The 144179-nt window shown below is 39.2% G+C and overlaps 2 protein-coding genes across 5 annotated transcripts; both read left to right on the forward strand.

The window, feature by feature from the left end:
* Positions 1-17696: 17696 nt before the first annotated feature.
* TEKT3 (tektin 3) lies at positions 17697-38178 on the forward strand. The gene is made up of 8 exons (XM_058168136.1): positions 17697-17774; positions 20535-21142; positions 23101-23184; positions 30154-30224; positions 32046-32189; positions 33976-34198; positions 35657-35811; positions 37814-38178. Exons 2-8 carry the CDS (start codon positions 20564-20566, stop codon positions 38028-38030), a joined length of 1473 nt encoding a protein of 490 aa, XP_058024119.1. The 5' UTR covers positions 17697-17774; positions 20535-20563; the 3' UTR covers positions 38031-38178.
* Positions 38179-58125: 19947 nt separating this feature from the next.
* On the forward strand, positions 58126-90333 carry PMP22 (peripheral myelin protein 22). Of its 4 annotated transcripts, none has more exons than XM_058168137.1 (5): positions 58126-58376; positions 62279-62379; positions 63353-63446; positions 83838-83978; positions 88848-90333. In XM_058168137.1, exons 2-5 carry the CDS (start codon positions 62302-62304, stop codon positions 89012-89014), a joined length of 480 nt encoding a protein of 159 aa, XP_058024120.1. In that variant the 5' UTR covers positions 58126-58376; positions 62279-62301; the 3' UTR covers positions 89015-90333. The 4 variants fall into 4 exon arrangements, with proteins under 4 accessions (XP_058024120.1, XP_058024122.1, XP_058024123.1 ...); XM_058168139.1 differs by lacking the exon at positions 58126-58376 and adding an exon at positions 59051-59279; XM_058168140.1 differs by lacking the exon at positions 58126-58376 and adding an exon at positions 60592-60729.
* The last annotated feature ends 53846 nt before the right edge of the window (positions 90334-144179 follow it).

The following is a 144179-nucleotide window of genomic DNA, read 5'->3' on the forward strand; positions in this document are numbered from 1 at the left end:
TGTGTGTATGGGGGCATGGGGGGGTGGAAAGGTGGAAGGGTAATCATACCTATAAAAAGATATACAGTGTTTGTAATGATTTTCTGGAATAGAAACACTTCAGGATAAAAGACCACTCAAAGCAGGAATGAAATCCAGCAGGTTCTGACAGGTTCTGTAGAACCAGTAACATAAATTTTGAGTAGTTCGGAGAACCAGTAGTGAAAATTTTGATTAGTTTGGAAAACTGGCAAATACCACCTGTGGCTGGTCCCAGAGTGGAGTGGAAATACAGATTTTGCAGTATCCTTCCCCTGCCACGCCCACCAAGCCACACCCGTCACACCACATCAACCAAGCCATGCTCACAGAACCGGTAATTTAAAAAAATTGAATTTCACCACTGATTCAAAACCATGGAGGTTGAGGTGAAATGAAAGAATGCCTCTGCTTCTGGTTTTTGGAAACAGTCTATGAAAAAGACCAAATGCTGTTTATGTCTTCTGTCAGTTTCTCTTTTCCAAGCAGTGGAGAAGGAACTACTTTCCAGGTCCATAGTCAACTGAACTTAGATGGTGGTAATTCCCGAACTAAGATGCTACCACATAGTGGTATACTAAACATGAGGTTTCAAGAAAAAGAAAAAGAAAATTGTCTTCTCCATTGCATTGTAAACTTTCAGCAGACTGCTGTTTTCCCACTAAATAGCTATTTGTAGCTCAGGTATGGCTATTTACAGTGTTATTTTCAGCCGGGGTAGGGGCTGGAGAGAATGGTGATATTATAAAGAGAGATAAAAAAATCTGAGGCCAGTGCTGGAGGAGTAGGAGTTGCTTGTCTTTGGAAATTTACATGACTCTCTGAAAATATCCCTTTTGTATTGGGTGCAGTGGGCAGGCATCAGATCTGAATTTTTCTTCATTAGAATCAGGCAGAAGCTGAAGAAGGCAGGATGAATAATATATAAAAAAAAACCTCACAAAAATGCAGAAGAGTTTCATCAATTATTGCTGTTACTTATGGTTTCAGACTGAAGTACAGAACTTGGAATTCGCTGCTATTTTCTGATGTTAGAATGTTAGAACACATTAACCAGGACAAGAGAGGCCTAAAGATTCCTGGAAGTTGATTGGCCTTCTTTTGGACTTGCTGGATGATTTTATGGTTGTGCTGTGGGGAGTGATTTTGAAAAAATGGCCACTCTTGGGAAGATAAACAGTCATTCCAGATTCTCCCTGTTTCCAGAAGACAATATCTTTGATTGTAGAGCAGAGGGTCCTAGAGGGTTTTTTTTCTAAACCATTTTTCCAGGGTTCTTCAGAAATTTACTTTCTGTAAAATCATGGCGTATGTGTAGAATCCATCTGTTGTAATGAGGTAATCCAAAGTTTGTGAGATATTCATGCAAGTCAGGGTTACCTCAAACCAGTTCTGGGTAAATCCTTTGAGGTAGGCAGGATCAAGAAACAAGCACAGCAGGGATTCCCAAATGTAATTTATTAATGTAGGAAGAGCAAACATAGAAGAATCTTGAAAACTGGTCAGAATTTTCCTCTATTCCATCTTATATCAAAGTTGAACCAACATTGTTATTGAATGCTCTATATTATATATTCTCTTTAACTGGTATTGGGAGAGTAGTTGCTGGTGCCTAGCTACCTTGTTCTTTATCAGTAGAGTAGAACATATTCTATAGTTACGCTTCTTAGTCCCGAAGCCACTAGACCTAAAGTATGCTGCTAATGATTCTTCTTTTCTTTCTAGTGGTCTTCCCACAGGTGCAAGGTCTATTTTTTTGGACCAACCGAATGTTGATCTTTGGTTGCAGCAAGAATTGACTGACTGTCTTGGTGCCCGAGCCTAACATCATGGGCTGAGAAAGAGTGACTGGCCCAAAGTCACCCAGCCAGTTTTCATGGCTAGGGCGGGACTAAAACTCACAGTCTCCTGGTTTCTAACTTGCAGCTTTAAACTGCTAGACTAAACTGGCTCTCATCTTGATGATGACTTTCTTTTGGTATATGGACTAATTAATAATTCCTCACATGTTGAACTTCCCATGACTCAAGTTGAGAGTGATTTAGCAGTTTTATAAGTAAATCTTCCAAACTCAGAAATGCTGATCTGGACTTGAAACTGGGGTATGTCTTCTGGAATTCCATGCCTGAAACACCATAAATCAGGGATCCCCAACCCCTGGGTCACGACCCATTATTGGGCCTTAAGCCATTTTGAAACAGGCCATGGAAGTCGTGGGCAAGTGCACGTGTATCCCTATTTGCATGAGCAGTTGGCAAGCGTGTGCATGTGCGTGTGCCCGCCGTTCACACAAATGGAGCTACATGCGTGCTTGCCCACCGCTCGCGCAGAACCACCCTCTCTTCCCCCCACCAGCTTGTCTGTAAAGCCGGAAAGGTTGGGAAACTCTGCCATAAACTACCAAACTTTGATGCTATTTGTTAGGCATATGTCTGTATTTAAAATTTCAGCCGCTCCTATTCTGCCAGCTAGAATATAAAATGCTATAGGGCAAATTGTCCACACTGAGACACTTTGGCAACAGTTTGCAAGGTATTTAATCTGGACTGCAGGTTACCACATGCCCCCATTGGACAAATTCTCCTGTTGCTATGGCATTCCATACTCCCCCCCCAGAACAGAGATTGCCATCCCACCCCCCCAACATATAGGCCCATACATTTGTTTGGGATATCTGGGAAAGGGGGTGAAACTCCTTTATCTTAGGTAAGAAAGGAGGAGGGGGAGGGGGAGGAGGTGGTGGTGGTGGTCACACAGTCAGCCAGATGTTTAGACTGGATTTGGGGTTTTTATCCACCTATATCCTCCTATGGAGTCCTTCCCCAGGACTTGGGAGAGGTAAATATGGAAGTTTGATGGTGTTAAATGTATCGTCACAGAATGTAAGCTGTTCTGAATAAAGCTGCCTTTTGCAATTGACTGATGATGATTTTGTCAATGCTGATGGTGTTCAAGTGGTGTTCCAGTTGTTTTGGTGTTGCATCCTAGCTATCTATTAATATAGAAATTCTATTCTCTTTATATTTTTTTAATGTTCTGCAGTTCTTTCTCTAGTTCTCCACTTCTTTCTCAGACAGGAGCACTAGAAACATCATAATAAGGAAAAGTGTACTTCAGAAGTGGAACAGCAAAAGACACCCTGAAGTCACTTTGAAGGGGAATAGGGGATTAATAGCAGGCAATTTAATCAATCTCTGCCTTCCAGAAACAGTTGACTGCCCCTCCTGGCAAGGGGGCATCTGGGTGAATAAACCATTTTTATCCCATTCTATACCAGTAGTACCAGTGGTGGGATTCAAGTAATTTAACAACCGGTTCTCTGCCCTAATGATTTCTTCCAACAACCAGTTTGCCAAACTGCTCAGAAAGTTAACAACCGGTTCTCCCGAAGTGGTGCGAACTGGCTGAATCCCACCACTGAGTATTACTAACATTCAGTAGCAGAACATATGCAAAAATTAAGAAAATTTGAAGGATGAAGATACTTTTTTTTTTACAGAACTGCATTTCAGAAATTGCATGGTACTTTTACATGAAAACTATGTTTAAAGTGAGAGTTGGAGAAAGAACAGGAAAAAAAGCAGTGAAGGATAAGAATGGAAAGTTATAACTGATAATAGTTTAAAATCGACCACCATCAACCAACATATTTTGTTTTTGAAAGTGAAAGATAGTCTCTCCCCCTATTCAGAGTAGAAGAGTTAATTAGGCTGACAATGGGAACTGTTCACCCTTTATTTCTCTAGGCTGGAAAGTGAGGAATTAGATTACACAGTAGATCCCATGGCATGTGTAGCTATGGTTGAATAAGCATCTAATACTAACACCATTGCCTCAGTCTTCCTCACTCTAAAGAGTTTAAAGTTATTAATTACAAACACTAAAGCCTACTTTAGCCAAAAGACGATGCATTGAGGTAACTTCCCGATGTGTAAAGGTGAAATGTTACTACTTATTTTCTCAGGCATGTGGTACTATAATAGGATTCCTATTACTGGTTATTGGTATCAAAATCAGGGCCCCCACCAGGGCCTCTGGTGGCTCAGCAGACTAAAGCAGTCTGTTATTAACACAGCTGCTTGCAATTACTGCAAGTTCAAGTCCCACCAGGCCCAAGGTTGACTCAGCCTTCCATCCTTTATAAGGTAGGTAAAATGAGGACCCAGACTGTTGGGGGCAATAAAAGTTGACTTTGTATATAATATACAAATAGATGAAGACTATTGCTTAACACAGTGTAAGCCGCCCTGAGTCTTCGGAGAAGGGCGGGATATAAATTCAAATAAAAAATTTTTTTGTAGTATCTGATAGTTCAATTTTGTCCTTTGTTGTACATAGGTTCTATACTTCTGTATTTGTATATATCAAATTATGTATATGGATGTGGGTATCTACAATTTCTTCTTTTTCTCCCCTCTAATTTCCAGTGCCACTGGAAATTGTCGAATATTAAGTTAGGAGGATTTTATGTTGAAAGAGAGGAGAAAAGTGTAAAAAGTGAGCTGCGAGGAAAACTGTCATTCCTGTTACACAGGAGTACTGAGGTAAATAATACTTTTTGAAGCAAGTTATTGCCTGAGGTCTGGTTAGCACAAAACTGATCAATTTTACATTTGATCAGTATATTACTGATCTTATTTTACATTTGATCAGTATATTACTGATCTTATTTTACATTTATGTTTCCTTATAAAAGTGGTTGAGTGGAACATGTATTTTTAAAAAAGGCATGATTAATTTAGAACATTGTTTGGACAAATACAAAGAATATTTACAAAACTATTGAAGCAAAGATCTTTGGGGAAAACACTATAGAATAGAATAGAATAGAATAGAATAGAATAGAATAGAATAGAATAGAATAGAATAGAATTTATTGGCCAAGTGTGATTGGACACACAAGGAATTTGTCTTGGTGCATATGCTCTCAGTGTACATAAAAGAAAAGATACATTCATCAAGGTACAACATTTACAACACAATTGATGGTCAATATATCAATATAAATCATAGGGATTGCCAGCAACAAAGTTACAGTCATACAGTCATAAGTGGAAAGAGATTGGTGATGGGAACTATGAGAAGATTAATAGTAGTGCAGATTTAGTAAATAGTTTGACAGGGTTGAGGGAATTATTTCTTTAGCAGAGTGATGGCCTTCGGGAAAAAACTGTTCTTGTGTCTAGTTGTTCTGGTGTGCAGTGCTCTATAGCATCGTTTTGAGGGTAGGAGTTGAAACAGTTTATGTCCATCATGTGAGGGATCTGTAAATATTTTCACGGCCCTCTTCTTGATTCGTGCAGTATACAGGTCCTCAATGGAAGGCAGGTTGGTAGCAATTATTTTTTCTGCAGTTCTAATTATCCTCTGAAGTCTGTGTCTTTCTTGTTGGGTTGCAGAACCGAACCAGACAGTTATAGAGGTGCAAATGACAGACTCAATAATTCCTCTGTAGAACTGAATCAGCAGCTCCTTGGGCAGTTTGAGCTTACTGAGTAATAAGTAATAAGTAATAAAGAGGCATAACATGAAAGCAAGGGGGCAGAAAATTAGCTTTTATTTTGGTCTAAAGGGCAAAAAGACAGCTCTAGTCTCCCAGAATGTTCAACCAGCACAGCCTTTCCTTTCCCTAGAGTCAATGTAGTTACTTCGAATCCGCAAACTTTGATGGCAGAAAAAAAGATTGCTGTTAGGAGCTAAAACAGTTTGGAAGAACTGAATGTTAATATTGCTTTAACTTCACACATCTTTGGTCAGAAATACTTATTCGGTTAGATCATCAGTAATTAATATCCTGAAAATAAGAGTTGATTCACACAACATCACACACAATGGCTTCTTCACTTATGGAAAGTCTTTATCTCTAGTGAACAGGCTCACTTACTGACCTGCTAAAAGACACATACCTATATTTACTTTGCCATCTCAAACTGTATGGAGTGTACGTGTTCTTCATTATGCATCTGTATCAGTAGTGATTTTCATTTACCTTCGCTACCAGTTCGGAACTGTGAGCGCATGCGCAGAGCCTCCTGCCACCGCCACTACCGGCCTGCCTGAACCGGGGTAAACTGATGGAAACCTACCACTGATCTGTATATCCTGAGGATCAAACTGAACATAATTAGAGATATTCACAATCGTATTGCTTTACTTGACTTACATTTCACTTCAAAACATGTATGGCAATAGGAAGTTATATTAGGACAGAAGTATTTAATTCTTCATCTTATGCTGTTTCCCTTTTGCTAATAAAAGGCTGAGATTATTATTTTTTTACAAAATCCAAATACCTAGATACTTTAGGAGCTGATTGTAATTATAAAGCAGAAATCACCAATCTTTCTGGCTCTGGGGATCAGCAGCAACAGTGGCAGAGGCAGGGAGAAGGGGATGTTTTTGCGTGTACACATGCTGCTTGCACAAATGGAGCTCTCCATGCTTGCCCACCACTTGAGCACGCACAGCCTGGTTGCCAACAGGCCATGGACCAATAGCGGCCTGTGGACTGGGGGTTGGGGACCCCTGATATAAATGGTTATTTTGTGTCCACCTGCAATGAGGACAATTTATCTGTACCTCAGCCTTCAATCTTCCATTCCTGAATTCATGTGTTGGATTTGCATTCCCAAAGAGAGATTTATTGCCATGCCCTAGATGAATGCAGACTGCAGACTGCAGCAACCTGGCCATATTAACATACCAGCACCAGGGTTTAAATTCTGCATTTCTTTCCTCTGCCCTTATACTGAAACATCTGTTTCTTAGCCTTGGCTATTACAGAAACAGGACAGATTTGGATAACAGCTTTGTCTGTTAGCTATATAATTGAGTGGGAGTTTTATTCCAAGTCTTTCCAGATCAGTATGTTTTTTCTTATACATGCTTACAACAGGAGTAAGCAATTTACTCCAAATGTTTTCATTTACAACTTCTGTAATTTCTGCCATTAATTGTGCTATTGAGGTTGATAGAAGAGCTGAAATCTAAAGCTTTCTAGGTCTGCCATATCTGAGCTGCAAAAATCCATGCAACCACTAAATGGAGACAACATATTTGATTTTTTTTAATTTCTTTGTTACCATCTAGTGATCATCTGAATTATGCAGCCCAATATGCGTGCCCTAAATTCTTTGGTGACCATCAGGTTAGTTACTATTGGAACCATGTAGAATCTCAATCTACATCAGCATTTTTAAAATAATTTTCTTTCCCACTTTTAAAAATTACTGGGTTGATTGTATGCCATCAAGTAATTTTGTACTTCTAGTAACCACGTACAGGTAGTCCTCAATTTATAACTGTTCATTTAACAATGGTTTGAAATTAATGAAAACTGACTTACAGTTGGTCTTGAAAGTTACAACTATCACACCATCCTTGCAGTCACGTGATCACAATTCGAGTAGTTGGCAACCAGGTCGCACTTATGATGTTGCATCTTGTAGTCATATGATCATAATTTGTTATCTCACCAACTGGTTTCTGACAAGCAAGGGGAAGTTTAACGATTGTGTGATTCACTTAATAACCATGGATTCACTTAACAATGTGGTAAAAACAGTTGTGAAATTAGATTCAGTCTTGTGATGACTTAATGACCAATTGCTTAGTAACCAAAAATTCAATCCCAACTGTAGTTGTAAGTCAAGGACTACTTGTAAGATACATTTTGATCATGACTTAAGCATTTTAGAGGATTCCAAAAAAAGGCTTTATTTTGTATGGGTTATGTTGAGAGCTAGTTACTGCATTAATCATTAAAACAGATGCCTTCGCTACTACTCTGCTAACAAATAATTCCCTCAACACTGTCAAACTATTTACTAAATCTGCACTACTATTAATCTTATCATCGTTCCCATCACCCATCTCCTTCCACTTATGACTGTAACTTTGTTGCTTGTATTCTTACGATTTATACTGATATTGTTTCCTGATTACTTATTTGTAGCCTATGACTATCATTAAGGATTGCATCATTAAGTGTTAAATTTGTACCCTATGACTATTATTAAGTGTTATTAAATATTATTAAGGGCCTCTGGTGGCTCAGACTGGTAAGACAGTCTGTTATTAACAGCAGCTGCTTGCAATTACTGCAGGTTCAAGTCCCACCAGGCTCAAGGTTGACTCAGCCTTCCATCCTTTATAAGGTAGGTAAAATGAGGACCCAGATTGTTGGGGGCAATAAGTTGACTTTGTATATAAATATACAAATAGGATGAAGACTATTGCTAACATAGTGTAAGCCGCCCTGAGTCTTCGGAGAAGGGCGGGATATAAATGCAAATTAAAAAAAAAGTGTTGTACCTTGATGAAGGTATCTTTTCTTTTATGTACACTGAGAGCATATGCACCAAGACAAATTCCTTGTGTGTCCAATCACACTTGGCCAATAAAATTCAATTCAATTCTACTCTATTCTATTCTATTCTATTCTATTCTATTCTATTCTATTCTATTCTATTCTATTCTATTCTACTAATACTTCTCACGATTGTTTAATGCAATATTAAAATCCCATCAAACAATGAAGAGAAGCGGTAGTGGCAGCAGATGCATCCATTTTAATGTTTAATATGATAAACAGCAAGCTAGATGTTTATCAATATAAGCTAACAAATAATTTTGACTTTGCAGACCCTGGAGAGGATCTTTGGATTCTGGGAACATGCTTTAAGAAAAGCTGGTCTAAATGAACCAAAATATTTTCAAGAGACATAGGAAGGATAGATACAAGAGCAGTTGTAAATCGGCCCACGACGCTTTTAGACATACACTTATCTGGCCAGTATTCCTATTGGCTGCATCCCTAGGCTACAGGTCAAAGTAGAGGCTTCATTTGTACAGCGGTATGAATGATGAAGTAAGCTTGTGTGAGATGGCTTGGATTCTCCTCGGTGAGGTGCTTTATACCAGAAGTTTGATGAGGTACACTTTGCCAAAACAAACAGCCAATCTGCTTCCCTTCAATAGGGTGTTCTGTGTCTCTTTACACAGCCTCCTTCACACAATCCTCTTTGCAGGCTGCCTGGAAGCTTCTGGCATTTGTAACATGCAGCTGTGGCAATGTGAAATGTGTGGTCCTTTTGCTTTGCTGTCAGAAGGGAGGAGCAGCATTGCATTGTGAAGCAATGTGATTGCCTTCATTGCAATAAAGCACCCCTCAAAGAGCATAGTCCTCTTATAGAAGGGGTTCTACCTTCTAGCTGTCCTGAGGCATGGGAAGGCCTTACTTAATTCCGTTTTTTTCAACAAGAGCATCTTTTCCCCAAATGCTGCATGAGTAAATGAAATATACTGTGTGTGTTTTTTGAATTGGCATCCAAGGGTGAATAGGGTTACGTGCACAACTCTGCCCTCACTCTTTGGTACATTGGGGATTGGATTTATTAAGATTTAAATAAAATGCAAATCTGTAGCATCCAACCCTATGGAAACCAGAGCTCCGAAGAATGTTGTTGGCTGCAGTGTGTGCTATTACTGTACATGTTTGGAAATGCAGTACAGCTGTATTTTCTAATGAGGGGCCCAGGTCTGCTGACTGTTATTCAAAGTAGCAGGAAACAGAATGGGAATTATTGATCTTACACTTTCAGGAAAGCTAGTCTGGCTTGCTCCACATGTCACTATTTCAGGGAGCAATTGGGAGCAAGTCAGCAAATACTGTAACCTCTGAATCCACTCATTATCCCACAAAAGGGCTGGTTGTGGTATGCAGATGTTCTATTGGAGGTCTCGACCACAAGATTTGAACTGAAGTGTGTTTAGTGGAAACATCTGCAGGAACTAAAAGGCATTGATACTGAAAGGCAGAAATGTTTACGCAAAGTGAAGTGAGCAGTTTTTTAAAATAAAATCTACAGTAAAATTCTGCGTTGCTGGGACAATTTTGTGGCTACAGCATTGGCTGCCTAACGTACTGAATTCTGCTGCCAAATGCAGCAACAGAGGGAAAATTAGTTTGTTCTGAATCCAGGAATTACTGTTTAACTTTTTAATTACAAAATTACATCCTTAATTTTATGTTTCTTTTGAGATATTTTTAGAGAATCTGCATGCCACACACAAATCTAGCCTTGGGAATAGGCAGTTCTCAATATAAAAATGTTTTTTATATATATGAAAAGCTGCATGAATATGCATGCAAGTGTATGTGTACAAACATATACATGCACGCATGTACATTTGGAGGAATATACATAAATTACTTAATTTTCCTTTTATGAATATAGAAGTTAATCAGGTCTTTATTTCCCATTGTGACATATTGGGAGATATACAGAATTGAAAAATACCATGCTAATTATTCAGAGGGCTGCTTTGAATAATTCATTGTTCCCTCTTTTCTGTCTCTTTGCTGAAAGAAAACAAGTTTAAATATTGGCAAGCAATATATATGTATATCAACAAGTGTAGATTCATGTTTCCAATGTTTCATAATAACTCTTTTTGATACTTCCAACTAATTCTTATTTTAAAGCATCCATGCCTACTATTAAATCACAACTTATAATAACTCTCCCCAACCAGGTAACTTCCAGGTAAATTAAAACTATAAGTATTCCCAGCCAGTATAACCAAAACCTAGGATGACTGGGACATTTTGGAGCTACAAGGCGCCAGGTTAGGGAAAGCCGATCTGCAATATTTTCATTAGATTTTTTTTTAAGACCAGAAACTAAAAATAACACTGCTAGAGTTGGCATGATTTTAGCATTTTTCTTGTAAGTTTACAGAGGTATGGTTTATTGGTAGACACTGAATACTGAACATCAATAGGAGTTTCAGCTGTGACAGTAAAATGTTTCCTGGACAGTTATCTTCATATGCATTTCTGTTAAAAATAAACCAAACACCTTCCAACATACTTTTTTTTCCCCGAAGATGTGCACTTCTTGGTTCCAATATTCTGCTCTACTTAAGCCCAAGGGGAGCACTACTAAAACATTTTATTTCTGTATGAAATCATAGGAATTTGAAACCACATGTTAGAAACAGGCCACTATCTTCAGATGTTCCTCAGGTATGTGAACAATAGGAAAGAAACAACAAGCAGCATGATTATAGGGGAAGAAACAGAAGGTATTGGACCTTCCATTCCATATAAAACCAATCATAACAGATAAAGTAAAGGTAAAGGTTCCCCTCGCACATACGTGCTAGTCATTGCCGACTCTAGGGGGCGGTGCTCATCTCCGTTTCAAAGCCGAAGAGCCAGCGCTGTCCGAAGACGTCTCCGTGGTCATGTGGCCAGCATGACTCAATGCCAAAGGCTCACAGAACACTGTTACCTTCCCACCAAAGTGGTCTCTATTTTTTCTACCTGCATTTTTATGTGCTTTCGAAACTGCTAGGTTGGCAGAAGCTGGGACAAGTAACGGGAGCTCACCCCGTTACACGGCAGCACTAGGGATTCGAACAGAACAGGGCACCAAATGGAATTTAAAGGAAAATCAATGTGTCATTTCCTCTCTGTTTATGCTACCACCCTTGCTTTGTAGTTCCCCAGAGGACATTTGTAACAGGACATTTGTAACAGGAATTTTTCAAAGCCTTCTTTGTAAAACTTGCTTGTGCACTACTTGCCAGGAAAGCGTTCTAAACTTATTTCACCCAATCTAGACCAAGGGTGTCAAACTCAATTTCATTGAGGGCCGCATCAAGGTTGTGTTTGACCTCAGGGGGCTGGGGGGAGGGTGTAGCCAGGGTGGGCATGGCCAGCTCAATGTCACTTGTGTCGGTGGCACCTGTGGTGGCCCAAGCACTCTTCCAGCAAAAACGAGCTCCTGAGCTCCATTTTCAGCTGCAACGACCTCCTGCAACCCTCTGCCAGCAAAAACAGAGCTCGCCAGTGCTGCTTGTCACCCTCCCAAGCTCTGTATTCACTGGCAGAGGCACCATGGGCTGGTCCTTTGCTGTTTCCAGGACAGCTCCATGAGCCAGATCTAAGTACCCCGCAGGCCGGATCTGGGCCCCAGGCCTTATGTTTGACACCCCTGATCTAGACTTACAGCTCAGTATAAACCTTGCTGAATCACTGGGCTTTGGTAATGAAGAACAAGATGAACATGAAAAGAGATAGCTGTTCTCTACTGTAATTAGAATTGAGAATTTGCTTTGAGTTTCATAATGTGACAAAATTTGTATGGTCCTATGGTCCTTAGTCCTATATCGCAGTAATAAAAATGTTTTCCTTGTTCTCTTTGTGCTACCTGGGAGGTTTCTGCACTTCAGATGAATCTGAGCACTCTGCTGATCATAGTCCAGCTACATACTAATGTTTTGGAAGTACCAGTAATGGTTTTATAATGCTGCAAGAGATGTTAGCCTCTGCTATAACAGAAGCCCAGAGCTCCATAGGGCATTGTGGAAAAGGAAAAGCTTTTTTAACTTGATGATCTTAATCTGTACCATATCTGTACAAAAGAAGAGCTCAGAATAAGGATTGAAGAGAAACACTTGGGGAGATCAGCAGGTTGGGGAGAGCTGCTCTACAATTAATTCGTTTTCCAGGAAATAAAATGTAACAGGAAAGTTTAATAAATCCCTATATGGATTACAGATGAGAATTTAAAGGGATAATTTTACTATAATCTAATCTGCTTATATATACATACATATACATACATACATAAATACATACATATATGCAAATATAAATATCTACACACACACAAATAGAGGTATCTGTGACAGAGCTGTCTTAACTCATCGGCCTGATGGGCACTTGCTCATGTGCCCCACAAGCATAGGGGCCCCATACTAATCTGTGTATGTTAACCCTTCAATGCGCCTTGTATCATATAAATACAGCAATGTATTTATTACATTTTACTGCATTTTTATTAATACTAACATGCAAATATATGTTTAATTTTATCAACCATTTACATTTTTATTCCTGTGAGGAGTAGTTGTAGGGGCCTCAGTACACTGCTTTGCCTAGGGCCTAAAATGCTGTTAAGACGGCCCTGTGTCTGTCTCCTCTGGCTCCAGGATCAAGAAAAGAGAAAGATATCAGTCACTAAGAGATTGAATTATACCAAAAAACAAATAGGATGAAGCATCTTTGACACAATCAACCAGTTCAGTACCAGAGAAACAAGGGAGGGTGATTAAGAACTCTAATTTGAGAATTGAATAGCATTCTTCCTGGAGCAAAGTAAGACCTATTAATGAAATTAAATATGTTCAGGTTAATTGAATGGGCTGTTAGAATGGGAAATTTATCATTCTGACAGATCATCGCAAAGGTGCTTTTTCAAGAGGCAACTGGACTTTCTTGTTTGTTTTTTGTTTGTTTGTTTTTTGTTTTGAAGACGTTCCCTTCTCATCCAAGAAGCTTCTTCAGCTCTGACTGGATGGTGGGAAATGGAAGGATTTATATTCCTTGCAGACAGCTGGTCATTTGCATCCTTTTAGATAGTTGTTGGGGCCACTTGGAGGTTTATCTGTGTCCTCAAGGTCACCTGAGTAGTGCAAATAGGTGTGGAGCCTTCTTGGAACTGCTAAAAGGACTGTGTTTTAGAGTGAAAATAAATAATGTCATATCCCTCTCCCCTCTGTTGAGAGAAGGCTGTTCAATTTTGACATAGATGGACCCTTTGACCCCCCCTTTTTTATTTATTTATTTATTTTTGTCACAACAGTATACACAAACAAATGTCATAGATAAAACAGCATATCTTGAAGAAAATATATATATATATATATATATAATTAAAATTATGCATCAACTATATTAATTGGATATAATGAAGGGAACAATAGGACAGGAACGGTAGGCACATTTGTGCTCTTATGCACGCCCCTTATAGTCCTCTCAGGAATGGGGTGAGGTCAATAGTAGATAGTTTTTGGTTGAAGATTTTGGGATTTTGAGTAGAGACTATGGAGTCAGGTAATGAGTTCCAAGCATTAACAACTCTGTTACAGAAGTCATATTTTCTGCAATCAAACCAGCATTCTTCTCTGTCCAAAATGAGGACTTTGCTGTCTTCAAAAGAGTAGCCATTGTCTTTTAGATGCAGATAGACTGCTGAATCTTGTCCCAATAGGTTTATTCTCCTATGTTGTGCCATGCATTTATGAAGTGGTTTTGTTTCCCCAATGTACAGATCTGCACATGTCTCACTGCATTGTGCTACATACACCACATTGCTCAGTTTGTGTCAAAATTGAACAGCCCTCTCTCAAACTGAAGAAGCTTCTTGGATGAGAAGCAAAACATCTACAAAGAAAAACAAGAAAGTCCAGTTGCCTCTTGAAAAAGCACCTTTGGGACAACCATGATTTGGATGACTGAGAACCCCAGGAGCCACAAAACCCTTCCCGTGCCTGACTATTACCTGAGCAGCCACAAAGCTAGCAGATGTAGTTGAATTAAACATTCTGTTTTCTTCTGAAACTTTTCTTTTCTTGGATTTATCCATGGTTGGCCTACTGGGAGTCAAAAAGCTCAATAAATCGTGTGCTGGTGGGTGTCGCACATTGGTGGTTGTGACTCGTATTTTGAGTGACAGGGAGCTGCAGCAGAGGGATGAAAGAGCCACATGCGGCTCCAGAGCCATGGGTTGCTGACCCTTGTTCTAAGGCATATACTATGAATTACAAGCTACCGTCATTGTGTCCATACAATACATTAAGCCAGACACAAGCAAGTCACATATGGTTTAGGTTTTTACTTCAAACCTTGGCAGTTGAGAATATCATCCCACCTCTAACAGCATTTTTCTATAATTCTTTGAATTTTGATGGGAGAATACTACCTCAAGGAGGCAAAGTATCATGTCTCTTACTACTTCATTTATTTATATTTTTTGTAACCTGGTCAATTCTAGGTAGCAAGAAGTAATAATAATGCATACATCAAAAAAGAAAAGGAGGAGGAGGAGAAGGAGAAGCCAGAAGATACATCATCATCAAATAATCAGCTTAGATAGAAAGCAGAGCAGAATATTTTTAATGCCTATACATACATACATATATATATGTGTGTGTGTGTGTGTATGTGTGTGTGTGTGTGTGTATGTGTATAAAACTTGCATACTGGAAAAGAGTAATGAGGTGGGGAGGATCTTGTCCTCATGTTCTGCTTTTATGTTTTCAAAGGCATCTATAAAGCAAGAATGCTGGACTAGCCATTAAGCTTAGATGATCTGATTCAGCAACTTCTTCTTATGCGCGGATGTGCTATTATCATCTACATAAGCCTAATGGGTCAAAAGACAACGTTCAGGTTAGCTTTTTATTTGGAAAGCCATGTTGATAACTTTTTCGTTTCCCAGCACTTTATTTATAAAACGAGTTGGGTATCTCTGCATCTGTTTTTGCTGAAAAAAGTATTGAGATAGTATATTATAAATCCTCAACCTCTTTGCTGAACTTTTAATTTTGAAATATACAAATTTCCAACCAGGAAGAGAAAAAGACGTGAAGCACATTTATTGGCCTATTCCGTGACCTAGATATGGGATGAAATGTTTCATGGGAAAAAATATTTATCCAGCAAGAGTACGTATGTTCAAAATTGCACCCAGGATATATTTTCCGTGAGGTGTAGGTATAAGAAGGAGAAGCAGGAAACATTCTCACCAGTCCACTTCCTGGTATTTTATGAATACCTACCTTCATTGGGATGGTCATGTTAGGAATATGCATGTCCCCCTCCATGGTAGCCATTTTTTGACAGTGACAACACTTTAAAGAAGCCCACCTATACCAAAAGGTCTGTAGATTTAAAAGCTCCAAATGCCAGCAATCAAGGAATGTTACCACAGAGATGATGGAGGTGTTAGTAATATAGAGCAGGGGTCTCCAACCTTGTCACTTTAAGACTTGTGGACTTCAGGAATTCTGGGAGTTGAAGTCCACAAGTCTTAAAGTGGCCAAGGTTGGAGATGCTGGATATTATAGAGGATACCAAATGTTTATAGGGGTTCACAAAAAATAATTGGAAGGCAACTCATGAGGTCCAACACGAGTCCAAAAGCTTGGAAGACTAAACCTCAGGTCTCTGTGACTGACCCAGGCTGGATCCTGCAACATTATCCTAAGACAGATATATTCACCTTCATTCAGCAACAGTTTAGGCTAGGCAAATGAATAACCTCTGTTTCTGCCACTTCTGATGACAATAACTGTGCTCCAACCAACTACCCATCTTTAAGGGACCGAATCTGGCCATCCCAGTTTATAATCTCTCACTTAATATCAGTCAAGTGAAATAAACCCACTGAATTCTTGGAGTATTCCTCATATTTGCTAATCAATTTTTTTTTCTCGAGGACATTCTCTCTGTGCATGGGCAGCACGTCCAGCTCATCCCTTGAACGTTGACTTTGATTTCCTCCCTGACTCACATAAATAAATAAAAACCCTGTAACTCATGATTAATAATAGAGCATGGTTGAAAAGGAAAGCTGAACAGACTCTTCCTACAAATTCTTGCACAGCAGCAGCAATAGGAGACCAGGTTCCTTCTTCAGCCAGGTGCAAGTAAGCAACAAAGATTGTTTTGGATTTTGCGGTGTCAAGAGAATCTCAATAGGTTTAAAATGTACTTCACTGCATTTAGATTTTAAGAACACGGCTCTCTAATCTATATAATGTGTTTTTTAAATTGGGATGCCATGTATTGCATACATTAGGCTGGGTTCCAAAAACACCATTTAGGTGCAAAAGTTTAGACAGTAAGTAAACTTCAGTGATCAAAATGGGATTTATTTATAAGTAAGTGTGAACAGAACAGCAATGTTAAAAGGTGCTGTATGAGTGTGGTGTCAGTCACTGAGGTTTGGTTTTATTCTCAGGGTGGGCTCAGCTTACTTGCTACAGCAACACATTTCACATATCTCTCCCCCCAAATTTTATATATGATAAAAAAAATGAATCATTAGTTCTATGGAAGAATTTTATTTTCAAATGATGCTTCAACTCAAGTTATCCATGGCAATCATGATGACTGTGGTGTTCAAATAAGGATATTTTATATTTTATATAAAATATGCTTATTTGTTCCCTATGACTGTCATTAAGTGTTGTATGTTATGATTCTTGACGAATGCATCTTTTCTTTTATGTACACCGAGAGCATATGCACCAAGACAAATTCCTTATGTGTCCAATCACACTTGGCCAATAAAAAATTCTATTCTATTCTATTCTATTCTATTCTATTCTATTCTATTCTATTCTATTCTATTCTATTCTATTCTATATATTTTTATGCCTTTTCCCACTAAGTTTCATCTACTTGCTCAGTTATCCTGCAAAGATTTTTTTTTACCTGCAGCACCACTTTCCTGTTATGGTTCTATGCAGCTAGAGATTCACTGGCATTTTTACTCGATTAGCTTTGCAATTTTACATCCCATGGAAGGATGGGTACCGCTGCACACTTACTGCCCCCACATGTGTGCAGTTAATAGCTCATGCTGAGTAATGAACTTTTCAGAACTTTTTTTTCCCCTCCCTTGCCAGTTTTTCTTCCTCCTTTACAGGACAGGGAATAGAGTTACTAAGCAGCAAGTGAGTCCTTAACAACCTCGCTCCTCCCCACCCCTTTCCTTCCACTCTCCTTTTAACCAATGGCACGGACCTGGAAGGATGTATGTCACAATGTGAGAGGGCGGGATAGAAGCCTTGTGTGGGAGGGAAGAACAGTAGAGGCACTGGCCACTGTATGAGCAGCAACCTGTGGATCCAGGAGGTTTTTTTCCCATCCCTTCCTTAGCACCATATGCAGATAGGTGAGTAGCAGCCACTCTGGCTTCTCTGAAGGCCTCTCTTGGCACCAGGGAGGCAGCATCTCTCAAGGAAGACCCAGAAATCATAGTACATACTAATCTTTTAGGCAGTGTGTCTTACTTGTCTGTCCTTCAAGAGTGAATAAGCAGATAGAAAAGACAGGCACAGGACAAGTCGCCCTCTTCCCACTCATGGCTTCATTGGAAATGAGTCTTTGGATTGGCCCATGGAAAGTGAAACCACAGGGGCAAGTTAAGAAAAAGAGAATATCCTTCTGCTCCTCTCCTTGCCTACCTCCTGAAATTAATCCACTGCACAAAGCCAAAAGAAAGTATATAATAAAGATATATAAAAAAAAAGTACTGTAAGATCCCCTGGGATGCGAAAGAGGAAGAGGAGAAAGCAGAAAGGTGGAGTATGGAAAAAAGGTTATAGGGAAAACAGAATTCAAATAATAGTAATATATTAATAATATCCTAAAATGTTACGTAAATTTTACTCAAAATTTATTCACAATGATCTGAAAGTTAATGCAGAAATGTGGGATTGAAAGATCAAGGATATCATTTGTGGGTGGAAAGCGATGCCATAAGATGGATAACATTTTGCTCTCTACAATATTCTGCTCCCAAATCCTTTCTTTAAACTTCATTTTATGAAATGGGGTATGATAATTTATTCATAATAGCAATGGGGGAAGAAAAGCAGACTTCTAAATATCACACCTCAACAGAAGTACAGTATAAACCTGCTAATTATCTTGTCTTAATTTGTAATTATGGGACCCAAATGCCCCAGGTTTCAGTTCCAGCAACTGTTCTGGAATGTTTATTTAACAGACCTTTTGTCATCTGACCAAGTGGGAATAAATCAATGCCTCTGATTTTAAAAGGCACTTAGATTTACCAAGCTAAAAGAAGATAATTGAATCCCTTATTATAGAGGCTTTTTTTTTCTCAGTCATTTGCTGTAGTTTGTAATAAAAAACTATTGGACATTTTGGTGCATAAGATAACCCAAGTCTGATTGCTGTATAAAATTATGCATTATTTAAACATTACTTGTTCATGGATGTTGAAGATAAGAAAGGATACTATGGTAGTAGTAATAGTAGTAATACCGGTAGTAGTAGTTATAGTAATAGCAATAGGGCTATCATTGTTTAGATTTTCTAAACTTATTCCATTTCCTGAAATAAATAATTATAAGCACAGTGTGAGAAACAGTATGAGATAACACACAATATTGGTCTGAATGAAAACAATATCTGCTGTGAACTCCGCATGGCATCAGGAAGGGCATCCAGCCGGTAAACGCTCAGCTCCATCCAGCTGACTCTATCCTGAATTGAGGGATTACAGATTTATAAAAATGTCTGAGTGAACATTTCTGCAGATGAGCGCAGGTTAGAGTTTGTTGCAGCCGCAGTAAAGTTCTTGCAGCCGCAGTAAAGTTTCCTCAACTCAGGAGAATCTTCTGTATTTGTTACCGAACTGTGTATTATGTACCAGCTAGGTGTTTATATTAGATGGCCAGGAATATTAGGTTTCCAGCAGACAATAAGCCTAACTGAAAGGGACAATGGACTGACTTAGCTTGTGGTTATTTGAACCAACAATCTTCCTTATGATTGTTGTCTCCAAGATAAGCTTTCAATACTATTTCAAATGTGTTATTGCTCTGAGTCTAAAAAGACACTGTCAAATAACTGACCTTGGGTGATCTTTTTTCTTAAGGTTACTGGCTACATGCCACTGACATTCACATATTCAATCGCAGAATGAAACAAAATATTTGCTTTACCTACCTTAGTCAATGACGTGATTGAACATATTATGCTGTCTTTAATTTTTTTATTGAGTAATTCTTTATTTATTTGTCTGACAGTGCTTTAGGTGTGGGGTCAACTTATAAAAGAGTTAGATCAGGATTATGGTTCCCAAGGCTACTTAGTAAATTTCACAGTTAAACCCTGGATTTGAACTTGAATTTCTCACATTTAAATCTAATAGTCAACTCATTTCTTCTCAGATATGCTAAAATAGTAAACATAAAACTGGCAATGAGTCGGGAACAATGGCTTATTTCTTCCTATCCCATAATCAGTAAAGTCACACATCCATTAAAACATTTTTGCCCCCTACAAATTCTGAATTTGTCTAAAAATGAAGGTTCAGTATGAAATTGGCACGTATGGTTATGCAGACATCAGGATTTATATGGAGTTGGCCTTTTCAATGACTCATCTGAAAGAACAGCAAATGAGTTGAGACATTAATTAAGAGAATCATAATGAATTACTTATGATGGGATATTCCTAAAGGGAAAGTTAGTTTGGGGTGTTTTTTTTTGTTATTGTTGTTACAGCAGTCTACTACTATTGTATCTGCTACTTATTAGCAGGCCAATATTATAAGAACATGAGAGACTGAAGTGCAGCATTTCCTATTTATGATATAAAAGGATATATATATATATATATATATATATATATATATATATATATATATATATATATATATATATATATATATATATATATATATATATTCATGATCGATTTTTAGGTTTGTCTGCAATAGAAATCTAAGCTTAACAATAATACCTTTCTAGAACAAATCATTGCTTAACCTTTTCATGATATTCAGGGATTAATTGCATGTTGTGAGTGGCCTTTGCCAACTAGGTTTTGAGTTTATTGTGTTTGTTATTTAAGTGGGACTTTCTTCCATGCATTTCTATGCTTTCTTTTGTTGGTGCAGGACACGTGACTGGATAGATTGTTGTCAAAATGGAGCTCGTAGGCTCTACCTTGACGGCCACATATGCCCATCCAAGACCAACACCGTCAAATTTTCTGCCAGCTATCAGCACCATGGCATCAAGTTATAAGAATCGATTCCCTCATTATTCTTTAACCCACAGCCTGAGCCTTCCTTGGAGACCTAGCACCTACTATAAAGTTGCTGCAATCACTCCGACTTTAGCACCATTTTCCAAGAGTTCTCAGGGGGTCACCCCAAGCAGCATGCTCCCCTTTGTGTCCAACAGAACAGCACTCTTTAATAGGTACTCTCCTGATGACTGGTACAGATCAAATCTGACCAACTACAAGGAGTCTGAAGCATCACGGCATAACGCTGAGAACATGAGAGTGGATACTTCCCGGATGATACAGGATAAAGAGCAACAGACAAGGAAAACCCAAACAGAAACAACCAAAAATATAGGAGAGCGAGTCAATGATATTGTATTTTGGAAAACAGAGCTCAACCATGAAATAGATGGAATGATTGGAGAGACAAATGCTCTTACAGAGATGAAGAAGCGTCTGGAAAGAGGATTGGCAGAAACTGAAGGGCCCCTTCAGGTAAACCAATCAATTCCATCGATAACACATTTGGTATTTAAGTAACATTACCTGCTGTGGTTCCGTTGTTTAAATGCCCTCTTAGGTTCCAGTAAAATTATTTTAGATTACTTGGCAACAGTCCAGATATTTTATGTATCTCTCCTAATAATTTCCTCTTAGTTTTGTTGAAATAACAGTCCAATCAAATCAATGGTGTTCTTACTCATTTTTTTATTTCAGTTTGAGGAAAACAATCAATATTGGTGAATTTATTTTTTTTTCTTTTGGCAGATCAATAAACTGTTGAATTCAGATAAAACTTCATGCATTTTGCCATGTAGAAAATTTAGCCAGCAATAATGTTATACTACTCCATAAAAAGCATCTAGAGTTAGTAGGTTACGCAAATAGTAGGTTAAGCTATTTCTAATTTTAAAACAACTATTTTTTCCTCTGTATTTGATAAGCAGGTGAATACAAACTGAAACCTGCAATGCAGAAATAATTATCTCCACACCATTATTCCTCCCTTCTCTATTTTATTTTTATCCCTTTTATTTTCCCCCTACATCATACAGTCCATGATTACTAAATTGTTCAATCATCAGCCTTGTATGGAGTGACCCTTCCTTCCTTCCTCTGTCCCTCCCTCCATCTTTTCTGTATTATGTTTTGTTCAGTCCTCTCCCAGCCTCAGCCATGCGAGCTGGCTAAACGAGCCAGTAATTGAGTTCACGGCTGCTATCAGTCCTGACAGGGAATCTGCAGCTGCCTGCCAAAGTCTCCCTCTTATCTTGGGGTTGCTAGGCAACCAGGAAGCTAGCAGTCCAGGCCGAATGTTCAGCTCACTTCTCCAAATCAAAGAGTTCAGCTCAGTTTTTGCTCGTCACGGAGCAGCAGAGCAGCCAGGACTGCTTTTATACTCTCTGAGCTATGGCTCCATGACTCAGCACTTCCTAGGCCTGCCCCACCCCTGCTTCTGTTGTTCCCGCTCTCCTGCCTACGAAACCTAGGGTCCAGCCAGGCCTGATTGCCATCAGCCGGGTTTGGAGGCATGGCCTGGGGGGGGAAGAGTCAGGGGACAGAGCCTCATTATCTCCTCCACCTGGCCTGTCTCTGGCTCCTGGAGCTGAGCCAGGGAAGCCGGTGCTCCAGAGGTAAATGATGGCCCTTCCCCCTCACTTTCCAAGTCACTTTCTGGCAGGGGGCCTGGCTCGGGGGGCATAGAAACAACATGTTTATATATATGCATAAAATATTGAATATTTAAATAAGTGAATAAATTAAAATATATTTCAAATTTTTATCTCACTCCTGTTGTTCATTTGAACAACCCTAAGTCAATCTTTGCTATTAGTTTGAGTGATTTTGTGTGAAATGGTCAAATAAAAATTTTAAGTTCTAAAGGAAAGAACTTGGAAAAAACACATTAGATCAGGGGGTGTCAAACTCAAGGCCTGCGGGCCGGATCTGGCCTGTGGGATGCTTAGATCTGTCCCGCAGGGCCAACCTGGAAACAGCAAAGGACAGGCCTGCTGTGTCTCTGCCAATGAAAATGGAGCTCAGGAGGGCTGTGTGTGGCCCGCCCGAGCTCCATTTTCACTGGCAGAGAGTTGCAGGAGGCCGTTGCAGCCAAAAATGGAGCTCAGGAGCCTGTTTTCGCTGGCAAGTGCTCGGGCCACCACAGACACTCCTGACATCACACTGGCCATGCCCAATCCTGGCCACATCCGCCCCAGCTCCTCCCCCCAAAGGTCAAACACAACCTTGCTGCAGCCCTCCATGAAATCGAGTTTGACACCCCTGCATTAGACAGTTAGGAAGGTCCTACTTGTCATTGAAAGGACATATAGGTGTCACAGAACAATACCTTTTTCAATATGCAACATACTTGACAATCGTGGAACAGATTTAGCAGGCTTTTTAAAAAATATTTCAACACGGAGATACACGATAACTTTTTTTCCCCTTGTTAGGTAGCCCAGGAATGCCTCCTTCACCGAGAGAAGAGAATGGGCATTGATCTTGTTCATGATGATGTGGAGAAACAATTGCTGACGGTAAGCTCATTTAACTCCTGAAAAAGGAAAATTTATTTGCTTGTATCCTGCCTTATTATTTTTTAAAATAATTAAAGATAATGAATATATCCAATATATCTTCCACCTTGCATCTTCCCCATAACAACAACCCTGTGAGGTAGATAGAGTGGAGAGAGAGTGAATGGCCCAAATGCATCCATCATGTACTTGTCTTTGTTAAGCCTGAATGGTGTTTTTTTAATACATTTGGAGTGTAACTTTGCCCAAATTGCTTATCTACAGATATTTTAGGCTACAAATCTCACCTCTCCTGTACCGTCTGGCAGTTGTTCAAACTGTCTTGCAGCACATGAGATTACTCACATCATTCCTTTCTTAGCTACTCGGAGTTATCTTCAGATCAGTTCACAATTAGGGTTGGCTCAAATATGGTGTGTGGGCTTGTGCAATTATAAAAGAAAGTCAGTAAGTAAATATAGATGTAAATAATGACAGCTTATTAAAGGAAAACAATGCAAGAGATCCTTTGTGATACCACATATTCCTGTTTTAAGTATACAATTAGTAGAGGAAAGCAATTGGTTTAAGAGTCATTCCTTGATAAAAAAAATTCATAGAAATACTGTGCTTGGAATAGTTATTATTCTTTACACTTTTTAATAAGTTCTTTCTTCTGGTCTTTCTGTAGTTTCTGGATATTATAGAAGTCAGGAAATGTCCCAGCAAACATTTCACTTGTCTCATCGCTATCTTGGATTTGCTTCTTGGCTCAGTCTTCCTTTGTACATCCTGCCTCTTGGCCTTTCCTTATTTGTGCTTCCCCCTCTCAAGTGTTTACTTCTTCAGCAGCTTCATTCTCCCACTACCAAGGTTCCTTATTATGTGAACTGTCAGCTAATGGCTATAAATCTTGATGCTCCTCTCCCTCTTGACCTTTCCATTTTTGAAAATTATTAAAATTGGACTGATAGAATTTGAACTTTCATTTATAAGTTTCCATTGGTTCTGGTCTTGTTAGATAATACTGAGCTCAGAACCTAGGTCGCAAATTTCTCCATGAATTGCTGACCCCTTGTCACTCATTAAGAGCAGTAATCTGTGTAGAATTTTTCCAGTGTTCTCTTTCAAAGATCATTCATGAAAAAAAAATTCTCATGAGAGTCAGAAACAACTGGATCAGCCCATTATATTATCCATTATATATATATATATATATATATATATGTTTTCTGAGGTTTTCGTGGGTGTTTGTATGTAGGTCTTTGGCTATTCGGGTTTTCTCCCGCGTAAAATTGGAAGTGTCTTGGCGACGTTTCGACGAAGTCTCATTCGTCATCTTCAGGCTAGGTGTTTACAGCTTCGTGCTTCTGGGAGCAATGTGTGATTGCAGCTGTTTCTTCCTTTTTAACTGCTAGTGGGGGTTTGAACTGATTGGGTGGGAGCTTGCCTGTGCTCTGATTGGATGGGGGTGTGTCCTGTTTGGGTGGGGGCTTGGTTGTGCTCTGTTTAGTCTGAGTTGCAGGGGGATTTGAGCTGGTGAGCTGCACTGCTGCTGTTTGGCTTCGTGTTCGTGGTCGTGCTACATCTTCATAGTGGGTGTCAGTCTGCTGCATGTATGGATTAGAGGGGTTTGAAATGGCTAATGTTGCAGCTGCGGTCTGGCTTCTGGTCCTTGGTCGTGCTTCCTGATCAGTGTGGGTTTGGGTCTGCTTTCTGGGTGGATGTGTGGTGGTGACATCCTGTGTGGGCCTCGTGAGTGTGGGTCTAGTGTCATTCCTCATGTTAAGGACTCGTTTGTCAATAAGGGCGGGTTTCCAAATGGCTGGTAGGCGGGAGGTATCATCTCGTTTGTTCATGCTGTGTGGGCGTTTTTCTATCTCGATGGCTTCTCTGATTATTCTGTTGTTAAAGTGTTCAGTTTTGGCGATAGTTCTGGTCTTTTTAAAGTCAATATCGTGTCCTGTGGCTTTAAGGTGTTGGACCAGGGAAGAAGTTGGTTCCTCTTTTTTGACTGAGTTCTTGTGTTCTTCAATGCGTGCACTTATTCTTCTGTTGGTTTGTCCGATGTATGTGGTGGGGCAGGCGGTGCATGGGATTTCATTTACTCCTTGATTTTCTAACTCAATTTTGTCTTTGGGGTTTCTTAGGATGGTGGATATTTTTTGGTTTGTGCAGAATGCTGTCTTGATGTTATATTTGTGGACTAAATCCCTCAAGTCCAGATCCTTCAACCACTGTCCAGAGATAAAAATCAGGTCCAACGTGCCTCCCCCAATGTGAGTAGGGCCATCAACTACTTGAGTCAGGTCCAAGGCCGTCATGGAAGCCATGAACTCCCGAGCTGCTGTCGATGACATGCCGGTCGATGGCAAGTTAAAGTCCCCCATGACCATAAGTCTGGGGGTCTCAACTGCCACTCCAGCAAGCGACAAACAAGCCCATCTGACACCTATGACCCCACCTCACAAAGAGGGATTCACAGCCGGCAATCTGAGGTACAGTGGTCTCCCTCGGCTTTAGACTCTCCTTAATAACAACCGCCACCCCCCCATCCCTACCTTGGGCTCTCGGCTGATGGAATGCTCGGAAATCCGGTGGGCACATTTCAACAAGGGGCACGCCCCCTTCTGTGCCCAACCAGGTTTCCGTAACGCCCATAAGGTCCGCAGAACCCCCCTGGATAAGATCATAAATTAGGGGGGCCTTGTTAACCACGGACCGTGTGTTGCACAACATCAGCTGGAGGCCTAGGCTCTGAGGGTCTTGACCATCTGGGGAACGGGAGAAGTCTGAGGGGTCGGGGTGCGCGATCGCCTTCAAACATCGAGCGCACGCCTCCAATCTTCTAGCGAGCCGCCATCTTACGCATGCGCAGAGCTTCAAGTTGCCAAGTTTTTGACCATTCCGACACAAAGTCAAGGTCTTTTTGAAGGGTAGCTGTATTGTTGGTAGTGTTAGATAGTTTAACATCATCAGTGAAGAGAACACAATTACTTATAATATGGTCACAGAGATCATTAATGTATAATATGATGAGTGTTGGTCCAAGAACACTCTTGGGGAACGCCGCTATTGGGCATATAATAAACCCTTCCTTCCCAGAGGAGCTGGCTTGTGTCTTGTCATTTCTACAACAACAGGAACAGGATTTGATAGGGCACTGCCTATTTTGACCACTTGTTGTCTGTTTGACAGGAATGCTGTTATCTAATTGTGGAGGGGTCCGGAGATGCCGTAGGATTTTAGTTTTAGGAGAAGTTTGTCATATACCACAGAGTCAAAAGCTTTACAGAAGTCTATGTAAATTGCATCTATTGCTTTGCCCTAATCAAGATTTGTAGTCCATATGTTTTTGCAGTGCAGAAGTTGTAAATTACAGGATAATTTTTTTCTGAAACCAAATTGTTTATTAGAGAGTAGGTTGTTTGTTTCTAGGTGGAGGGTAATGGATTGGTTGATGATTGATTCCATTACTTTGCGGGTGACGCAGCATAAAGAGATTGGTCCAGTGGTGGGATTCAAGTGATTTAACAACCGGTTCTCTGCCCTAATGATTTCTTCCAACAACCAGTTTGCCAAACTGCTCAGAAAGTTAACAACCGGTTTTCCCGAAGTGGTGCGAACTGGCTGAATCCCACCACTGGATTAGTCTGTAATTTTCAACTAGGCTGGGGTCTCCTTTTTTGAAGACAGGGATGACTGTGGCCAGTGACCAAAGTTTGGGAAGGGTCATGAAAGCTTTTTCACAGATTATGCTTAGGGGTTCTGCTATATTAGTGGAAAGTTTTTTTAAGAAGTATGCACATAGGCCATCAGGTCCAATAGATAGAGATGGTTTCAGTTTGCGAAGAGCCTTTTCAACATTATTTTCTGTGAAATCTATTTGTGTTAGGTCATTGTACTAATTGCTGGTATGACTGGGGAATGTTGGGTGTGAGCCATTACTGTTAACAAAGACTGAGCCGAAGAATGTGTTAAAGAGGTTTGGTTTAACTGTTTCATCATTATATCTTTGCTGTTAGAACCTTTTAGTGGTGGGATGGATCTCGAGTCTTTAAGTTTGTTGTTCACAAAATTATAAAAAGCACGATTGGATTTTGTGCGCAGAAGGTTTTCTTCTTGTTTAGTGTGGTAATCGGTGCATTCAATTTTTATTTGGTTGCATATATTTTTGTAGCGGTTTCTGAACTTGGCTACATAGCCAGTTTTGTTTCTTCGCCAGAGGGAATTTTTTTTTGGATTGGAGCTTTTTTATTGATATGGGTAATTTGTTTTTTCTGATTTTGGTGGTGGTTTGTGGTATGTATAGTTTAATGACTCTATTGACTTCAAGTAGGAAAACTCTATAGTGGTCTTCAGCAGTGATACAGATTGAGAATATATTTTGCCAATCAAGAGATGAGAGGTAGGTGTTTATAAGGTCATAGTTGGCTTTTTTGAAATTGTAGTTTGGAATACCATTATTATGAAGATTTTTGTAAGGGCGTATATTGAGACAAAAGTCTATCATGCTGTGGTCACTATTGGAAAAGGGTTCTTTTATTTGTAGTCCATAAATTGAGTTTGCGTTGTTGCAGAAGATGAGGTCAAGGCAGTTGTTGAGTCTTGTATTGTTAGTTACTAGTTGATCAAGACCTAGATTTGTAACAGCATTGTACAGGGTAGTATGGATGGGTTCAGTTGTACATTCGTTTGTTATCCAGTTAATAGGTTGATTGAGGTCACCCAGGAAGATGAGAGGATATGGGCAAGAGGTAGCCCATATTAGTAGTGTGGTTAACATGTTCGCATGTGCGATGTCGTAGTTGGGTCAGTTGGGGTATGTGAGTGACAAGTGGATGTAAGAAAGAAGAGTTTGTGGGGCCAGAGTCTACCTTATAGTGTATGGGTCAAAAATTCCACAGACTACTTTACATGATTTTTTTTTTGATTTTTTTTTTGATTTTTTTTTTGTTTACATTTATATCCCGCCCTTCTCCGAAGACTCAGGGCGGCTTACAGTGTATAAGGCAATAGTCTCATTCTATTTGTATATTTTTTACAAAGTCAACTTATTGCCCCCCCAACAATCTGGGTCCTCATTTTACCTACCTTATAAAGGATGGAAGGCTGAGTCAACCTTGGGCCGGGCTTGAACCTGCAGTAATTGCAGGCTCTGTGTTCTAATAACAGGCTTCTTTACCAGCCTGAGCTATCCCGGCCCCACATGATCATTTTGTTTAAGAACCACTGGCTTATTTAAATTTCGAAACATTTTCGCTTAAATAAAATCAGTTGCAGGAACACCTTTAAAGAGAAAAACAGAGCCATATTTCTGTCTACAATGCTTGAAATTCCTTTTCTTTCTTCAAATATGCTCAAAGGATGTGCATTCTTTGTTCAGTCTTTTGTCTTTTCACCTAAATCATTAAAAACCAAGAAGGTTTGCCATTTATATTTGGATTCTCTGGTTAGTTATTCCAGGCAAATGAAAACAATATTCATAACTGACCATTTTTGCAAAGTGTAAGCAAGAAAAGAATTGAAACAGGACAAATTTCAAAGTGCAACGTAGACTTTTAGGTGGAAGATTCCTAATACTACACATCAGAAGAAACTGTCCAGTTATTTTATTTTTGTTATTTTTCCTTCCTATCAATTTTCTATGCTAAGCAAAAATAATGGAAGTGGTGGGAAAATGTGGGAAGGCTACAAAGAAGGCCGGTCGCATTTGATCTTGCTATAAGTGTGATAAGAAGGATACACAATAAAATCCTCACCTCTTTCTTTTCCTAAGGGGGGAAAAACAAGGAGAAATTGAATTTCAGTTTCCTAAATAAGCATTACATTCAGCTGGCTTTTAGATATTCAATATTGATTTTTTTTCTTTTGCACAAACAATAGAAAGCCTGATGTTATCTGCATGAGGAACTAGTTGTGCCCCTTGAAAAGAATTCCAAAATATGGCCCTTAGTTATAGGTACACACACGCACACATATATAATATATACAGGGGTGGGTTCTACTTACCTTTACTACCGGTTCGCAATGGGAGCGCACACGTGTATATGTATGCATGTATATATGTGTATATGTATGTATGCATGTATATGTATGTGTGCATGCTTATGCACGTAAGTGTGTATGTGTACACATATACATACATACATATACATGCATACCCCCCCCCCAACCAAATAGAACTTCGAAACAGATCTTTTGAGAGTTTTAACAAAAAAGAAAAAGAAATGATACTAATGGAGAAGTCAGTACCATTCAGGCTCTCAAATGCCTCCAGAATAAATGGGGCTGAAATATTCAAATCTTTATACGATGGGAGAAGATTTAGGACCAAAATGGATGTCTTAAATGTGTTAGAATATGCTTCTAAAAGCATATATTTCCCCCAAATTGCTGTCTTAAGTCTTACGGTGAGAAAACATATCTACTTGGCATCTTATAGAAACCAAATCAGCTCTCATTTCTTCAAAGTAGTGCAGACAGGACACCAAAACCATGAGAATACTACCTTTACAGTAAATGAGAATACTACCTTTAGCAGTAAAGCTACAGAAAGAGAATCTTGCAAATCTGGAACTATTTCCCCTCTCCCCTGCCTTTCCTTTCCAGAGAAGAAGGAAGGATCTCTTTTGAGATGCTTTCTCCACCTCTATCCCTCTGTTGGACTCAGATTTCCTTTATCCAGCCATTGTCTAGGCTGAAGCTCTTCCTCCTTTCTCTTAAGATTCTCACAATGCTTTATAGAAGCTCTCGAAACAAGGTTAAAATCTCAATCCCACCCACTCCAGTAACATCCAAGTCATGTCCCTAGGAATGGTTATCCCAAGTTTGAAAGAAAAAGTCTATCCTGGACTAGAGATATATCTTCCACTTTGAACAAATGGCAAAGAGGACAAATAGGTGTGTTTTTCAAAATTTATAATTCTGAATATTTTTACTAATCCCTGGAAATATATGACAGGGTTTTTGTTTTTCTAACTTGACCAGGAGGTCGATGTAATCCATTCATGCCAAGAGAGAATGAGAAGACACTTGGATAAGGCAATGGCCCAGCTTGCGTAAGAAAACATTTAATCTCAACTTTCTTTAAAGGGCCTTAGAAATAAATTCTGATGTGACCACCTGATCAATTTTCTCCATAGCACAGCTTGAGGGTGAGAATCATTTCCTATATACTGATGGCCTTCTTCTCTAACAAGATCAGAAATGTTCAGGAGTCATGAAACTGGATTCTAAACATATAGTATTGGTAAAAGACACAGAGGTAAATGTTGGAGGTCTTTGAAAGGCAGTTTAGATCTCAAGGACTGATAGCAATGCCTAACAGATTAGCAAGTGCCAATCTGTTTTCAGTCCTTGTTGATGTCATAAAGTCAAGATAAAAGAAAGGCAGTCCCTTTTGAACTTTATTCAGACTGACGGCTCATAGCTATTTATAACTCTTCTTCCTCTTCTCCATGGAAATGATTTTCACCATTTGGAAAAATCTGAATAAAATTCCCTTTTTCAATTTTGAATCAGCATTGAGAGCCTCATGTGGATTCAGTCTAAGCCTTTTGTCTGGATAGTCAGTGTCTCAGAGAGTCATTTTTAGTTGTCTTCAGTGAAGCGATATCCAGACAATCAACTTGCTCCCTGAAAACTGAGAAGACAATGTGAACAAGGCTCACCTTCGACTTTCCCATCTTCTCATTCACACCTATCTTAGCAATGAACAGAGAAAGATGAAGAAGAGGGCTTGATTTACTTTTATATGAATAATAAGCAAAAGCCTCTGAATGTTATGAATCTGTGATAAAATTGGGTTCCTGACTGCCCAGAAATTTCTGCTAAAGTTCACTTAGATGTGAGTAGAATGCACTGAGATCTTCCCCAAAATGGGAAAGTTCAGAAATGTGATGAGGATGGGAATTGAGAGTGGATCCTAGTAAAGCACTCAACCAACCACCACACTTGCTTCTAAATAACAATGCATGGCTCATAGAGTAAAGATGAAATTTGTGCAAGAGAAATCCAGCATGATAAAAACACTAGCTCTTAGAGTAGAATATATGTGTATCATGTATCCAACGAAAAGGGCCAGGGAGCCTGGGCAAAAATTGTCCAGTTCTGTTGAGTCCACTGATTGTCCTGGAGGAGAGGGGAAAACAACTGCCTCTTTTAAAACAGGCAGCACTATCCCCTACTCACAGTGATTCATACCTTAGCTAGCTCTGAGTTGGATTATTGTAATGTCCTATATGTGGAATTGTCCTTGACGAACATTCAGGCATCGCAACTGATCCAGAATGTAGCAACATGGGTAGTTTTGAACATTTCACATTATACTCCTGTGAGCTGCACTGGATTTCAGCTTTCCAGTGAAATTCAAGGTCCTCATTGTCACCTATGAAAATCTACATGGAGGCCTAGACTTTTTGTAGGACCACCTATCTCCATTTGTCTCTGCATGCCCTAGCAAAATTCACAGGATGGGCCTGCTCCTTTGTATTAGGATTCCTAGGTAGTGCCATCTCCTGGGATCCAGGAGTCATGCCTTCTCTGTCACAGTGTCTGCCCTATGGAACATCCCCCTGGCGATCCAGATAGCTCTGACCCTGTTGATCTTTCCATTAAGTGCTCAGTTGTTCTCCCACGTTTTTGGATGAGCACTGTTGGTTGGTTTTGTTTACGTCTAGCTTTTGGAATATAATGGTTTTTAGACTATGCACATGTGTGGATATGCACGGGTGTGTGTGTGCATGTGCATGCGTATGTTCTGGTTTTGTTTTAATTCTCAGTTTACCACTGTTATGAGAGTAAGGAGTTTAAGGAGGCTAATGATTTTCTTTGCAAAAGTTATAATCCTACTTTACCCTCTGACCTTCATATCACCACAGAGCTGATAGGTCAGCCCAGCATGAGCTGGAGAAGGATTTGAGTGACAAGCAATCAGCTCACCGAATTGATGACAAATGTCACCATCTCAGGAACACATCTGATGGCATTGGCTATTTTCGAGGTGTAGAGCGGTTTGATGCTACGTAAGTATTGAATGGAGACTACAACTTTCATTTTTAAGGGAACCAGTGACAGTGGTTAAATGTTGCACATGAACTACAGAAATTCAGACTTGCCATTCAATGGATGACTCTGAGTTATTCAGTCTCTTTTAGTTATTTCACAGGGTTGTTGTCAAAATAAAATGAGGGTAGACTCCTTTGAACGCCACCTTCAGTGGCATGCATACATTTTTGTTTATTATTACAGAAACCTGAGGGCTATTTCCTTGAAAAGGTGTACAGAATTCAGTTCTGTTTTAGCTGATGATACAGCTGATGTGAAGTTGAAATGTCTGTGATTTTATAGATGAGTCTCTTGTCTATATAAGTCTACAATACAAAGCTCCCTTTATACAAACCCCAGGGATATAAAGGAGCATAAACATCATTTATTCAGAAATGTAGAACTCATTTGCATGTGATTACAAATGACTTTGATGACTTCATAGTTAATGCCTCTTATCTGATGGTATTACTTTTTCTCTCCAGAGCCAAATAGTGTGTCTGAGATGACATTAGTTCCTCACCTGATGCTTTATTCAGTAGAAGTGCATTAGGAGCACAATGTGGCTGGGGAACTCTAACTTTGCAGCTTGATCTCATCTGGCAGGCCTGCTCATTTGGTCCACTGGATCATCCCACTCCTCCAAGATTTCCACCTCTTCTTGAGCACTTCCAATTGCCCTGCCCTTTACCCATTTGACTAATGTGTGCCTGCTCCAATTGGAAAAGCTAAAGAGATTCTAGGGCCTCATGCTTTCTTTGCTCAGTAAAAGCACAAAACAACTCTTCCCATACCCTTCATCATGCCTTTTTCTCCATCAGGAAAAACACCAGCTAATCAATCCAAGACAACACGGGGATAATGGCTTCCTGATTTATTCTGTATTGAGTAGCTCTTCTCTGTGCATAAGAAAAAATATGGATCTTCAACTTCTCTTTCTTAAAAAGTGGATTTCTCTGAAACGTATCAATTCAACCTAGCTTGCCTAGGTTGAACAAAGACTAACTTCAGCCTCTATAACAAAGGCTATTGCTTTCCTTTGCTCTAATTGTTGCAAAGGCTTTTTACAAGCTATAATGATAGACAAGCTGGTGCCTTTCTTATGATTTCTACTAAAAAGGTCCGTGAAAATACTGGCTGAATTAGTGGGAGCTAAATTACAAAATACTGAAAATACAAAAACAAACAAACCGAACAACATTGGCACCAGAACCAGAAGCACCCTCCACCTCTTCCATTTGTAATATCAGATTGTACTCACAAAATGGACCAGAAAAATTCCTCTCCAGTCAGAAAGTTGGAACAATAAAATGGAGCAATCCACTATAAAATGCATCTTTATGCTCATTTAAGAATATCCAGAATACTAATAAGATTATTATTACTGAATTATACCTCCCCTTTCATTTTTAAAAAAGCAATACATGTGGTGAACAAATTAATGTCTGTGGAGGAGGCTAGATTTTGGCAGGCTTGAGTACAACACCAGCATTTCTGACTGCAGTTACACTTAAATTTCTTGCATTCACATCTCTCCTCCTCCTCCTCCTCTCCTTCCTTCCCCTCCTGCTTCCTCTTTCTCACTTAGGAGAAAAATAGTTACGACATGCTTAAAAATGGGATGTCCAAACACCACAGATGGAATTGTTAAACAGCTCAAATGTCGCAAACATAACTGGTACACCTTTGTATCCAGAATTAGTGTCAAGGAAGAGCCACATATACTATTTACAACTCGCTTGTTTGTCTCTTCTACTTTCCCAGGATCTCAGTGCCAGAATCCTGGGCCAAATTTACTGATGATAATATTCTGCGCTCCCAGAGTGAGCGGGCTGCTTCTTCCAAGCTCAGGGATGATATTGAAACTTTGCTTGTGGTGACTGCCAATGAGATGTGGAACCAATTTAACCGAGCAAATGTTGCCTTTACCAACCGCATCTCTGAAACTGCTGATGCCAAAAATAAGATTCAGACCCATCTGGCTAAGGTGAGATCTGCAATAGTGGCGAGTATCTGTAGTTCAGGTGTCGGATGAGGATGAAGGTTCGTTCTCCAAGCTTGTGGATTGGTTTCCAAACGTTAGATGTTTGGAAGATATTACCAAGCCTGGTAATTACCAAGATGTTACGAAGATGTTACCAAGCCTGGTAACAAAACATTCAGAAACCAATCCACAAGCTTGGAGAATGAACTTCACTCTCATAAGGTGAAATCAATTTCCCAAAATCAATTGGGAGGGAGCCAAATTCATTTAATGACCATATGATTCACTTGACAAATGCAATGATTTGCTTAACAACTGTGGCAAAAAGGTGGTAAAATGAGACAAGTCACTTAACATCTGCCTTGCTCAGCAATAGAAATTTTCAGTTGCGGTCATACATCAAGGACTACCTCTACATTAGTAACCACATTCTCAGTAATTTTCACATTTCAGAATTTCAGAGGTGCACCATGGCTTTCCTAAACAGCCTTCTCTTTTTTAATATATATTTTTTATTAAACTTTAAAATGACAAGTTAGCACTTTACTCACCATTGGCAGCTCCCTGCAGAGAAGGTTTGCAAAGTGCTGCAGCTGATAGAGCTGATTGTCGTTTTCATATATTTTTTTCCTGAACAATTTGGAATGGCATTCTTTTTCCCCACATTTATTAGGGCATAGAGAGAGAGGAAAAATTCACTAGAGATTTGAGTTAGCCTATGCCCTAAAGAAAGATTCCCTCTTTCTCACAAGATGATAGAGGAGAGTAAACTAGAATCTCTCTGGAGACTTTACTGGATTGTCAACAATTTCCACAGGCCACATGTTTCCCTAGTACAACTATTCTTTGCAATTGTGAGGGCATTCTTGCATGTTTAACACGCTGTTAATTCTCTCTCTTTTGTGATTTCTAAGAGGCAAAGGACAAGGGTTCTTTTTTTTCCTCCCTGCTTCTCCAGGCCCCTTTCATAAATACAAAATCTCTCATTGAAATTATGGTTGTTCAAGCTTGGATCTAGACTAACTTCTAGTAACTTCAGAGAGCAACATAAGGGGATGTAACTTTCCCCTACTTGTAATGGCTACCCTCTCCCCATTCACTGTAGAAGAGCCACTTGATGAAAGCTTTTTGTTGGGGTAGCCTCCATGAAATATTAGATTCTCCTTGAAATTAGACTTGGACCCACAGATGTATAGCCAAAAGCATGACCACCCAGTTTTTCCAGAAAGGATAGGGATTCTATGTATACAATAATTTCTTTCAAGTTTTTTTTTCTTGGTTTAAAAAATTAACAATCTAGTGGCAAAAAACTGTGAGAACTGATTTAATGCAGCAGTCGCTAGCTGGATTCATGTTGTCTTACAGAACTAGGTGGAGTTGGGGCTGGAAAACTAATAGAGTCCTTATTTATCAATATCATATTGATTTTCTAACCCTTCCCCTTATTTTCCCAAATTGTAGACTCTTCAAGAAATCTTTGATACAGAGATGACCATAGAAGCAATTCGGAAGGCTATTCGGGAAAAAGGACCTTCTTTGAAAGTTGCCCAGACTCGCCTGGATGAGCGCACACGGCGACCTAATGTAGAACTTTGCCGAGACTATGCCCAGTTACGGTAAGGGATATCAAGCTCCACTACCCTTGTTGTCTTATAGGAAGGAAAGTTGGGAGGAAGTATGTATGTAGAATAGAATAGAATAGAATAGAATAGAATAGAATAGAATAGAATAGAATAGAATAGAATAGAATAGAATAGAATAGAATTTTTTATTGGCCAAGTGTGATTGGACACACAAGGAATTTGTCGTGGTGCATATGCTCTCAGTGTACATAAAAGAAAAGATACGTTCATCAAGAATTCTAAAGTACAACACTAAATGATAGTCATAGGGTACAAATAAGCAATCAGGAAATAATCAATATCAATATAAATCGTAAGGATACGAGCAACCAAGTTACAGTCATACAGTCATAAGTGGAAGGAGATGGGTGGTGGGAATGATGAGAAGATTAATAGTAGTATGTAAGTATGTATGCTGTCTGCATCACGTGAATGGGGCTTCGCTTGTTTGTGTGGCCCAGATGCTGGCATGCCGCAGACCAGTGCTGGTCCACAGGCTGGGGGTTGCGGACCCCTGACCTAGAAAAATGAACAAAGAGGAGCTGGGACAGTATTGCTTAGCCCTTTCAATGTCTGTTTTTAATAACTTATTCTAATTTGCACATATAGTTAGCCTTTTAAATTCATGTAAAACACTAGTTCAGTTCATTCAATTAATAATCAGTAATAGTTTGATTTTCTATTTAAGAGCTAATTTTATTATTCTAATTTCACAATTAAACTTTGCACAATATGAACCAGATGCAAACTCTGAACCAAAATAGAGATATACCTAGAGTTTGATCTTGGGCACAATTAATGAGCTACTAGCATCCATAATATCTAAGTATAATTGACTTAGTCTGACTCTTGTTTTTCAAAGGCCAAAACCTAACAGCTTACTCTGCATTTCTGACTGAATAGAATTTGTGAATGAACTATCAATCAGTTATAGACCAGTTGGCTCTCTTTAGGAGTGATGGTAAAGAAAGTCCTTCCTCATGCACATTTCCTCTGAACTCCTGGTATCAGCTACAATGGGAAACAGGAAACAGGACTAAGCACACCGCTTGTTTAACATTTCATAGAGATTCTAGTTTCCTTTTTCAGTTTGGTTCACTAGCTAAAAATCTAGTTTCACCTTAGAGTGCCTTTTGAGAGCATCTGTTCTGCTTTTTCTTCATCCTTAAGATATTCAGAGTGAAGAGTTCGTTTTGCCTAGTCACTTGAATTGACATGAAAGAGAAAAAAAATGACATGTGAGAACACTAGTATGCAAACAGGAAACCACAATTTTCCACTCTTTTTTCATTTTCCCCCTAAGTTGTGCTGCTTTGTCACACTGACGCTTTCTCAGACAATTTTGTTTCATTGGTTTCATGGGGCAAAAAAAGAATAACTCTTATGCAATTGAGTGCAATAAATGGTCAATTTATTGGGGAAGCTTCCTTGTGAAAAGCTAGCCTGCTGAGCAAAAACATTATTGGGTTTTGTAGAATTTATTGCATCGCTGTTTACACAATAAATAACATTATAGAAATACAAATATTTTGTATTTAATAATGACAATGATAAAGGCTTTTCAAAGCATTTTTGAAGCATTTTTTGTAAAAGTTTGCAGCTTTCCCTAACATGCAGATGTCTGTTTGCAGCTTTTTTTAACTTACACCATAGAGAAAGTGAACTCCTTGAGAAAATGTCACCTATTGGAATTTTTGAAATTTTTTGAAACATTTTGAAATTAATACATGTACCCCAATTCAGTATTTTTGAAATATAACTTCCATTATTTTTTTTTAACAGAATGCATCATTTGGTATGTGACTTTCAAAAGCATGCTTCTATTTCCAATGCACCTCATTTTATCTATTTATTTATTTCTCATATTTCTACACCACCTCTGTCCCTCAGCAAATATACTAGTCTTTTGTGTACATTTTTGACATGAAAAGCAGGTGAAAAGCCTAAAGCATGAAAATAATGTATTAACACCCTTCCCTGCTTTCTTCCCACTTAGCCTTGTGAATGAAGTATATGAAATTGATGATACAATCCAGGGACTGCAACAGAGGCTGAGAGATGCTGAAGATATTCTCCAGACACTGCTTCACACCAAAGCCAATCTGGAACATGATCTTGCTGTCAAAGCCAATTCACTTTTCATTGACCAGGAGAAATGCATGGGGATGAGGAAGACTTTTCCTAACACACTGAGGCTGGTGGGGTACACATAAGTGGGTGCTGATTTCAAAGAAATTTGGGAACTATGGACTTGACTTAGTAATAAAGTGTGTCTAGGGGAGGTTTGCTTTGTTGCACTTTTATGAAGTTTTTATTTCTGAAGACATTATTATATTTTCATATATTAAAAGTTTCTCTGCATAGGAATACAGCTATTTCGTACGTGGTGTGTGTAGTGTATTTTCTTCTCTTCTAGGTGGATATTCTCTTTTAGTACACAACATTTGCTGTATACAACTAAGTGGCACACAGTCCAATTTTAATGATATTGACCATCATTCAGCAGCTCAGATGAACTTAACACTTTTAATTGAATATGGAATGATGTCATATGTTCTGGCTGAATAGGAGGAACTGTATGGAAACAAAAGGGGAAAGACAGCATACTGTGTTTCTTTCTGGTAAAAGTGGAATTAATTGTTTTAAATCCCCTATCCATCAGTTTAAGGGATAGATTGCCTGAAGAAGGCAGACTAAAATGAGTTCTCTATTTTTCCTACTCAAGCAAATGACTTCTTCTGATCCTGGTTATTCATCTTCAATCCTGACTTAGCTTTTAGAGCAATAATTTATTCTTACTAGCTCAGCATATAGTTGTAAACATTTCAAAATGGGAATTCTTTCATTCCACTGTTATAACTCAGTGGAAAATGGAATAATCCAGAAGAAACCCAAGTAACTAATAGTCAGTGTGTGCCTTTCTTTCTTTTTGGAATGTGGGAGCTTCAATATGGATTATTGAATATTCTTTAAAAAGAAACTTCTCAAATTTTCCTTTTCAAAGTTATTAAGACTTTTCCATGTACCAATTATTATTCGTCTTTCCTTTGAAACAGAGGTTTGGCTCTAAGTTAATTTAATAAAGTATCAATTGGATTCCTCACAGGAACATCTTTATACTGGATACAATATGTTGATATAATCAAGAGGGTATCTTGGAAGGGAACTGAAGATAAAGCAAATCCTTCAGTCCTATATATAGAAGAAACATTTTCTATAAAAGCTTGCAAACACAGTTTTTGGAGAAGTGGGCTGCAGTTACTGTGGTAGATTTAGAGAGATAAATTGGAAATTCAGAGGCATCCACTTATAAAACATTTCTCTGTAATTAAAAATCTGTATAATCATTACCCACAAATCTCCATGATCCCAAAGTGGTGTATAATAACCATATCATTCTACATTACATATCTGAATCATGGTGTCATGAGCACAGATAATGAACAATGGGATATTTCTTTGCCACCCCACCTCCCAGTTCCATGAAAAGTCTTTCTGTTTTCTTGATTTTTAAATGGATTTTAAGATGCACATCTCATGTTATTTCTGTACATCAAAGACAGTTCTCCTTTTAATGATACCACAAAGCTTTAAAAAAGAAAAAGTCTACCGACAGAAAGTGACAGATCAAGGTTCCATGGATAAATTCTGGATGCAGTAGACAACAGGACCTTTCCCCAGCTTCTGATTATCTTTAACTTAAATGTAATTTAATCAACATTCAGGAAGAGTTGGTAGAAAGAACTTCATCTGAAATTTCCATGTCATGGAAGTCTTGCTCTGCAATAAACAGTAGCAAGTAAACATGCAAAATAAAATTTAAAAATCATCTAAAGCTGAGTTCCCTGACTTTTCCACCTTTGTGGACCAGTGCAGGGAGGGGGAGTGGATGGTGCCCTTCTTGCCTGACACTTCTATGGCCCGGTTGCAAAAGGCTCAAGGTCCAGTAGTGGGCCCCAAACCGGGTGTTGAGGGCCCCTGATCTAAACCATCTTTGTTTGGAAAATAAATTTCAGCTGTCTTACATAACTGAAATACAGAAGAAGGGAAATTGCACAAACTTTTTTGGGGAGATAAAAAAATCCAAAGCATTGGGCCCCCACTGAGAAAAGCCCTGCTTCTTAGAGGCATGAATCCATTAACACACTGAACTCATTTTCCATCCTTACAGCCATGATTTTAAAAAGGCAATGGGTCTAACAAGTTTGAGAAAAGGATCCTAGGTTGGTTACCCAGAACATCTCCCTGGCTCTCCCCACCCATATTCTCCCAATAATAGACAGACATGATCCATGTCCATCACTTCAGGTTCCTCAAATGATTTTGTACCATAAATCAAGCCTAAAATACAGGTGAAATAATTGATGGTTGAGTATCATGGGAATAAGCACTTCAGGGCACACAGCATGCCTATCTGGTAAAAGCTCTGTCCCCTAAAATTGATGTTCTACAATATACAGAGGATGCCAGACTGGGAAGAGATGGGCGATGATATATCTCAGGTCTAGTGAGATCTTAGATATATCTCTTGTGTGATGATATATCTCAGATCCAATATGTAGTTTCCATGCCAGGTGGTATACTGTGTACTTCCTGCTATGACTGTCTCCTTTAATGCAAGAAGCTTAATACTGCCTTGCTGCAGAGCCCTGGATATGTATCCACATTCTAGATCTTGTGCAACAATCTATCAGAACAAAGAAGATTTCTATTTTTTTCCTCAAAATGGGAATATTCTCTTTGATATGAAGGTGGTTCTTCACAGAAAAAGTTAGGCGTGAATAACCAGATCCACAAATGAAGAGTTCAATTAGCTACTTTATTGCTCATGCCTATTTCACAGCAATCTCCCTAGACTGGTAGTCTGCAACTGAGCCAGACTACCTAAGCTTCAACAGCACTCGAAGAGTCGGGGAAGTCAAACCTTGCCCTCTTGTGCCTACATAAGAACTTCAGACTAATTCCCCACTTGCCTGCCTTGGCCTGTCTCTCTTCCACTGAGAATTACAAATTTACCATGTTGTCACTCTTTCCATCTCTCTTTAAAGATGAGAAGCATCTACCGAAAAGAAGAGGGAAATATTAATGCTAAAGGGTACATTTCCAAAGAATACAACAAAAGGGGGGAGGGATAAAGGAAATGTTTAGCAATGAGAAAAAGCAGCTATAGTGAAGGAATTTTAAGACTGCAGAATTGGTACCTGGAAACTGGGTCTGTATATGGGACAGATAATTTTCTTCTTAAGGAGACTAGCATGTTTAAACTCCATACCAACAGCCAACGACTACGTAATTGTCTATGTTTGGAGGACATCTATGTTCCTCTTGTTTCTCTGGCAATATGCCTTAAAATCGTCTTGGCAAGATCCTGACTGCATCCTGGCAGAATGTTCTGTCAAGACAGCAGGTCCAAACAGGAAGTAATTATTCTTAGCAACTCTTTGAACCAGAAGTATACCTCCTGTAATTTTAAAATAGTCTGTCTCTATTTTATATACAACCATAGGGGTTAGGTTTATTATCTCGGTCTTTCTCTCTAGCTATCAGAAGGTATGCAACTTCCAAAATACCTGTCCTTGTATGAATTAAATTCCTCTCACTATTACTCTCTTCGTATCCTCATATGTTTTAAAATATCTTCATTAAATACTGTATAAATGAGTATACAGAATTAAAATTGACCTTTAGCTTCACTAGTGGTTGACATCACTAACTCTATGATCCACTGTTGATTTTGTCCATTTGTTTTGGTCAAGGGTTATTTTTGACTAAAGTGTTCTTTCCTGAGGAATTCTAGTAATTATTATTGCTTTGACTTCAGCCTCTCAGAAATAATAAAAAAAACCCAAAGTTTCCCAGCATAGTTTAATTACCTTAATTTTCTGTTCCTGCGCAATCAGGAGGCATTTCTAATTGAGAGGCACAACCATTATCAAGAGAGTGATTATGGAATGCTTCCAGTGAGAGGTTCATCAAGAGATATTGCATAGTTATTTCACCTTTTCCTCTGAAACAGATGTTCTTTAGAAATTCACATGATGCAAGAAGACATGGAGAAGCACAGAATGATTAGCAATAGAGGTGTGACAGATCAGGAGTCCCCCTACCATTTTATGTAGTAGAGCCTTATCTGGATGCCCAATTTATTGCTATGTGGCTTGAAAAAGATAGAAGGTCTCTGCATTCAACAGTCCCTTGAAAGTTGGTGAAAGGGGGCAGGGCTGATAAAGAGAGCCTGGTCTGACTAAGCAGCTGAAAAGAACAGATGGTGAAAGCCGCTGGTTTTACTCTAAAGCCTTTTCACTGGGTTCATCTGGGGATAAGTTCTGAACTAGAGCTCAGTGGGTTTTTTTAAAAAAATCATGCAATCAAGAGTTCAGGATTTGTGGGAAGAGAAGGACAAAGGAGAGGAGCAAGCCTGATTCTGAAGAATTGGATGACTCATTGTTCCCGACTTGCTGCTGAGCTGGGATTGGCTGCACTAGCTTTACTTTCTTACATTTCATTAACCAGCACAAGTCACTCCCAATAGCCTCTCTAGGGACCCTGGAAGCAAGCCTTCTCTGTGGCCGCAGCACCTGCCTTCTGAACAAGGTTCCCAACTCTCCTTGTTGGAGAAGAGCCATGGAGACCAGGATATTCACCCAGGCCTTCAACAAGGAGCCTCACTTCATCACACTTTTCATCTTTTATTATGTTTTATTGATTTTATTGTATTTTTATTATTATGAACTGCCCAAAAGTAGTTAGAAGACAGGTAGCATTTAATAATAAACAATAATCTTGGACTATAACTCCACAGTCACTCTTTCCCTTTTTTAAAATAGATTGCTCTACTAATCAAGTGTTCAATTCACAGAATACAAAGTCCTGAAACTAACTAGTTTGTCCCCAGCTTAATACATGTAATTGAAAAGTTTCATCTCTACAGTAGCCTATTTAGCACGGAATTCTTTTTCCGATGGCTACTGCTCCCAGGAACCCAGCTCCTTGATTTTTTTTTACCTCATGAAATGTTCACAGGGAAGTTTACAACTCATACATATAATCCTACAGCTAAATCCCCTCCTCAAATTATGAGTAGTCCTCCCTTAAGGACCATTTGTTCAGTGAGGGTTCAAAGTTATGTGGTGCCGAATGAAGGGACTTTCCACTGGTGCCCAGACTTACAGCTGTTTCAGGATGCCTGCAGTCACAGGATTGTGATCTGGGTGCTTGGCAACCCATTCGCACTTATGGCAGATTGCCAAGGGCACTGCAATCATGATTACTAGAATTTAAAATTTTGCAAACGTTGCCATGTTTTTCTCCCCTAATCTTCAAGTCTTAGATTTTTAACTCTTGCCCAAAAGATTAGTTTTATAGATTTTTTTTTGCTTTAAATTTAGCTTTAAATTTATTTCTGAGGGAAAATAAAAGAGACATATGTGATGATGTGACAGTTTTTGGGGTTTCTGTTATGCCCATCAAGTATAATACCATTGTAAGTTTCTGGGTACAATTCAAGGTGCTGCTTATCATCTAGAAAGCGCTACCTGGCACAGGGCCAGACTATTTGTGGGATCGCCTCTCTCTCCCATTGTTTCTACTCACCTCACCAGATCTAAGAGGGAGGGCATGCTCCAAGTTTCTTCCATTAAACAATGTCATCTTTTGGACCCATGAGCCATAACAGCAGTTCCTGCCCTTGCAACAGCATCCCTCCAGAGAGCAAGATAACCCTGACCTTGCTAGATTTTCTAAAGGCAGCTAATTCCTGTTGCCAATGCATTTAGGCCAGTTAATCTATTATAAATTGTTCATAACATTTCATAATCATAAAAATTCAGTGTCATATTTTTGATTGCCATATGTGTGTGTTTGTGTTTGTGTATGTGTACATGTGGTATTTGTAGATTTTTTAAAATTCCTGACTGTTCTAAAAACTGTTAGGAGACATGCCATTTATCAGTAGCTAGGAGGATAGATATTATTAGTTTGTGGAAAATCCCTTTTATCTGAAAAACATATCCCCACCCTTCCTGCTAGATCATTTTGCCTGTCACTCTGGCATGTTATTCTAGAATTATTCATAATGACCCAACAGACCAATAGAGTCATTCTAACCATTAAAACTGGAGTGGGACCAAAGTGATCTTCAGTTTCTGTCCTTTTGCAAAAAAAAAAAAAAAAGTACATTTTAGAGCTCTGGCCAAAGAAGGATTGGAAAAAATATGGAGGGAGGAAGGGACATAATCACAGAATAACAGAGAGGAAAGGAAGGGGAAGGGTCTCAACTCCTTTTGGATTTGACTTTGCCCACTGTTGGCATACAATACATCCCAACACAGTACAATACAGGCATCAATGAATATTGCCCAATTATGGATTACAGTCTTTGTTGATTAAAAGTATGTTTGGATTTTTGCATAACACATTTGGAGGAAGATCCATGGCTTTTGGTGAACTTCACAGAAATTCTATCCTTGTCAAGTTGTCAAAATAAAATTCACAGCTAATGTTCTAATTTTAACAAGAATTATTTGGCAGAGGTTTGGTTTGGAGAGATCAATTGATGACATGCAGGTTACTCAAGCTGCTACACATTTCTTGATCATCGCTCTCACATGTATTGATTTCCCTATTTCTTATTTCATATGCTTTCTCCCTTACTGTCTTTTGAATTCATTGTCTACCAAAGGCTCTTTCTTACTTCCTTGCCTAATTCATTTATTTTAAGAAAAAAAACATTTTTATGGCATCCATGTGTCAATCTACAGCAGCACACAACCAATTATACCATGCCTGTTGCCTGGCTAATTCCTTCTTCTTATTGTTTCCAAATGAATTTGATTACTCATTCACAGCTTTCATTTGTACGGATAGCTGTCCCTTTCAAAATAACCAGTGATTCTCTCCAATCTAACAGCAATTTGTGTGCAATATTTCTTAATGCATGATGACTCAAAATGACAATTGCAACTGTAAGCAAGGAACAGGAGGTAAGTACCCCATAAAAACTTTCGATCCTTCTAGTGACAGCATCAGTTACATTTAGCCAAATGCTTTCCTTGGAAACAATCATTCTCAGATATGCCTGTCACTGCCAATTGTTACAATATGTAGAAAAAAAGGAAAGAATGTAAGGCTATTGCATCTTGGATAAAATTTCAGCTATGCCACTCATAGTACTCACGCTTTAGAAGATCTATAATCTACTTATATTATTTCTTATCAAGATCTAATTATTATTTTGCTGAAATTATGGTTGGAGGTAATTGAAGGCTTCTAATCAACCTGCATATACAGTACATGACATGCATCAGTGCAGTAGGTTGATATCCCTTTGGTTGCAGTCAATGTTGTGTTTTGACTTGGAGCGAAGACATACAGACTTTCAGGGCTCTAAATCATGAATAAATACAATGACTGAAAAATGTATTTATTCTCTAGCAGATAATTGGCCAATTTTTAATTGATTCAGCAAGATAGAATGCATGCAGTATGTATGTTTTACCTGCATGCAGTATGTAAAGGAATTTCATTGTACAGAGTTATCCCAGAGTTGCTTGGAGAGGCCATTTAAATGAAAGTCATTAATTACTATGCCTTATTTTTCAAGAGATGCTTTATTAAACACACTGGGTTTATATATTTAAAGCATTTCCTTAGATTAATATCAAAAATCACACAAAACTGAAGTCAAACCATTCTTGCAGTTCAATCACATTGTATAATCCAGCTACCATATTTCAAAATATAGCAAGGTTGCCCACATCAGAAATTATTCTGACTCATGATTCCCCATCATAAAACCCAACCCATGTTTATGTCAACAGGTAGCCTTCCCTCAGTAACCTTGCACTTGGACAGAATTTCCTGTTTCATGAGAACTCATTCAAGAATTTGTAGAAATCACATGGTTTATATAACATACTGATAAAAAAGATATGAGCTAAAAATCACCTAGAATTTACGATTTTCAGATATGCCAACCGAATAGGAATAGATTATCATTGCTTTTGTGTTGGCCTAACATGAGATAAAAGCAAGTCAATTTTTTCATCCTGAATAATAATCCAGGATCTGACTCTGAAATAAGTGATGAGGAGCAGCTACTTCTCTCAGGCTACTAATACCAAAACAAAGAAACAAATAAAAATGTTCAGGAAATTGCCATGGTATGCAGAGCAGTTTTATTATTTATTTATTTTACTTTTATCCTTCATTACTTTATGAGTAACCCAAGGTGGTAAAAATACATAATATTCATTCTTATTCCCATTTCCCCACAACAACAATCTTGTGTGGTGGGTGGTAATGAGAGACAATGCTTGGTCCAAAGTTACCCAATTGGTATCCATGCCATAGTCTCCTGGTTTCTAAGCCAGCACTTTAACCACTGCACCAAACCAGCCCTTACAAATTGTACCAAAATCTAAACCAGTTAAGTCCAGGATACTAGAACTGTGATTTGTTCAATGCTCACCCTGCCACTACTCAGATAATGGGCTTGGAGGGACTTCAGAGAGAAGAATGGATGTTGGAGTCAGAACTTGTTTTATTTTTATTTTTTAGGTATTGCTGGGTACTGTTTCCCTCCATTTGCAGTTGGACTCAGTTTCCACCAGCCAATGTGAAGAAGCCAGCAATACCTGCAAAATTCATAGTTATTTTATCCCTATTTCCATTACTTAAAGAAGGAGCAACATGTGGGTACAGATGATTTAGAAGGTGAGTCACCAATTAAATGCTGGACAATATCAGAACAAATTATTTTTTGAAGCTTGCTTTGTGGACTTTTGATAAATTAAGAAATAATGTGATCCAGTGGCTACAAAGCATGACTCTTGGGGCATTCAAACAGCTTAGTAATTATAGGAAAAATGCAGAAATAATGGAGGATCAACTGGAATCATGTCCAATATGAAACAAGCCTGATTTACTTCTCGAAGGTGCTCCAGGGTTTAACCCAGGGGTGAAATGCTATCAGTTCAGACTGGTTCTGCTGTCCAGGTAGGGAAAATTTTGACTGGTTTGGAGAACCAGTAAGGAAAATTTTTATTGGCCCCACCCACCTGCCCTTCCCCTCCTCTCACCTCTCCTATAATCTGTTGTTTATTAACTCAGCTGATTCACAGGGCAGAAGGATTGTTGCCTCAGCTGAGTTAAGAAACAGCAAATGAGTCTTAGTCTCATTTGCCCTCAGCTACAATAATAAAGGGTAACTTTCTGCTGCTTTTTTCCTCTCCCCTTCCCCCCACCAAGCAGGGAAAGGAATACTAGCTTCAATGGGATGTCTGGGCATTCAGCCAAGAGCATCAGCCAACACCTCATTACAATGTTGCGAAGCTGAAAACCTCCTTGCCTGAATTGAGATACTGCCTCAAAAGAAACTGCCTTTCTCTTCCTCTGGAGCAAAAGCAGAGAGCCTCTTCCAGAAAAGATTTCTCTGTCTTCTATTTTTCTTCCACAGCAGAATAAAAAAGCCTCTTCCTATGAAGGCTTTTCCAGTTCTTTATTCTAATTTTGTTCTGGAGCAAAAGAAAGCTTATATATATTGTGTGACAAAATAAATAAATAAATAAATAAAGCTCTTTCTCGTGAAGCAGTTCCACTGGTTAATTGTTCTCACTGTCAGGCAGTTTCTTCTTAGTTTTAGGTTCTTCTCTGTTTCTTCAGTTTCCATCCATTGCTTCTTGTTTTGCTTTCTGGTGCTTTTGAAAATACATTGCCCCCCCTTCTTTCTGGCAGCCCCTTAAAAGCCTGTTACCTATCACACTCTTGGACAAAGCACGTGATCCATTTCCTCCTTTCAGTGATCCTTGAAAGTGCATCTATCGTATGTAGATAATAAAGTTGAAAAAAGATGAACAACATTTTTGCAGAACTATAGATATGTTGATGCTGGGTGTGACAAGGAATGGCTGGGAGGAGAGGGCAGGTGAGGCACCCCTTGACATGACATTGAGTTGGTTGCACCCACCCGGTCACATGACCACCAAGCCACGGCCACAAAGCCACACCCACAGAACCGGTAGGGAATTTTTTTAGATTTCACGCAACAAAGTCAAATGGAAGAAAATTGGTTGAGCAGCCATCGGAATCGATGGGATAGGATCAGAGATGTGCTGATGGGATAGGATCAGACATTGAACTTGGATTGTTTATTTTGGTTGTTATTTTTCTTTAGGTAGGCCAATTATTCTGAAACTGTAGTCTGTATTATATTTTAAAAATGTGGATCGGGCCTTACAGGTCAAGTGAGGAGTGAAGTCTTTAGCGAGTTTTGAGATTGTCCAAGCTCTGCCAAGCAAATTATCAAAACTCACTCCTGTTTTGCCTAGACAAGTGATTGTGATACTGCAAAGTTTGAGTTACCTGTGATATCTACATTACAAACATATTACTGAATACATTTCTGTACTGAAAAGTGTTATATTTATTTCTTGCCCATCCTAACCCTTATGAAAACCTTTATTTTACTTGGGTTGGACTGCACAAATAATGTATCATTTTAGTGGCTTGTGGTATCGCAGAATGTGAGAGGCTCTGGCTGAATGCATTGTGTAAACCCATCATTATGGTTCTGATATATGACTTATGCTTCAAAATATACAGATATATTCAATATATCATAGTTAGTGCATATTTTAAATGAACTCATTCCTGAAACCTCTCAATTCATCTAGTTAAGTACCATATTTCAGCCTTCCTGGTCTTGATGCTGTTGAGACATGCTGTAACTACACACTGTTTGTGACTTGGTTGGGGGCATATTGAGTATTAGTCCAGAATAGTGCTTCAAACACCACAAACATCTGCTTCTGTTTTTTCCATTAGTTCCAGACCCATTCATAGGAGCACTGGAAAATGTCTGCAGAAATCCTATGCAAGTTTATACTGTTACATGGGATCCTAAAGTAAATCCTGTGCTATACCAAAAGAAAAGTCTGTAAGATTAATTTAGGAATCTGGTTCTTTTTATGTCTCTAAATTAAATCTACCATCTGAATAGCTCAGGTCTCCTCATCCCTTCTCTTTGCAGAAGGCAGGCAAAGTAACTTTCCATGTGGCTTGTTCACGTGATTAAAAATATTTGGAAGCAGCATAGTTTTAAAATCCCTGGAGCTATAATGGAAACCACATGCTCAATAAATAAGTCCAGAGGCCCCATGTCTGCTTGGACTAGTTTTCCTTCCAAAAAGAGACTTTCTGAGACAGGATACTGGCAGGATGCGAGAGCTCATGTATGTGCTTCCTCCTCGTTTTCCAATCTAGGAGATTGTGCCAGATGAGTCTTCCTTAGCTCGAGCCTTTTCCTAACTGAGTTTGGCATATTTCTCACTTTAAAATGTTTCTGGCTTGAGTGGAAAAGAGGGTCTCTCTCTAGCCAGCTTCTGCTGTACAAAGTATAAGGTGAAAGGGTTTTTTTTTTTCTGTTTAAGAACTGCAAGTTGTGATTTCTCATATCAAACTGTTTCACAAACTGGAACATTTTTTGTATTTTAATTTATCAGAGATTCAAATACTTGTCTGAAATGCAGATTTTCACTGCAAAACATAGACTGTACTCTTAAGCCCATTTTCCCCAGGAAGAAGTCAGCTCCTCTGACTGTCTTACTTCTCTGAGAAACACATCTGTGATTATACTGCTGTGTGAACTAGGGGTGTGAAAAGCTTACATGCTACACTAAACCATACATAATGTACTTTGATTGGCTTTGAATTAGTGAGCACACATGCAGTTAATAAGCCATGGTTTAGATATTTGAGTAGGTTGCCCAACCTGAGGTGATTTATGGCCTCTCAAAATCTTGGTTTAGCTTCCTAAGTTCTCTAAAAGTTGCTGCCAAATGATAATTGTTAAAGTGACAGAAGGGGGAAAATCATGATTAAATGCATGGAAAAACCATTAAATACCTGGAAAATGGGCATATTAAGTGTATTAAGTAACATTTAATTTTATTACAAAATTAAATTATATCAACTTTAGTTTTTCTCCTGAGTCATATACTTCTTTCTGGAGTGCAAACCCCAGCCTGCCAGTCAAAGGACAAGAGTAGCTTTCAGTCTTACAGAAAATACCCCTGGTTTAATATTCTCCTGGTTTCGTATGTAGCAAAAGATCCATTTAATCATGGTTAAACAAGCCATGCCATATATGAACTAGATGACCGAATTAAAATATTTATGTTTTTAAAATATTTGGGTGGACATTTTAGAATTTACTTAACCCAGAGCTAACCAAGCAGGATCCAGATTAATGCCAGACTTTTATGCCCAGAATGGTACATCTGAATCTCCCCAATTAGCCCTCCAAAGATAGATTTTTACTTTGCCTCATGAGAAGGCTGGCTTTCTTTTGGCTAAAGGTTTTTGCTCCAGCTGTAAGTTGCTAGCTAGCAGCTTAGACTGTACATATAAGTAGTCAACTTGGGCGAGCATACAAAGGAGAAAAAGAGAAATACAGCCAAGTTTAAAATTATAGTAAAAAGGTGGGATGGGAATTTAAATGTATTATATTTTTCCCCTCTGCTTTATCAGATTAGCTCCCCTTGGTTTATGGAGGGCCTGAAGTGGATGATGTGAGAGATGAAGAAATACAAATGTTGATAATGCTTCATGTGATTCTAAAGATATTTTTTTGCAGCAAAGATCATTTTAAAGTTGGAAATTTTACATAAACACAAACTTACTCTTATGGTAGAGAGCCAGTTGGGTCTGAGTAGTTAAGGCATCAGGCTAGAAATCAACAGATTGTGAGTTATAGTTCTGCTTTAGACGCAAGCCAGCTGGGTGATCTTGAGGCAGTCATTCTTTCTCAGCCCTAGGGAGGAGGCAATGGCAAACCATTTCTGAAAGACTTTGCCAAGAAAAGTGCAGGAATGTGTCAAGACAGTTTCTGAAAATTGAACACTGTTGACCATTTAAAAAAAACACAACCTTGACTTCCGGGTGGCGCCACCTTTCTCGCTGGGTGCTAATTTATGGCACTCCGCACTGGATATGGTAAAAGACGGTAAAAACAGCAATGAACAGCTGTTCCCAGCTTCAATTTCCCCCTCTGGTTGAAAGAGAGAGAAAGAGCAGGGGGGGGGAGAGTGGTAGATTCCCCTAGGGGCTTTGTTTTTGTTATGCAAAGTCCCGAAAGGTGGAATCCCATTGAATCCTCCCTTAATCTCCAGTATTCACTGCGCTCCTGCAAAAGCAGGAAAAGAGGAAGGTGTCCACTTCTGCTAACAATTGATTTCTTTTTGTGGATTTCTATAAGCAGACGGAAGAAGCATGAATGAACAATTATTGGTTTGCAAGTATTTTTGATTTCCTGACTTCCACCTTTTTTAAAAAGAGAAATTTTTTTCCTTCTTTTAATTGTTTAAAATGGCGTTTGAGAGCAACTGAAAGCAGAGCGATAAATGAAAGGGAGCCTTACTGCGGAATCGAAACTGAATGGAGATTTTACCTTATGGTGTTGGACTGTGGATTGTTGGATTATATTACATTGTTTAAGTATTTCATGAGGGGATTCTCAGCAGGAACTTTGTCATGAAGGTTCTTTCAGAAGAATGGATTCGTGACTTTATACAGGATTACACAGAAAGAATGTATTTAATTATTCAAAAATACGAATTGATAAAAAATGGGGACGTTTTGGATGAGAGCTTGGAGGAAATTAACCAGTGCAATCAGGACTTGGAAAATGGAATGGAGGAGATACAAACAAAAGTGGATAAATATGAAGATATGATCGTGAATAAACAAGTTGATGTAAAGAAGTTTTCTTTAAATAGTTTGGATGAAATGCCTGAATTTGTGCTACAGGAGGCTGTCTCCCGAACCGAAAAAACTCACAGGGTTAATGCTTTCCAAGAGTTCTCTTTTTGGACTGATGGAATATATGGCAGTAATTTGTGGATTCTTGGACATAAGGAACTACTAGGAAATATTGTGACTGACTTTTCAAAAGGAGTAATGAAGGAAAGACAGAGATTAATGCATCAAAAAAAATGGCAAGAGACAAAAGTATTATCCTTGAAACAAGGTTTTTTTGAAATATTAACAGACAAAAATATTAGTATCCCGGAAAGACAATATGTGAGGAAGATCTGGAAGAAATGGGTTGATTATATGTTTTATATCTATCATAAAAGACTAGACATTTGGATCTATACTGGATTTTGACGAGGAAGGACTAAAGTTGAATAGATATTGTAATTTTCTGTATTGAAATTTTATAATGTGTTGCACTGAATTTTAAATAGAATATTCTCAAAAGATCTTATGTAAGAAAGACCTGGGGGGAAAATTATATGGTTATAGAAGCTATAAGGGAGATATTCTCTGAATTGGATTGGATTTTTATGCTTTAGCTGGTTTTAAATACTTTAGGATTAATTTGTTCTATTGATTTATATATTTTATTACTGTTAATTGTTAATATTTTTTTTTTTGAAGGATTTCGGTTATGTTAGGAGGAAGTCAGAGCTAGAGAGGGAAAATTGGTATAATAGTTTTGGGGAAAAATTTTCTTAGCATATGTTTGTTTTATTTATAACTATACCTTGTGCTTCTTCCGGGAAGTCAGGGGGGAGGGGGGAGGGTATTAGTGAAGGGAGGGGGTTGGGGGGAAAGGGGGGGAATTTTTTTTTTTGTAAAACTTTTTGGAAAAAAAAACAACACAACTTTTTTTTAAAATTTACATTTATATCCCGCCCTTCTCCGAAGACTCAGGGCAGCTTACAGTGTGTAAGGCAATAGTCTCATTCTATTTGTATATTTACAAAGTCAACGTATTGCCCCCCCCAACAATCTGGGTCCTCATTTTACCTACCTTATAAAGGATGGAAGGCTGAGTCAACCTTGGACCTGGTTGGACTCGAGCCTGCAGTAATTGCAGGCTGCTGTGTTTTAATAACAGGCTATCTTACAGCCTGAGCCACCACGGCCCTTTTGCTACCATGTCCACCAATGACTCTAGGAAATGAGTGATTCTAGATTTTTCTCTGCTTTTAAAATGGAGATAAATCAAGACCTCTTGTAACTTCATTTCAAGAACCACTCCCATAGCTTTTTACTAAATTGCAATGCTACTTTAAATATCAACACAGATATAGGAGAGATTCAAATATTAATGTTGCACTAATCCAAAGGCTATATTTGAAAAGGACCAAATCGGTTCAAATCTACAGTTCTTTCGCTTCCTTATTCAAGCAGAACTAGACACAAATCCCCCATGTTTCTGGCTTTTTCCTGAAGACATGATTATTTTGGAACAAGCTGTTGTTGCATTCTGTATATTTTGGAATATTTATTATACTTCTTCACCTTGTAATCTTGGTTTTGGTCATTTGGCCCATGCTAGCTGGGAATGCTAGTTTGGCTTATAGTATGATACAATACTACAAGTCATTTGGAAAACACCTTTTTTTCCTATGCCAGAGGAGAAGCCATATTTAGCAAAATCATGCTGTACAGGGAAAATCAACTCCTTCTCTGTTTGGAGAACAATGTATATTATCATTCCCTGTGTCCTTTTCCCTATATACACTGGGGCCTCTAGGAGGGATAGGATTTCAAGATAAATTGCTTTGGAGTGGGAGTGTGGCCTCAGCCCACTTTATAGCATCAGCTGGAGGTATTTTGAAACTTCTTGTGCTGGCCAATAAGAACAGCTCTGGGTTTATTTGTTGAGACTGAATTGCAATAAGATTAAGGAAAACCATCAGAGAATGAGCTTGGATATATCGATAGTCACTGGACATTAAGGAACTGTACTCCTTCCTAGTCATTCCATTTAACAAAATTCAACTTTAGACAGCAAGATCAACAGATTTGGTCTTCATCAAACTGGCAGTTGAACTGAAATATACAAGATACAAAATTCTAGAGAAAAACATTTTTTATTTTATTTTACAAGCATGGAGAGTTTGTTGGATAACTCTCTCTCTTTCCATGAACAGAAAGCAGCTGGGACTTCCAAATGCCTGAGGAAGAGGACTTATCACAATTGCAACTTCTCAGCATTTCCTCCTGCTTCTGCCAGCCTCTGTTAGCAGACAACCGTATTTTGGAGAAGACATAGCTGGCTGAGAACCATTTAACTTATTAAGACCCTCCCTGTTCTGAACTATACTTAAGTCAGATCGCTTTGCACATCCTTTCTAACCACACTCGGAGACTAGAGTTTGTAGAAAGTTGGGTTGACTCTTTAATTTTATTCTCTTAAGTTTTATTTGATATATATTATGTCTAGGTTAGTTTTATTAGGTATTAAATTATTGCTAATTTAGTTGTCATAAAATATTAAGGGATTTGATTTGGATATGCAACCCACTGTTGAAAAATTACCATATTATGAGCCTTGGTGGCACAGTGGTTAGAGTGCAGTACTGCAGGCTACTTCTGCTGACTGCCAGCTGCCTGCAATTTGGCAGTTCAAATCTCACCAGGCTCAAGGTTGACTCAGCCTTCCATCCTTCTGAGGTCAGTAAAATGAGGACCCAGATTGTTGGGGGCAATATGCTGACTCAATAAACTGCTTAAAGCTGTAAAGCACTGTGAAGCTGTATATAAATCTAAGTCCTATTGCTATTGCTATGTTATTTGAACATATTATTTTTCTTCCCATATGGCCAATTCCTGAAAACCACTCAAAATAAAAAAAAATCTAGTATTTGTATGTGTATCCATATATGTCTATCTGTCTCTTTCTCTGTCTGGTGTAGCAGTTAGAAACCAGAAGACTGTGAGTTCTAGTCCCACCTTAGGCATGAAAACTGGCTAGGTGATTTTGGATCACTCTTTCTCAGCCCAATGCACTTCACAGGGTTGCTGTTGTGGGGAAAACAGGAGGAAGAAGGAATATTCAATATGTCTTGAGTTACTTATTAAGTAATAAAAGTTGTTAAAAAATCTAATAAATCAATATGGCTATAGAGTTTTGACACTTTCATTTTGAACTTATGGGCAGAAGTCCAAATGACTGTTACAGTGTAGCCATGCGACATCCATATTTTTACATCTTGATATTTAGCCCTCTGTTTCAATCAGCTAAATCATAGCAAAGTTTAAATACAATAATTCCATCAAAGGCAATGGGGTAAAATACTGCCTTTGATACCCATATCGGAAGTTAATTTTAGTGAGGCTGCCAATTATCAGCCAGTCACATGCTTCGTGATCATGAGAATTTGCTGCATGTCTCCCAGAAAAACATACAGAAGTATCTCCTGCTCATTTCCCTACATTGATGCCTCCCTTGGCTTCTTGCTATCAACTCTGAACTCTTAAAAGGCAAGGACTCTATAAAACACCAGCTAAAATAAAGTGGGCATTGTGAGCTTAGAACAAAGTGCCTCCTCAGATCTTTGAAACAAACTGCATTTATCTGCATGCCATTAAAGGCCCAGATTTTTTCCCCCTTTAGAATGCCAATTATAAGAATATTTCAAGGCAAAATATGAGTGCTAGTTTTGTGCAGATCGGCAAAAGGAGGAAATAAGAATCAGCTTCTCAGGTACACAGTAAAAAAAAATCAGCACAAATTCATTATTTAGACATGATTCAATTAATCAAACCTCATTTTTTTCTCTCCTTTGAATAACTTATGCCTTAGGGAAATTCTGATTAATTATTTGCTTAAGTAACAATGAGATGGCTTAATTTGTCTTGGCACATGCATTACTTTTCATTTCTCTCTCATAAGTTAAACTAAAGAAGTTTGGAAACTCTCTGCTCTCCAGTCTAATGAATGAAATACATAATTAGAAAGGGCATGGGAGGGCTTCACAAATAAATAAAAATAGAATTCCCATGAAGTATCTAAAGAAAGCCCAATTTGTTTTCAAATGAAATTAATTGCATTGGTGATACCTTGATCAGATGACACCCAATCTGGTTCTCAAAGTAGTTATTAAGAATTGTCAGTGGATTCAAGAGGAGTTCCTTAGGCAGTCCACATGGCACTGTGTGTGGGCTAGCTGGGGTGTGGTAGTGATTTGGTGACATTAATGGAGGCGAAGAAGCAATCTTTGCATTTCTAGTTTGGAGGAAATGAGTTTAAAAAAAAATGGAGCTGGGGATGCGCAGCGGCGGGGGGGGCATGCTCCCCCCCATGGCCCGTTTTTGGTCCCAGGTCCCAAAATGGGGCGCAGGGGTGTCGCATGTACATGCGCGGGGGGGAGTGTGAGGGTTGTGCATGCATGTGTAGGGGGCGGGGGGAGTGCAAGGAGAGGTCACGTGTACAGGGGGTGGGGCACATTGCATTATGGGTGTGGGCACACACACACACACTGTCCTGCGTGCATGTGCGCTGTTGGCACCCAAGGAAAAAAAGGTTAGCCATCAATGGACTATGCCATCTCAGAAACACTCATGCCCTGGTCACCACTTAGAATAGATGGACTGTTGCAATGCCCTCTGCATGGGGCTGCACTTCAAGGGTATCCAGAAGCTTTAGCTGGTGCAAAATACAGCAACACAAGTTATGTGTGCCCCTAGAATGGCACATATCATACCTTTGCTCTGTGAGCTGCACTGGTTGCTAGTTAGCTTCTGAGTCCAATTCCAGGTGCTAGTTTTGATCTTCAAAACTCTTCATGGCATGTAGTGGATTATTTGATGGACCACCTTCGCCTGATTATATCTTCCCCTCCCATCATTTCCGGCAACGGAGGTATGCTGTGGGTGCTGTCTACAAAACAGTTTCATCTAAAGGGACCCAGAAGATCGATCTTTTCTGCATTGGCACCTGCCTTGTGGGGCATCATCCCCTCCAAGGCGCAATTGTCCATCTTTGTTATCCTTCCATAAGGCCTTCAAAACATGCTGTATCAGCAGGCTTGGGGATCTCACAGTGGTCTAATAAGATGGCTGCACTGTTTTTAACATCTATTTTTCTCTACTGCCTTGCTTTTAATATGTATAGGGATTTTTAACTAAACTTGTGTTGGAAGAAATGTCCACCTGGGTTCAGTTCCAAGTGGGGCAAAGGACACTGGAAGTATGAAGACTGCTTGGAAAGAAGGTTTAATGGTGGACAGGATCACATGGTTTGAGTTCCTGAACAGAAAAGGGGTGAGATGCTGAGCACGCCCTGGCTTTATGCCCTCTCTGAACTTTGAACTTCCTGGTGCAAAGGAAGAGTACCCTGATTGGTTGTCAGACTCCCAGGGGGTGGGGGTTTTAACTAGCCTTGCTGGCTGATGTAATCTTCCCAGGTGCCATGTGGTGAGTTTCTGTTGCTAGATGGGTCCTATTGTGTTGCAGATGATGGTCCATTGGCAAAGGTGGGGAGAATGAGTTTCTGCCTCTGGCCCATTGACAAAGGTGGGGGAAGGCAGGAAGCTGCAGGGAGCTGCTTTGTCCTTAAAACATGTGTCTCCATTTCTCATCCAGGGAAATATAATATTCTGCCTTTTTAATATTTCCTAAAATATTTCATTCTTCTAGGAGAGGGGTGGGTGCTAACTTCCTACACTTGTTTCAATATTTTGATTTTATGATTTTTATCATGCCACCACCAGAAAAGTCACTTTTCTGTGAAATCCATGCAGTAGTGGAATTATTTTTTTTTAGTACTGGTTCTGTGGGCGTGGCTTGGTGGGCCTGGCAGGGAAAAGATATTGCAAAATCTCCATTCCCATCCCACACTGTGGCCAGCCAGAGGTGGTATTTTCTGGTTCTCTGAATTACTCAAAATTTCCACTTCTCCAGAACCTGTCAGAACCTGCTGAATTTCACTCCTGGATCCATGGCAATAAATATGACATATAAATAAATACAGGAGAGTCACAGTCAGTCAACCACTTGTTCAAGAATTCCTCCAAAATGCTTAAAAAGAGTGTGCAAAAGAAACACAAATCAAGAAAAATAAAACCCATATATTAAAGAAGGCACAGCACTGGAAGTCCAGAGTTTGGGGTTGTTTCAAATATGGGAAACACAATAGTGGGGTTTTAAAAAGTTTCTAAAGAGGGTCTCTTTAATACTGGTAACTAAGCTGTCCTTGAACAGATGAGGGAAACCAACTTTAGGGTTTCCATTACTTTTCCCACTGAATCCCAAGATACCATACTGCACTATAGGGTCTGCCCCTCGCGTTGGTATGAGTGACAGCTGCCAGGGATATTATGAACCCGACCCCTTTGTAGCTTTTGATAGTTCACGTGCCTTTTCCGTCCGGGGGTGGGGGGAGAGTCCAAAAAAGCCACACCCTCGCGGAGTAATGCTTCGCTCTCTCTCCCCCCACCCCTTAAGTTCTGCGTGCTTGCTGTGTTCCTTGCTGGGGGATAAAGATAGAGGCGCTGCCCCTTTAAATAGTTCAGGGTGTTCTCTCTCAGGCCACCATGACATATCTGGGCGTTGGAACGGGGGCCGAATAAACCGAGTAAGCACGAGATCTGCGCTAGCAGTAAAGGGATTGCAAACAGCTGGGGCTTGTCCCATTCGCTGATATACACCGGAGTGGTTTGCGACGGCTTTGGCTAGACGGGATTCGGTTCCTGGAGTTTAAACCCCCGGGTCCTCTCGTTTTAGGGAATACTGCTGCAAAGGAAGCGCGCGGTTTTTCAGCCTTGGTAAGTCAACACACGGCGAGGACTAGAGTTATTATTATCTTCGCTCAAGTCCAGGGAAAACTTTTCTACAGGTTCGCCTTTCTGAGTCGAAGTTTTTCGAGGACATCACACCAGCCTGGTTTTTGTTGTTTTGTTTCTTTTTTAATCGAGATCAGTCGGCCAAGAGTCGACCGCTTCGTTTATTTGGGAAGGGGGGGGGGCAGCACAGAAACGCGCTGGACAGTTATCAATGGGTTAGTCCCGCCCCGTTTCTATACGGTACCAGCGGTGTTCGAAAGGCTTTGAGAGAGAAAAAGAAAAAGGCTCGGCACGAGGACATTAGTCGCAGGCGGACAACTTCGTAGGAGAGCTTGCGAGGGAGGCGCGGCCCTCGCAGACCTCCCAGTTCTGGGCTAGGGAGAAGCCAAAACGTGGGAGGGGAAGGGAGCGGTTTGAAAGCCTCGGGGGTGGTGGGAGGCATCACTCAAGATACTGGCCGACGGCTATCACCTATGGGACAAGGGAGGTAATCTTAAGGTTTCCCTCTGGAGTTACTGAGGGAATACTGTGCCCCATTAGGCGCGCTCTCTCTCCCCACCCCTTAAGTTCTGCGTGCTTGCTGTGTTCCTTGCTGGGGGATAAAGATAGAGGCGCTGCCCCTTTAAATAGTTCAGGGTGTTCTCTCTCAGGCCACCATGACATATCTGGGCGTTGGAACGGGGGCCGAATAAACCGAGTAAGCACGAGATCTGCGCTAGCAGTAAAGGGATTGCAAACAGCTGGGGCTTGTCCCATTCGCTGATATACACCGGAGTGGTTTGCGACGGCTTTGGCTAGACGGGATTCGGTTCCTGGAGTTTAAACCCCCGGGTCCTCTCGTTTTAGGGGATACTGCTGCAAAGGAAGGGCGGTTTTTCAGCCTTGGTAAGTCAACACGCGGCGAGGACTAGAGTTATTATTATCTTCGCTCAAGTCCAGGGAAAACTTTTCTACAGGTTCGCCTTTCTGAGTCGAAGTTTTTCGAGGACATCACACGAGCCTGGTTTTTGTTGTTTTGTTTCTTTTTTAATCGAGATCAGTCGGCCAAGAGTCGACCGCTTCGTTTATTTGGGAAGGGGGGGGGGCAGCACAGAAACGCGCTGGACAGTTATCAATGGGTTAGTCCCGCCCCGTTTCTATACGGTACCAGCGGTGTTCGAAAGGCTTCGAGAGAGAAAAAGAAAAAGGCTCGGCACGAGGACATTAGTCGCAGGCGGACAACTTCGTAGGAGAGCTTGCGAGGGAGGCGCGGCGCTCGCAGACCTCCCAGTTCTGGGCTAGGGAGAAGCCAAAACGTGGGAGGGGAAGGGAGCGGTTTGAAAGCCTCGGGGGTGGTGGGAGGCATCACTCAAGATACGGGCCGACGGCTATCACCTATGGGACAAGGGAGGTAATCTTAAGGTTTCCCTCTGGAGTTACTGAGGGAATACTGTGCCCCATTAGGCGCGCTCTCTCTGTGTGTGTATGTGTGTGTGTGTCTGAAGCGAATGTGTGAAGTAGGAGCACTATAGGTAACAAATGCTGCTGGGACACGCGGTGCGGTGCGCTGCGTGTTCTCGCAATCCTTGGCGCCTCCGTGCTCCTAAGTAGCTCCCCACCAAGCTCAGAGAAGCCGTCTTTGCGCATCCTTCCGAAGGCTTACGATTCCCTCCAGATTTCTCTCGGCGGCGAGGATAATGGGAAGCAGAGGGTGGGAGGACCTCGCAGGAGCGCTGCTCTCTTTAACGGGGCGAGGGAGAATCGCTTTCATGGGATCAGGAGGTGTGGGAAAGGAAAGGGGAGTTTGCCGGGACTGAAACGAGGAATATCCTTCCTGGAAAGGTGGCACCTGCCTTGGTGAGGCACGCGACCTATACCTGGCTCGCCTCTTTTTCACGCTCTCCCGAACTAAGGCTCATTACAGGGCTCATTAAAAAAGGGAGTTTGTTGGAGTTGCGAGAGAAAGACAAGTTTTGCGGGAAAGGTTCTTTCTCCGCTCGGTTGTAGGCGCCGCAAGCCCCTGAGAGCCACGGCATTAAAGAAGGGCCCCGTCATCTCATCCCCTTCTCGGGGAAAGTATTTATAGCTGGGGCACGGCCAGCCTGCCGGTTTGCCTGGCCCTCGGTGTGCTACACATACACAGCCCGCTAGGCGCCCCGCCGTGATTGGGGCGTTGTTCCTGTTGAAGGGCGACACGTTTTTGAGTTCCCGCCCCTCGTCTTCGGCGAGAAAAACGCGGGCAGCCGCTTTCTCGGACTCTCCTCTTTTGGGGCGCCTTTCCTGCTCCCATCCCGCGGTGGTAGGGAACGAGCGCCAAAAAAAACACCCGGCAGAAATTAAAACGAATTGCAGCGGAGTAAGTAAGGCCCCTTCATTTCCAACTCAATTCTTCTGGTGGGACGGGGAGGTGTCACGCAAACTCCATTCGGGTGGTGGGGGGGGGAGGTCTATTCTAAATCGCCCTCCTTGTCCCGAACACTCCCGGCACTTTTTATTGTACGAATATGGCAAATCCACGTCTGCCATTATTATTCCTCCTTTTCTCCCTCCCTCCCTGCATCTTAAGCGGGCTAAGTTGCGCATTCATTGGGAGGGGCGTGGAGGGGGTGGGGAGAGCGGGAGAGACCCTCTTCAGCTCGACCCCACTCCTCAGCAGACAAGTTTGGTTCTGGTTCGGCGTTTTTCAGATCTTAATATAAAGCTTCAATTCCCATTTGAAAACCAACCGCTCTAAATCATGCCGACCCTGATATAATTAGAAACGGGTTGAAATACTTTAGCACGTAAATCTCTCCGCCACCCCCCCCCCCATTTCCCGCTGCCTGGAATTTAGTTCCTCCCTGCAGTCCATTGGTAGACTGAAGTGTGGTGTGTGTGTTTATGGTGGTGTGATAGTGGTTTCCCCTTTTCCTAGTTTGTAATAAATACATGGAGCGGTTTTTCCCACCTAGGTTCCCCATTTTTTTTGCTGCGTTAACAACACCCCAGTCAGTTGTCGCTTTTTTAACTGTCAGGGTTTTTTCTGTTTCTCCCTCCCTCGTCCTGTCCAATACTATATAAGCCTGAAAAATCTCTTTCCCCACCCTCACCCCATAATTGTCCGGTTTATTTTATTATCTGTAGCTGAGCTGTGAACTTGAGGGATTGGCGGGTTTATTGGTTTGCAGATGCCGATGATTCAAAAGAGAGTGGTGATTTTGTGGCATAACTGTTTCCATTCCCCGCCTCCTAAACTACCTCAGCCAGTCTCCGAGGTCTAGTCCAAGCATGGCACTGTTTTCCTAGGTAGACACAATTCAAATTGCACCCTCAGAAAAGAGATTTTTGTCTGCCTTCTCTCTTTAGAGGAGAGCTCTCCTGTAAGCTGGAGGGAAACTTTAGACTCAGTACACCAGGCATCACCATAACTTTTCCAAATATGGAGGAAAGAAAAAAGGGAATCAGATTCCGGGGAAGGAAAGTTATTCAAGATGTGTATTTTACGGATTGTTTGGTAGAGAATGTGGCATCCTTTTTCTTGCAGTTTCTACAACTATTACTTACGATGTGGTTGCAATGAAAGTCCCCAAACCCTCTCCCCTAAAATTCAAATTATTTCAAATCTTAGCCTTTACTTCTCCAAACAATCACATTCAGACATACAGAATTATGGTTTATGCTTAAAACTCCTAGTTAAGAAGTTGGAAATGCTCCCACTTTCATGCTATTCTTAGCTTCATTCTGAATAAAACAAAAACACATTTGGTGAATTTCTTTTAAGTGATCATAAACCAAACCTTAAAACATTGCTATGTTCTGTCTCAGAGGCACCCTCTGCTGTTCATTTCTTAAATTCAGGTTTGCCTAACCTCATCCATAAGTAAACATTTTCACCTCTGCTTAAAAGGTATTTTCCCCCTTTCCAGATCTACTGAACACTTTTGCCAAAATGCTCCTTTTGTTGTTGGGAATCATTGTGCTCCATATCTCGGTGCTTGTTCTTCTCTTCGTTTCTACAATTGTCAGTGTAAGTAAACTCTCCTGCCTGTTTTTATTGCCTGCACCTAGTGCTCCATTGTGCAATTAATTCATTGCTTCCTTATGAAATATATCAGCTCCATCTATTAAAATAGTTTTAAACCTAATGTGAAATTATAATGGAAACACAACAGTGTCATTGGTATTTTCATAACTTTTGCTGTACTAACTCTACTATTTATATGTATCGGAGAATATATTAACCTTTGGGGGAATCTGTTAGCTAAATAAAATAGAAACCAAAATTTTAAGCATAAAGGCCTGTTAAATGTGAGTTGGTTTCTGCAATGGGAATGGTTGAGGAAAAATTTCCTCTTACTGAGTAACCACAGAAAAATTTCCAGACTATTGAAAGTGGCTAAGAGCCACAATTTTATGTTTTTTTAAAGGGATAGGAACTAGTGGCCTTCCAAATGTTACTGAATGACAATTTCCAGCAGTTCCAGTTTCCATGGCTGATGAGTATGCTGGGGTAGTTGTTGAGCAACATTTGGAGGAACTGTAGATTTTCTAGTCCTGGTACTGCAGATTGCCAGGTCTCCAAAATAGCTGACTGTATCAGCTGCCATGTGTTTTATTGGTATTCTGCTCCAGAACCTTTCTTGGTGCTCTGTCATTGGGAAAAGAAGGTTGAAGTGAATAAAATTTCCTCCCGTGTATTTTGGAAAGATTTTAAAAGAATGAGATATTTTATTTTGTTTTTTGCCTTTCTTTTGAAGGCTGTTTGTAATGCACAAATAAAGGTCTTTCTCTTCTCAGCTAATGTAAAGAGGAATATGTATTTCTACACTCACTGTTGGAAAGAAGCCTTTGCCAAGGCATGGATCTTCAGAGGGTCTTTTAATTCCTTTCATTCCTTAAGCGATCTTGACTGGCTTAACTTCCTTAATGTGGAAGATAACATTTAAGTTCTACCCCCTTCCAAACTGTTCATCTCTGATAAACTACTCATTTTTTTCCAGCAATGGCTCGTTGGGAACGGACACAGGGCAGACCTTTGGCTGAACTGCACCATTCCTGTGTCTCCATTTCGTTGCACATCATCATCCACAAATGGTGAGATTTTTGATGGGCGTGGCTTTCTTTTAAAACACATCTCTTTCATCTCTTTTTCTTTTTACTCCAATATTACCGTTGAAACAGTGTGACCTGCTAATCCTGGAAGCAGTTTAGACAGGATTTCACGATGCATCCCCACTTCACTCACTGCCAACTATGTGCTCTTGAATGTGTACCCTGTTTCCCCAGCTTTTTGCCAGACTTTTAGACAACCCTGGCTCATTAATACTATTCAGATACTTAGCTCCATTTCTGAATGAATATATAATTTGCATTGTTTCTTTCCATTTTGTACTAAATTGATTGTCAGATGTCTATTAAGAAAATGGGTGCTGCTCGTATATGCTTGGTTTGTCCATCAAATAAAGCATTCTGCATGAAGTGAGTGGTTAATCTAGTAATGGTTGATTCTTAATACCGTATGTGTAGAATATTTATTTATTTATTTATTTATTTAGTCAAATACATATGCAATAATATATATAAGCATAAATTGAAAACATAAAATGAATACAACTAAAGGGAACATTAGGACAGGAACGGTAGGCACACTGGTGCTGTTATGTACGTCCCTTATATAGATTGCTTCCTTAATTGTGCCACAAAATTGGATATTTCTTTAACCTTTGGAATATGCAATAATGAATCAATACCGTAACACCTGTATATAAACCCAGCCTAAATATTACCTTATGTTATGCTAAAACAGGGTTTTTATTCTATGAATAGATATTTATAGGCAGAGATATTCCATAGGCAGTGATATTATATACATGAATACATGTAAGGCTGCAATCCTTAAATTCCACTGCAAAAATTAGGACTTTTGAATAAATGTGTAAGATGTACTGTAGACATGTAATAATGAAAAAACTGGGCCTACATTAAGGGAACTCATGAAATACATGAGTTTCTTCCAGGTTGGTCTTTGGCTGTTTGATCAAATCTTTGTTAAAATCCCTGTATAAAGTTTGTTAATTTTAAAAGAATTGCTGCAGATTATGGATTCTGTTCTCTTGTCATCATCCTCAGTGTTTTGGTTGCAGGTCCTTGTCAAGCCATTTAGTTGCCTTTTATTTTGAAAATTCATCTTCTGTGTAGCTAGGCAGTCTTTTGATATTGTTTTGTTTCGGCGGTCCCATTTTGCTTCCCAATCAAGCATGGTTTATTTTCCATAAGACCCTGTCATTAGTTTTCTAAGGATGTTTGAAAGAGCATTGTGGACCACTGAATTAAGTAGACATGTGGTTTTGGCCAACACACTCTTTGAGTGTTGTAACTTGCAACTGTGTGATGTGGGATAATCAATCAGAACAGAGCCGGAAGGGACTTTTGATACCTGTAGCCAACTTCCTGCTCAAGCAGGAGACCCTATTCTGGACACAAGTGACTGTCCAGTCTCTTCTTAAAAACCTCCAATGATGAAACACAAGTTCTGAAGGCAAGCTGTTCCACTGGTTAATTGTTCTGTTAGGAAATTTCTCCCTAATTCCAGGTTGCTTCTCTTCTTGATTGATTTCCATCCATTGATTGATTTCCATTCATTGTTGTCCTGCCCTCTGGTGCTTTGAAAAATAAGTTGACCCCCTCCTCTTTGTGGCAACCTCTCAAATACTGGAATACTGCTATCATGTCCTCCCTAGTCCTTTTCTGTAAACTAGCCAAATCCAAATCCTGCAACTGTTCTTTGTATGTTTTTGTCTCCAGGTCTTTAATTATCTTAGTTGCCCTTCTTTGCACTTTGTCCAAAGTCTCAACATCTGTTTTGTAATGTGGTGACCAAAACTGGATGCAGTATTCCAGGCTTTATAAAGTGGTACTAATACCTCACATGATTTTGATTCTATGCCTCTGTTTATATAACCAAGGATTGTATTAGCTTCTTTGGTTGCTGCCACATATTGCTGGCTCATACTAGCACTCCAAGGTCCGTCTCATAATTATTGTTTTCAAATCAGGCTTTGTCTAAACTGTTCTTGTACCTTTGGTTTTTCCTGCCTAAGTGTAAAAGTGCTTTTCTCCACATTAAATTAAAAAGCATTAAATACATAAAATAAAATAAAATCATTCTTACATTTTTTTCCCCTGGAGATAGCATTTTAAACCTAAGGAATGAAGGGTTATTATGGTAACAGCTTTTCTCGTGAAAAGAAATAACACTTACTCCAATCTGAATCCTTTTTATTTGCTGTATACAGATAATTCAATGGCTATAGGTGGTTATTCTCCCAACAGCTATATACTCTATCCAGCGTCAGTTTGTACAATATTTCTTGGCCACTATGCTATGTTCTTGGATATTGTTGGCAAAAATGTTTCAGTATTTCTCAATTAGAATATTCTTTCAGTTTCCTCTCAAGGAGCATCAGAATCTTTGTTGCAAATGTAATGTGAGCCTGAGTTATTTGGATCTCCGAATTGGTGCTTTGGGTAGATGCTTTTCGTTTTTAATTTTATTCAGAGTAGTTGCAGCCGAAGTTACCACCATTGGGAGGGAGGAGTTGGAGGAACACTTATCTTTTTTGATGTTCTTTTTTTCTAATTGGAAAAACTGTCTTCTCAATTACACAACCCCAAGAGGAAAGGAAATAAATACTTCTAAGTCTCTCCCATAGGATAAGTAGACTTTTTGATGATAAAGAGGAAATGCATCTCTCCCCCCACCCATTACAATCACCAAGTGTAGATTGACATTTCTTGCAACTGCTTTTTTAAATAATCCCTCTGGGACAATATTCAGGGAGGTGAATTGTAAGTAGTTTGATCTAGGCTAGTTTGTTCTCAGTTCAAAAGAAATACTGAATTGCAACAATATACTGGAATGAAATCATAATGTTTCCTTCCTTTGAATATGCAGGAACTTTCTTTACATACATTTTAAAACACTGAGCCTGTGAAAATATTTGGAAATGAATTAATTATTTTGAATGTATCCCGTGCTTATTATTTTTGCATTTCCTGAAACTCCAAGTCATGCAAACAGGAATAATGGAAACTGCTACAACTTTGGTTACTTTTAGTACATTTTAACAGGAGCTGGGGACATCAGGTAAGTTCTTCCCCAACCAATCAGAGCAATTGTGAAGGATCATGTGACTTTAGAACTAAATTGTGGAAGATGAAATATATTGGGATTTCTATCTGAGGTCACTAGCCTAGAATCCCTTTAATATGATACTAGACATAAAAAAAGCTTAATATTGGATATTAAAAACAGTTGGATTATGAAAGAGATATAAAATTGCAGACAAAATATTAGTGGTCCATCTTTTGCTTCTATTTCAGTTTCCCCTAGTCTTTTGCCCACTTACTGGGCTAGAATTATGAGATAATTCCAAGAAAGGAGTTCAAGAAGCATTTGTAGCTTGGATAGGGATCCTCACATGTAGGAGAATTCAGACAAGCTCTTAGTATAAAGTGTTTTGGAATTGTAATAATTCTCAGCAGATAACTATGCATCATCTTGCAGCCAAGTAATGTCCGCGTTTAATAGCCTCCCCCAGCTTATTGTATTGAACTTCAGTTCAATAGTGCTCCTACAATATGGACATTGATTTTGTTGGCTGCTTATTCCGAGAAGAACTGATTGATGCATCACTAGGATGCAGCAATGGAGAAAGTTGCTGTGTAAAATGAAAATTTAGTATTTAACGATGATACAGTGGGGCAAAACTCAAGTTTGTATAATCTACTTTTGTTTGTTTTTATACCACATTACTATATCCTGCTGCAATTATATACAAACTCATTGGTTCACAGTAGAAAAGAGAAATGACAGTCACAATATAAATGTTATAAAATTAAAACCAGCAATCAAAAAGCATCTGGCATCAGCCCTCAAATTCCCTCCAGAAAAGCTCAATTTGAGAAGTTTCTGGAAGGTGACCAGAACTGGGGCTAGCTCTTTGTGTTAAAAGCTGCTGGAACAACATTTTTTAATGTCCCCATTAACTGAGTCCCATTGTCAAGGGCAACATCTCTTTCTAAATCCTTGGTTCCATAGTAGTCAATGTCAGCATGAGCATATTGAATTGGTGGATTACTTTGCTCAGTCTATTTTTTTAATTGCAGGCTCACACAGGTATAATGAATAGCTGATACGCTGTCTAACGCTTTCGACTCAGTGGTTCAGAATATGCAGGCCTACAAACACAGCATCTGTTTCCAACTCATTCAGACAGCCTGATTTAATGAGTTGCAGACAACTGGCAAGTGTGTGTTTCTACATATTCCAAATTATTTCTTCCATAATCAGTCTTTTGTATGGTAAGGTTGGGATATTCTATAACGTTCCCAGTTCAGCTGCAATGTTAACTGAAAGCAGCAGTGATCAGTGATTCTCTCTGGAGTGAATGGAAAGGATGCTATGTTATCCCCTAATAGTAGGAGATGAGTATGCAAGTACCTGGACACATATGTGTAACAGTGTAGTGGTTTTATATGCTAAATATGAAAGTTTCTAATCAGCATTTGGTAACATTCTTTTTTGTCCAGCTTAAATATGTGCAGGACTATGGATTTTGAAGTCATTTGTGTAGTGGGCACCTTTTAATTTCAAATAAAACCTATTTACAATATATTAAATGAGCCTTCCAACCTATTTATATTTAATGAGCCCTCCAAATTGGGGGTGGGATGGGATAATATTGTTTGCACAGCTGAGAAAGATGAAGGAATGTTTTGCTCTTAGGAACAGAAGCCTACACAAGGGAGAATTCAACATTTTACAAATGTGCAGGGCATGTCCCAAATATTTCGCAGGAAATATTTGCATTTTTATTTTGGATACATGTATTGTTTACCTCTGGGGATAGAATGGATTGAGACAAGAAAGAGGGAACTATATGCAACGCCATGTTCTTACAACCCCTTCTTTTGGCTCCTGTGCCTCCTCCCAGTACACTCACTGCCAAACCTTATATACCAAGAATGGGAAACTTGTGTGGTTCCATATGTTGCTGAACTAAATTCTTACATCTTTCCCTATTGGTTTGGGGCTGCTGCGTGATGTAGCTGAGCAACATATTTTCTACATCTAGGCAAATGCATACCAAGGCAGTCCATCCAGACCTTCTTTGTTATAGGCCTCCTTATTCTTATTCTGAATACAAATTATGTTCTATGTTCCTAGCTGACATCAGGTAATATCCTTAGATATTCCTACCTGAAGATTTCTATTTCTTCTATGGATCTGTAAAGAAAGATTTTATGCATTGTAAATGGATGCTATGATTAATCCTTTAGATGTCCTCAATTATAGAAGTGTGCTTCTAGTTTTTGAAGAGAAACCATGTATGTAGTTCAGTTTTGAAACTTTGAAGTTTCTTTAGATTCTTTTCTGTAAGTCTTCGTGCAGTAGACCTGGTCACTCAGATTTTTGCTGAAAAACTAAGGACTGAATCTTTGATTGTCTTATCTGATTTTCAAATAAAATGCTAATTTCTAATTTTATTTTCTGCTATGTGAGACAAATCAAACCTTTTAAAGCCATTGTCTGTTTTTACAGTGGCAGAAAGGGAATGAAGTACTTTTTTAAAAAATGACCCTTACTTGTAAATTTGTACAGTTGAATTGGGTGCTGATGTTGTTCAATGGCTCTGTAAATATTAATACCACCTGAATAATGTCAGTACAGGAAATGTGTCACTATACTTTCCCCAACTCTATCTTACTTTAATTGGCAAGGTTTGCTCAGGAGCTTAGTAGAATGATGTGGGTGGGTGCATGCATGTGCCTTTAGTCAGTATTGACTTCTGGTGCCTGCTTGGATTAGGCTCTATGGTTTTCTTGGCAAGATTTTTCAGAAGTGGTTTGTCGTGTTGCCTCCTACTCAGGGCTGAGAGGGAATGACTAGCCCCAAATCTCCCAGGCTTTGAGATTAAGTCAGGGCTAGAGCTCATGGTCTTCCATTTTCTACCTATTTTAATCTTTAGTGTTTTAACTACCACAGCAAGATAGCTCTAGAATTATTAATAGCTTTGCAGATATATGCCTGCTTGAATTACTAACCATATAGCAGAGTATATGAATAATACCTGCTTTACATTTACCTAGCATAATTCACCAATTTTCCTCTTAAATAATGCTGTTTTCTTCCCCCCCACACCTTTTTTTTGGTACAAATGGAGTGTTTGATTGTGGCCATCCTTCTTAGAAATGATGGCTCTCAAAGATGGTGAAAGAATTTAAGTATCTAAATTTAGTACCTAAATACACTAAGTATATAAAATGAAAAAAAGTCCCCAGAGAAAATTTGTCAGAGCAGTAGATGCAATATAAACTCTAAATCTAATTCAGATATTCATATTATACTATATGCTCAGTGTTTAAAGAAAAGTCTCAATTTGAGTTCTTTCAAAATATCCAGTTACAGCTCTCACATTCTCTGCTAGATGTTGCCATCTGCTGAAATATTTTGTTCAGTAACAGTGGCAAAGATGTGGTTATTTCCTGAATAATCAGACACTACGGTAGTATTTATGTATGTTTATTTGTTTATTTTTTTGGGCACCCATTTTTTTATTGGCAAAAAAAAAAAATTTTGCATTCAGACTTTTTTTTTTTACAATGTCATCTAGCAGTATCATCTTGTCTTGAATATGTCTGTTTGATTTTGGTATATTTTTACCACTGAAATTCATTCTTCAGTTTAAATGGTCAGTTATTTGACACCCAAGAGTTGCCTGAACCGCGAGATGACTGGCAAATAAATAAATACATTTATTATAATTGTCAGTTCAAATGTTGCACTCATCATAGTTTCAGCTTGTCTTGCCAGGCATTCTTCATTAAGATTTACCTCAGGAATTTAGGATGGTGTCCCACTTGTATATCAAAGGATTACTGGTTAGTTTTTCTGTTGAAGCAGCACCATTGAAAGTAGTGGCATAAAGTCAAAAGATGCCTGGAATAATGAGCTCATGGTGAAGGCCAGATACCTTTTTTCAGATGATGTATCTTCTTTATTTATTTAAAAGATTTATTTGACTGCCCATCTTCTCAGAGCCCAACAACTCTGAGAAACCCACAACTATAAAACCAGTACAGAAACTATAAAAGAATAAAACGGTAAAATAATCAGACCAAAACCCTGTGCTTCAATCATCCCCTTAGGATATCTAGCAACATGTTCCAATTATACTCATCAGATTCATCCTGTCCTGCCTAGTCCCACCCAGCTTAGCTTTTTGGTAAACAGCCAAGTCTTTATGGCCTTCCAAAAGGCTAAAATGGTGGGGGACTTCTGAATATCTTGGGGAAGGGATGTTCCATAGGGTAGGAGCAACCAAGGAAAATGCATGCTTCCAAAGTCCCACTAAGTGGCAGGATTTCAGGGAAGAGCTCTGGAGGATGCCTATTTTATCTGATCCAGTGGGACATGCAGAAATGCAGTCCTGCAAATAACCATGTAGGGTTATCCTGTGCCATGTAGGGATTTAAAGGTAATAAATCCCTAGCACCTGAGAGGAAACTGGGAGCCAGTAAAGCTTGCACAATAGAGGTATAACATGGAGGAACCTATGAACACACAATATTGTGTGTGCTGCTGCATTCAGGACCAGCTGGAACTTCCAAGTGGTCTTCAAAGGCAGCTCCATGTAAAGCTCATTGCAGTAATCCAAAGGGGAAGTAATTAAGGCATGAGTGACCATGAACAAGGCTTCCTGGTCCAGAAAAAAGTGCATTTGGTACGCCAGATGAATGTGTGCAAGCCTCACCCCCTCCGCCAACCGGAGCTTTCACTTGTTCATCAAACAGAAGCCATGAATCCAGGAGTACTCCCAAACTGGGTACCAATTCAGTCCAAAAGAATGTAACCCCATCCAGAATCAAAGATAAGAACTCACCAGATCTAGGTGGGACCTAGATCAGCTTCACCTGCCCTGGCAGGCATAGATAACCACACCCTATGCCATTGGATGACCATACCCAGCAGTCTCATGAAGGGGTTAAAGAGGAGGGGCACCTAAGTTCTTATGGAACCCATGTTGCAGGAGACTAGATTTAACATAACATAACATAACATCAGAGTTGGAAGGGACCTTGGAGGCCTTCTAGTCCAACCCCCTGCACAGGCAGGAAACCCTACACCATCTCAGTCAGATGGTTATCCAACATTTTCTTAAAAATTTCCAGTGTTGGAGCATTCACAACTTCTGAAGGCAAGTCGTTCCACTTATTAATTGTTCTAACTGTCAGGAAATTTCTCCTTAGTTCTAAGTTGCTTCTTTCTTTGACCAGTTTCCACCCATTGCTTCTTGTTCTACCCTCAGGTGCTTTGGTGAACAGCCTGACTCCCTCTTCTTTGTGGCAGCCCCTAAGATATTGGAACACAGCTATCATGTCTCCCCTAGTCCTTCTTTTTGTTAAACTAGACATACCCAGTTCCTGCAACCGTTCTTCATATGTTTTAGCCTCCAGTCCCCTAATCATCTTTGTTGCTCTTCTCTGCACTCTTTCTAGAGTCTCAACATCTTTTTTACATCGTGGCGACCAAAACTGGATGCAATATTCCAAGTGTGGCCTTACCAAGGCATTATAAAGTGGCACTAACACTTCACGAGATCTTGATTCTATCCCTCTGTTTATGCAGCCCAGAACTGTGTTGGCTTTTTTAACAGCTGCTGCACACTGCTGGCTCATATCTAAATGGTTATCCACTAGGACTCCAAGATCCCTCTCACAGGTACTACTATTGAGCAAGGTACCACATATACGGTACTGGTGCATTTTGTTTTTTTGGCCTAAATGTAGAACCTTACTTTTTTCACTGTTGAATTTCATTTTGTTAGATAACGCCCAATGTTCAAGTCTGTCAAGATCTTTCTGTAACTTGAGCCTATCTTCTGGAGTGTTGGCTATTCCTGCCAGCTTGGTGTCATCTGCAAATTTGATGAGTTCCCCATCTATCCCCTCGTCCAAGTCATTGATGAAGATGTTGAAGAGTACTGGGCCTAAAACAGAGCCTTGGGGTACTCCACTGCATACTTCCCTCCATGTGGATGTAGTTCCGTTGAGGACTACACGTTGAGTGCGGTTGGTCAGCCAGATTTCAATCTCTTCTTGCCTATCAACACCAACGAGAGAAAGGAGAACCACCACAAAATGGTTCTCAACCTCTGGAGCTGGTCCAGGAGGATACAATGGATGGTGATATAGAAACTGCTGAGAAAGTTAGGAGAGTTGCAGTACCCCATCCTGAACCCTCCAAAGCTCATCAACCAGCATGATCAATTCTCTTTTAGTGCTCTACTCCACCCTGAACCCAGACTGAAAAGAGTGCAGATAATCCACTTCATTCAGGGCACTCCGAAGCTGCAAGCCAAAAAAGGAGGGTTGGAGATTGGATCAAAGTTGCCTAATACAACTGGATCCAAGGATGGCCAATATTGAAATGAGATTTGTCCTTCTGTTACCCTCCCCTTTCCTCACCATTGCATCCTTGATATACAACAGGGCTTGTTTTTCATGAAATGAAAAGAAGTTCTGATCTTTGAAAACGTAAAGTCTTATTTCTGAAAGATCTTGAAGTTGCCAATTTTCTTATTGCTTCTATGCATATAGTAGGAGCCTTATATGCAGAAATTGAGATGGTGACGCTTTTCCTAGTGCAGAAATCATTGGAGAGGCAACTATTTATGATGGTGCATATTTCTTTGTTTACTTGTTTGTAAATCAGATTTATAGGCTGCCCAACTTGCAGTGACTTTGGTCAACATGTAGTTTAAAAAGATCTTGATCTTTACATATTAATCTATATTTAAATTACTTGTTCTTGCCTCAGTCTGTTTTCTGGAGTGCTCTACTAATGTGTAAACCAGTCATTCATTTTTTCCATGTTCATAAGAAGCCTCTACTTTCTACCCAGTACTGATACTGCTGGTGGAGTTACTGGATCTTTCTTTGTGTGGCATCTTTTGTTTAATTGCTACCTATTGCATGGTCATTGCTGCAAGAACTCTAGAATTCAATTCTGGCTGCCCTGTCTTCCTCTGCTTAGCTGGAGTTTTGCAGGGAAGAGATGGGTGGGGGAAACTAGCTGTTTAGTTTAGATGTTTACGTAGAAGGAAGAATGAAATAAAGACTGTTCATCAAAAGGACAAGTAAATTGAGCAGTTTATTGTTTCCAATGAGATGATGGTCACTGGCCCAGGCAATTTTACAGGATGGTGAATCAAATTCATGAAGAAATGAAGTCATCAGTGGCCACCAGATTTTTTTTCCCAATTTGTTTGACCATCAATCTCAACAAGTGCCTCTAGATGGCAAACAAAATTAAAAACAACAAAAATTACAATAATACAAAATGAAAATTAATAGTGACAGAATAAGTCATATAATATCACTAAAAAAAATAATCAAGAAAAAGGTTCTTGAACACCCTCAATGCTCCAAGCCTGAGCACAGAATCATGTCTTTAAGGACTTACAGGTCCACTGCCTGAACCTCTAGAGGGAGAATGTTCCATAGAACAAGGGCCATGGAAGAAAAGGTGTATTTTCTAGATCATTCCCAAGCCATGAAAAGCTTTAAAGGTGACATCCAGCACTTTGAATTGCACCTGGAAGCAAACTGGAACCCATTTCAGCTAGTAGTGATATTAGATACTTGTAGCTGCCTAGAGCCAAGGTGAATATGCTTAACTTTGATCCAGCAAGGGTAGATTTAGTTTATTGTCATGTCATATCCTTGCACCTAACAATCATGTGATTTATCTTTTTGCACTATAGCCATGATATTGCCTTCATCTGATCTGCTGGGCATGAGTGAAACAGGCTTAAATTTTCCTTAGCTGTATCAGCATTAACTAGTGTTTTCCCTCTTATTCCATTACTGTCCAAGGCCACTCTCTGGTGTGTATCAAATCTTTAGTCTTTGTCACGTTGGAAGGGTTCTAAAAAAGTTCCATAGGTGGTTTGCAACAGATAAATATAATTGCATAATTACAATAAACTTAAGTGGCAGAGTTTTGTTTTAAAAAAACACAAGTTTTAAAAATGCTGTCATTACAGTTTTTAGTGACTTCTCTGGATCTACTTAATCTCCATGCATTCTTTGACAGAAGTGGCTTTGTGGTGTGGATGTTTTTTTTCTTTAAGAGCTAGAAGGGCTTTTTAATTATCACCTGATTTATTCTGATGCTTACCATTTGCTTCTGTTTTACCATTGTTTCCTTTGAAAATGTTATCTACCCTAAAAGGCAGTCTCAAAACATTTTAAATAAAGCCACACCAAAAAAAAAAAACCGAGCAGAATTTTCTCCCATTTACATATACATGTACATGTCACAAAAAATTTCAGTTTGCTTAAATTCTGCAGGCCAGGAACAAAAATAATAAAATAAGATTGCCAGGCTTATAAAATATTGCAGTTATTGTCATTGATTGGTTGCTTGTATGTTTTGTATTGCTCCTTTTTAAAAGTATACAACAAATAAATACAATATTATAATCTTTAAAAAGGACTATTGCAACCACAAGACTTCAGTGAGCGATTTTGCAGTTTCTTAAGGAACAGTTAGAGAAACATTTGAGGAAGATGTTGAAATGCCAAGCTTCTCCTCCAGATCCACTTCTTCTTGGAATATTTGTCATTTATAGGGAGGTAGCATTTTTAAATATAACACCCTAGTGGATGTTAGTGGACCCTATTGTTTGCAAATCATGAGGACAGAGGAGGATGGGAGCTACAGACCAAGATGTTAGGAAGCACCTCATTTGGAAAGGCTGTTAGCAGAGAATTGATTCAGCGAGTGGACCATGTAGATGTGTGGCAGCAGTATCTCTCCTATTGAATTTTGTAAACTAAGATTATTTGCATTCATAGGCATACACTGTAGCATAGCTGACAAGGAAAAACATCAAACTGCATTCTTTGTAATTCTTTTTTTCTCCCTCTCTTGTGAAAAAAATGGCTTTGTACTTTCCAGAAAGTAATGTCTTCAACATGGGTAACAATTTAGAGCCTGGTACTCCATGGTGAAGGGACACGGTGGCTCAGGGGCTAGGATGTTGAGCTTGTCGATCGAAAGGTCGGCAGCTCAGCAGTTCGAATCCCTAGTGCTGCCGTGTAACGGGGTGAGCTCCTGTTACTTGTCCCAGCTTCTGCCAACCTAGCAGTTTTGAAAGCATGTAAAAATGCAAGTAGAAAAAATAGGGACCACCTTTGGTGGGAAGGTAACAGTGTTCCGTGCACCTTTGGTGTTGAGTCATGCCGGCCACATGACCACGGAGACGTCTTCGGACAGCGCTGGCTCTTTGCTTTTGAAACGGAGATGAGCACCACCCTCTAGAGTCGGCAACAATTAGCACGTATGTGTGAGGGAACCTTTACCTTTACCTTTATTCCATGGTGATAAATGGAACAAGAAGATAGCACTTCTGTTTCATTGCATAAGTGTTAAGAAAGAATCCTGTTTTTGTTTCTTTGTAACTCATAAAACTAAAACAACAAAGGAGCAAAAGCCCTTATGCTGAAAATTTGGATCTAAACAGGAAAGTTCCATATATATGCTGTTCAGCATTTGCTCTCATTCATCTCTGTGGCACTAGTTTACTTTGCGCTAGTAGAGAATGGTAAGGCTAATTTATGGAGAATATAATATTGTTAAGTTTAGTACCTGTTTCATTTATTTCATTTAAACATACAATACAGGAAAGGAATTTCCCCTTTCAATTCAGGAAGCTATTTCACCACCTTGAGTTGCAATACCTATAACCAAGTGCTTTCTGTAATTGACCCATTTCTCACACAGCTGGTGGATATTTCAGCTTATTTCTTCATACCAAACTGTTTCAGCTCTTCACATTTTCAAGCTTTCTACATGAAGTGCTTGGTTCAAATTCCAGTGGGGTTTTAGTCAGCCCTGACATAACCTTTCCAAAGTACTGGATTCCCTGTCCACCATTAATCTGTTTGGAGGCAAAGATACTTAAAAAAAGTCAGAAATACAGTGGGAAGGGAGGTGGAATGCTTTTCACAAGACTATAGGTTGCGCATGTTGGTTTGTCTGACTTTTTGTCTGCAGATTTTGGGTCAGTGTACTGTATAAGATATTCAGAAGGCCATATTATGTGTTTTGGGGAGCTGAAGAAGATGGTATAATATCATGTATGAACTGATCTGTTTTCTGTGTCTCCTCCCTTCCCTCTTAATATAGAAAGTAAGTAATGAACCCATGAATTAGGCTTAACTCCTAGTGACTTATGTGAATGTGCATTGACTTTTGGCAGCAGCATAAATGTGGTTTGCCCATTGCCTCCTTTCAGGATGTTTTTTTTCTACTTCCCACTCTAGTCTACAACCTTGAAATTCTCATTCAAGTCATAACCAAACCTAGCCTTGCTTTGCTTGGGAGTCCAGACAAGACCAACCTCCTGCTGTCACTTGACAAATCTCTAATTATTTCTCCATATTAGATATTTTCAGTTTACTCTAATTTTCGTACTGATATTTTGATAATTTTTCTATTTTACTTTAATTGTGTACATTATAAGTAGAAAAGAGACATTAAATGGTCCGCAAAAAAACATAGTCAAAGAATTTTTTTTATTAATTGATCTGGAAGGAAGGTTGAGAATGAGATTTATGGTGGATAGATTGATAAGTGTGTATGCTGTAAAAAGTCCTTTTTATAGTCCTTTTTCCTTTAGAGAAGTAAGGGGTATGATACACACCTGGAAAAGACAGTGTACAATTCTGTCCTGGAATTTTAAAAATTTGATGTTTCACAAGTTAAAAAAAAGTTACAGATAAATTCAGTAAAAAGGAAACAGTCTGTTTTCAAATGCCAGTCATTATTCCATGCAAACAAGAGGCTGCCTTCTTTACAGATTCTCCATTGTCACATGGGTCAGCCTTTGTAGGAAATACTGCTAAACTTCTGTGATCCACTACAAGTGATCTGATGATTGAAAAGTCATTCTTTAGTGGGATTTTTCTAAATTGACAGTAATTTGAGAAAAACACCTATTTTTTTTTCTTATTTTCAGCTTGGGCTGCAAATTAATAATGATATTTAATAAATGGGGGAAATGACTAGTCTTAAATACACATTTTGACTTACAATTAAGAAATAGTCCTAGTCAAACTGTGCCATCTCAACTTATTTTGAATAATTTAACAAAATTATTTTCATCTGGAAACAAGTAACTAGATGAAAAGACTGTGAAAATTGCCATTAATGTGCATATTTAAATATTTCAATTACATTTTGTTTGATCTTATCAGTGTCTCTTTTAATATAGTTCTTTTATGCAGATGTTCTGTCTTCTCCCACTCCAGATTGGTAGAAAAGTTTCCTTTATTTTGTCATGGACCATATGGTTTGTCACACTGCTATAATTACTACAGCTGATCTTTTAAAAAAATAATCTTCAACTCTGTAGAATTAGTAGACAGTTTATTTTCATGTTTGCAAGTATTCTTGTCTTAACTCAATTCCTCGCTTAAAGCCCTTCCAAGGGAAAAGATGGCTTGACATCTTTTCAGCTACTTCATTTGACCCCTCTGGGATCTTTCTGCACATGAGCAAACAAAGAACATACCTTAAACTACAGGTGAAGATGAGAAAATGCAAGCAATATTCTTTACTTTTTTATGAAGAATGATTTTAGTTACATTTTTTTTGTTACTGTACAGCAAAGTGATTTTTAATTTTTAACCCTGATTTTCAGGGTTCAAAGGCAAGAGAAAAGAAAATGGCTGTAGAGCACGTTTGAACCATTTTTAAAAGAATGGGGACTGGCAAAAGTAATATTGAAGTCAAGAGTTTACATGCATAAAATGCAAAATAAATAGATCTGGGTAGGTCAAAATTAGGGGTGTATTAATAAATACATCTGTGATATGCAATGCATCTCTTAAGAGTTCCTGATTATTGATTCCCAGTAGTATAAAAATGCTAAGTATAACATTCTGTACAAACCAGACACCTTTTTCTTTAATTTTTGTGCAGTTCTGCTGTATGTACAGTGTTGACTTTAGTTTCACAACCTCTGATCTATAGTTCTTTTATTGCATGGGCAGATGGCACAATAATAGGCAATAATTTGGCAATGCTTATGAGTTACTCTATGACTTTCTCTTCAGCCGTTGGTGTTGTGTGTTTCAAATAGGCTTCTGGGATCTAAACAAAACAAGGACCCATAAGCCTGACACATGCTCAGTGTTGAATTAGATGACTAATTCATTTCAAGTGTATGTTTCAAGTGATGTTACACTAGTTGTTCAATAAACTTGGTGGGATTGTTAGTGCTTATTATTGTAGATGCAATTTCTTAATATAATGCTAGTCTTATGTCTAGTTTGGCCAATGATAATTTCCATGCCAGCTAGAGTTTTGAGAGGTTTCAGCAGTTTCCTATCTTTATTGTATAGTTGTTAAGAATTAAAATTATAACCTACTGCATGCTAATTCTGTGCATTAATATAGATGTTCCCCTCCATTCTTCTCATTTTTAAGTGGGGGAAAAGAGCAAATCTATTAGAATTAGCAGCTTGCAAATTAGCATTCTCCAAATATGGACTTTAGCCTCTGTAATTCATAGTCAAATACTTAGAAGATACATTGGTAATTATGAGAATTCAACACATCAGGAAATTACCAGATGCAGAAAATGTTTTTTTTTAAATGTATTACTCCAGTGACATTTTAACAACTCTTAATGGCTAAGAGTTACATTCTTAGGAGCTCATTTGTTGAAGGGCCTGAAGTAACACGTACAGGGTGTACTTTCATTTACCCACAACAGCAATGAGTTATTTTAGAAAAGAAGATATTAAAACCCTTTCAAGTGTTTGGCATCCAGTGGAATGCCTCTCTCAATGCATTCCATTCAGTTTCTCCTTTACAATAGGCGCAATTCTTGTATTTATGTAAATCAATAGCAAGAACTTTTCTGCTTAGTTTGTCTCCTCTGGGATTCACTTGCGGTCCTAAGGTGGAACAAGTTGCATAAGTCTGCAGGCGACTAAAAGCTGTTGGTTGCAGGTTTAGCCCATAAAATCTTCACACCCATACTGTTGCATTAGTTGCACATCTCCTTTCTCTCTGGTTATGTGGGATCATATTATGGAAAAAATAATTCCCACACCATGAAATGTAACATTTTTCATAGCTTTCTCCCGGTGTTGCATTTCAGAACTTTTTCATCTTCTCAAGGAATCTCCCTGATCTCTCTCTCAGAGACACCTTCATACCACATCAGCCTCTAATCAAGGACTACCCATAAAGCAAATATTTTATTTTCCCCCAAAGAGATATCCATTGCGATACTTGAGATCCTATTGCGCAAGAAGAGAAACTGGACATGGAACAGGAAAAACACTACTTCCAAATTCCTTATATGAAAGCTGCTTAGAGCATTCTTCATCTTCATAGTTTGCCCTTTAGTCACATTTGGAATTTGCTTTCATTGGTTTCAACATAAACTCTAATCTCTGATGGACATCCTGCTGAAGTATCTTGAGTTATGAGATATACTGTATGTGTGAGAATATCTGGAGACCAGACACACAACTGTCTTTACTTCTGGAGAAAAAAAGTACGAGATTGAGCTGAAATTCTTAAGCAATATCATCTCTCTAATTTTGATCATCATGATCCTCAGTGTCTGTACCAACTTTCTGGAAAATTAGTTTTGTTAACTTATTACTAAATTTTAGTCTGTCGAACATGATAGGATAGAAATGTTGGTGGGTTTTGGAAATAAGGGGAAGAGCATCACTAACAAAAGATTTATTCTTATTCAACACTGATCTACAATATGGATGTTTTGCTTTTCATTTTAATATTTCTAGATGTCAAATGAGAATATAGAACGCCAGGTAAAAATGTTTATTTTTAGCCTGTAAACAAAGCTTTGAGTGAAGAGCGCAAGAAGATTGGGCAGCCCTTTAAAGAAGAAGTTTTGGAGATAACTGAATATACAAAGACTTTTTTGCCAATAATTAAAGATAGCCAATTTTAGGTAACAAGAATTCTATTCAGTTATAACCATGGTTAGAATATGTTAGCCATTTATAACCACAATTATTAATGAACTACTTGCCAATGTATTAATGCCAGTAAAATATGCCTAGCTCATTGTGTCAGAGGGAGTTCAGAAGAGAAGGCTTATATCCTAGTCCCTGCAGCTGACATCTCTGAATTGATGGGATTTGTAATTTGCCCAATCTGATGGACCAAATTGGACAGGTAGAAAACTGGGAGAAGACGGTTTCTCAGGTAACCTGGTCCCAAGGCATCAGAATCTTTAATCAGAACCCTGAATTGCACCCAGGAACTTGTTGGCAAGCAATGCAGTTCACACAGTAGTGGTTTTACATGTCCCAAATTTACTACCCAGTGCAGCTGCATTTTGCACTAATTGAAGCTTCCAAAAATTTTCAGGGCAGCCCAATGTAGACTGTGTTGCAGTAATACAGACCAAGAGGTCAGGAGGCCATGAATAATTGTGAACAAAGCCACCCCGACTAGGAATGGGGGCAACTGGTACACAACCTGGAGGTATGCAAAGTCCCTCCTAGCCATGGCTGCCATCTTCTTTTCTAGCAGAAGCCGTGAGTCCAGGAGGACCTCCCGAGGACCTCCCAAATTGTGCATCTTGTCCATCTGGGACAGTGCCTTCCCATTCAGGATCAGAGGTAGAAGAAACTTGTCATCAGAATGCCTAAAGACCCAAAGCCATTGCATCCTGTCCAGACCTCTGGACAGGACTTCCACAACATCGTTCAAACCCATGGTGGAGTTATAAAGCTGGGGTTTTGACATATTGATGATATTTCACTCCAAACCATCAGATCACCAAGATTCCATGATTGATGGTATCAAAGGCTGCTGACTGGTCAAGAAGAGCAAGGATGGATAAACTATTCCCATCCTACTCTAACCAGAGGTCATTCAAATGGTTACCCCTCCCAGTCTTACCCAGCCAAAAGGGCACAGATGTAAAATAGGTCAAGCAAATGTATTATGTATTTTTACAGTTTATTTGTGTCAATGACTATGTATGAAAAATGCATTATACATGACCGGGTCAAAGGAGGTCCTAGAGGCATAGAGTTTTCTTATAGAATAATGGTGAACCTTTTGGGGTCCTCATGTCAAAAATGTAAAAATACCTAACTTGATTCTGCTTATATACCACATACAACAGTCATAGCTTTTTGCAATGGCAGTCCAAGAAGAAGGTAGTTTGTGCAATTTATGAAAAATGCTATCTAGAGTTACAAGACACATCAAAATGTGGTTCCCAAAGCAACAACATGTAGATTTCTTACGAATTGGATTGAATTGAGGCATCAAGGTATATGAAAAGTGCTAGGGTGGAATAAATGTACAAAGACTGACCAAGCCTTGCTGGAATGTATAGTAATATGTAGTTCTTGAATGCTGTCACATTGTAGTGTTCTGTGTGGGCATCTCACCACATTTCTGGAACTCCGGGTTAATCTGGGAAATTAAATTGGGATTTTAAATTACTTTTAGTTCAGAAAGTAAACAGTTGCACTTGTGAAAGCTGATTTCTACATCTGAATTTCTGGATAAAAAAGAGCAAGATGCAACTGGTAGTGGCATCTGTAACAAACCTGAATGGTGTCAAAATGATGACATGTTATATCTTTGCATGTACTGTATTAAGTTTATCCTTTATGCATCATGACACAAGTACAATGCATGACATTTACAGTGAGATGACTGAACGATACAGCATTAGATAAAGATTGTAACAAATTCTTGTCTTGTTAAAAAGCAATCAAACAAAAAAAAAGTTGATATGCATATGGTATGGAAATCTATTGGGATTAGTCCAATGTTTTGTAAACTTGGCAATTTTAAGATATTTGGACTTGCTGGGGAATTTTAGGAACTGAAATTCACACATTTTAAAGTTGCCAGGTTTGAACACAGAACCCTGGACTAGAATAAAGAAATTCTGGGTGCCCTAGGTAGAAATAAATATGTGCCTGTCATATGCTCCTCAACTATGAGAAGGTTCATCCTATTTTTAAAGAGTCTTTTTTCTGCTTCATTTTTTTTTTTGCGGGGCGGGGGGGGGGGGGGAGAGAAATGGAAAATCCCTGATGGGGTTTATTACACAGAATGTGCATGAATCAAGATCATTGTTTTGTCCTTTTTAAAATTTTCTGGGCTTAATAATAGTAAGAGATAAAAATGCTTTTGTACTGCTTTATTTTATTCCTTAGGTAATTTTTCCCTTTGTTTTGTTTTATCATATAAATAAAGGCAAGAAAGAATTCACAAAAAAGTAGCTTGTGCAAATCCAGTGATCTTTTTGTGGGAACTGCTAATTTCCACATAGCTTTAAATAGGTCGAAGTGGTCCATGGAGTTGAGCAAATTCTATTCCCCTTTTTAGACCAGTCGGAGTAAACTCTGCTTTACATAAAGACTTTTAAAAATATTCCTACATCAAAACAGCACAGTTGTGGCATTTTATAGTGTTTGTTTGGCAAGGCCACTTAGCCACCCACGAGGCTTACAAATAGCCTGTGACTCAAATATCCAGGGTGGCTTTGAGTGAGTTTATAGTGTAAATTTATTGTCCTTTTGGCAGCAATGCCCAATGCCTCCTGTAAAGGTCAAAAAGAGGACAGGAGTATTAATTAGAACTGATTTAGTTGTTTCCAATTTTTGCCATCTGTTGACATCCCAGCCTTGATAATAGCCTTCTGCAGCCTTCCTGCATACCCTTGTTTTCCCGCTGCCATAGTCTGGGTCGGTACTTCCTAGCATTGCATCAGTGATGTGGCCTATGTCTTAGCAGATACAACTCTTGCTGCTGGTTGATAGCAATGATAAGGGTGTGACATCATTATGCCAGTGATCCTCACTGCACATTCAGGACTGGATTTACAAGCACTTTCAGCAACTATGCCTAGGAAGACTTGATACGTCTCATTCATATGGAGAGATTTATGCCTCTAATCCCACTTTCCCCAAACAAGAATCTTGCAGGGGTATTGGACTGCAACACAATAATCCCCATTTCTCCTGTCCATTCTAACTAGAACTGAAAAGTACTCACTTCTTAATATGTCTTGTATATCTGAGCTTTGGAACTCTTATCTTTGTAATCAGAGTCTATAGTTTTGTGAACAAAATATGCTATATTTTCAGATCATTGCTTATCTAAACAAAGCAAAAAAAAAAAAAAACCAGCAACAACCCAAAAACCGAAGGAATAAGTTTAAAAATAAATTCCAAACATTTGGAAGAAAGCAAGTAATCTTAATTTATTTTTATGGTTGGTTGAATTCTACAGCTAGAAGTGCTGGAAATGTTGCTGTAATTTCCTAAGTGTATACACCAGTAGAAAATCTGATCAATATTGTCCTGATTCTTCTCTCCTCTTTTCTTTTTCAGAATGGCTGCAATCTGTCCAAGCTTTGATGATACTTTCTGTCATCTTCAGTGTTAAGTCTTTATTCCTGTTCTTCTGCCAGCTCTTCACACTCACTAAAGGTGGACGTTTCTACCTTACTGGTATTTTCCAGATCCTTGCTGGTAAGTAGAGGGGACAAAAATGTGTGCTTTGGAATGCTTGCAAAGGGAAAAGGCTGATAAAAGGAAGCAGGGTGACTTCACTCAAGCAGCCTCTTACAATTTGGTATTCTCCAGATAGGTTGCATGATATGGATGCAGGTCTCATCCATCAGGTCTCATCCATCATCTTGAGCCAATTTCAGTAGCTTGCTAACAAAACTCCCTTGTGTATCCACTTTGAAATGTGCACTTAATTCAAGAGGATTTCTTCCACATAAAAATATAAGATTTCAACTTCATTTGCTAATCGGATATGGATAATAGACCTGGAGATTCAACAGTTAATATTCTCCTTTAGCATTTCTATTTGAATATTTTGGTGCTGGTATATGGTGGTTAGACTGGACCTAAATACCTGTCTACCAATGTATACTGGACTAGTGTGATAAATTTAAATCTATAATTTTCACTGGAGAAATAATCCTGCAGTGAATTAATTTGGGATGAGAACAACAATAAGAACAAGATACAAGTTTTTCTTGTATCATCTTTTTCAATATTTTGTATTGTGAAAGAAAACAGTAGTTTTTGCCCCATTGTAAGTGGCACATCCCATCTCGGTATCTTATAATAATAGGTTTTCAGAGAGTTTGTAAATCCATGAAATTAAACATGCGCTTGGAGTTACCAGTATCCTACAGATTTTTATTCCTTCTGCCTCTGTTTGCATCCTTGCCAAAACATCTTGCATAAAACCCAATAAGAAAATTCTAGTGTTTCTGTTGAAAATGGACATTCAAATGAATTAATTTGAGAACTATTTAAAATAGGAAACAAACCAATAGGCTTACTGGTATTCAGAACAATGTTCAGCTATGAAATTCATGTGCAGTTTATTTACTGGCCAATTAAAAATAGAAATAAATTGCCAGCCAAAGCTAAATTTTAAGGAAAAAAAATGAAATCTTGAAATAGCTATTTCTTTCCTTGTTTTTTAATACCAAGAACCATTATGCTGTCCCTCCCAAAAATGCAGTTTAATTTCCTTTGAAGATGTTTCATAGTACAGTATTAAGACATAAATATAGATCTAGGGACAAAAAATTGAATTGGACTGGACTGATAACCATCTATTTAGGAGAACATGTGAACTGAATAAAGTCTCCCTGCTTTCATAGTAGAAGGAACAGCATTTATCCAATGTACATTCCTGCAGTATTCTGGGCCAGCAGATAAACCTGTTGTATTAAAATGAGCTGAATATTATATGGTTGTTTTCCCTACTCTGATGCCTTCCAGATACATTGGGCTGTGTCTCCCATACATTGGCTTTTTTTCAGGGCAGACTTCCCAGCTATTATATTTCATTTTCAGCCTTGTCACGCATAAGTTGCCAATTCAGCCAATGAGTTTGCTTGTGGTAGGATTTGGCTGAGAGTGTTATGTGCTGCTCGGTACACCTTGTGTCAGGAGCCAAGTTCTGTGTTGACTATCTTCATCTCCTTGTGCGCCAACCTAGCTACAGTTGAACATTCCATGTTTGTGTCCTTAAAAAGATTTGTTTGTTTGTTTGTGTATTTATTTCTCCCTCCAGAATGGGAGCTGCCTTGGCTTAGATAAGTTTGCTTCCCCCCAAAAAGGGAGGGGGTAGGAAATGTTTTTCAAAATTCCTGGTGATGCTTCTTTGTAGCATTCCCCAGATGGTAGGGAGATGATGGTGCGTTTGTGAACATTCTATCCGTACCTTGCAATCCTTGCTGGAATTACAGAATGTTCATGATTCTTTGTAGTAGGATTAAGACTGGCCTTCACCCATGTTTTTCCTATTTGCAATTTCATAGACAGGATTAATGTGAGGGGAATGAAACTCAGGTTCTCTTGGGTGGAATATCTGAAAAGCATCCCCGGGTGGAGTCAGTGAGGCAGCCGTGGTTTCAAGCGATCTACTATTTTTTTTATCTGCCCCAAAGCAACCTTTTGTTCTATGACTGAGCCTAGGAAGAGCAATGGTACAATGGTTGGTTGGGGGTGATGTGGTTGCTGCGTAATTCAACCCCTGTGCCGAAAGGAACAGAATGCTGAGAGAGAGAGTAGTCTGATTTTGCTCCATATACAGTGTTTTTCCAGAAGAAACAAAGTGGATTCAGATAATCTGAAGAGCACATATGCATGTATAAGCTGACTGGTGGAAGAATGGGGATGAGATATGATCAGAACCAAGCACCTGACTTTTTAGAACATTTGCTTTATGCAAAAAAAAGCCTTGATGCTATTAAGCATCAGGAGACAATAGCTTCCTGGACTTTGGCAAGGGATTACGTGACTGAAGTAACAGCCTCAAATTATGAGCATGATATTTTTAATTTTATTTGACTTTGAGACTACCCAATTCCATCTCTGATCAGCTCATGGAATAAAAAAACAAAGCAAAATATAGTAAAAGGGAGTAAGAAAGAGCATATAATAGTAACAAAATGGCAGAGCCAGACTACAACACAAACATATCAAACACCCACAAGGAACTCCAGCCACCATAGCCCAATGGCCCTCCCCTTTTGGAATCCAAACACAGGCAGTTCCTGAGTTAATATTATCTAACTTAAGGACAGCCTCTAGATATGAACAGGCTGCATATTATTACGGCAGATGGTATTCTCCTTCCTCAAGCCAACAAACCACTGAAGTTTTGAGTTTTTAATATACAGCCTATTTTCAGCAGTGCCCAGTGGTTCCTGAAAGCATTGTGTGGCTTCATCGATTTGTCAGCTGAAGGAAGGACAACATTGTCCACCATTTTTAATAAAAGGCAGCCCATTTGTAAGTATGAATTATTTTGAATTACTTACACAAATTTGAGTGAAAGAGTTAGGAACAGAACTGGTTCTTAAATGGGGACTGCCTGTATTAAATTTTGAGTTTGGATCACCTGATTATAAGTAATACCATTAATTCTGTTCTTTTTAAAAATTCATTTTTTTCCACTAGCAATTTAATAATCCAGGTAGGAAAACTTGGCAGAAACGTGATGAAAGGAATCTTTCTTCTTAACTTTGCAACCAATAAGATGGAAGTCTTAGACCAAAAACAAAAATTAAAAAGTCCCTTGATTTTTATTTGATGGTTCCCCAGCTCAAATCTATGCCACATAACATATGCACAAAGATATGCACAGCTCCAGAATCCTTATTTGGTTGCTTCCATACAAGGGCATTCAGAATAGGAGAAGCTAATTTGTGATACCAGAAGGGCCCTAGTTGGAAGAGCAAGGGGACAGAATGCCAGTGGAAAGATGACCGTCTAGCATATTGATAAAATGGAAGGCATCTGTCAATATGTGCTTCCAGTTTTGCAGCAACACTTAGAGAAATATGAGAGGTGAATTTCAGTATCACTATGGATCTGGAGTAGAGGCCTACAGCCTTTGCGTTGCATATACTCCTAGGAGAACTGTAGGAAAATAATCCCAAGTGCTACCTTTTGACTTCCTCTTGCAAGCAAGAAAGTATAAGACACCCACCTGCACAGTGAAACACCTCCCCCCCGCACCCCTGCCTTGACACAGGCCAAAACTGAGGTTGGGTATTTCTGCTTAAAGTTACAGATCTTCTCTCTGCTGCCCTTTCCACAGACAATCTATGCCTCTCTTCTCTAAAGACTGTAGATGATTTATAAAATGGCCATTGCTCTGCTTTATTCCATTCCACCCAAGCAGAGAGACAATAGGTTTTGCTTGCAGAATGTGGGCTCTGGTTGTGGGTGTCCACTTGCTGGCCCAGAGAATGGGAGCTACATCAGCAGTTCATGAATTCAACACCTTCCTACTCTTGCATTTTCTGCAAACAAAGGAGGCAGTGTAGAGGGAAAGAAGGGCTCAAATATTACTGCGTTGAGGTGTAGGTGGTCCTGAGGCACATTGTAGGAACAGAAATAACTGGTGGCCCAGAGAGCAGGTTGTGGAATTGCAGAGATCAACGGAAAAGCCTTGTTCTGGACCATGAATAGAAGGGGCATTGTGTAGTCCTGGCAAACTCTGATGCTGGGCTTTCAGAAAAAGTGAAAGGGGGGAAAAGCCCATCGAGCTGATGTTGCTGAGCTGGCAATACAAAAAAGCTGACCTTAGTGGCATTACTACACAGGGGCCCGATTTGAACAGCTTAAATGTTGATCTCAGGAGCTTAGATACTGGAAGCAGCAGGATGGAAAAATAGAAAAGTCAGGCTTGGCTTTACTGGTTATGACAAAGTAGGATTAACTACTGTGCTGGGGATTGCAGAGCAGAACTCCAACCGGATAGGGGTCCCTACTTAAACGTAACAACCTGAACTTAAAAAGAGCACTATTTATCTGTTGAGCAAATGAAGGGTTTGTTTTTTTTCAACCGAACAGTACAGAGCAGTGGTGGGTTGCCCCCGGTTTGGACTGATTCGCAAGAACCAGTAGTAAAACCAGCCGGAGACTCCACCCACTGACCTGGACGTCATCATAGGTGATCTGCGTATGCGCAGAAGCTTCTGCATATGCGCAGAAGAGCGTGTGCATACAGGCGCGATATGAACCGGTAGTAAAGGTAAGTAGAAGCTATCCCTGGTACAGAGTATCCTCTACATTACACCATTAGGTCTTCTGTAACTGCTGGGACAATTGGGTTGGCCCTAAAGAAAATTTGGATGTTTTGAAAAGAGGGCTTTTAATGCAAGAGATAATGATGCCTTAAACATGGCTGCCAACGTCCTACCATTTCTTGAAGTCAGAGGGTTGGAGTTGAGGGAAGGAGGGAGTTTCCTAAACCAAAGCATCTTCTTTCTTGTTCTTTGGTCTCTTAGTCATGGACTTGATTGGTTGCTCATGTTCTTTCGCTCTCTCTCTTTCTCTTTATCTCTTCTGCATTAGGCCTGTGCGTGATGAGTGCTGCGGCCATCTTCACCGTGAGGCACACAGAGTGGCATCCCTCCACAGACAACGTCTCCTTTGGCTTTGCCTACATTCTGTCCTGGGTGGCTTTCCCGCTGGCTATCCTTAGCGGGGTGATCTATGTCATCTTGAGGAAACGCGAGTGAAATGTCAAGGGAGGTCACTGAGACTTAGAGCCCTCAGGACAAGAGGTGTTGGCAAAATAGAAAACGAAAAACCAAACACTTTCTCCCTCCCTCCCCCCCACCACCAAAAAAAAACACCCCACCAACCCCATCCACTCCCTTGCCCCTTCAAAACCCACAAAGATATTAAGGGAAAAAAAGAAGAAAAAGAGCTGAAAGAAGGATTACTGTATTCATTGGAGATGTATATAGTATCTATGGTTTAAAAAGCCTATTTATAACACTTTTTACATATATGTACAGAGTACTGTTTGCTTTTGTTTGTTGACCTGCCACCATGTCTAAAGCCTAAAAAAAGTGCCTAAGAACTCTTAACTCCTAACAATGTAATGAGAGTGCCGCTTTTTCCTCCCTATCTTTATGCTGTGGAAGCAAGCGGATCCCTCCTCCAAAGCTTTCCACTGTCAACCTCAAGCCAAGCCCAGTTTGAGAACCCTCCATCTGGCCCCTTCAGCTAAGTATGGTCTGGCACCCTGGCACCTGCCTTAGCCCATGTCTGCATTATGGCCCTTTTAACCTAATGATGGAGACCAAATGCTACACAGAAAGGGGGAGGAACTTCTACCTGAAAGCAGATGGTGTGTTAAGGGTGGGTGAGCCCAGCTTCTCAACTGCTTAGGATGATAACCAAGTTGTGGAGGATTGAATGAGGTACATTTCCTCAGTGATGCAACCCAAAGCTCTTTGCCACTGTTACCACCACTTAAAGCCACCAGGTATGATAACCGGAGTTCCTTGTAGGACAGAGGTGATGCAAAGAACCTGAATTAGGCCTCAGTCTTGGGAAGGAAGGGAATGTTTGCATATCTTAGATCAGCCAAGGCTAGCACAGAAGCTGAGCTAGTTGAAAGGAACACTACGGGCAGGATGATGATCTCAAATAAAAACCTCTGTGATCTAGCTTAGTGGTTCTCCTTCAGCTATGCCAGCTGATCTTCAGCAAAGACTTTCCTCTGTTTCCTGTTTCTACTTTTCCTAAAATGGAAAAGTTGAATGATACTTTCTAAACTCTATGGTCCACCCTCATCCCTTTCCTGAGATCCTCTGAAATCAAATACCAAATATGTGAAATGGTGCTATCTATTTACCATTCCTTATATCGCTAAGCCATTTAACCGTTGCTCACTGGAAATTGGGGTAACCATTTTGAGAAAAGCCAAGGAATAGGAATGATAAATAATTCTGTGTAATATATACAACCTATAACTGCTTTTGTATGTAGGAAAGTCGCTATCCATTATTATTATTACTATTTTTTTAATAAAGCACTTATAACCAAGGATTTTTTTTTTCTTGTTCCCTTCGTGGGCAGAAGGGAAGTAAGCAACCTGTAGAGCTTACAGAATCTGCTGCCCCCTCCCCCCAAAAAAAGCTGCTCTGTAACTTTTTTCTGTGCTTCCAGAGATGTCTGGGAATGAACTGTACAGGTGACCGCCCAGAGCAGTAAAGGCAGTGCCGTCTAATCCTAAGACTCCAGGCTTTATTATGCAATTATTTCTCTTTGCTTTTCTGATTTTATACCAGCTGTGTGGACTAAGAAGCAACAAAATAAAAGCCAGAATAACTCAAGTGCTTTGGCTTATATTGCATCTCAATCAATTATTCTCAATTAGCCTTTATGTTGGGCAACTGACAAATTAGTGACCTTCTTCACACAATGTGCTATAAGCTATGATGGGGTTTGCTTAGTATTAATTAATAGATATTGGAAACAAATGAATTTGTGCTTCATTTAGTAAACCAAGACTAAGCCAATCCTAATGGATATGGATTGGTATAGAAGATTTATTTGATGCAACTTCTGCTTTTATTGATGGACTGTATAAACAGATATGCATACTCCCATAAAGTCGCAGTTTTATTTCATAATATTTTACAAAATAAATCACAATTGTCTAGATTCCCATCAAATATCCAAAATCAAACCAATCAGAACAGCTAGGCATCCTTATTAGTGGCTACATTTTCTAGATCCATTCAACCACCATTGTGCTTAATATTGAGGACAGAGACTTCATCGTTATTCACTGAAGATGCTATAAAAGCATTATTTCATGTTCAATGAAAGAACCCACTTTGAATTTTAGCAAAAGTGGTCTGATTTTGAATCCAAAATTCTGTGAATGCCAGTGCCTTTAACGTCCATTAATAAACTCATTATTTGTCTTCCACACTATGATAAAATGCCCTCAGTATTTGATGGACTACCAAACCCTTTAATCCCAATTTAGGATACCCATTAGCCAGAAAATGGCATGGCTTGGTTAGCATTCATAGAATCCCTACCTGTATATACCTCTGCACTCTGTAAAGCTACTCTGTTAATTTTTTTCTGGCATTCTTTTTAATTTTCAAATTCAAGGGGATTTTAGATACTTTGAAACTTCTGATGCAAGACTACCACAGACTACCGACACTTAATGCAACTGTAGTGCTTGTAGATGGAGACAAGCCTACATCAAAAAGCCCCATCTTAACCCTAAGCATTTCACTGACTGGATTAGCCGAATTTCTTGCTTCCTAAAAGGCACTGGTAGTTTTTGTAGTACACTAGGAATATACTGACTCATGTGAAGACCATACTGACAGTCTTCTCAATTGGTATAGATTAGGAGCTGCAAGTTTTGTGAAAGGTTCTGCACTTCCTTAGATAACCATAAGGGCACATAGTATCAGCTCTATCCTTTCTCCCTTTTCCAGGAGAAGTGGAACCAAAGAACTAAGGGAAAGGGATGCTATTCAGCAGGTTCTGACAGGTTCTGGAGAACCAGTAGCGGGAATTTTGAGTAGTTCGGAGAACCAGCAAATACCACCTCTGGATGGCCCCAGAATGGGGTGAGAATGGAGATTTTGCAATATCTTTCCCCCTGGAGTGGGGTGGGAATGGGGATTTTGCAGTATCCATCCCCTGCCATGCCCATCAAGCCATGCCCACAGAACCGGTAGTAAAAAAATAAGACTTCCACCACTGGAACTGTTGCAGGAACTGAAATGTTCACAAATCATTTCAGAAAAGGCTGACAAAAGTATTAAAACCAGTCATCCTCCCTGGGCAGGTTTTAGCAGCTTGTTCCTATTAAAAAGATATGGTGTGGGAGAAATTATCCAACTTGCAGGACTCCAAATAGAACAGCATATATGTCTGAGACTAGGATTCAGAGCCTTTTGTTTTCTAGGCCATCTGGGAAGATCAAGATGAGAAGAAATCGGCGTATGATGACCTTAAGGCAATTAAGATTCAGAAGCATGGTTCAACAGAAAAGTAGAGCACAATAAGAATGGAAATGGGCAGGTTATCTAAATTCTTTAGTACCTCCAAGTCTTCCTAAACTCACCTATGTCCTGTAAATGAAAGCCTGCTTGTACCTCTGAATCGGATGAAATTCAAAAAAAATTCCCTACCGGTTGTGTGGGAGTGGCTTAGTGAGAGTGGCAGGGGAAGGATATTGCAAAATCCCCATTCCCAACCCACTCTAGGGCCAGCCAGAGGTGGTATTTGCCAGTTTTCCAAATTACTCAAAATTTCCTCTACCAGTTCTCCAGAACCTGTTAGAACCTGCTGGATTTCACCCCTGCTCTGAATGCTACGTACTCGGAAGCATACACTTTTCTGGCAATATCATACCAGCTTATGAATCTTGAAGTCCTTATGGTATTCAAAATGTATTTGAGATGCATAACACTCAATATATTAGAATTTGTTGCTTGATTTTTGTTCCTGAAATTTTAATTATTCTTCAGAGTCCGAGCTCTGCCCTGAAAGATAGTTCTCTGGCATGGGAAAGTTTTTCTGGAATATCACTGAGAAACTCTATCAGTGCAAATTTATCAGAAACCAAGCCATCTTTACTGATACCATCTTGATTCAGAAATGAATTTCCTCAGGACAAACTTTTATTCACTTCATATTTTGTTGAACTTCAAAAATTCTTTGGAATAGTTTTCACATACAACACATATATACACTCTTTATTTTTTTTAATGATAGCAGCCTAGTAATGGTCATTTGATTTCTTAGTAGCAAGCTAAAATATAATGAAAGTCTGCCCTCTTGGGGAGAAATGTGGGATTACCACTCTTCTTGTTGAGAAAATGTGCATTTCAAAAGGATTCCGAATTCCCTAAATACAATTAACAGATTAGCAGAGTTGGAAGGGACTTTGTAGTCCAACCCCCCACCCAAACAGGAGACCCTACACCATTTCTGAGAAATGGCAGTCCAATTTCTTCTTGAAAGTCTCAAGTGATGAAGCTCCCACAACTTCTAAAGGCAAGCTGTTCCATTGGTTGATAGTTCTCATTGTCAGAAAATGTCTCCTTATTTCCAGGTTGAATCTCTCCTTGGTCAGTTTCCATCCATTATTCCTTATCTGGCCTTCAGGTGCTTTGGAAAACAGCTTGACCCCCTCCTCTCTGTGGCAGCCCCTCAAGTATTAGAAGATGGCTATCATGTCTCCCCTGGTCCTTCTCTTCACTAGACTAGCCATGCCCAGTTCCTATAACCGTTCTTCATATGTTTTAGTCTCCAGTCCCCTAATCATCCTGGTTGCTCTCCTCTGCACTTTTTCTAGAGTCTTAACGTCTTTTTTGTAGTGTGACCAAAACGGTGCAGTACTCTAGATGTAGTCTTATTAAGGCTTTATAAAGTGGCATTAGTACCTCACTTGATCTTAATTATATCCTTCTGTTAATGCAATTTAGGATTGCATTGACTTTTTGGCTGCTGCTTGCACACTGCTGGCTCATGTTTAGCTGGTTGTCCACTAAGACTCCAAGATCCCTCTCACAGTCACTGCTATTAAGCCTGGTTTCACCCAGTATGTGTGTACTTTTGGTTTTTCTTACCTAAGACTTTATTTTTCTCCACATTGAATTTCATTTTGTTAGATAGGGCCCAGTGTTCAAGTCTGTCAAGATCCATCTGGATCTTGAGCCTATCTTTTAAGGTGTTAGCTATTACTGCCAGCTTAGTATCATCTGAAATTTGATAAATTCCCCTTCTATTCCCCCATCTGAGGCATTTATGAAAAGATTTACACGGCAGTTTGAACTCGGATTACTGGATTCAGAGTCCAGAGTGCTAACCATTACACCATGGAACCATAAACATGCAGGCACATTCTCTTCTTTATAAAATGTTTTTTTTTAAAGTGATAGAATCACATTTTCCAGGTTATTCTTTGTGAAAATAGCAGGAAGAGTGAAAACACAAGTAAATTTTTCAGTAGGTTTTTTTTGTTATTTTAGATATAGCTTAGAGAACAAAGCCTTTACAAATCCTTTTGTAAGAATTCTTGTTATTTGCAGCCAAGTAATATACTTTGTTCATTTTTTGAAACTTGTCACAGTAGACAACTATGCTAAATGACTAGAAGTCAGAAACTGCTGCTTTGAATGGGTATAGCTTCTAGTCCTCTAGGTAACAAAGCATCACAAAGGAACCTTCAGTAGATCTCTACATTTATATACATCTATAAGGTAAAGGTAAAGGTAAAGGTTCCCCTCGCACAGATGTACTAGTTGTTCCTGACTCTAGGGGGCGGTGGTCATCTCCATTTCAAAGCCAAAGAGCCAGCGCTGTCCAAAGACGTCTCCGTGGTCATGTGGCCGGCATGACTAAATGCCAAAGGCGCATGGAATGCTGTTACCTTCCCACCATAGGTGGTCCCTATTTTTCTACTTGCATTTTTTATGTGCTTTCGAACTGCTAGGTTGGCAGAAGCTGGGATAAGTAACGGGAGTTCACCCTGTTATGTGGCACTAGGGATTCGAACTGCTGAACTGCCGCCTTTCGATCGACAAGCTCAGCCACTGAGCCACCGTGTCCCTATATACATCTATAAGCTCCTTCTAATAAGAGGTCATCTTCTTTGATGCCTGCACAACAACAAAAAATGGTTAGAAATGTCAAGTGTCAGTGATAGACTGCTATGCAACTCCCTACCACAAAGTTAGTTAATGGAAAATTTTAAGAAGAAACTATATAAAATCATGGTCAAATTAACTATGGCAACTAGCAATGTCTCTCTACATACCACTTACTGGAAATGGCTGTTGATTTCTATCCTGCTTGTGAGCTTCTTAGAGACATCTGATTGGGACACATTGCATTAATAGGATTTTTGATCAGATAGAGTAAAGCTTATTTCATTCTTCTGGAGGTAAGAAGCCAATAAATTAATGTACTCTATTTGGTGTCATGCTGGTATCAGGAACAATAACTCAAGAGAATTAAGATTTTTAGTTTATTAGGACATTCCCATTTAAAATGCTGATAACAGCTACAAAGAGAACAAACGTTTATTAGCATTGGAGCCAGCCAATCGATGTATGGCTGGTCTTTGTGACCACATTTCTATACAAATACGTTTAATTGTTCCTGTATAGAAATAGATTTTGAATAAGTTTTGTTGCTAAGAATTAGAACTTGCTAAATCTTTAAAATCTCCACAGATATCTATAACTGACTTTGTAGCAGCCAAGAAAAATATCTGGAAATGAAAATCGCAGCAAGACACTAAAGACTTAAGCAATACATAAAGGGAGACATAATATCTTTTGTAAACATTATTTCATGTACATTGCACCATCATTGGCATCCTTCAGTCTCAAAAGACTATGGGATCATGCTCTGGAAAGAGATCCTAAAACAGCATCTAGTGTGACTAAAAAGGCCAATTTGAGAGTGGCAATCCCTTCCACACTGAGGGCAGATACATTCTGTCCCCTGCCCAGCCCCCAGATTTCGCTGGTTCCGGGACGGCCTCTTTGCCTCAGCTTGCCGAACAAGTGTCTCTTCAAATTGGAGAAGGCCATGCAGCATCTTTAGCCTCCAAGCTGAACGAACAGAGGTCAAGGTTTCCCAGTTGTTAATGTCCATTCCCAGGGCCTTTAGGTCCCTCTTGCAGATATTCTTATATCCCTCTTATATCCCTCTGAGGCGCTTTCCCTGCACTAATTCCCCATACAGGAGAGCTTTCGGAATCCAACCATCAGCCATTCTCACGACATGTTCAAGCCAGCATAGATGTCATTGTTTCAATAGTGTATACATGCTAGAAATTCCAGCACGTTCCAAGACTGCGCTATTTGGAACTTTGTCATGTCAGGTAATGCCAAGAATACATTAGAAACAGCCAGTGGTGGAATTCAAATAATTTAACAATTGGTTCTCTGCCCTAATTATTATTATTATTATTATTTATTTGATTTTTATACCGCCCTTCTCCCGAAGGACTCAGGGCGGTGTACAGGCAAAATAAAACAAACAATACAAAGTACAATTTAAAATGCGATTTAAAAAACTTATTTAAATTACCCTGGAAATTTAAAATTTACCATACATTAAAACCCCATTTAAAATTGATAAAAATTTGACATTAAAATTCAATTCAAGCCAGCCCCGCGCGGATGAAAAGATGTGTCTTCAGTTCGCGGCGGAAAGTCCGAAGGTCAGGTATTTGGCGTAAACCCGCTCAGGACGCAGGCTCTATAGATCTGGATCTTTGTATGTTCCATCAGCTTCTTATTAAACCATACTCTCTTTGTAAGTCTGGAAATATGGTAGCCACTTTATCAATATGTTTATTCAGCTCAGAATCTAAAAAGAGAGTGCTGGAGATAGTTGAGCTGAGGTACACAAAGTCATGGACGACCTCCAGTTCTTGTGCAGAGATTGTAATACAGGGAGGTGAATCCATGTCCTGACCCATGACTTGTGGTTTTTTTCAGGCTGATTGTTAGTCCAAAGTCTTGGCAGACCTTGCTAAAACAGTCCATAAGTTGTTGAAGGTCTTCGGCAGAGTGAGTAGTAATGGCAGCATCATCAGCGAAGAGGAAATCCCGTAAGCATTTCAGCTGGACTTTAGACAGTGCACCTTAAATCTATACAAAACAATCATTTACAAACTTAAGTTTTGTACTTGTAAAATATACATACATAATAGATTTAGCTTTCATTTATAATTCTGATTCAGATTTTTTTCCCGAGCTTTGGAGTAAAAAGATTTAGCTGAGTATAGTCACTGTGGATCAAACTTGAAAATGCCACAACTGTTTCAAAATTAGTCACTTAAAAAAAAAAAAAAGACCAGTGCTGTGAATTAAATGCAAACAATAAATGCTATCTAACCAATAGGGGGTGCTCTTGACCACATATATTTTAGTAATATTATTTAGAAGCCAACGAGTTTCAGAATAGCCTTGAACTTGTGAAAACTGACATTTAATTTTCTTAAGGTAGTTTATATTTCAATTCATACGCTGTACTAAGATTTCGTTTTGACTTAGTGTGTCATTAAATATAGACTCTTGTGCTTTATTCAGCAAACTATGGTCAAGCAAATCACAGCTTAGTCTGGTATGTGAACTCAATTAGTGTAAATTTAAGAATTTGTCTTTATTCACCTCAGTAGACATCAGTCTTCCCCAATCTTGTATTCTCTGGGACTATTCTTCCCATGCATTACACCTCACTTTAGTTATATCAGATGGCTCAGCAGTTAAAGATGCTGTCAGCCGGAAAGCTGACAGGCCAGGTTAAAAAACCAAGTGCCTTCAAATAATGCTGGCTCCCATGGCTAAGAAATGGAGTGTCAACCCTATGGGTGGATTACTTGGAATGCTGACACGGAGATGATAACTATCCCCAACAGTTGGAATTGCGCGGGCATGATGCGAACCGGTAGTAAAGGTAAGTAGAACCCACCCCTGATGTAGGGGTATGTGGCTGTGCTGGCCTTTTCTGAAATCGACAATATATCAACCATATATCAACAATAGAGTTAGGAGTATCTTAAAATTAGACTTTACAGCATAGGCGCATTGAGCACAAAATAAAGAATCAAATAACCTTTCTAGTCAGAAATCCCCAGATACAATAGTGAATGGACTCTTGGACCCACATATGCATCTTCCTGAGATGTTAGTCCAGGCTGAGACTCATTTTCTAAGATTGATTTATATACAGGACAGTCCTCAATTTATGATCACAATTGAGCCCAAACTTTTTGCTGCTAAATGAGAAATTTGTTAAGTGTGTTTTGCCCCCCCCCCCCTTTACAATCTTTTTTGCCATAATTGTTAAGTGAATCTGTCGAGCCCAGCTCCAGCTCGACACATGACGCTACAGGAATATGGATCATGGGAGCAGCCCCTAATCAAAGATCCCAAGGGATGACATATCAAGGACTTGTTTGAGGGCTGCAGGGATCTGCGTTTGGCAAGCATGGGAAAGGAATCAGCACACTGAGGGAGATGAGGGCTGGGCATTAGGAAGAGCTGCTTTAGTTGCAGGATTTAGCAGATGACGTGGCAGCTGAGGCTGTCAGATGAGAAGGGAGAGAGCGGCCGGGCGTCCAATCAACAGAGCAGTCCAGCCATGGGGCGGGGCATGAGCAGCGCGGGATGTTTAAAAGGGGCTGAGAGGCAGAAGCTCTCAGCACTGACTTTATACAGAGAGACCTCAACTTTTACTGAGACCTGGTTTGTAGCAGACCCAATAAACGAAATCACTATCGGAAAGAAAACCAAGTTGGCTTGTTTCTTCTCACGGCGTCTGACACAACTGTGGCTAGTGAGCCGAGAGAATCACTGTAGTTAAGTTAGTAACATGGCTGTTAAGAGAACCTAGCTTCCCCTTTGACTTTTCTTCTCAGAAGCTCACAAAAGGGAATCCTAGGGTACTGCAACCATTACAATTATGAACTAGTTGCCAAAGGTCTGAATTTTGATCACATGACCATGGCGATGTTGTAATGGTCGTAAGCATGAAAAATGGTCATAAATCACTTTTTTCAACACTACTGTAACGTTGAACGATCATTAAATGAACTGTTGTAAGCTGGGGACTCTCTGTACTACTATTCTAATTAATCATGCTGATTAACATAATACTTGCTATTTAGCAGGATATAGTGACCAAGATAATTCAGTTAACAGTTACATCCCCTCCTGCAGAAAAGAGAGTGTTCCTAGGCAGTACCATTATAACCTTCTTCTTTTTCCACTGGTTATTGAGCCAAGAACATTTTCAACTTAATGGAAAATAGTTTAAAGGCCAAAGAATACATTAGACAGCATTTCTCAAAGCTAAGAAGAAAGCAAAATACAAACCACATTTAGTAAAGAACCAGTCTATGCACATGAAGAGGAAAAGGAAGATACGTGGCTCTGCCTTCATAGTGCCATGGCAAAGGGACACCTAGGAGAAAAAGGTTGTGGTGCCCATCTCATTACCTTCCAACTTTTCACAGAATTTTATGTCCTTGACAGCCATGTGATAAGCATGAAAATCTGTATTCATCCATTTTTTCATAAGCATGTATTTTCAGTTTGTGTGAAAGGACTACATATCTTGAAGAGGAAACACATAGGCTTTCTTGCTGTCATCATTGAAAGAGAGATGACAGGATCTTGCTGGAGGTTTTTAACATGCAAAAAGGACTTATCTGACAGCTGCCATGGTGGCACAGTAGTTAAAATGCAGTACTGCAGGTTAACTTACTGCTCCCTCCAGGAGTTTGATTCTGAACCGCTCAAGGTTGACTCAGCCTTCCATCCTTCCGAGGTGGATAAAATGAGGACCCAGATTATTGGGGGCAATATGCTGACTCTGTAAACCACTTAGAGAGAGCAGTAAAGCACTACGAGATAGTATAAGTATAGTAGATATAGATAGTAGTAAGTCTAAGTGTCTGTTGAGATTCTCAGTCATCCAGGTCATGGTTGTCCCAAAGGTGCTCAGTCTGGATGACTAAGAATCTTTACAGACTTTTAGCTATACAATTTGGGATGAACACCCTTTGAATGGTGTGGGAGTAGGAATGGATATCCAGAGGAAAAATTGCAGACTGCAGAAACCAGGAGCACTACTCAGGTGACCCTGAGGACACAGCTAAACCTCAACGACCCTCTAAAAGGATGCAGATTACCAGCTGTCGGCAAGGAATATAAATCCTTCCATTCCCCACTACCTTGCCAGAGCTGAAGAAGCTTCTTGGATGAGAAGCGAAACGTCTTCAAAAGAAAAACACAAGGAAGTTCAGTTGCCTCCTGAAAAAGTACATTTGGGATAAGTCTGAGTGCTATTGCTACTGCTATTAAGTATCTGGATGTTACTTGTATTTACTTGTAGCGCGAAGCATGAAGCACGAAGCTGAAGCCTGAAGATGACGAATGAGACTTCATCGAAACGTCGCCAAGACACTTCCAATTTTACACGGGAGAAAACCCAAACAACCAAAGACCTACATACAAACACCCGTGAAAACCTCAGAAAACACACACACACACACACACACACACACACACACACACACACACACACATATATATATATATTGTAAAGTCCTCGGAGTTACGACGCGTCTTATTCGCCTGACAACAGCCAGGCGATTGCTGATTGGTTAAGACGCGTGGCTTCGAGGAAGCGGGAAATTGAAGCCCTGCCATTGGTTTAGCTCTCTGAGGCAGCCAGTATATAAGAGCTGTCAAGAGAGAGCCAGGTTGCTTGCTGTTTTCTTTGCTGTTAAACACAGTTGTTAAATAAAGTTATTCTTGCCGTTCCGGCTGAGTTGTGGTCACGTCGGTCTTTGGTTATTCGGGTTTTCTCCCGCGTAAAATTGGAAGTGTCTTGGCGACATTTCGACGAAGTCTCATTTGTCATCTTCAGGCTTCAGCTTCGTGCTTCTGGGAGCAATGTGTGATTGCAGCTGTTTCTTCCTTTTTAACTGCTAGTGGGGGTTTGAACTGATTGGGTGGGAGCTTAGCTGTGCTCTGATTGGATGAGGTTTTTTTGTGCTCTGATTGGCTGGGGGTGTGTCCTGTTTGGGTGGGGGCTTGGTTGTGCTCAGATTAGTTGCGGAGTTGCAGGGGGATTTGAGCTGGTGAGTTGCATTGCTGTTGTTTGGCTTCGTGTTTGTGGTCGTGCTACATCTTCATAGTGGGTGTCTGTCTGCTGTATATATGGATTGGAGGGGTTTGAAATGGCTAATGTTGCAGCTGCGGTCTGGCTTCTGGTCCTTGGTCGTGCTTCCTGATCAGTGTGGGTTTGGGTCTGCTTTCTGGGTGGATGTGTGGTGGTGACATCCTGTGTGGACCTCATGAGTGTGGGTCTGGTGTCATTCCTCATGTTAGGGACTCGTTTGTCAATAAGGGCGGGTTTCCAAATGGCTGGTAGGCGGAGGTATCATCTCGTTTGTTCATGCTGTGTGGGCGTTTTTCTATCTCGATGGCTTCTCTGATTATTCTGTTGTTAAAGTGTTCAGTTTTGGCAATAGTTTTGGTCTTTTTAAAGTCAATATCGTGTCCTGTGGCTTTAAGGTGTTGGACCAGGGAAGAAGTTGGTTCCTCTTTTTTGACTGAGTTCTTGTGTTCTTCAATACGTGCACTTATTCTTCTGTTGGTTTGTCCGATGTATGTGGTGGGGCAGGCGGTGCATGGGATTTCATATACTCCTTGATTTTCTAACTCAATTTTGTCTTTGGGGTTTCCTAGGATGATGGATATTTTTCGGTTTGTGCAGAATGCTGTCTTGATGTTATGTTTGTGGAGGATCTTGCTGATTCTGTCTGTGGTGCCTTTTATATATGGGAGGAGGGCTGTGCTGTTTTCTTGTTCTCTGTCTTGGATTTTAATGGGGGGTTCTTTTTGGATTAGTTTGGTAATCTTATTTACCAAACCTTAGAAAACATATATATAAGAAGCACGAAGCTGAAGCCTGAAGATGATGAATGAGACTTTGTCGAAACATCGCCAAGACACTTCCAATTTTACGCGGGAGAAAACCCGAATAACCAAAGACCTACATACAAACACATATGTTTTCTGAGGTTTTCACGGGTGTTTGTATATAGGTCTTTGGTTGTTCGGGTTTTCTCCCGTGTAAAATTGGAAGTGTCTTGGCGACGTTTCGACGAAGTCTCATTCGTCATCTTCAGGCTTCAGCTTCGTGCTTCTGGGAGCAATGTGTATTAAAGATATATATATAAAGAACCAGGCTCAGCATGTAATATTGAACATTGATGACTAGGCTTTGAGTGTGTTCACTGCAATTTTCTTCATTCAGTGGTAAATGAGGTGCATTTTGACCAACTTAGAGGCATAATCTCTAAGGATGGTGCAAATAAAGGTGACAGTGCAATTAGCTTCACAATACATTGGAGGAAGTATAAATTATGCCATGTCATATTTCCATCCTATAAATTATGATTAAACGATTGTGTCTTTATGGGCTTTGAAAAACTAAGGGTAAGAGCATGCAGAGATTTCAATAAGCCCATTACTCCTTCCTTCTCCCATAATAAACACGTGGCAATGTTAATATTTTTATTCTAATTTTCTGCTGAGGCTTCTCCCTGGCAGCATATTAATCAAGTCAATAATTTTCACTGTATATTGTACATCAAAAGTTTCTTCATTATTGATTCAAGCATGCCCAGGTTTTTATTAAACAAATAAAAGGAACCATAACAATTAGGTTTCTATTGCTATCTTTTAGTAGAATTTCCACACACCCCCACTCTTGTTATTTTAATGTGGCATAAACTTTTATACTGGCATTTACAGAGTCAGTTGCTCTGTAATTGAAAATCAGCTACAATCTAGGAAACATTGTGCCACTGGGAAGATTACAACCATGCAAATACTTTGCCTCTTGGCTCTCTTTCTTGTTCTAAATAGGAATTTAAAAAGATCCACCTATATAATGAAACGAGGAATGAAAATGAAAGACAACCAGGAAGAATGAAAGGGAATGGAAATTCTGAATGGGTTCTGCTATAATTTTCAGTAACATTGGAAAAATACATATAATATGATTTTGGGGAGTAACCTTTTTATTTCTCAGTAATGGTTTTTATGCTATTTGATGCTATGGCTTATGCCTCCCATCAAGCAGCAGCACCTCTAATATTTAAGACATTTGCAGATCCTGAGAGACTGGAATTCTTGAATCTTTTGGGGTTCTGTGCTGGACATTTGAGAAGATAAAAGCAGATTTACATAGATTTTTACAGGCTTATCTGGAAAGCATATTTCTAGAGAAGCAACAAGATTTCTAAAAAAAAAATACTTAGCAAGGCTGGGCCAGGCCCGAAGAAAAGATTTTCAGTAATTCTCCATTTTGTCAGTCAAGTATCTCATGCCACAATTATCCAAACAAAAGACAACTCTACATTTAAGATAATCCCACACCACCAAAGTAAAGAGTGCATACAAAAAGAAGAGAGATGAAACTCCAGTGCAATACACAGCTGTACACAGCCTTCATTTTGAATGTCATTTTTTTTGTGTGTGTGTGTGAGAGAGAGAGGGAGGGAGGGAGGGAGGGAGAGAGGAAGAGAGGGAGAGGGAGAGGGAGAGGGAGAAAACAACCAAAGTAGAATTTTACATCAAACATATTCAAACGATTTTGTGCAAGGAAGTTTTTAAAATTGCTACTTTCTGTAGGAGTACATATTTTTTTTCCAATCAAACAACTCTAAGTATACAAAAGCCCAGTGGTTAGAATACCAATTTTATACAGTATTTTCCAAATATACTTTTATAAGTATATTTTATTCCTATTTTAGAACTGTATTTTAGTATATATGCAAACTGTTGCCACAATCTCACTAATTTAGAAATTCATATAACATACTATTGTGTATATTCAGAATGTTACTTTCCTTCCAATTTACATAAAATGACACCACCAGCAACGAAGGTAAGTTGTATCTAGTCGACCATCATGAAGAAGATGAAAAGTCTCTTTCATTTGTTTCATTATTGTGTTAAATAATGTCCAGCAGGATAAATCCAAGCTTCACAATTACAAAATGGTAACCTTACTCATCTGTCTCTAATTCTGCTCTGATTCTTGGCAACTTCATCTGACCCTGAAATTTAGAAGCGATAGAAGTTGGTTTGAGCATATACAGTATTTATTTACCAAAATCTATTGCAGCACTTATGTTACAGCTTATTATCTGAATAAATTATTTTTTATAACAAGAAAGTAGAAAACCTGGCAAGGACTATGAAGATTAACATTCTGGCATGGTTTCTCTGCAGAGATGGTAACCGGGATGCTCAACTGCTCAAAAATCATTTCCAGCATGCTTGCAAATCATCTGATTCTTATGTATTTGGCAACTGGGACTCTCACTTAGCAGTTGCACAGCAAGAACAAGCTGTCTTCTTTTTTGTGCTTTTCCAAACACAAAATGGATCATTTTGCTCGTGCCAGTTATGTTTGTCGTATCATTTGGACTGCTTGCCACTAGGTCGAGCCTCATGTTGCATCATGAACAAAAGCAGTTTTGAGGTACGGAATCTGTATATTTTAATCCTGTGTGCCTTCCACCCCCACCCCCAACAATTGAAGTGCAGTCATCGTATCTTGGACAACAATTTATCCAAGTTTAAACTGAAGTCGGTTTGCTCCCTTGAAAAGGGAGGTACACCTACATTGATGAGCATCCTAAATCCAAGGAACTCCTCTGATGTAATTGTTTTCATTCCAGCTGTATCAACAAAACACGTGTGGTGTGACAATTGCCCCTTTTCAGAGTTGTCTATGGTTTCATCAGGAAGCATGACTTGTTAACTAAAGAAATCATTTCTGATAGGTTTCACACATGATAATTCACGTTTCTACTCCTCCCTTTCTGTCTCCAAAGGACAACAAAGGCATCTTACATTATCTAGCAACAGCAAAATAGCAGAACAATAAAAACCAATTCATATAATGGCAAACAAGTAGCATGTTTTAAAAGATGGATTTGGTTTTACAAAATCTTAAAAAGCCCCTAATGTTAACCAGCAAAAGGACACTCCCAGCAAAGACAATTCTCTACCACATCGCTTTTTGCTTCCAACATTACTAATACGAGAAGCCTATCTTGCTTCTTTTAGCTTGCATAAAATGAATAGTCCCCAAGACTCAGGAAATTGTGATTACAGATAATCCTCAAATCACAACCACAACCGGGGCCAGAATTTCTATTGCGAAGCAAAGTAGTTGCTGTAAATCATGCCCAATTTTATGTCCCTTTTTTGGCCAGGGTTCATAATTGAATAACCAAAGTTGTTAAGTGAATCACATGGTTGTTAAGTGAATCCTTATTTTTTTTACTGATTTTTTTTGCTTGTCACAAGAAGGCTGGGAATGCCGCAAATGGTGATCATGCTGGTTGCCAAGCACCCACATTTTACTTTCATGACTGTGGGGATGCTGGAATGGCTGTAAGTGCAAGGACCAGTTGTAAGTCTCTTTTTTCAATACTGTTGTAACTTTGAAGGGTGGATAAATGAATGGTTGTAAGTTGAGGACTACCTGTATACTTATAATTTATGACCACAATGGAACCCAGCATTTTTATTGCTAAATGAGACATTTGTTAAATGAGTTTTGCCCCAATTTATGACCTTTCTTGCCACCATTGTTAAGTGAATTGCTGCAGTGGATAAGTTAGTAACCCGGTTGTTAAGTGAACTTTGACTTTTTTTTTTATTTGCATTTATATCCCGCCCTTCTCTGAAGACTCAGGGCAGCTTACACTATGTCAAGCAATAGTCTTCATCCATTTGTATATTATATACAAAGTCAACTTATTGCCCCCAACAATCTGGGTTCTCATTTTACCTACCTTACAAAGGATGGAAGGCTGAGTCAACCTTGGGCCTGGTGGGACTTGAACCTGCAGTGATTGCAAGCAGCTGCTGTTAATAACAGACCACATTAGTCTGTTGAACCACCAGAGGCCCTTTGCTTGTCAGAAGGTCACAAAAGGGTATCACGAGACCTTGGGACACAGCAACAGTCATAAATATGTTGCCCAAGCATCTGAATTTTGATCACATGATCATGGGGATGCTGGACAGGTTGTAACTGTGAAAAAAGGTCATAAAGTCCCTTATTTTCAGAACCATTGTAACTTTGAACAGTCACTAAATGAACTCTTGTAAGTCAAGGACTACCTGTATTACAAAGAGATATTTTCATGACCCTTTGAGGCCTCTTTGGCTATGGTGGTGTCTTCTGTGGTTCTCAATATACTGCTGCTAAACTCTTTTTGGGGATATGCAAATATAGGAAAGGAATAATGGGAAATTCATTCCCTCGGGCATGCCTGTTGATTCGCCGGCACTGTGGCTGCAAAGAAGGGTTTACTCTACGTCAAATCATAACTAGTCACTTAATGGTAAATGTAATGTTTGCACTGAAGGTTCAGCAGCAAAATAATGCTATTTTGAAAAATAGTCAAGACCATTGCTCTAGCCTTTGGCATTGCTGGCTAGGGCAGCAAATTCCATCCCCTTGCAGAGACTGAGGCCATCCCGCTTTAGCTGTTGTGTTCCACCAGCAGGAGGTCACACAGCCCTCTTGGCTTTGATCTCAGGTTTCTCATTTTACATCCATCAGTGTCGCTTGTTATCTGTAGCTTCTTTTGTCCCTTCCTAATTCTTCCCTTCCCTTTCTTATCTACAACAGCCTGATTTCGAAATTTCAAGGAAGTAGGTGACAAGAGGAAAGGTGGAAGGAAGAAGACAAACCCTGCGTCTTAAAAAAAAAATAAAGGCTTAATTATAGCACATCTAGAAAAATAATCTCTAAAGGATAGCACAGCAGTTTGGAACTGATCATATGGATCCCATCTGTATCCCTTTGCTATATTGCCAGACAAAACCGCCCTCATTTCCACCGCTTCATCCATCAAACAACACTTGTTTTATCTTAAGAAAGAGTCAGAGGGGGAAGAAAATCCTGAAGAAATTTGATAGGATTTGAAATCATGCCATTGTTCTCACTCAGTGCTGTTCGTATACTGTTAATGGATCTGTATTGTCGGCCTTTTTGTCAGAACCCTCATGTCTGAGAAAATCATTTTTAAAAAAAATATTTATAGGTATGTGACTGTGATCAGGGGTGATATTCACTTACCTTCACTACCAGTTCGTAAATGTGAGCACGTGGGCCTTCTTTGCATATGCAAAGCATCAAAAACAGGATGTGATGATGTCCAGGCGGGTGGGCGGAGCCACTACCAGTTTGCCCGAACTGGATAGAACCGGCTGAATACTACCACTGACTGTGATGAAATCTAGGCTATATGGGACATAATCACATGCAAAATTGCCACAGTGAACCTATGAATTGAATGTGTTTTTGCAAAGACTAGGATGAATCTGGCATATACTGATTCACAATATAGTAAAAGAAATATTAAGCTTTATTTAAAACATACTTTTTTAAAATTGTGGAAAACCCATCATAATGTACTCAGTGCCAACCCAGCTGAAGAAGCAACTGAAATTGTAAAATAAAGCAACGTATTTTTGATCATCTATTCATCATATATGTTTATCTACCTTGGTGTACCAGATAGATGGCGCAACCACTGGAATTATCCCAATGCAGCAGCTTGGAGACAGAGTGCATATTAATTGGCCGAATATATATGTATATGAATTAATTAAAAATCTCACAACCCCCGGTTGAGTGTTGCTTTTAAACATACATTATGGGAGCCACCACAGTTAAATGTTACACTGCTGTTTCAGTCCAGCTTTTGTCCTAATGGTATTTTGCTTTCACTTCAGAAGCTTCCTTCAGTGGTTTCAGTGGCCTGGCCTCTTGTTCTTCCCAGAAGAACAGAAAAGAAGGAGACCGTTCCCTGACTGATTCAAGGAGGCCTTTGAAGTAAATTAAACTAAATTAGTGTCTGTGATACAGATGAACTTCAGGGCTTCCTGCTGGGTCTCAGTCCTGCCCTTTGAGGAATTGTCATCCCACTTTCTTGTTTTTGGCTTCAGCACTAATGCACCGCGAAGCACCTGGGGTGTGATTTGGCTGTGATCCCATCTGCCCTAGCAAAACAGCATCCCCTGCCACCTATTCCCTTGCCAGGGAAAAGGGACTGTTTAATGGATCCGAGAATGAAGCGAGATAATGAATGGCTATGCTGTGTCTAATCTTTTTTGTTGTTGTTTGCCCTGCCCCCCTTTAATGAGAGACCCTCAAGTCCTTACATGACCCGTGCCTCATACTCTGGTTCTCTGACTGCATGGGGGCAGGCCTGGAGCTGCACCTGACCCACAGCCATGCAGGAGCAGGTGGGAGAGGCAAGGGATTTCTTATAAATGAATTCAGCAGTTGATCACGGATGCTCCATAGGTTATAGTTTCCCCAAAAGGCCAGATGCTTGTTGGGGTTTTGTGTGCAAGTCAGTCACCTGGGAATGCCTCAGGAAAGGGGCTGAATGGGAATCAAAAAGCAGCCATTGGGGCCGAGTGTCCTTTTTCAAGTGTCTATCACAGAACTGGTTGATGACGTGCATCCCTCAGCAAGATGAGCAAGGAGCTCTAGCGCTACTTATAACAATGGAGAGCTGGGATTTGGTTGCTGCTCGCTGGGGACATCTTCCTGTCACTAGTTTTCCGGGGCAGCAAAAAACCTCAGCGAAGTAAACCCACAGGATTGGGAATTCTGGAAATGGGAATTGTGCAGTAACCTTCCTCTGGAGTGGGGTGGGAATGGAGATTTTACAGTATCCTTCCCCTTACCCGCCCACCAAGCCATACCATGCCCTCCAAGCCACACCCACGGAACCGGTAGTAAAAAAATTTGAAACCCACCACTGGTCCAAATGGAGTGGCCCCTTAGGTGCTATGCATTGATGGATTTGAAGGAGAAAGAGAACACCATATCAAATCCTTTAAATTGCACCTTATTTTTGAATGTAGCCTGGTCTAAAATATTTTTAAAATGCAAGTACTCCATTAATAATTTTTTCCCCCCTTAAATCTTGACTTCCAGGTGAGTGAGTAACCTCATTAAAAATATTTTATTTCTTGCAGTTTCAGACCCCCTCTCTAACTACATTCAGGATGATACTGAAAACTGATTGTTTCATTGAGTGTTCTAGATTAGATCTTGATACTAAGTTATTTATTCATCATATGTTCTTAGAATTTTGTTTTAGAAGTTCAATTTGTCCCATGTTCACACATTGATGAACAGTAGCAGAATATAAATAAATGAAAAATAACGAATCATTAAAGGAAAACAAGTGGAATGTCAGATAACCGTTGGTTTAAAAAAAAAGGAAAGGAAAGGAAAGGAAAGGAAAGGAAAGGAAAGGAAAGGCAGGTATAGAAGAAAAGGGGAAATCTACAGGCTGAAACATTCCAATCACTATGTTTTATGAAAGACAATACTTTTAATTTTTGCTACACAAAGCCTCTGTCCTGAACCAGATGGGGTTTGCCTCATTCATCATGCTTTCTTGCAATACAATGCCAGGCCTGACAACCATAACACTGGAAAATAAGAGGAGTGGACATAATTAATGCTCATGAATTGCAAACAATGCTTTATTAAAGGGCTCCTGCTTGCCCTGGACCATCTGTTTGGTATCACCAGGCCTGGAGCATCCTCAGGCTATAATAATTTGTGGCTTTAATAATTTTACCTCTTAATTAAAGCTTAGTTTGCTGCCCTGTGAATGGAGTCTAGTGAGCATAGGCCAAGCTGGAGGCAAAAGAGGCCATCCTAGATGGATAAAAATAAAACTGAATGGTATCAAATTACATTAAAAGTGTGGATCAATTTCAGATTTTACCGAAGAATCTCTACCTCTGATATGGATCTGCAGAAGAAAAGGATACTTTGGTCTTTTTACTGCTTCAGGATGTTGCAGAAATTCCATGAGAACACTTACTCTCCCTTGTCCAACACCTGGAAGGCAAGGTTTAGTTCTATTTCTTTATTTAGCCATTACCCAGAATACTACTCCAGAATTTTATTGATTTTGTGGAGTTTTATTAAAAACTACAATTACAATGATGAAAAATTAATGCAAACTAAAAGAAAAAAGTAGAAAAATAAGAAAAGAAAAATAAGACTATAGTAAAGAAATGTGTTTGCATGTATGTATGTGTGTGTGTGTGTATGTATATGTATATATATAGTTGTTGTTGTTTTGTTGTTGTTGTTGTTGTTGTTAGTTGCGAAATCATGTCCGACCCATCCCGACCTCATGGACAACATTCCTCCAGGCCTTCCTATCCTCTACCATCCTCTGGAGTCCATTTAAACTCATGCCTACTGCTTCAGTGACTCCATCCAGCTACCTCATTCTCTGTCGTCCCCTTCTTCTTTTGCCCTCAATCTTTCCCAGCATTAGGCTCTTCTCCAGTGAGTCCTTCCTCCTCATTAGGTGGCCAAAGTATTTCAGTGTCATCTTCAGGATCTGGCCTTCTAAAGAGCAGTCAGGATCGATCTCCTCTAGGACTGACTTGTCTGTTCGCATTGCAGTCCAAGGGACTCGCAGGAGTCTTCTCCAGCACCAGAGTTCAAAGGCCTCAATTCTTTGGCGCTCAGCCTTTCTTATGGTCCAACTTTCACAGCCATACATTGTAACTAGGAAAACCATAGCCATGACTATATGCACTTTCGTTGGCAGGGTGATGTCTCTGCTTTTTAGTAGGCAGTCTAGATTTGCCATAGCTTTCCTCCCCAAGAGCAAGCATCTTTTAATTTCTTGGCTGCAGTCCCCATCTGTGGTGATCTTGGAACCCAGGAAAATAAAATCTGTCACTACCTCCAGTTCTTCCCCATCTATCTGCCAGTAATTGAGAGGGCCAGATGCCATGATCTTAGTTTTCTTTATGTTGAGTTTCAAGCCAACTTTTGCACTCTCCTCTTTCACCCGCATCAAGAGGCTTTTTAGTTCCTCTTCGCTTTCTGCCATTAGAGTGGTACCATCTGCGTATCTGAGGTTGTTGATATTTCTCCCGGCAATCTTAATTCCAACTTTTGATTCATCCAGCCCCACCTTTCTCATGATGTGCTCTGAATATAAGTTAAATAGGCAGGGCAATAGTATACAGCCTTGCCGGACTCTGTTCCCAATTTTGAACCAATCAGTAGTTCCGTGTCCAGTTCTCACTGTTGCTTCTTGACCCGTATACAGGTTTCTCAAGAGACAAATAAGATGGTCTGATATGCCCATCTCTTTAAGAACTTGCCACAATTTGTTGTGATCCACACAATCAAAAGCTTTAGCATAGTCAATGAAGCAGAAGGGATGTTTTTTCTGAAATTCCCTAGCTTTCTCCATGATCCAGCATAGTTGGCAATTTGATCTCTAGTTCCTCTGCCTCTTCGAAATCCTGCCTGTATTTCTGGTAGTTCTCGATCTACACTGCTGGAGCCTAGCTTGTAGGATTTTAAGCATAACCTTACTAGCATGTGAAATAAGTGCAATGGTGCGATAGTTTGAACATTCTTTGGCATTGCCTTTCTTTGGAATTGGAATGTAAACTGACCTTTTCCAATCCTGTGGTCAACTGCTGAGTTTTCCAAATTTGTTGACAAATTGAGTGTAGCACTTTTACTGCATCGTCTTTTAAGTTTTTGAATAGCTCAACAGGAATACTGTCTCCTCCACTAGCTTTCTTGTTGCTCAGATTTCCTAAGGCCCGTTTGACTTCATATTCTAGGATGTATGGCTCAAGGTCAGTGACCACCCATTGTGGTTATCAGGGATGTTAAGCTGGTTCTTGTATAGTTCTTCTGTGTAATTTTGCTACCTCTTCTTAACCTGTTCTGCCTCTGTTAGGTCCCTGCCACTCTGGTCCTTTATCATGCCCATCTTTGCATGAAACGTTCCCTTCATATCTCCAATTTTCTTGAAGAGATCTCTGGTCCTCCTTATTCTCTTGTTTTCTTCTATTTCTTTGCACTGTTCATTTAAGAAGGCATTCTTATCTCTTCTAGCTATTCTCTGGAATTCTGCATTCAACTGAGTGTATTTTTCTCTTTCTCCCTTGCCTTTCACTTCTCTTCTTTCCTCAGCTGTTTGCAAAGCTTCCTCAGACAGCCATTTTGCTTTCTTGCCTTTCTTTTTCTTTGGGATGGTTTTAATTGCTATCACTTGTACAATGTTGCGAATCTCCGTCCATAGTTCTTCAGGTACTCTGTCTATCAGATCTAATTCCTTAAATCTATTTGTCACCCCTACTGTATATTCATCAGGGATATGATTTAGCTCATACCTGAGTGGCCTGGGGCTTTTCCCTACTTTCTTCAATTTAAGCCTAAATTTTGCAAGGAGAAGCTCATGATCTGAGCCACAGTCAGCTCCTGGTCTTGTTTTTACTGACTGTATAGAGCTTCTCCATCTTTGGCTGCAGAGCACATAGTCAATCTGATTTCTGTGTTGACCATCTGGTGATGTCCATGTGTAGAGTCGTCTCTTGGGTTGTCGGATTATCTTGACAGAATTCTATCAGCCTGTCCCCTGCTTCATTTTGTACTCCAAGGCCAAACTTGCCTGTTATTCTGGTTATCTTTTGGCTTCCTACTTTAGCGTTCCAATCCCCCATGATGATAAGAGCATCATTTTTTGGTGTTAATTCTATAAGGTGCTGTAGGGCTTCATAGAACCGGTCAATTTCATTCTCTTCAGCACCAGTGGTTGGGGCATAGACTTGGACTACTGTGATATTGAATGGTTTTCCTTAGATTCGAACAGAGATAATTCTGTCATTTTGGGGATTGTATCCCAGTATTGGTTTTCCTACTCTTTTATTGACTATGAAGTCTACTCTATTTCTTCTGAGGGATTCTTTCCTGCAATAGTATACCTGATGATCATCGGAATTAAATTCACCCATTCCTGTCCACTTTAGTTTGATGATTACTAAGATGTTGATGTTCAGTCTTGTCATCTCTTGTTTTACCACATCCAGGTTGCCTTGATTCATGGATCTTACATTCCAGGTTCCTATGGAGAATAGATCTTTACAGCATCGGACTTTCCTTTCACCACCAGATACATCCACAGCTGAGTGTCCTTTCGTCTTTGGCCTAGTTGCTTCACTCTTTCTTGTGCTACTAGTACTAGCCCTCTGCTGTTCCCCAGTAGCATATTGGACACCTTCCGACCTGAGGGGCTCATCTTCCGGCGTCATATCTTTTTTCCTTTTTGTACTGTCCATGGGGTTTTCATGGCAAAGATACTGGAGTGGGTTGCCATTTCCTTCTCCAGTGGATCACGTTTTGTCAGAATGCTCTGCTATGACCTGTCCATCTTGGGTGTCCCTGCACGGCATAGCTTCATTGAGCTACACAAGCCCCTTCGCCACGACAAGGCAGTAATCCATGAAGGGGAAGTATGTGTGTGTGTGTGTGTGTGTAGATAGATAGATAGATAGATAGATAGATAGATAGATAGATAGATAGATAGATAGATAGATAGATATAAATATATAATACAAAGTTTTAAGAATTTATCCCTGACATCAGTTTTTGGTCTGGAATCCAAGGAGACCTAACCCTAACCCTAATTCTAAACCTAACCCTAGTTTCATTTCATTGGCAATGAGCTTTTCCCATGTAATTATTTCAGCCATGAAAGGAGACCTAATTATAATCCTAACCATAGCCCTAAGACTAAATCTAACCCTAGTTTCATTTCATTGGCAATCAGATTATCCCATGTATTTTACTGTGGTCCAAAAAGAAGTTCAAACAAAAAGCTGTCAATGTTCATTTCAATAGAGCATTTCTAAGAATTTATCCCTGATATCAGTTTTCGGCCATGACTTCAAGGAGACCTAACCCTAACCCTAACCCTAGTTTCATTCATTGGCAATGGGATTTTCCCATGACATTTACTGTGGTCCACAAAGAAGTTTGAATGAAAATCTGTCACTGTCCCTTTCCTTCATGAACCTTTAAGAATCTATCCTGACATCAGTTGTTGACCCTGTTTCCAAGAAGACCTAACCCTAACCTTAGTTTCATTTCATTGGCCTGGGATTTTCCCAGAATTTTACTGCTGTCCACAAAGAAGTATGCAAGAAAATCTGACACCATCTCTTTTATTAGAAAACCTCTAAGAATCTCTCCCTGATATCAGTTTTTGGCCCTGACATGAAACAGACCTATCACTAATCCTAACCCTAATCCTAATCCTAACTCTAGTTTCATTTCATTGGCAATGGGATTTTCCCCTGTACTTTACTGTGGTCTAAAAAGAAGTCTGAACGAAAAGATTTTACAGTCACTTTATTTAGAAAACCTCTAAGAATCTATTTCTGACATTAGTTTTTGCCCGTGACTCCAAGGAGAACTACCCTTAACCCTAGCCCTAATTTTGTTTTCATGGGTAATGGGGTTCCTGTGTATTTTACTATGGATCACAAATAAGTCCAAATGTTGAACTGTCACCTTTGCTTTCCTTAGAAAATATCTCAGAATGTACAGTATCATCATTGGCTCATTCATACTTGGTAATTTACATCTTTCTAACAAGTAGATAATCTTTCAAACATTTGCCATTGCACATCATATCATAACAGTAACATTTCCATGGCAACCTCCTGAGGGTTTGCCCCATTATCTATTGTAGCTGTTTTGTAGCAGGCTGTGCAGTTCCACTGCATGTGAAATGTGTATGTTTGCATCTGCATCAGCAGAACAATTGTTTGTTTATCTTTCTGTGCTGTTTTAGCTAATTTTACATTCTAAATCTAATCTATATCCTACATTGTTTTGGTTAAAATTAAAACTTTTTATTGGGATGACATTCCTAACATTTCCCCAAATTCTTCTGAGTTCATCCATTTCTTACATGTGGGCGGGGGGGGGAGGGGAATTAGAAAGAGCTTATCTTGTCTTTGGTCTTTCCTGTTGACTCCTTGCTTTCTGTCTATGTAACTTTAAGACTCTAGCCAAGAATCATGTGAAATCTTGAGAGAGCTGCATGTTCTTCAAAGACTTCTATATCTTCGGGTCAACCCTATTTTCTAACACCCATCCCAGCTAAAATGTAAGCCATGATCCCAGTTATTTTCACCTCGTAAGGAGAAGTTGCTATAAAGTTCCTTTTAAGAAAGGTTCTTTGTTCCCCAACTGTTCCCCATGCATGTCCCAACAGATTAGCCATGAATGAAATAAATGAATCAGAAAGAAAATGGCAATGCAGAGCATGCCAAACACTCTCTTAGCCTGAGGATCATATGACACTCTTGTGGGATTTCCTGCAATAGGGTTACCCATCTATTTGAATAAGGCAAAACATGAAAACCTTTGAAAGGCTAGTGCTGGTCCACCTGAAAACCATCATGATCCGCTGTTAGACCCCTTGCAATTTGCCTACCGAGCAAATAGATCAACAGATGATGCTGTTGATATGACTTTGTACTACAAAGTCCAAAGAGGGTCCTCTTTGTAGACTTCAGCTCAGCATTCAATACCATCATTCCAGATATTTTTCTAACTTAATTAAATCAGCTAGGTGTACCTGACCACACTTGTAAATGGATCATAAGCTTCCTAACAGACAGGAAACAGCAGGTGAAGCTAGGCAAAATCACATCAGATACCTGTACAATTAGCACAGGAGCCCCCCAAGACTGTGTGCTCTTCTCTTCTCTCTGTACACCATTGACTGCATCTCAAAAGATCCCTCTGTTAAGGTACTGAAGTTTGCAGATGATACAACAGTGATCGGTCTCATTCAAGACAATGACGAATCTGCATACAGACAGGAGTTTGAACAACTAGCCTTGTGGTGCAACCAGAACAATCTTGAACTAAATATACTCAAAATAGAATAGAATAGATTTTTTTATTGGCCAAGTGTGATTGGACACACAAGGAATTTGTCTTGGTGCATATGCTCTCAGTGTACATAAAAGAAAAGATACCTTCATCAAGGTACAACACTTACAACACTTAAAGAAAGTCATAGGGTACAAATGTAACACTTAATGATACAACACTTAATGATAGTCATAGGGTACAAATAAACCATCAATATAAATCATAAGGATACAAGCAACAAAGTTACAGTCATACTGTCATGAATGGAAGGAGATGGGTGATGGGAATGATGAGAAGATTAACAGTAGTGCAGATTTAGTAAATAGTTTGACAGTGTTGAGGGAATTATTTGTTTAGCAGAGTGATGGTGTTTGGGAGCAAACTGTTCTTGTATCTAGTTGTTCTGGTGTGCAGTGCTCTATAGCGTCGTTTTGAGGATAGGAGTTGAAACATGGATATGAGGGATCTGTAAATATTTTCACAGCCCTCTTTTTGACTTGTGCAGTATACAGGTCCTCAGTGGAAGGCAGGTTGGTAGCAATGATTTTTTCTGCATTATCCTCTGAAGTCTGTGTCTGTCTTGTTGGGTTGCAGAACCAAACCAGAGAGTTATAGAGGTGCAGATGACAGACTCAATAATTCCTCTGTGGAACTGAATCAGCAGCTCCTTGGGCAGTTTGAGCTTTCTGAGTTGGTGCAGAAAGAACATTTTTTGTTGTGCTTTTTTGATGAAGTTTTTGATGTTAGCTGTCCATTTTAGATCTTGCGATATGGTAGAACCTAGAAATTTGAAGGTTTCTACTGTTGATACTGTGTTGTTTAGTATTGTGAGAGGTGGAAGTATGGAAGGGTTTCTCCTAAAGTCTACCACCATTTCTACGGTTTTGATTGTGTTCAGTTCCAGATTGTTCCAGTCGTACCATGAGGCTAGTTGTTCAACCTCCTGTATGCGGATTCATCATTCTATATTTACAGTATAGTCTATAAATATATCGAAGTAGAAAGGGCATTTCTAGAGTAAAATCCATTTTTCATAAACACAATTCCTTTTTTATTAGTTACTTGCTCCAACCAAATATTCCACTCTCATATTATCAAGGTTCAAAAACACTAAATTTAGGTTTAACTTAATGACCTTGAGGAACAAAGGGAAGAGTTGCTACCAGGACAGCAATCAGATAAAAGAAACTTAAGTCCTGGACAGAACTGTAACCTAAGAAAGCATCTCAGATAAGATCTCTAATTCTCAGGAACAAAGAGATGGAGAAGGGAAGCAGATTCAAGCTTGCAAGATTATTTTTTTTACTATAATTTTGTAATAAAAATAGTCTACTTGATTTTAGTTTCATAGTGTGGTCTACTTCAAAAGGTTAACAAAGGGAAAGAAATGGTTCCACATCTTTCAGAGGAAGAATCAAGAGACAAGCAATAAAAAAACCTGCATTCTGAAATCTCTTTAGGACCCTTTAAAAACTGTAATTTTAAAATGAGAAGGAATGACCATATGTGAAATAGATGGGAAAAATCAGTTCAGGCCATATTAATGTGCTAGGTGTTAAACAAAGGCCAAGACCCATTAAGAAATCCAGTTATGAATTAATATGCCCATAATTCAGTTATCTGAGGGTTTTGCATGGAAGAACATTTCATCCTGAAATGTTATTTTAATTATTAATGTGTTAATTGAATGATGTAGGGCCAGTTTCCACAGGAGGACTGTTAATGAAGTTATTGTTATCAGTCACTTTTTACATGATGTTCTGTTGGTTAATATACAAACATTAATTAGAAATATAAGAACGAGGCTGGAGGTTATGAGCTTTCTAAATGATTGTGTTTTGTATAGAAATGATTAAAAGTGATATGAAAAATGGATTTCTAAATAGCTGTTAATTAAATGGCACAGTGGAAAAAAATGCTCTTAAATATTTGAACATATGTAGAGATGAGTAAATTTTGATTTTATTAATTTATATTACACTAACAGCTTATCTGTAAAAAACTCAATATGTTCCATTCCTCTCCAGCTGATACTTTAAGTTGTCTAATTTCATCAGATAAAATATAAAAAGAATTGCCTTCTCTAGGTACAGAGACTGTCCTCATCACCACCATAATCACAAAAAGGGGACAGATCTTCAAAATGCTAATTAACAGTTTTTTACAATTGCAGCCCCATGTAATGCCAATTTAAGCAAAGTTCCCTTCTACTGGCAAGCTCTGTTTTTCCCTGGATAAAATACAGCACAAGTGTAAGGGGTCACAGTGGGGCCCTCTGTCACGATCTAGACAGCTGCCACATGTATGTACAAGCAATAGCCAGGGTTTTAAAGAGCCAGGGGAAATGACTTTTGACATCCCTAGATGCTGATAGGAGGTACATCGTAAACTACTGTAGTATAAGTAGTATCAAACAAGAATGTCTGTTTATATACAGTAGGAAAAGATCGGTGCCAAATATTAAGAAAAATGGGAATAGTCTTCAATCACCATGTAATTTCTTTACATGGTGAAAATAAGATTATCTAATTTTCTTAAAAACCTGATCAGAGAGATATTTCATCTGCAGTTTGAATTATAAGAATGTGATGAAATAATAGGGTCAGAAGTTAGTTTCTATGAATCTTTTCTGCTATGCTAATATCAGTTAAAAATCATAGAAACCAGTTCCAAGATATTGGACTTCAAGATGGACTTAGATATATAGCAGGAGATTTTTAAAAGAATTGATCCTAATTTAAAAACATAATTATGATCCTTTTATATCTATAGTTGAAACAGAGTTTAAATCATTGAAACGTATTTCTTTAACATTGGTTGCTGAAGTTACAGTAACTATAAAGTACTTTATAAAATCCAGTTCCAAACAGTTTCGTTCCCAGTTTTATAACACTATTTAGGATATATTTATATATCATTATTATAAAAATCTCCCAAAACTAAACTAGCTATGCAGTACAAGCAAACATACAATGGAGGTTGAAGTATATCAAGTTTAAAGCATTATTTTGAAAACTTTCAATCAAGAAAATTAATTCATACTATTAGAAAAGAAAAACATGTTTAGTGGGTACTAGAACCATTAGGAGTTATTCCTTCTTGAATATTCAAAAAACCAGATCAACAACTCAACACTATCTAAACAGCAGTCATAAATACTAACTTGCTACTAAATAAATCCAGATTCTTTATATATTATTTAAGATGCGTAAGATAACTTAACTGACAATATTTGACCACATTATATAGTCACACATCATTCGATAGCAAGGGAATTTTATCAAGGTTATATCAAACTCTTGACACATCTGACTTTTCTTTGAAAGTCTTAAAAATTCTGGGAGGATTATCTGAATTGGAAATCTGGTATAAATATATATTTCAGCAAACCATCAAGCATTCTGTGAAGATAAGCCATTGTCACACCACACTCTGCAAAAATTATGCTGCTTAAACTAAAACCTTTCTGGGGCGCATTGGCAGAAGTTGGGAACATATTATGTTGAAGAAATATTATCATCTCTGGAAGCAGTGCCAATATATCAATATTTTTGGTTGAATATTCTTGTATAAATCTTGAAAATAATCCAACAATATCGAATTCAGCCAATATTTCCTGTTGAGTGTACACTGAAGTACCTAAAATCATTGATTCAGTCCTTGTATTATTTGCTAGGCTCATTATTACAAAGTCCTGGAAAAATTAAAGTGCATACGATAATTAGTGTTGTCAGAAGAATAATCACAAGAACAAAAATATTTTAGAGAAATCTAATCACCATATATACATTATAATAATAATAATAATGTTTTTCTAATGCATTGTCCCTGGGCGTGTAAACATCACTCTGGATTGCCATATTGAATACAGATGGCTAGAATGTTTTTATTAATTGTCAGAAAAGGTTGAGAAGACTGAGAAGGTTTCATAGCAGCCACACCAAGCCTTCAAGTGGCTATAGTTGTTTCATGCCTTTAAAAAGCAGAACCAGTCTTTGAGACATTATTTGTGCTGGCCCAAGGCATATTTATTCATATGCACACAGAGAGACAGGCACATTTACTTTTTGGTATATCCATTTATGTAATTTTTGGGTGTTATTGTTGAAACATAAAATAATAAATCACAATAACTATATTTCCTATGGTTTCTATACATTCTGGAGACTACTATACCTGATAACAGTACAGTTCAGTGATGGGATCAGGTGAACTGGTAGCAGCAGCAGCAGGAGGCTCTGCCCATCTGCTTGGATGCTTCTGTGCATGTGCAGAAGCATTGCGTGCACACATGAGTGCGCACATGTCCATGAGCGAACCAGTAGCAACGGCTTTTGAAACCCACCCCGGTACAGTTCTGAAAAAGGTGGGGATTAATAAACAACTACAGACTATTTCAGCTTCAGTCACAACAATACACGAGCACACAATAGATTTAAGCTTAATGTGAACCACTCCAATCTTGATTGCAGAAAATATGACTTCAGTAACAGAGTTGTTAATGCCTGGAATGCACTACCAGACTCTGTGGTCTCTTCCAAAAATCCCCAAAGCTTTAACCAAAAACTATCTACTATTGACCTCATTCCTAAGAGGTCTGTAAGGGACGTGCATAAGAGCACCAATGTGCCTACCATTCCTGTCCTAATGTTCCCTTTATTGTATCCAATTTCATATAGTTATTACATACTTATGATTATATTTATGCTTATATATCGTATAGTTATTTCATGCTTACGCTTATATATACTGTTGTGACAGATAAAATAAATAAATAAAATAAATAAAATAAACTTTCAGATTGGAAATGGAGAAGGACAAATTCTCAGCCCAAGTGAGGCTAGTTGGCCTGATGATCTTATTACAAACATCTGAATGGTTTCATTGCCAGTAAGTAAATCTACTGAGAATATTCTTGAATATATTTTAAGCATTGCTAGCAGGCTCCAAAACGATAAGATCTAAATACAATTTCAGTAAAGGAGCAAAGATTCCTGCTTTACAGTTCAGAAGCACGCCCCCTCAAAAGAGGAAAATTTCAGTTTATTAAAAATTTTAAAAGGCTGGAGGGGATATGCATGCCGCTGCAACAATATGTCTCAGCAGGAAGTGCTTCTATTCAGGATCAATCCAGTCGCAATCAATCAGCTTTCCATGCCTACTGAGCATTCTGAGTTTTCATTGGCCATTTTTAAAGGGTTTTCATCAGTGTTGATTTTGGGAAGGTGCATATATCTATGCTAAGTCCCAACTACGGGAAAACCTTGGGATCCTGTAATAATTTCTGTAGCGGATAACAGCTGGGCAAAATTTAAATAGCTTCTAACTCTGAATGTGAAAATGACCCATCCAAATGTGAAGGTTCTTACCGTTATACTTACAACCTTCCAACAGAAGGTTGGAATTAAATTATATAAACAGAGTCATGACTCTGTACATCCATCTATCACAGAATAATTCAAAAAGTTGAACACAACAAAACCTAATGTAGTGAGAAGAGAGAATGATTTTGAGAATTGACTGGATCATTCTGGGGGCTATAAAGAAAAACAAATCAGGAAAAGATACACATCCCTAGGGATGGGCAGTGGCTTCATTACATAGAAGAAAATTCTTGTGCCTCCTATGCCCACTCCTGGTAAAGGAGTGAAAATAATTCATGAATCCAGATACCACATGTTTTTCAGCCTTCATTATTCCATCCAACTCAACAAAATATTTGGTCGTTTATTACATTTTTAAAATTCTACATTTATTACTTTAGAAGTAATTCAAGGTGTTAGACATACTTAATGCTCCTTTCCTCCTCCTATATTCTTCACAAACACAACGCTCTGGTGTGGATTTGGCTGGGAGAGTGTGACTGGCCAAAGGTCACCCAGATGGCTTTCGTGCCTCTGGAGGAGATTGTGTAAAGGGAGTCAAGGTTTGGTTCAATAGCCTAACTCCAACAACTACTCTGAACAAGACTCAATGTGGTATAGGGAAAGTACTTGGCAAAAGTTAGGTTAAATTTACTTTTAACTGGGAAATCTCCAGACTTTGGGAGAACCTTGAGTAAAAGTATGTACAATGAACCTGAATTATCATTATTGCAATAACTTCAGGAAAGATTGAATTGAAAAATGGCCCATATCCAAAAAATTCCTTCCATGTATCTCTCTGGAACAGAAAGTCAGTGGGAGGCTTGGAATGTTGCATCCTGTCCAATCAACTTACTGCAAAGTAATGGAATCAATCATCAACCAATCCATTACCCTCAACCTAGAAACAAACAACCTACTCTCTAATAAACAATTTGGTTTCAGAAAAAATTTATCCTGTAATTTACAACTTCTACACTGCAAAAACATATGGACTACAAATCTTGATGAGGGCAAAGCAATAGATGCAATTTACATAGACTTCTGTAAAGCTTTTGACTCTGTGGTACATGACAAACTTCTCCTAAAACTAAAATCCTACGGCGTTCCTGTCAAACAGACAACAAGTGGTCAAAATAGGCAGTGCCCTATCAAATTCTGTTCCTGTCAATAATGGCATTCCCCAAGGCAGCGTTCTTGGACCAACACTTTTCATATTATACATTAATGATCTCTGTGACCATATTATAAGTAATTGTGTTCTCTTCGCTGACGATGTTGAACTATTTAACACTATCAACAATACAGCTACTCTTCAAAAAGACCTTGACTTTGTGTCAGAATGGTCAAAAACTTGGCAACTCCAAATCTCAACCAACAAATGCTCTGTCTTACACATTGGAAAAAAGAATATGAACACTAAATACAAGCTCGATGGACGCTACCTTATAGATTACCCCCACCCCGTTAAAGACCTTGGAGTTTTCATATCAAATGATCTAAGTGCCAAAGCCCACTGCAACTACATCGCAAAAAAGGCTTTAAGAGTTGTAAACTTAATCTTGGGTAGCTTCTTCTCCAGAAACACTACACTACTAACCAGAGCATATAAAACATTTGCTAGACCAATTCTTGAATACAGCTCGCTTATCTGGAACCCATACCTCATTTCGGACATTAATACAATTGAGTGTATCCAGAAATATTTTACAAAAAGAGTTCTCCACTCCTCTTATTACAACAAAATACCTTATGCCACCAGACTTGAAATCCTGGGTTTAGAAAATTTAGAACTCCGCCCCCTTCAACATGACCTGAGTTTAACTCATAGAATCATCTGTTACAACGTCCTTCCTGTTGAAGACTACTTCAGCTTCAGTCACAACAATACACGAGCACACAATAGATTTAAGCTTAATGTGAACCGCTCCAATCTTGATTGCAGAAAATATGACTTCAGTAACAGAGTTGTTAATGCCTGGAATGCACTACCAGACTCTGTGGTCTCTTCCCAAAAGCCCCAAAGCTTTAACCAAAAACTATCTACTATTGACCTCACCCCATTCCTAAGAGGTCTGTAAGGGGCATGCATAAGAGCACCAACGTGCCTACCATTCCTGTCCTAATATTCCCTTTGATTGTATACAATTTCATATAGTTATTACATACTTATGGTTATATATATGCTTATATCGTTATAGTTATTTCATGCTTATGCGTATATATAATATTGTGACAAATAAAATAAAAATAAATAAATAAAATTCCCTCCTTTCCCAGTCATATGATCCTGAGCACAATTATTACTGAGAGATGGCCGCCCTGTTTCAGGTGACCCGTTCCCTTCTACACCAGGGGGGACGGGATGACCCCTTGCAGGGACGTGCTGAGGAGTTTAGTGGTTATCTATACGATAAAATCGCTCAGCTTCGGGATAGTTTGGACCAAGATTGTGATGATCTGGATGAGATGCCTGAGACACGTCTTGTTGATGTTGTTTGGGATGAGTTTGATTCTGTGGCTCCCGAGGACATGGATAGGCTGCAGGGAAGGCTACATGCCACTACATGTTTACTGGACCCGTGTCCCTCTTGGCTGGTGCTGGCCACTCAGGAGGTGACACAAGGCTGGCTCCGGGGAATTATAAATGCTTCTTTGTTGGAGGGGATCTTTCCCGCCGCCTTGAAAGAGGCGGTGGTGAGACCCCTCCTTAAGAAGCCTTCCCTAGACCCAGCTATTTTGGGTAATTACCGTCCAGTCTCCAACCTTCGCTTTGTGGTGAAGGTTGTAGAGAGTGTGGTGGCATGGCAGCTTCCCCAGTACCTGGATGAAGCTGTCTATCTAGACCCGTTCCAGTCCGGCTTCCGGTCCGGGTATAGCACGGAGACAGCTTTGGTCGCGTTGGTGGATGACCTCTGGAGGGCCAGGGATAGGGGTTGTTCCTCTGCCCTGGTCCTGTTAGATCTTTCATCGGCTTTTGATACCATCGACCATGGTATCCTGCTGCGCCGGTTGGGGAGTTTGGGAGTGGGAGGCACCGTTTATCGGTGGTTCTCCTCCTATCTCTCTGACCGGTCGCAGACGGTGTTGACAGGAGGGCAGAGATCGACCGCGAGGCGCCTTACTTGTGGGGTGCCTCAGGGGTCGATTCTCTCACCTCTCCTGTTCAACATCTATATGAAGCCGGGCGAGATCATCAGTGGCTTCGGGGTGAGTTTTCAGCTGTACGCTGATGACACTCAGCTGTACTTTTCCACCCCGGGCCACCCCAACGAAGCTGTCGAAGTGTTGTCCCGTTGCCTGGAGGCCGTACAGGTCTGGATGGGGAGAAACAGACTCAGACTCAATCCATCCAAGACGGAGTGGCTGTGGATGCTGGCACCCCGGTACAGTCAGCTGCAACCGCGTCTGTTGGGGGCGAGTCACTGGCCCCAACAGAGAGGGTACGCAACTTGGGTGTTCTCCTGGATGGATGGCTGTCATTTGAAGATCATCTGGCGGCCGTCTCCAGGAGAGCCTTTTACCAGGTTTGCCTGGTTCGCCAGTTGCGCCCCTTTCTGGACCGGGATTCCTTATGCATGGTCACTCATGCTCTCATCACTTCTCGTCTGGATTATTGCAATGCTCTCTACATGGGGCTAACCCTGAAGTGCACTCGGAGACTCCAGTTAGTCCAGAATGCAGCTGCACGGTTGATTGAGGGAGCTCCACATTGCTCCCGGGTAACACCACTCCTGCGCAGTCTGCACTGGCTACCTGTGGTCTTTCGGGTGCGCTTCAAGGTTCTGGTTACCACCTTTAAAGCGCTCCATGGCTTAGGGCCCAGGTACTTACGGGACTTCCTGCTGTTACCTTATGCCTCCCACTGACCCGTACGCTCTCACAGAGAAGGTCTTCTCAGGGTGCCGTCCGCCAAGCAGTGCCGGCTGGTGGCCCCCAGGGGAAGGGCCTTCTCTGTTGGAGCACCTACCCTCTGGAACGAACTTCCCCCCGGTTTGCGCCAATTATCTGACCTTCGGACCTTTCGCCGGGAATTAAAAACTTATTTATTTATCCAAGCGGGACTGGCTTGATTTTTAAATTTCCAAATTTTAAACTTTTTTGTAATTTTATATGGGGTATTTTAGGTTGGGTCAATTGACGGTTTTAATTTGGCCATTATTGAATATGTATTTTAAATTGATATTTTAATTTTGTATATTTAAATTGTTTTAACTTTGGCTGTACACCGCCCTGAGTCCTTCGGGAGAAGGGCGGTATAAAAATTTAAATAAATAAATAAATAAATAAATAAATTGGAAAGAACTCTAGAAACTGTGCTCCTATCAAAAACATGATAGTAGTCTTTTAATATTTGAGGACTGTCACAGAGAAGAGGAGATCAATCTATTCTCCCAAGCACCTGAGGACAGGACAAGAAGTAATGGATGGAAACCCATCAGTGAGCCACCCAATCTAGAATTAAGGACAAATTTACAGTTAGTGAGAACAATTAAACAGTGGAATGACTTTCCCCTAGAAGAGATTGGAAAACTATTTGTCTGGAATGATATAGAGCAGTGATGGCGAAACTTTTAGAGACCGAGTGCCCAAACTGCAACCCAAAACCCATTTATTGATTGCAAAGTCACAGCAATTTAACCTGAATAATAGCAATAGCATTTAGACTTATATACCGCTTCAAAGTGCTTTACGGCTCTCTCTAAGCCAGGGGTCTCCAATCTTGACAACTTTAAGACTTGTGGACTTCAACTCCCAGAATTCTTCAGCCAGCTTTGCTTTTCCTCAGCCAAAAAACTTTTCTTTTTCAAAGTATGTTACATGTTACATAAAATATACAGTCAGGAATGCTTAAACTGGAAATTGAAGTAATTATGTTTCTTGACTTGGCTATAAATGGAAAGTGAGTTGGTATGTTTTCAATGGAATTCTTTAACTCATCTAGGCATTACAAACTGCAGGAAATGCTTTCTAAAAATGTCCTTTCTGAGAGATTTGTCTGGCAGGTTGTATCACATCCATTTTTTGGAAAGCAGTTGTTCTAGGTTCTTCCCCTTCATTCTTTGACTTTAGAAGTACAGCCAAGATATCAGTCTTTTGAAGGGCTTGTAACTGTTAATTAATAGTGTTGATCTGAGTTGTTTTTTAAACTTTTCATTTTATATTCCATATTTTAATTATTGCTAACTGTCATGAATATTTGTAAGAAGCAAAGCAGGATATAAATAGAATAAACTAACGTTTATCAATAAAGGAGAATATTTGTAGCTCAGGGTTGAAATGAGGGGTCCTTGGTGCTCTCTGAGTTTGCTTCTTTTCTTACAGATGTTTCATTACCCAAACTAGGTAACATCATTAGTGCTAGTCATGAGCACTAGCACTAATGATATTACCTAGTTTCGGTAACGAAACATCTGCAAGAAAACAAGCAAGCTCAGAGAGCACCAACGACCGACCCCTCACTAAAGCTTATCCTACTTTAGTGTGGGACTTTAGTGTTGTATCTTTATACTGTGTATATATTTAAGCACATGCCATCTAATAATAAATTGAAAATAAATAAGAATGCTTGACAGGAACAATTAAGTGAAGATATTAAACATTATCTTGATCTCTCTTAGCTAAACCACTAAATTGTGAAATTCATATAAAGCATCAAATGTATCCATCTGAAAAGGAGATCTTTCACCTATCAGAACACATATGCTTGTTATCAGTCTTCATAGGAAGTCATGGTATGAATTAGTCTAGCAATTAAGGCACCAGATTAGAAATCAGAAGACTGTGAGTTCTAGTCCCATCATAGCCATGAAAGACTGGCTGGATGACTTTGGGCCAATTGTTCTCAGCCCAACACAATTCACGGGGCTGTTGCTGTGGAGAAAATAAGACAAGGAAATATTTCTTATGTATGTTTATCACCTTGAGTTACTTACAAAATAATAAAGGTAGGTACAAAAACTAAAAAATGGAGTTGATGGCTTATGTGGGGGTGGGGGAAGCATCTAGTTCTTACTTCTAGAATTTACTAAGAACTCTATAGGTCCTGATCATTAAGGTTATGATATTTATGTCCTTTCCTAGCTATGTCCTCCCTTTGGGGACTAAAATTTCAATCCATCTGATATTGTTTTTTTTAAAAAAATAAAATGTCTATGCTTATGCAGATTATGTGACATATTTTCTTCTTTTCTTCCCCTTTGAAGAGGAACACCAGTTCCTTTGATCTCAAATCTCTAACTCTCCACAGTTAAACCCCATCAGTGAGCCTCTAACACCCTCTTATTTCTCTCTGTTGATCAGTTCTACCTCATATGACCATCAATTCATCACAGCCATGAAAAGCATTTACAATTTTGTGGTAAAAGGTTGGGACTATACATTATAGAATTATGACACCGTAATAATTTTTAAGTAAGTATATCTGAACTAAACTGGCCACTAACAAGAAGCCCGGCTCTTTCCCCCTTGATGAGAAGTTCTAGGCTACATATTATATTAAAGCACATTGAATTTGCTTACAGAGAAAAAAATCTGTCTTGAGTCTCATTTCTCCATCTCTTCCTTTGACTGAAAGGAACCTGTCTGGGAGTCACATTGAACCTCAATTAAAAAGCAAAGTTATCCCCATTTATGTGAAGAACAAATTAGTTGCGTTTCAGTAGAAAAAACAGGCCAGTCAGGAAAAATGGTTTACTAAGAAAAAAGACTAGGGATATAAAAATAAAATACAAAGATTAACTTTTATTGCCTGATGGTGATTCAGAATCTGAAATTATAACAAGAAGCATGTATTCTGGCTATCTAAGGACCACTTACTCTTTATACAATAATAAAAGTTATTGCCCTGAGTTATTCATGTACTCGTACAAAATGTGTAATTACCAAGATGTATTTAAAATACACCATAGCAAATGGCAACACTTGGCCGATCTTGGCTGATTCTCAAAATACTTAGCAGGATCCTAGTATTTACACAGAAGACCATCCAAAACTAGCAGGCTTCAGAAAACCTATGTACTCATCAAGATTCAAGCATGCCTCCAATAGATATGCATGCCCCTTACAGACCTCTTAGGAATGGGATGAGGTCAACAGTAGCCAATCTAAGGTTAAAATTTTGGGGGTTAAAATTTTGAGGATTAAAATTTCATCCTTGTAGCTATGTCAGGAAGTGACCACTTCCCAATCTCTTGCATGATTGGATGGAGAATCCCTGATGATGATGATGATGATGATGATTTTGCTGCTAGCAGATGGAGTGTTTGCCCTGGGGCGATGGCAGATTGGATCAGCAATACCATTCCATTGCTGTAAAGTATTTCTTTCATGTAGGAAATACATAATTTCCAGCAGAGCATCTCCCCTTGTGAACCTTCCTCTGGCTTATAGGAATCACATATCTAAGTGTTACCTTTGAAAAAGTGGACTAAAATATGTTCTGCTTCTTGTCCTACCTATTGTTCAATCCTTTGTGGATAATGTTGCTGCTTAATTCTTTCAATACATTGTTTTTTTTTAATTAATCTCATGGAGTTTATAAAAACTCAATAAAAAAAATGGGCAAATGTAGGAGCATTCTTCTCCCATCTTATCTGAGTTTTCTTACAATGAACTCTTACCTTTTGAATGTTGATTCAGAAACAAGGCACTGGCTTAAATTATATTAACAATCTGACCATAATTATTCTTGAGCCTCTTCCATATTCCTATTATCACTTAATGTGAGACTTACATGGCATTTTCTCTGGAGTTGTGGAGGCAAGGAGAAGAATAGAGAGGCGGCCATTTTTTCATTCTTTTATTGCACCCCCCCCTTTCCTAATGCCAAGAAGGCTGTATAGCAAACATGAGAAAATAGACCAGTAGCAGAAGGGACACTTACACAGCAGTGTGAAACTGCTAAAGAGAGTAGGGCTGTGATGGTGAACCTATGGCATACATGCCAGAGGTGGTATGCAGAGCCCTCTCTGTGGGCATGCATGCTGTTGCCCCAGCTCAGCCAGCTCGTCATTGGGTTTCCCAGGCGTGCATGCATGCCAGCCAGCTGATTATTGGGTTTCCAGCACTCTGGCACATGCGTCCACGCATGCATGTGCATGGCACCTTCGGTTTGGGCCCTCTGTGCCTAAAAGGTTTGCCATCACTGGGATAGGGATAGAGAGAGAGGCTGGTCTATAAGGAGCTTATGGAGAGACTATTTTAGACCTTATGAATTGTGTGAATAAGGAGAAAACTCCCTTTCCCCCTTCTTACCACTAGAGGGAGGCTTTGAATTACATATCTTGAATCTCTTCAAAGAAAGGTCTTGATCTTTAATAGGAACATTTTCCCAAAGAATGACATTTGTGTTATCTTATTATTGTGTACCTCCTGAGGCCATGTGTAATAGAAAGCAAGCTAATACCTGAGGAGGAGGCTCCTGTAGTCATTAAACCAAAAATAGACTCTTAAACAGATAATATCTGCAACCTTGTTACCCCACTGAAGCGAAAGGAAGAATTATTTTATCTGAAATGTTCTGTTCCAAGGTAATATCTGCTCATAGAAATAGCACCACTGAATTCCCTATTACTGAGATTTCAGTTCAGATTTTCCAGCTATTGATAACAGATTGGAACCGAATAACACTGGATGTTTTGAATCTTCAGACATAATCTGTTTATACAGCCAACATGTACTAACAGAAGAATATTGTAATAATATGAATTCTTGTCAGGGAGTCCTAGAATGTACAAACAGCCATCTAGACAGTTCTCTTTCATTTACATCTATTTCTGTGATTGGTATAAATCAGAAAAATGTTTACCAGATTTCTTAAATTCTAGACGGGCTTTTAAGAAGAATATCTTAACTCAAGTAAGCTATGTGCTAATTGTATGTGTCACAAAGAACACTATGAGTTATATTTGGAAAGATACTGGGCAGTATATAGTAGAGTTCTATATAATTCTACTCATGCCTGGATACCAGTGGAATTGGAAAAATACATGTCAGGGCTGAATCTAGGAAAAAATCTAAATTGTGCAGTTGTACCTTTAAGGTGGAACCATATTAATCCATATTATTTGATTTGCCTTTCAACTAATCAGAAGCACCTCTGATTTGTCTGGAGAAAAGCTTGATTTTGCAACATTGGCAAATCTGTCTCTCTGTCTGTCTGTCTGTCTATCTATCTATCTATCTATCTATCTATCTATCTATCTATCTATCTATCTATCTATCTATCTATCTATCTATCATCATCTACCATCTATCAAAGCAAAATCCACTTACTCATCACAAAATCTCCAGAACGGTAAAGCCTACAAACTTGAAATTTGGCACATACGTTCCTCTTGGCTTCTAGGATTTTTTTGAAATGATCATCAGATCATTAGTATTTCATATACAGTATATTCATATACAGTATATATTTACATGCTCTGATGCTAACGAGTTAGATGTTCTACTCCCCCTCCCCACCTGAAAAGTTCCAACTGCCACTTGCCTCACATTCCGTTAGCTCAGGTCAAACTGGCCGACGTTCCACTCCTTCACTCAGGAGCATTCTGGCGCTCCTTGCAGTACTAAACGTTGCTACCTCACCAAAATGTCTATGCCTTCCACCTATGGAACGGCTTCCGAACTCAAGGCAGCAGGAGAGATATCCCCTTATGTGTTTCATTCACAGACCACCACTGAGCCAAGGATTGTGAACTGAATTTCTCCTGCATAGTGTCCCAGCCCCAACTCACTTCTTACACTGACCTCTTCAGTTCTGACGAATCTGTTCCTTCTACTGTAACTTCAGCTAAAGGGAAAAGACTGTCTTCAAAATGACGTTGTTTTGGAGCCAGAGAAGTGAAGGAGGGAAATTTTATGCCAACATTCAAAGTGCAGGGGCAGGTATGCCACAGGAAAGGGAGTATCATGGCCGGGCCTCAGCAACAGCCTTCATTTCTACAGATATACTTTATTGGTGATGATGACAACAAGAGTCTGTCAAAATCATGGGAATGGTACAGTGGTCATAAGTGTGAAAAATCGTTGTCAGTAGTGAAGCACGGGTATCCATCTTACATCTCATATGTTTTCTTTAATTATTTAGATCTAAAAAAGACCTAGAAATAGGTCAGCAGCACAAGTGACATGTAAAAATATCACATGCTGAACAATCTTTCCAAGAAGCTTAATCTATGCATTGGATTGGGCCCATCTATAGCATCTAAATCCACATAGATTGGATAAATTTTCACTGAAAGAAAATGCTGTGCAAATTGGGCAAAGTGTTCCTACTTCTCCAAGTAGGGGAAAGATGAAATCCTCAGGAGATTACATTCCCTTAATAGCTTTGCCCAGCAAGAAAGACTTGCTTCCGTCAGCCTAGTCAATAGCTCCATCTTAAGTTTTAACTGATGTCTTTGTGATAGAAAATGTTTCGAGTCAGACAAGCTGCCATTGTCTCTACAATGAGCTACATGACCCCATACATCTGTGCAGAGTGGGTTTTTTAAAAAACAAAACAAAATCTACTGTGTATCCTGCAGGCATCTTTACCACAATATTCCATCATACTCTGATGACAGGCTGTAGAACACTTGTCTGATGCAAAATGTGTCACTGTTTGATATGCTTTGATTTAGGGACACTGCTGGATGGCAGGAATCCTTTCTGCCCCTCACCTGCACTTCAGAGTAAAATTTTAGTTGAGAGATTGAGTTTCACCCAATACTACGAACAAGTTCTGTGTCTAGGTTAGACTATAATTTGGATTTCCAAGAATCTAGTAAGATGATATGATCTGTTTCTTTGTTAATATGAAGCTACTGGGGGAGATCATCTATTAGTTCAGAATAAGTAAACATCATCATACTAATGATACTCAGTTATGTTTCCCCTTTGGGATAAATGGGAGATGTGATAAAAGTCCTAACCAGTGACTGGAGGTTGTCAGGACCTGGATGGGGAGAAACAGACCTCATATTCAATGCACATAAGATGGAGTGACTATTGATTTAGAAGACAACTGGTTTTGGAATGATGGGGTTTAGAAGATAACTTTGGATCTTGGTGAGTTTCTGCTTTCCCTAAAAATGCAGTCCTATAATATATCTATTGGAGGACTAGATGAAAGCTACACTTAAGAGGCCCTTTTCCAATTTTGACTATTGCATCAGTTGTAGCCTTCTCTAGAAGAGAATGCATAGCATGCACCAAAATGATCAGCCATTTCTTTATTAACTTTCATTTGGATTGCTGTAATTCATGAACACCATTAAAAAGTGCTCAGAGATGCAAATACATGTATGAAAAAACAAAAAAAAAACCCTGTTTTTAATGATCTGTAAGCATCTCATGATTCCTCCTGTGTTCTGGAGGTAGCAACAGGAAGAATGTGGGGTCAATGTGGAATTAACACTTTTAAGATAGCAATATCTGAACAGCAGTGGCCCCACCTGAGGTCCCACAAGCCTCATATACCTCTCACAATCCTTAGTTGCCATCGCCAGAGTCCTGCAGAAATTGCTACCTATATGTAATTCAACAGAAGGTGAAAATGATTAAATACAAACCAGTGTAGATAAATTGAAAGGAAATTGAAATTTAGTATTTATAATGGCCCTGCTTAGTACTTTTCGCAATGTAGCCTCTAACACATCACTTAAAAGCATGCCTACAGTACACTCAGAAGTAGATCAATCCTTTCTCCCTCCCTATTTTTTAAATATATACAGATTTCTTAACCTCCACAACTTTACCTTTTTGAGAAGCACTACTTGTTTAAATTGAGGAGAGGCATTTCTATCAACCCTGCAATTTTTAGAGTTACCAACCAGAAAGGGGGAATAAAGAAGAGATGTAGTTTGTTTTTTTTCAACTGAGAAAAGAGAAAAGTGTCTGGATGAAATGTGTATTGTTTATTTGTAAGCCATCATTATTGTGATGTCCTTGTACAACTTGATATATGACAGGGACATACTGCCTGTTGCATATTTAGAATAGTAGTAATATCATCTTTTCTACATAATTCGTCATGGTCCGTCACAGCTTGTGATGTCCAGTTGATCACCATGGTTTCAGAAAGAACTCTGGCACAATAAGAAGGATATTGCAACAAATTGGGTCCTATTTAGAAGTTGGGAAAGATTCTGAAAATAGCCACCAGGACAGCAGGAGCTGAATCAATTGTTTAGCAAAAGGAATTGGACTACTAGATGTCTCCCTTGAGTATCAGGAATATTGCACTCCTGAATACCAATTGTTGGAGAACCAAATGGAAATGGGCTGTTGCACCTAACTCCACCATCCCCTTGTGGCTTTCCAGAGGCTTATGCTTAATCATTGTGAGAACAGAAAGCTAGACGAGATATGACGTTGGTCCCGATAATATTATATGGAAAATGTAAATTATACCCTGGCTTTGGCTTCCAAAATCCTACTGGGACAGTTTATATTTCCCTGGTTGGCAGTTCCATGGGAAGTAAACAGGTGAACAAGGCCAGGGAATACAGTTAGCTAGCACTACTTTTAACAGACTATTGTATTTGAACCTGCTTCTGGCTTGTTCTGTGAAGGGCCTTAGAAAAGATAACCTCACTAATATATCAACTAGTGGATAATTCTCATGAGCATTTTTTGGGGGAGAAAAAGAAAGAGGGAGGGAGTAAAATCTGTAATCTTTCAGTTTAAAAAATGCATGTTGCCATTGGGGAAAATAAAATTTCATGCTGAATCAAAGCTTATGCAGGCCATTTGATTTTGGGAATTAAATACCTCTGAAGCATAGAATAGTGGTTTCACACAGCCTGGCTCTCCTTGACAGATTGCAATAATTCAGGATACGTTCCATTTACTTGTTAGCAGGCAAAATGCCATGGAAAGTCTGTGGTTTTAAATGCATTTGAAATCCCTGCTTGGTATGTTTATTCTCCTTTACTAATGGCATTTTCTACAGACTCCTGTTTCACTATGCTACAGATTTTTGTCTCTCTCTTCCCCCTCCCTTTTTTTCATTATTATGATTTTTGAAAAGAAAAAAAAAGATGTTAATATATGCTGGAATTGCATTAAGAGAAGGCATAGCCTTAGTTTCTGTTCACCCTTTTAAAGTTGTATATGAAAACCAGGTGCTCAGGGGGAGAAAATACTTAAATAAATAAATTTGAGCCTAGAGGGATGTCTGAAAACCACATGAAAGGAAACAGTTCCAAATCTGAGGTAGCAGAAGTAGGCATTAGACTTCAACTGATTCTTAGTTCTGCATTTATAGAATCACTGATATAATGGAAGAGTAAGTAGGATGATAAAGTAAAAGCAATTCACAATTACAGGATTAATACCAAGTCATTTCATAATATTATAGCTACAGGTGTGCATATGTCTTTATGATGTGTGTGGATATTCTCTCTCTCTCACATACACACATCACACAAAACACAAAATACTTTACAGAACAAGATATACAGTAAAATTTCATGCCTAAAACTGCAGCTTAAAAGCCTTCATGTAGCCCTCAAAATTTTTCCACAATTGTTATCCAGCTGTGGCTTTCTACTGTGACAGAATGGGGAAATCAGTTACAATACATGACCTGAAAGTAACTGTATAATTGCACCAAATTTTGCTCTTTTTTTAGCCTTAACTGTGATTTTGGGAAGTGGGTTCCAAACAAAGTATGGCCTTTAGTTTCACAAATGGCTGTGCTTATGGTTTAAGAAAGTATACACTTTTCAGGCTTCTCTCAAAATGATAAAAGTAGTTCCAACTTCATACATGGCATAACAAGCTCTCTAGGCAAGCTGTGTTCAAAGAAGAATCACAAAAGAAACTGTGCCAATATTCCAGGACAGAATCTTGGCAGCTAGGAATTCCAAGACAAGAATCATGGAGGCCTTTCCAGATCACTGTTCTCATGACTTTTACCACCACTCTTTGGCCTGGCCTAAGCACAGTAGGCACTGCATAGCTCTCGCTTCTATCAGAAAGTTACTCCTGAGAAGGCTTGCCAGATCCAGCTGCCTTTTGGCACATCCAAGCATCTCTCTACATCACTTGTATTGTGATGCCCTTCATCAACATTCTGGAGGATCAAAAGAGGTTCCTAGTCTGGGTCAAAGTCTATTAGGTTCAGGGCAAAACTGTCTTGGGCATTACTGCTATGGTCTAGCAGTGCTAGGTTTGCTTTGCTTCTTCCTGATCCCTGTCCTCATCTGAGGAACACTTTTGAAACCAAGCAATGAGGTTAGCACAGGAAAAGTTGTATAGAACTAATATTGAAGGTGGATTTTAATATTCTAATCAATGAGATTTTTAAAACAAATTATATTTACAGAGCCCTGTTTCTCCTATTTTCTGCCAACTCATAATTTCCTGTACCTGTTCAGAAGACAAAATAAACCTCCCAGACAAATTTTAGTCTTATATTTCCCAATCTGTTCTTCTTCTTGGACAGAGAAAGACAATATCTTTGTGGATGCGAGCACACATCTCTTTTTTATAGCCACTGAAGTCCACAATGGGTATAACAATGACATCCTCCTTTGAGGTAGATCTTTGTGGGTATTCAGTATAGTAGAGGTTTTAACACATGTATTTTGCTGCTTTTGTGAGCTCTTTTTTAAGCTCACAAAATTATACCCCGGAATTTTGGGTGTACTTGAAGTTATAAAAACAGGCCTAGATTCTAGACATAAAAGGATGAGATTAGGAGATTTATTTTTAATTTGCGATTAAGTGTGGTTGATTCTAATTTGATGGTTGGCCACATTTGGGCAAAACAGATGACTGATTTAAAGCTAGGATAATTAGTCTGGTATCATTGAGGGGTTTGAACTATAATTTCCACAATCCTTTACCAGTGACCATGCCACTCACTGGAACGGGTTTAAATGGTTACAGATTTAAGACCCTGAGGAAGTGCCCAAACCAAATCCTTACAATATAAAACCTTAGTTTGTCATCATATCTGAATTAAATACTATTCCATAGCCACTGAATAATGTACAATGACATTATTGTAGTTGAACAATGCTTAGACAAATATTGATACAGACTAGCACAGCCTTCTCTCACCAGGTACCTGCAGATATGCTAGAATCCAGATCTCATCTCCTTGGTCAGATTAATAGGAGCTATGGTTCATCACATCTGGACAGCATCAAGTTGGTAAAGGTGATTTACAAGAATATAGGATTGGTGGATATAGCTGGAAGACATTTGTGGGCAGGTGAGTTCCTATTAAGGAAAGAAAAAAGAACAGAGTTAGCCAAAGATAGGGAAGAATCAGGCTCCATAAAGTGCTCTGAAGAGTTTTCTGTGAGTTCTTTCAGAACTGGGGTGGGGTGGGATCCTGAATCAAAGGGATGTTCTGATTCTTTTAACATCAGTCTTAATTATGAAGGATATGGTTGGAAACTAATTAAAGAGAGAAACAACCTGGAATTAAGGAGAAACTTCCTAACAGTAAGGACAATTAACCAGTGGAAGCAACTTGCCTCCAGAAAATGTAGGTGCTCCATCACTGGAGATTTTTAAAATGAGACTGGACAGTCACTTGTCTGAGATGCTTGAGCAGGGGGCTGGACTAGAAGACCTCCAAGTTCCCCTCCTCTCCTCTCCTCTCCTCTCCTCTCCTCTCCTCTCCTCTCCTCTCCTCTCCTATACTATACTATACTATACTATACTATACTATACTATACTATCCCTGTCATTCTCTCCCTCTCATCCTTGCCTGCAGACATCTTTGCCTAGCCCCACCTCAAGCATGCTGTTTTGCAGACCATGTTTGTGTATTTCTTAAAGAGCAGCAATATTTCAAGTATAAAGTGGAGCACTTCCATATGTAGTGGGGAAAATTAAGGTTTCCAAATCTCTGAAATTCTGATTGATATGACTCTGCCATTACATCAATTCATATCCAGGCTTTTTTGGAGGGAGGGGGGGCAGCCTTTTCTGAATATGGGCACTATAAGAAAACCTTTCATAAAAGAATTGTTTGCTTCTAGTGTTAAATAGCAACAGAGTGGCCTGATCTGCAGCAGACCTGCAGTAGGGACAAAGACTGATTTACATCACGGAGAACTGCATCAACAAACACTGTATTTCAAGTATTTGAATGTGATCTATACAAAAATGTGCTAAAATGATGAGCAGAAAATTTGAAGAGATTCTAATTTAATTTTTCAGTGGCACAATTACTAGAGAAATGCAATGTGCATTTTGTGAAGCATTTGGGTTTTTTTAAACAAAAAATCAGTGCAGGAGTATATATGAAACGGAATTCCAGTGGGTGCATAGCAATTTTAATAATTGTAATAATTGCTATGCATCCACTGGAGTTCCATTAGAATCTCTTCAATTTTTCTGCTCATCATATTAACACATTTAAACACTTGAAATACAGTGTTTGTTGATGCAGTTCTCTGTGATATAAATCAGTCTTATATATTTCCAAGATCAGGTGTGATGTTTTCCAGATCCAAAATGACTCCCTACATCTTAGAACCTTAGAACTGTTTTTTCCCCCTGCATACTTCTAGGGTCAGTCAATGCTTAATAGCTTGGTTTGGTCCATATTTAACTGATGTAATTTGTATTTCATGGACTAAGAATGCAGATGATTTTTAATATATTTACATACTTATGACACAATTCACAATTTTAAAAAATGTGCAGCAGGAGACATTTTAGGGTGGAATGCCTATAGAATAATATGAATGTTGTGTAGTTAACATTCAAAGTATTAATGAAGAAATATAACATATTTATGAATAAATATTTACATGACTGAAACAGATTAGAAATAAACTTAATCTTATAATTGTCTTTTGAAACTTAGAAGTTAAGTTGTTGGCACAAAGAGATGAAAAGTTTTCTTTGTTTTCATTTAAAATAAGTAAGAGTTTGCCTCTTGAATCCTTAATGAGCCTTACTGGCTGTTGGCCTTTTAATGTTTATTTCACTTGGACTTTTAAAAAGTGCTTACTGTGCACTCCAGTCAGCACTAAAGAACAAATGCATTTTTGTATTGTTTTAGCCAAAGTGATAACATATTCCCTTAAGTACAAGAAAAACAATAAAAGACTAAGATGCAGCTCATTGAAATATACCCCAACAGCTAAAAGTTGGGTTCTGTGCAGGAATTAACCACTATTTGTTTTAAATGATTGATTTTCCCAATACTTTTTCTTGGCTTTCTACCACATACTTACAGAACTTCCCAGAAAACCAGTTTCTGATAAAATTCAACTTAAAATCTCCAGTTAGTTTTCATTCCATTAATAGGCAATTTTTTTTCATAGTTGCTTGAAGAATGTTTTCATATTTTATACAGAAAGTGGTTTCTGTCTTCCAATTCAGAAATCATATTGACAATTCCTTATTATCTTGATCATCTTCATTCAAGCTATAACACAATCTTCTTCTTTCAGGAAACCCTCCAGAAATGTTGGACCAATTATATTCTCTGGAGAATATGGGAATAGAAGTCCAACACCTCTGGAAGGCATCAAATGGGAGAAGAATGTGATATCCTGTTCCATTACTAAAAAGCATGCCATTGGCCATTTTGCTTTGGATAATCCAGACACTTAATGGAGTATCTGGATTATCCAAAGCAAAAATATGTGTGATGTTGAGTTTAACAACTTTAACATCCTGATTTTATTCCATTAACAATCAGTCAGTTGTGGCCATCATATTTTTATTAATTTCTCTTTATTATGTCCGTTTTATCTATTAGGTTTATTGACTTTTCTCATTGTGCTTTATTGGACACATTTTAGTGCTGTTAGCCATCTTGGACAAAAAGATGAGGTTTCAGGTTTAACCAAACAGCAAATAAATGAATAAAAGAACAGAACACAATGCAGTTATTGCAGCAAAAGCACTTTCTCAATTTGTTTACAATATAATGCATAGTCATGTACATATAGTTTGACTTTCACTTAAGATAGTTCTGTTTAACAATTCTATTGAAATCAATTTTATGCATGTATGTGTGTATGGGAAACACAGAATGCACATAAAGTACATAAAGCACAATGAAAATGCTTTACTTAGAATATAGAAATTTAGAAAGCACAGAGTAAAATATGCACATTTTTTTGCTAAACTAAATCAAGATTTCCATTAGCTCTGAAATTAAGCTCCAGTATACATATTTTGGCTATATTTTCATTGTCAGTAACTGCTGTGGTTGCAAGTTTAGGATAAAAGGGCAATACTTTATTACATAAGGTTCTCAATTTTTCTTCCAAGTCAAAACATACCTCTTTACTTTGCTTCAGTTGAGAATTATTTGTGACTTATATTCCCAATTTGATTCTGCTCTTGAATTTTTAAAACTATTTTGTTCTGAATTCTATAATAAATTTTATATACATCTTTCACTAAGAGCCTCAGCATCGTTTCCCCTTCATTTCATAGGATATTAGTGGTCCCGCAATGTCTATAATTGTGAGGGCCCAGCCAAAGAAGTATGGCAAATGCAAAATGTAATGCTGGATGAAGGCAAATGACTGAAATTGTATCCCAACAAACTGGAGGTCTTGTTAATGGATGGCTTTTGGACCTGTGAAGGGGATAAATGATCTGTCAAGGAAGCAGTGCACTTCATCTGAAAGGACAAGTACATATTTTGTGAGTACTCTTCTTTCTCATTGGGAGATCAGGTAACCTTGGTGAACAAGAATGCTTCTCTTGGCCTACCAGCCATGAGAATTCCTTGACAGAAGGAATCTGTCACAGTGGTAACTTCCCATTTAAGCTTTCTTGAAGTCTTTATTTCCCCTTCCAAACTAAAGCACAAAGCCTACTTGGTACCTTGAAACTGAATGGACCTGAAAAACATTAGCTCTTTCCTTGCCTGCCTCAGGAAACCTGAGTTTCATATTTGTAAGAAATTCTATTAGACTATACAAATTAGGTCAATTCTATGCAAGGCTACCATGCTTTTATTTATTCAGTAGGAATTTGGGTGACTTGATTGCAATGACATTAATTATTAGAGAAGTTATTTGATTTATTTTTACCTTGCTTCAAAATTATATTTGTCAAAATAAAATATTAGTGTTTTTGCATGCTTCAAAATCGATTCAGAAAAAGTCAACTCATTAAAGTTAATGTGACTATTAAAGTAGCTGTATCTCTTTTTTTCAGACGTGTGTGAAAGACTGAAATATGACAGACTGCTGTAACAGACTACTGTAACAAATTGTTCTGATCATTCAAATTCCAAAATCACCTCTCTCAGATCATTTCTAAAGTGTGCACAGCCCCATGAAATATAATTCAGACATCAGCACATCAATACATAACACAGATGCTAACAAAAATTCAAGCACACATCTACCATTCACATTTCAACTTAAAATCGTTAAAACAGCAACAAGTAGAAACAAATGTCCCGAAACAAATATATTTTTATGAATAGTAATTGATATAAATCATGACAAGTAAATTAGAAGGCCAAGGTTGAACAGATACATGGAATTTAAAATAATGGTTGGTAGGCATATAGATATGGAAAGACTTCTGGGGACATTTTTCAAGTGCTACAGTGCTACCATAGAGAAAAACTGAGCTGTAATCCCTACCCACTAACTTCTACAGAAATATTGATTAAAGAAGGCCCCTCCAAAATTGTCTATGAATGTGGGCAGGTTACATTTTAGGATAATGTGTTCTCAAGATATTGGAAGCCTATGAATCACTTTTAATGCAAATGATTATTAGCTGACTTTTCTGTATTTATTCATTGATCTTTCCATGAAGATTTCAAAAACAGGACCTCATAATGCCCGTTTCACTACTCAAGAAGGTTGCTACCCAGCAGTGGTGGGATTCAATTTTTTTTTACTACCGGTTCTATGGGCGTGGTGAGCGTGGCAGAGGAAGGATACTGCAAAATCCCCATTCCCTCCCCACTCCTGGGGGAAGGATATTGCAAAATCCCCATTCCCTCCCCACCTCACTAACCTGCTTTCCAGCTCCGTTCTCCTGTGCAGGTCAACAAAAGAAGACCCAGTTGATTACCTGGGAAGTGGGAAGCAGCAATAAACCGACCACGCTGATCGGCTGGCAGGCTTGGATGCAACAAATAGATTGATTGGGTGCCCCAGCCTTATAGGCTAGGCCTTCCTGCAGCCCTCTGGGAGCCAAAATGGGGCGCATGAGGACTCCTGGAAACGGCAGGGTAGGGCGGGCAGGGGCAGGGCCAACCAGAGGATATTTGCTGGTTCTCTGAACTACTCAAAATTTCTGGTACTGGTTCGCCAGAACCGGTCAGAACTGGCTGAATACCTCTGCTACCCAGATATGAGTAATGCAAGCACTGAAGCAAGCACTGAATATCTCAGCATGGAAAGGAATTTCTTGTCAAACTACCACAATCTCAGAAATATGACAGATGGTATACCAGCACAGGTGGTGAAGAGCACTCTGTGCAAACACCACTATGCATGAATCCAGAATAAGTGATGACTTTGGGAGCATTTCTGAGCTGCAAATCTGACTTTTAAATTAAAGTGCAAAGAAGCAGGTGCATCAGCTACAGAAATACATTGGTCATGCAAACAGGAGGTCTTGTTAGCACTTCCTCGTAGAGTGACACCTACTGTATACGGAAATGAACTCAATGTACATGAATAAGTAATTTTTCATGACAGATCCTTGCCTATCTTACAGATGCCTGCAAAGTACTTTTGTAAAGACTGTTTAATATTTCTCCTTTTTCTTCTCCTTCTTCTCCTGCTTCTTTTTGTGGCAGAGGTAAGGGCTCTCATGTTCCCAATCTGATTAAGGAAATGCTTTTTCACAGAGGAGAATTTTCAGCAGCCTTTATCATTGGGGAATGTTGTTCTCTCCAAAACAGGGTCATCTCTGCAAAACACCTTGCAATTTAATGCAGAAATCAAATCTAGACCTTATTTGGGCATCAAGACGTTCCTTTTTGCTAGAATTCTAATGGCAAAATTGACCTCTGATCCACCTGCTTGCAATATCATTTTCTAAGTAAATAAAACCTACTAACCTCCTCACAAGCCTACTTCTTTTCATCAAGCTACATTTGAATGACTTCAGGACAATTACAAAGATATTGGGGAGGAACAGGATATTAGTAAAACGCATGGCCCTTATACTGATCGCTTGTTATATACATAACTGAGGTATATAGCTATCATATACTGTACTTGATCCATTACATAAATGTTTTCTTTTACCTATTTCTAACCTTGTTAATGTATTTGTTGCTGTCACACTGTGGCTGTTAGTTTTGAATAAATAGCTGATATTAATCACCAGAGACCCATTATGTACTACCACCATGATACTCAATCAATGCCAGAATGGTGCTTGTCACTGGAGGAATATTCGTAGAGGAATTGAATTTTGTCAGGATAATAGGGATACGTGTAAAGCCTAGAAAAAAAAGGGAAGGTGTGTTGTTTCTCTGCTGACAAATATTACACACAGAACATGCTTTATCAAAAAACTTCTGTCCCATAAAATAAAATATGCGTCTTGATGTATGAAATGTTGAGAAGTTATCTTTGTCCACATCCATGCATTGACTCTCAAACTTACAAATTCTCAAGAAAGATTCTGGAACAAAGGAACCCTAACTTAGAAAGGACACCATTGCTTGCAGGTTTTCAAATGGGGGCAGGGAGGGAGAGTTACAGTTACTTTCAGGAAAGGTTTGCTGGATTTCTGATCAGTGATTGGACTGGATGACCTATAAGATCCCTTCCAGCCATTTGTTCTATGACTGAACTCTGTCATTGGATATCTATATAACACAGGTAGTCCTTGACTTATAACTACAAGTTGAGCTCAAAATTCATGTTGCTAAGTGAGACATTTGTTAAGTGAGCTTTGACCCCTTTTCCAACATTTCTTTCCAGAATTGTTAAGCGAATCACTGCAGTTGTTAAATTAGTAACACGGTTGTTAAGTGAATCAGGTGTCTCCATTGACTTGACTTGTCAGAAGGTCACCAAAAGTGACCCCGGGACTCTGCAACTGTTCTAAATATGAAACATTTACATTTATTGTCTGAATTGTGATCATGTAGCCATGGGGATGTTGCAACAGTCATAAGTGTGAAAAATGGTCATAGGTGACGTTATGCCATTGTAACTCTGAACGGTCACTAAACAGACTGTTGTAAGTCGAGGACTACCTGTAGATTCATGAACTGTTCATCAAGTGAGAAATAAAACGGCAATGAAACATACAAAGAACAATATAAAATATGACTTTTTATTACATGTATAACTAAAGAGGTGTGTGTGAGGGGGGACACATTTTTAGCCTCATTTCTATCTTAATGCCATCTTGTTGGGGTGCAAAAGAAGGAGAGAAGTGTCTCTTCCTCCTTATTTTCTTCTTTAAGAGCTATTCCAAAGCATTAAATTGGTACATGTATACAATGTGAAAGATGTAGGGCTAGCTAGAGGCAAGTTGGGGACAAGAGCAATGTAGTTTAAAAGCGTTGGCCACTTAAATCTGAACTAAAAAGCATTATTGGAAGTTCCAGGCAAGTAATGTGTTCTTAATTATTCATTTTTTTTCTTGGCAGCAGCTAAAGACTTAAGTAACAGCTTCTGTCTCTCCAGATTTTGTGTATTATTTTTTGAAAAAGGCAAAGGGGAGGCCAAAGTAGTTCAAAAATGATGTTCACTCTTTTTTTTAAAAAAACATAGAAGCATGTTACGAAGAGTTAGACAAAGGGGGAACATAATCATCAGCCGCTGACAGGCAATGACATTTTTATAGGCCTTCTGGCAAAAGCCCAGTGTGAAAGAAGCTGACAGGTCCTTGGCTTCCATTTCTGGGCTGTTAGCAGAATTTTGCTATAGGCTAAGTGTTGAGAAGTCCCAGTAATAAGGAGCCACAAGAAGGGCTGGATTGGTTGTTTGGTCCGTCTGTCTTCCTTTCCTGTTCCAGGGATGCCTCTTGCAGCAGCTGTATGTTTATCTTCAATCATTTTGCTGTCCTCTACAATGGGAAAACTTAAATAAAAAAGGTTGGACTGAGATCAGCTGCAGGGAAGGGCCTTTAAAACACTGGTGCGTGACATTTATTTGCTTGAACTTCTTAACACTGGCTGACAGAGTGAAATAAATGGAGATCCAGCTGGGCGAGGAAAGGATGTGGCCAAACCCCAGCAAAGCTGCTCTAA

Source organism: Ahaetulla prasina, chromosome 2, assembly GCF_028640845.1.
Source record: "Ahaetulla prasina isolate Xishuangbanna chromosome 2, ASM2864084v1, whole genome shotgun sequence".
Classification (NCBI taxonomy): Eukaryota; Metazoa; Chordata; class Lepidosauria; order Squamata; family Colubridae; genus Ahaetulla; species Ahaetulla prasina.

Excerpts from the sequence above, each read along its gene's own strand:
- TEKT3 (XM_058168136.1), top strand. The coding sequence starts at position 20,564 with ATGGAGCTCGTAGGCTCTACCTTGACGGCCACATATGCCCATCCAAGA. Across the intron at positions 23,185-30,153 it reads TGGAGAAACAATTGCTGACG|GAGGTCGATGTAATCCATTC; the intron begins GTAAGCTCATTT and ends TAACTTGACCAG. Across the intron at positions 34,199-35,656 it reads TTCAGACCCATCTGGCTAAG|ACTCTTCAAGAAATCTTTGA; the intron begins GTGAGATCTGCA and ends CCCAAATTGTAG.
- PMP22 (XM_058168137.1), top strand. The coding sequence starts at position 62,302 with ATGCTCCTTTTGTTGTTGGGAATCATTGTGCTCCATATCTCGGTGCTT. Across the intron at positions 62,380-63,352 it reads TCGTTTCTACAATTGTCAGT|CAATGGCTCGTTGGGAACGG; the intron begins GTAAGTAAACTC and ends ATTTTTTTCCAG. Across the intron at positions 63,447-83,837 it reads CACATCATCATCCACAAATG|AATGGCTGCAATCTGTCCAA; the intron begins GTGAGATTTTTG and ends TTTCTTTTTCAG.